This window comes from Rana temporaria, chromosome 1 (assembly GCF_905171775.1).
Source record: "Rana temporaria chromosome 1, aRanTem1.1, whole genome shotgun sequence".
Taxonomy (NCBI): domain Eukaryota; kingdom Metazoa; phylum Chordata; class Amphibia; order Anura; family Ranidae; genus Rana; species Rana temporaria.
The window spans coordinates 346,188,842-346,329,898 of record NC_053489.1 but is presented as its reverse complement, the minus strand read 5'-3'; the positions used below and the strand labels follow the sequence as shown (position 1 = coordinate 346,329,898).

The window sequence follows — 141,057 nt, the reverse complement described above, 5'->3', positions numbered from 1 at the left end:
GGCCTAAACTGAGGAAAAAAAATGTTTTTTTATATATTTTTGGGGGATATTTATTACAGCAAAAAGTAAAAAATATTCATTTTTTTTCAAAATTGTCGTTCTATTTTTGTTTATAGCGCAAAAAATAAAAAGGTGATCAAATACCACCAAAAGAAAGCTCTATTTGTGGGAAAAAAAGGACGCCAATTTTGTTTGGGAGCCACGTCGCACGACCGCGCAATTGTCTGTTAAAGCGACGCAGTCCCGAATCGCAAAAAGTACTCTGGTCTTTGGGCAGCAATATGGTCCGGGGGGTAAGTGGTTAATGCAGAAATCTGTCTAAACAACGGGCCAGTTCATTGTCCTTTAGCCAGGCCAGACTGTGGCCAATGGGAGTAGGGAGTGCCCCATTGTTGAATATGTGGCCAACGGGAGTAGGGAGTGCCTCAGCATTGTGCCCCATTGTTGAATATGTGGCCAACAGGAGTAGGGAGTGCCCCAGCATTGTGCCCCATTATTGAATATGTGGCCAACGGGAGTGCCCCATTGTTGAATATGTGGTCAGTGGGTTGAACAGTGCACCATCATTGGTGTCAGTAGGAGAAAGAGTGCCCCATAATTAGGGTCAGTGTGAGGAATAGTGCTTTGTTTCAGTGAGAAAAACAGTGCCCCAGGGGCTGGATAAAGGCAAGCAAAGGCTGCAGTTTGGAGATCGCTGCTAAGGCATCATACTTTCTTTGGTGATCAGATAATTCCACTTGCTTTAGTTTTTGATCACTTTCACACTGGCGGACAGCGGATCCGTCTGCTCAGCGGGGGAATCTCTCACCTGAGCAGGCAGATGACAGGTGTGTGTCTGGTCTGCTGATGCATATAGCAAAGGATACATATAGCAAAAAAAAGACAAGCGTGTAACCATTTCCTACTTTGTCCAGACCTAAAAAGTAGCTATTCATACACTGCTTGGGCAGTTTTGGCATTTTCCACATACATGTTAAAAATCAGCATTTTTTTTTCTAGGAAATTACTCAGAACCCCCAAACATTCAGAAAGCATGGGGCTGTGGAGAATAAAATGGTGGTTGTTACAAATTTTTTATGTCACACAATATTTGCGCAGCCATTTATCGAACGCAAATGTTTAGGGGGAAAAAAAATACACTTAAATGAATCTGCAAGTAAATGTTGCTGCAAGTAACCAAAAAAAACATACCAAACATGTCAAGATTTTAAATTACACACGCCTGTGGAATGGCGACAAATTATGTTACCTAATATTATCCATAAAGTATGCTTTAAAATACTTTACAGTCTGAGTGAAACATGAGCTCTGGCACCAGAATTATTGTTCTCACTCTGATGACTGATGATTATGGTAATACCTAACATTTGTGGTAATAACACTGTTTATATATGTGTGCCAGACTTACATGCTATTTTGCATTTCCACATAAACACAGGGAGACAGAGTTTTTTTTTAAATCTTTTTTAGCATTAATTTATGTAACATTTTTTTTATTTAACTTTATTGCTATTCCAAGGGATGAACAACAGCTTTAGCAGTGACAGGTACTCTTTATAGAGAGATCTGAGGTCTATTAGACCCCTGATCCCTTCTCTGCCTTATAAATCTGATCAAACACAGATCAGTTTGATCAGATGCTTCCCAGCACTGAAAACAGAAGTGACAAGATCCTTGTTGCTTTTGGCATCATTTATCACAGAAGAGAGGGAGGAACAGATAGTTCCTCTCTCTCCTCTGTGGGTAGTGGATGGGACCTGACAGCTTGCAGTGGTCCAGAGAATGGGAATCTGAGCCCTCTAAGCGTGATCAGGCGGCTGTGAAGCCGTTCAAATCGCCTTTACCTGAAAGCTAATCGCTAGCTATAAATATTTATACTAGAAAGTATATACGTACGTCGGATGGGAATTGGTTAAAGTGAATGTAAACCCACTCTCATCCTTTCTAAACTACTGCCATAGTGCTGATCTATAAGGATATACATGCCTTCTGCATGTATCCTTACCTGTCAAATGTCTCCCCTCTGTCTGTTATAAGAACTGAAAAACTGAAGAGTCTGTGGGTGGATCTGTTGTCTGGAGCTCTGTGGGTGGAGTCGTGATGTCAGTAGACTCCCCGCCCTCCTCTACACTCCCCTTGTCAACATGCATTTTTTCCTGTGTATTCCTTACACTAAATTCTGCTATGATCACTAACATCCAGTCAAAATCCAGAAAAGTATCCACATGACTTCAGAAAAGGAGTGAGGGTGGGAATTAAAAAAGAATGCCTGTCTCCAGGCTAGTGCATGAGATATGTAAATAACCTGTCACTCACAGCAAGGGGGCTGAACGGACTAAGGTTTTTCTCTAAGTCCGTTTTATTTCACTGAACAATAAAAGAGGATTGCTCAGAGCTGGATTAAAAAAATCGGGTTTACATTCACTTTAAGGGAGAATATTTGGCATAGACAAAATTCAGGGCTCCTAAATAGCATCAAAGACACCAAACAAAATTCCAGCTTCATCTATATAGTACGTCAGCTACTTTATGTGTAATCATTGCCAGAAATTAGCTAGTGACGCAAATAGCTATTCTCATTTAAATGAACTGAGCTCAGAGAGCAGTCTAGTGGCACTGCAAAAGATGAGTCATGGGAAATACGAGGACATCCAAGTGTGTTAGCATCTGTATCAAGAGGTCAGAAGGAATAGGAATGCCAGCAAGATGTACATCTTTTTATATAAATGGCCTCCAATTAATACAAGTAATGTCTCCATTCAAAAGTACTCATCTGCTCCTGAAAGAGGAGCACACAAAACAATAAAACCTTCAAACTAGTCCTAACTTACCATTTTCAATAATCTGTATTAAAGCTGAACTCCAGCTTTTGATACACTTTACAAAGTTTGTTTGGGTCAAGCTGGCCACAACTAACTACAGTATGCCCCCTCATTAACATGTGAGGTCAGCCATAACTTTAAAGGGGTTGTAAAGGTTTGTTTTTTTATTTTCTAAATAGGTTCCTTTAAGCTAGTGCATTGTTGGTTAAAAAAATAAATAAAAATAAGGTTATAACCCTCCCTTGCTTTATCCAAAATGAAAAATGTTTTCCTATAGTTCTACTTAAAGCGGAGTTCCATCCAAAAATGGAACTCCCCTTTTTATGATCCACCCCCCCTCCGGTGTCACATTTGGCACCTTTCAGGGGGGACGAGGGAGCAGATACCTGTGTAACCCAGGTGTTTTCTCCCACTTCCGAACATAGGTCCCCGCGGCGACCTATGCCACCTCCGGTGCCTCCTCCATCCGCCCGCTGTCTTCTGGGACGCACACAGGTCCCAGAAGACAGCAGGGACCAGTGGGATCGTGCAGCGTGACTTGCGCATGCGCAGTAGGGAACCAGGAAGTGAAGCCACAAGGCTTCACTTCCTGATTCCCTTACCGAGAATGGCGCCACCTCCACCAGAGAGCCGAGGGACAGATCGGCTTTGGCTGCTGACATCGCAGGTGCCCAGGACAGGTAAGTGTCCATATATTAAAAGTCAGCAGCTGCAGTATTTGTAGCTGCTGACTTTTAATACATTTTTATTTTTTCGGCGGAACTCTGCTTTAAAGAGAAACTTCCCCCATTATTTTTTTCCCTCTTCTTACCAGAAGCTGGGATGCAGCTTACCAATCCTTAGGCCTCGTACACACGACCGAACATGTCTGCTGAGACTGGTCCGCTGACCAGTTTCAGCAGACATGTTTGGTCGTGTGTACAGCCGACCGGACCGGATTCCCGGCCGAGCGGACTTTTTCCAGCGGACAAATGTTTCTTAGCATGCTAAGAAACATGTCCGCTGGAAGCCTGTCCGTCGGACGTGTTCGGTCGTCTGTACAGACTCACCGGACACGTCCGATCGGCCGCCATCCCTCGCATGCGTCGAAGTGATTCGACGCATGTGTGGAAGCATTGAACTTCCAGGGTCGCGCACGTCGCGGCGATGGCGCGGCCACGTCGCGACACGTCACCGCATTTGTTTTCCGCATGGATTTTGGTCTGATGGTGTGTACAGCCATCAGACCAAAATCCGGCAGCGGACATGTCTGATGAAAATGGTCCGCGGACCATTTTCATCGGACAGATCCGCTGGTGTGTACGGGGCCTGAGATATGGTGGCCGCCATGGTTTTATTTTCTTTTTTAGGCTTTTTTTAGCTGGTGATCTGGAAAGAAACACACTTTCTGTCTTAGGGTGGTGGCTACACTCACTTCTATACTGTATCTGTGGAGGAGCAATGTTTCTTTTATGATAAAGGTTTTACATAAATGATCATTTTAAGCACCCCTGTCAGTGTTAAATTGTTTTGTTTCAACCCTCCAACTGCCATTTTATCTGGACAGTTGCAAAATATTAGATATATTCTCAGAAATGGATCAACAGGTAATAAAACTATGCTGTTAATATTAGTTACACACTGCATCATGTTATTTTTTATTCTGCCAAAAGTTCCACTTCAAAGCAGAATCTCAGCCAAAAACAACAACATGAACCTAATGAATACTCCATTAAGATAAAATAACAAAACCTGATTTTGCTGCAACAATCACTTTTAATCTAGAGATTTCCTCAGCAGTACTTTTATTCTGTCACTAGGTATCCTCAGTCTGATGGCCGACAACATTCAACCCATTTTATCTGCGCTCAAGTCATCCTGGACACACCCCAGACAGTGTTTGGATAGTGAAAGGAGAGGCAGCACAGTGACCATGTCTCTGTCACTCTGTTTTCTCTTCCTATCAGAATGCTTCATGTCAGCACATGAACTGATTAGCTCATTGCACTGTTTCTTCTTGTCACACCCAAGCCCCGTTGTACAGGGACTGTAAGGCCCCTTTCACACTGGGTCATTTTCCAGGCGGTATTGCGCTAAAAATTTCCCCTGGAAACCAACCTGAAACAGCCACTGCTGTGTCGGGGCTTTCACACTGGAGTGGTGCGCTAGCAGGACAATAAAAAAAAGTCCTGCTAGCCGCATCTTTGGAGCGGTGTGTATATCACTCCTCCACCGCTCCTGCCCATTGAAATCAAGAGGCGCTTTGCAGTGGTTTTTAACCCTTTCTCGGCTGCTAGAAAAATAGCAGTGCTGACGCCGCCCCTGCCCCAGTGTGAAAGGGGCCTAATCCTGTGTACACACGGTCGGTTTTCCCGTCGGAAAAACCTTAGATGTTTTTTGCAACGGAATTCCACTCAAGCTTGTCTTGCATACACACGGTCACACCAAATTCCACCCATCAAGAACGCGGAGACGTGAAGTTCAATAGGCCTTCTGGCTCTTCTGCTTGATGGGAAAATAGGCTGGAAATAAATCTCTTAAACTTTAAAATTAGAAAAATTAAGCAGACACTCATTGGATATTAAAGGCCGCGGATGTTTATTATTGTTTTTTTAAATAAATAAATAAATAAATAAATAGATAAATAAATAACTAATGGGTAATAATAATTTAAGATGATAATAAATATATATAAATAAACTTTAGCAAGCCTAGCCACTACGGCTCAGGCTGCAACAAAATACCCATCAATATAAACAAAGCACTGAGCAAGAGTAACACAAGCATAAAATCTCAACCTTTTTCTCTATGTGTCTTTTTTTTTTTTTAAATACAGACTTTATTTAACGACTCGTCCCCCTCTGCAAAAACACAAAGGTGACCCGACCACATAACAACATCCGCGACATAAGCAATACACAAAAAAGGGGGGGTGGGGGAGAACACCACAGTTCTTCTGTCTCTGAGGCGACTGAGCTCCGGGGCGACGGAACCTCCTTTAAATAGCCCTAAAAACAGCTGGTTCAAACTAGATTTGAACACTTTGCGCTGGCTTTTCCCCTGTTGCTAGTCAGATGTCTAGCAAAACTGGATAAAACTTGTCAAACTTCAGGCGGGCTTTACAGGTCACTGAGAGGTCACTCTACCTTGTCCCCTCAGACCTGTAAGCCCGTCAATTAACCCCTTAAGGGAACTAGCCTTCAAGGAAAAAGTATGTCCTATCCTCCTGCCATTTTCCCATGAGGAAAATGGGGCAGAGGCTGCCATATCGCTTTTCCCTTCATTCTGAGCATACGTGTTTTTTTGCGCATAGGAATTCCATACAGACTAACGGTGTTTCCGCTAGGAATTTTTTCCGTTAGGAAAAGAGAACCTGCTTTCAAACTTTTGCTGGCGGACATTCCGACAGAAAAAGTCCGATGGAGCATACACGCGGTCGGAATTCCTGTCCAAAAGCTCACATCTGACTTTTTCCGACAGGAAAACTGATCGTGTGTACGCGGCATAAGAGGTGATATTAGGTCGAATTCAGGTACTTATACTGCCTTGCATTTGCAAATATAATTTGGGTTCCTTTACAAGGCCATTCACTTCAGACCCATCTGTCTGTTTTTTAGGTATATCTAAACATAACTTCCAAATAAGTAAATGACAGGGGTATTGAAATACTACTTTTGGCAACTTTGGGGGCGATTTCAATGGACATCTGAGCAGGAACCCGCACAGTAAGGATGAGCTCTGGCGTGTTCGCACAGAGCCCGCCAGGAAGTGTGCACGGCGCTGTGCTAATCACAGCCAGGGAGACATTGTCCCGATTGCTCGGCTGCGGGGATCGGGAAATGTCTCCCTGGCTGTTATTAGCGCAGCGCCATGCACACTTCCTGGCGGGCTCTGCACGTGTTCTATGCGAACACGCCAGAGCTCATCCTTACCTCACAGATGTCTCTGAAATCACTCCTGAAGTCGGACTGATTTGACATGTCAATTTCAAACCCACATCATTGTGAACCTAGGCTTAATGCTTATAGTGCGTATCAACCTGTCATTTGTTCCACTAACTGCATAGCAGAGCAAGTCATCATCAAGAATTTATTCAGAGAAAATATGCAAACACAGGCATGGAGTTGAATGATTTGCAATGCATAGGTTTAACTGTAGATGTCACTCCCAAGCCTTTCTAATCAGTAGCTGTAGCTTTGCTGTTGGTTCAGTTATACACAAACACAGGTTGCCAACCACTTGTCATTGTTAGAACCTGGGGAGGGGCAAGACTACAATCAGAAGCTGGGACACTTCAATCAACAATTAGTGTAAAGTAACTGGGGCCCTGAAATAACTATTGTGTGGCAGAAACAACATATCAGATTTTTACTTTTTTTTATTTTTGTAAACCCAAAACATGTGAGTTTACTACTGGAAGGTGCAAGGCAAGAGAGGATGAAATCTCAGACTTTTTAAAAAAAAGAAGAAAAACTCGACTTTGAAAGGCCAACTGAATTTCCAAAATGACGGACCTATTGCGTTGCCCGAGTTGCAATATGACTTTCAAATCTTCGCTTTTGCTTGAAAAACACAGAGAGAAATTCTGTATTGGTGCATACACTGGAAAAGTAAGAGAAACGCAGACGCCCCAAGACATGGTAACTACCATTATAACCTTGACGTGATAGCTTGTTTAGTACTACTGTTCTGATTTATTTATGCTGATAACAACTGTGCATTAATTGAAAGATTTGGTCATCTCTTTCCATATCTATCTACAGTATCTATCTATCTATATGGAGATATATGGGCTAGATTCAGATAGGTTAGCGGATCTTTAGATCCGCGTAACCTATCTGATTTACGATCCGCCGCCGCAAGTTTTTGAGGCAAGTGCTTTATTCAGAAAGCACTTGCCTCTAAAGTTGCGGCGGCGTATTGTAAATCCCCCGGCGGAATTCAAATTCCGCGGCTAGGGGGCGTATAAAATTTAAATCAGGCGCGTCCCCGCGCCGATCGAACAGCGCATGCGCTGTCCGCAAATTTTCCCAGCGTGCATTGCTCCAAATGACGTCGCTAGGACGTCATTGGTTTTCGATGTTAACGTAAATTACGGCCAGCCGTATTCGCGAACGACTTACGCAAACAACGTAAAAAATGTAAAACTCCGCGCGGGAACGACGGCCATACTTAACATAGGATACGCCGCACTTACCCCACCTATAGCAGGGGTAACTTTCCGCCAGGAAAAAGCCGAATGCAAACGACGTAAAAAAAAAGCGCCGGGTGGTCGTTCGTTTCTTAATCGGCGTAAATGCTCATTTGCATATTCGACGCGTAAAAGATACAGAAGCGCCACCTCGCGGACGGTATGGAATTGCAGCCTAAGATCCGACGGTGTAAGTCACTTACACCTGTCGGATCTTAGGCATATCTATGCGTAACTGATTCTATGAATCAGGCGCATAGATACGACGTCCGGACTCAGAGATACGACGGCGTATCTTCTTTCTGAATCCGGCCCATATATCTCTATATAGATAGATATAGATATTGATGTTTTATGTAAAGTGTATATCCAGCCAAACATTATTTTTATTTTGTTTTGGATAGAGTGGGGAAAAAAAATAGAACCGCTTTTATGCTTCAGCCCTCGTTCACATTGAGCCTAGGTTCAGACTAGAACTTGCATTGGATTCGCACAGAAAAAGGCGCGGGGACTTGTTTTTCCCCGCACTGAAATCGAATCACATGGGTGTTCTGACCTATGCGATCTTATTCCTGTACAAATCCACAGTTGCACTGCGATCTGTGAACCGTTCTGGGGGTGTCATTAACAATGTATTAACACCCGAGCGGTTTGCAGAATGTAGTGTGACCTGCCTGTGGGAGAGAAGTGATGCGGGAACCGGCGCTGTAATCGCGCTGGTTCCCGTATCACAGTAGTCTGAACCAAGGCTCAAGCAATTTGTCCTGACCAGTCAAATTGCACGACAAGTCGCAGCCTATTGTCAGCAATGACACCGTTCCAATCAGTGTGACTTTGCAGCGCTGCACCAATTTGCAAAAGTAATTCCTGCACTACTTTTGCAGTTTTTAGGTGCGACTTCAATAGAATAGAACTGTGCATTAAGCCGTACAGATGTCTTTCAAGTTGAACCCGAAGTCGCAGGTTAGAAATCATGCGATTTCAGATGAAGTTGCACAATTTCAAAGCTGTGTTCAGTAAATGCGAACACTGAGCTGCGGCCGCATTATCGCTGAAGTGCCGCTCATTTTAGTGGCGCTGTAGCACTGTTCAAGCAACGCTTTTTGGCGGCTAGCAGGGGTGCTTTTACCCCTTCTTTGGGCTTGCAGCGCTTTTAGCCCCTTCTTTCCCAGGTTGGAAGCACTGTATTTATTTCAATGAGTAGGGTGTTTTGGGAGTGCTTTATAGAGCGCTCCTAAACCGCCCCAAAGATGCTGCTTGCAGGGCTTTTGCTAACGTTCTGCAAGCGCACCACCCCAGTGTAACAAGTCACACTGAAATGAATGGGAGGTGGTTTTCAGGCATTATTTAGAGGCGATTTCTAGCACTAAAATGACTAAAAAACGCCTCAGTGTGAAAGGGGCCTTACTGTAATATGGGGCTCTGTTAGGGCCCATTTGCCCAAGTGTTGGCTCTCTAAAGACTGATTGCTTTTCAGAAGTGTTTGATAGGCGATGAGGTGGCAAGATGTTCATTCCTCAATGCCTGTTTTAACCCCTAAAAGCCCACATCATCATGCCGCAACAGTGGCATGACCTTAATCACCTGCATGTGACAGCATGGATCATTTTTGTTGAACCACGATGCAAAGCATCATAGCTGTTAGCATGAGTATAGCCCCATACAGCCACCTGTGCAGCTTAGGGGTAGAGATGGGCTTGGGCGTGTTCAGGATCCCACCTGCCTGATCCTGTCAGGATGCAGACACTGCACACTGCTGATCAACGGTAGTGAGATATTTCCCGATCTGTGCAGCTGCGGGCCACGAAATGTCTCACTGTCTGTGATTAGCGGTGTGTAGTGGCGGGATCGGTCAGGTGGGATCCCGAACACGCCCGAGTCCATTCCTATAAGGGGGAGCGGTTGGGGGGCAGTGAAAACACTGCTCAGTTGCATGTGTAGCGCCTGTGTACTTTCAAGTACCGGTGCTATTCTAAATTTAGGGGGGGATGAGAGAGTTAGTTAGCTCTCATCCAGTTGATTTGTTCAATTTGGGTCTCTGCTTTAGCTGGGCTGTACTGTGGGCTCATTCTGTTGTTGCTGGGGTGTTATACCACCCCGGAGCGACAGGTGGCACCAGTGGAGTTCAGGCTAGGGTGCCTCTTGCCAGCAGCCAATAGGGAGGGAGTTTGCCTTGCAGGGCATACTGGGGGAGGGTACTTCTGGAGCAGACGCCGATAGGCTGGGGTCTTGTTCCTGGTGTGGCACCCACCTTCAGGGCTCCCCGGCGAGATTGCCTACCAGGACGGGGTGCGTGTGCCACGAGGTGTTCTTGGTTCCGGGACCATTTAAAGCTGTGGCGGGGCCCCAGTGTTCGACTGGGTCCCCCCCAATTCTGAGAAGATCCCAAGCAAGATAGCTGTTCGGTTGGGGTGGGGAGTCCGCCTGAGGAGAGCCAAGAGAGGCTGGCGATCCAACAGGGCCTAGACAATCCATCGGGCATCAAGGTAACCGGACACTGAAAGGTTGGATGTCAGCAACCTGTCAGTCGGTAACCTGAGTGAAAATACTACCTGAAGGCGATTCTAACACAAGTTCTACCAAGGAGGATTGTCTCCATGATCTAAGTTCTAGGGAGGGTCTGTGGCAGAGATCTTTTCCCTCATAGTTCCTAGTGATACTCTGGCTGCCAGGTCGTTATGAGAGGCCTGTCCAGGTACACTAAACCCACTCCGGCTGGAGTGGCGATGAAAGTAAAATATCATTGGAAGAAGGACTGTTTCCGTAACCTTAAGCCTGAATCTGCTATTTCTTCTCCTCACCCATCTTTGCCGTCTACCTCAAGTTTTACTGTTTACCGTGTTGGGTAAAATAAAAGCACAAGAAAAGACATCTGCTGTGTGGACATTCCATTTGCTAAGGCTCTCATCATCTACCCTAGACAATCACAGAGGTAACACGCCATCCCAATCTATAACCAGCGGCTCCTACGGGGGTGAGCGCTACACATGTTTTTAGGAGCCTTCCCAACCACAAGTGTACACACTAAGGCCACGTACACACGGTCGGACAAAACCGATGAGAATGGACAGAGGTTCAGTTTCATCGGTCCAAACCGACCGTGTGTATAGCCCATCGGTCTGTTGTCCTTCGGTCCAAAATTTTAAAACATGCTTTAAAATCGAACCGATGGCCCACTGCCCGATTGGTCCAAATCGATGGTTAGTACAGAAAGCATAGGTTCAAAACCCGTGCATGCTCAGAATCAAGTCGACGCATGCTTAGAAGCATTGAACTTTGTTTTATTCAGCACTTCGTGTGTTTGACGTCACCGCGTTCTGACCCGATCGGTTTTTGGAACGATGGTGTGTACGCACATCAGACCATCAGGCCACTTCAGCGGTGAACCGATGGAAATGGCCCATCGGAGCATTCTCATCGGTTTGGAACGACCGTGTGTACGCGGCCTAACAGTTTTTTTTTTGTCAGCTCCGGTTGGAGACATTGTACTAACCATGCAAGGTTAGTCCAGCGAACTCCCCCACTGGGCTGTTGTGTTCTGACAGGGGGATGACCCTCCCACCAGAACACTCCGATCAGCACTCTATGCCACTGGCTGATTTGTGAGTCAGTCAGCTGCTGATTTTCCCAATGGGAAGCTTCTGTCGGACAGACCAACATACACACGGGCAGAATGTCAGCTGTGTTTTTTTTACCTGCAGATGTCTCCTAACATTCTGCCCGTGTGCTTTAGGCCCCATTCACACAGCAGTCTGAACAGGTTTGTCTGTTAGTTTTTCAGGTGGCCCCATACCATTCACCCCTATTAACCACCTACTTCTAGTCTGATCCGGTCCACTAAAATAAAAATAAATCTGTCCTCCTCCATCTAGGCAGACCAGTGGCAGTTGACGTCCATTTACTCCCAGCCACCCATAGAGCACAGAGGGCTCTGTCCATGTTCACTTTGCAGAAAAATGAGTGGACATGAATGTGTTACCCACTTGCTCTGCTCTGATCAGCAGGGGATATGTCCACTGATCCCCTGCTGATCTCAATGGAGTCCACCCCATGTGAAAGGGGCCTAAAGCATCTTTTACACTTGCCTGCTCTTGCTTAAAGCGGAGGTCCCCCAAAAAAAAAATATTAAAAGCCAGCAGCTACAAATACTGCAGCTGCTGACTTTTAATATATGGACACTTACCTGTCCAGGGTACCCGCGATGTAGGCTGCCGAAGCCGATCAGTCTCTCGACTGCCCCCGCCACCATCCTCTGTGAGGGAATCAGGAAGTTAAGCCTTGCGGCTTCACTTTCTGGTTCCCTACTGCGCATGCGCAAGTCGTGCTGCGCATCCTCACTGGTCCCTGCTGTCTTCTGGGACCTGTGTGTTTCCCAGAAGACAGCAGGGGAGGACAGTTTAGGCGCAGGAAATGGCGTAGGTCACTGCGGTGATATATGTCAGGAAGTGGGAGCAAATACCTGTATTACACAGGTATCCTCCCTCCCCCCCCCCCTGTGCCAAATGTAACAACGGAGGAGGAGTATTGCAAAAAGTGGAAGCTCCATTTTTTGGGTGGAACTTCTTAAGCTGCAGTGGCAGTGGTTGGGGTTGTATACATGGCAAAAATTATCCCTGCTGACTTTTTCAGTACTGGCTGTCTAATGTAACCCATTCAATTGAAATGCTCCATACCTGGGTGCAATGGATACAGTTGAGGCATGGTGATGTGAGGTTTTAGGGGTTGCAACAGGCAGTGAGAAGGCAACATAACAGCTCTCCACTGCCTGTTAAGCATCCTCTGCAATATGATCCACTGCAGATTGCTCTTCAGAGGGCAAAGTCAGTGTAAACAAGACCTTATAGAGTTTTCTTTATAGCAGGGATATGCAATTAGCGGACCTCCAGCTGTTGCAAAACTACAAGTCCCATCATGCCTCTGCCTCTGGGTGTCATGCTTGTGGCTTTCAGTCTTGCTATGTCTCATAGGACTTGTAGTTCTGCAGTAGCTGGAGGTCCGCTAATTGCATATCCCTGCTTTATAGCATCCTTTCACATGGGCAGTGCCTACTCCAATCAGCAGGGGGTTAATGAACAGATTGTCTGCTGAATCAGAGCAGAACAGAACAGATGCTTTTTTTGTAGGAAAAAATGGAGCTTGGCTCGCAGCAGGAGTCCTGTTTGTCCCTGTTCACAGATTCAGGTGCGAAACCGGTCAGAATTTTTGCCTGAATTCGCACAGGACCCTTTCCAAAGGCTGCAGACCATGGCCACCCCAGAGCTGTGTGAACCTGCTCCATTGAGAGCTGGTCACACTCTTCCGTCATGCGAATTCGATGCAGTGAAACCCTCATCCAATTCGCATATATGTGAACCCAACCTAAAGCTGGATACACATTATACAATTTTTGTTCAATTTATTTTAGATTTACCTTCGACTATGTAGTGCGAGGGCCTGCCTGATTGCATACAAATTGAAAGTGTTTAGATTCACCAAAACCTAAAGGAGAGTTATACAAGAAAATTGTATAAAAATTGCATAGTGTGTAGCCAGCTTAACAGGCCCATGGGTCTGTCATATTAAGGTCTTAAATATTCAAAATGACACATACAATTTCCTTTTTTATTAGACTTAGAAGGTAATTGAATGTAAACAGATGCACATCAGTTTGCGTCTACATGCCCATAGACTAACATTGAACTCCCGTTCAGATCCCCCTGAAAAACTTAGAGGCTGTGCTGATTGGAACAGCTGTATAAAAAGGGCCCCATTCTTTTGACAATTGTTTCAAAGGCAGGAGGCAAGGGAAAATCTGCAACATGGAGAGGTTTCAGGCTACTTTCTCACTGTATCGCCCAGCCGCTAGCTCTAAAGTGTCGGTGAAAGGTCACGCTGAAATGAATGGGAGGCGATTTTCAGGTGTTATTTAGAGGGTATTTCCGGTGCTAAAATGCCTGAAAACCACCTCAGTGTGAAACTGGCCTTAGTCTTCCACTACTCTACTATAAATAAAAAAAACATGGGATTGTACACTACATTAACCACTTGCCGCCCGCCAATGACATATTGACGTCAGCAAAGTGGTTGTAGAATCCTGACTGGACGTCATATGACGTCCTCAGGATTCTGAGCCGCTGCGCGCCGATCGTTGTTGCAGGGTGTCAGTCTGACACCCCGCAACACCGATCAAGGTAAAGAGTCTCTCACAGAGACTCTTTACCACGTGATCAGCCATGTCCAATCAAGGCTGATCACGATGTAAATAGGAAAAGCCGGTAATCTGCTTTTCCTCACTCGCGTCTCCTGTGACAGGGGTGTTTGTGCTGATCGATTATCAGCACAGCCCCCCCCCCCCGGAGGATGCCCACCGGACCACCAGGGATGACCATATAGACCACCAGGAAAAAAAAAAAAAAGGATGCCACTCTAGACCACCAGGGATGAGGAGGACACAAAAAATGGATGCCAATCAGTGCCGCAATGGATGCCAATCAGTGCCCACAATGGGCATCACTGATTGGCAGGCATTGTTTGGCACTGATTGGCATCCATTAGTACAACACATACAATAGTGCCCATCCGTGCCACCTATCAGTGCCCATCCATGCCGCCTATCAGTGCCCATCCGTGCCGCCTATCAGTGCCCATCCGTGCCGCCTATCTGTGCCCGTCCGTGCCGCCTATCCGCGCCCGTCCGTGCCGCCTATCTGTGCCCATCTGTGCCACCTATCCTTGCCCATCCGTGCCACCTATCCAAGCCCATCCATGCCGCCTATCCGCGCCGCCTATCAGTGCCCATGCGTGCCGCCCATCAGTGCCGCATATTAGTGCCCATCAATGCCACCACATCAGTGCCACCTCATCAGTGCCCATCAGTGCCGCCTTATCAGTGCCTGTCAGTACAGTACCATCAGTGCCCATCAGTGAAGGAGAAAACTTACTTATTTACAGTTTACAGAAACAAAAAAAAATAATTTTTTCTAAATGTTCGGTAATTTTTTTTTTTTTTTTGCAGAAAATAAATATCCCATAGGTGATCAAGTACCACCAAAAGAAAGCTTTATTTGTGGGTACAAAATGATAAAAAATTAGTTTGGGTACAGTGTAGCATAACCGCGCAATTGTCATTCAAAGTGCAACAGCGCTGAAAGCTAAAAATTGTTCTGGGCGGGAAGGTGTATAAGTGCCCTGTATGGAAGTGGTTAACACATGATAATGGTTGGGGGAAAACTTTAGGCGGCAGAGTCTTTGCTGGGTTTAAATAAATGTAAACTTTTACTACCAAACCCAAACAATGTTAACCATTACCAGACCAACATGTGTAAGATGAGCAGTACCTTCACTAGGCCCGCAGGCAGTGACAGGTAGAGAAACATTCCCCTTCTATAAGGGCCCATTCACACCATAGCGCATATAGGTTGACATGGCCTGACGATGTGTTGAAATGTATTTTTGAGGGCACTGTGCTTTTTGCTTTACCTATTCGCCTCAGTGTGTTAAAATGCCACCCGTCTTATTTTTATTGTGAACCGGCATAACAGAAAAAAATACTTTTTGCCTTGTACATGTATCTGCTTTGACCAACGCATGTGAAGTGAGCAAGCCCTCAGCCCAGGTTCACACTGACTGCGGGTTAGAAATCATGCGAGTTCAGCTGAACTTGCTCGATTTCATACCCGCATATCAGTCCGACTTCGGGAGCGATTTCAGAGACATCTGTGCAGGTTCATGCACAGATGTCTATTGAAATCGCCCTCGAAGTCACCAAAAGTAGTACAGAAACAACTTTTGGGAATCGGTGTGGCGCCGCAAAGTCGGTGCTATTGCCAACAATAGCCGCCAATTTGGCATGTGATTTGACATTAAATCGCATGCCAAATCGGCCCAATGTCAACATGTGCTCAATGAGTCTTGCACTTCCAGATTCTGCTGAGATTTCCTTTCCTATAGGTTCTCTTCACAAAGATTTTTTTGTGAAAACAACCACTAGCATCAATATGTGTTCATCACTGCATCCTGCAAAGACCAATTCTCACTAGGACTGCTAAAATTGGCTCATTGCTGGCTTTTATTGGGTGCCTATACATGGCCCGATTTGATGGTCTAATGAAGTGGTCTAAAAACTGCGGCCCTTTGCTTTCTTTTATTCGGCCACTGGGGCACTATTTTAATCAATGATACCAACAATGGGCCCAATGACACCAGTGATGGGGCACAATTCCTCCCAATGACACAAACGATGGGGAACTATTCGTTCCACTGACACTGAAGATGGGGCATTTTTTCCCATTGACATTGGGACCTTTTCTACTCCCAATGGCCACAGCCTGGCCCCCCTAAAGTTGAAGGACAGTAAACTGGCCCTTTGTTTGAAAGTCTGAAGACCCCCAGTCTAATGGAACAGCAGGCTTCTTCGGCTTCTTTGAGCTGCAGCAGGGTAGACAATCAGAAGCCTTCGTCACCATAATGGGGTTGATTTAGTAAAACGGGAAAGCACAAAATCTGGTGCAGCTGTGGTCATGGTAGCCAATCAGCTTCTAACTTCAGTTTGTTCAATTAAGCTTGGAAAAAAAACCTGGAAGCTGATTGGTTTCCATGCTAAGCTGCAACAGATTTTGCAAATATCCAGTTTTAGCAAGTCGACACAACAGTTTCTTTGTTTTTCTCATAGAAAAGGGAAGGCGGACTCTTATGCCGCCTACACATGATCGGTTAAACCGATGAGAATGGTCTGATGGACCGTTTTCATTGGTCCAAACCGATCGTGTGTGGGCCCTATCGGTTATTTAACCATCGGTTAAAAAAAAAGCCAACTTGTTTTAAATTTAACTGATGGATTCCTAACCGATAGAAAAGAAACGATCGTTAGTAGGCACGACCATCGGTTAAAAATCCATGCATGCTCAGAATCAAGTCGACGCATGCTTGGAAGCATTGAAATTCGTTTTTTTTTAAGAACGTCATTGTGTTTTACGTCACCGCGTTCTGACACGATTGTTTTTTTAACCGATGGTGTGTAGGCGCGACAGACCATCAGTCAGCTTCATCGGTTAACCGATGAAAACGGTCCATCGGTCTGTTCTCATCGGATGGACTGATCGTGTGTACGCGGGATTACTGCATATGCATCTTCCCTATGTCTCTGAAATGCATTGTAGAAGGTCTCGGGTGAGCAGGTTCAAGTATCTGTAATGGCTCACGTCTATAAGGCTCCATGCACACTGAGCTTAAAAAAAGTCTGTTCTCTTGGCAGTAAAAAAACACTCATAACGCTCTGGAAAAAAACATGCTCGGTGGAAGGAGGAGTCCGACTCTCCGTGTCATATTGTATTCCGACAACTAGACTTCTCCAATGACAGAATATACAATTTAAAAAAAATATATATATTTTTTAATTTTTGATCTAATAAATACCACCATTTAAAAAAAAAAAAAAAACTTTTTTTCTCCTCAGTTTAGACCTATACGTATTGTTCTGCATATTTTTGGTAAAAAAATCGCAATAAGCGTATATTGATTGCTTTGCGCAAAAGTTATATCGTCTACAAAATAGGGGATAGATTTCTGGCATTTTTATTTATTTTTATTTTTTTTACTAGTAATGGCAGCACATCGGACACTATTGACACCTTTTTGGGACCATTCACATTTATACAGCGATTAGTGCTATAAAACTGCACTGATTACTGTGTAAATGTGACTGGCAGCGAAGGGGTTAATATGTTCCCTAAAGTGTGTTCTAACTGTAGGGGGGAAGGGACTCACAAGGGGAGGAGACCGGTGTGTGTTCCTCTGTACTGGGAACAGAGCATCGGTCTCCTCACCTCCGTCAGGGAGGTGGATCTGTGTATTTACACACACAGATCCACACTCCTGCCGTGATCACCGGCAATCACGGGTTCCCACCGGGCACGCGCGTGCCCTAGATTGCCGGGAAGAAAGTATGTCATATGACGTCCAGCCGGATCGAGGGAGAGTTCCTGCCGGCATCATTTTATAATGGCCCGGTAAGGAAGAGGTTAAAAATGATTAGACCATGAATGGGTACTCTAGGAGGCCCCCATTCTCTTTCAGATTACTCAACAGTTGAACAATAAAGAACATTCCTTCGTTATGCTCTTTTCTCTTTGTAACTATTACATTGAAATGTATATAAATTCTTGGTTTAAAATTGCATAAAAAAAAACAGAGAAAATTGTAAATAAATGTGCTACAATGAAAAAGTGCCAGAAAAATATACTGCATGAGTGGAACAAATCTCTTCTTTTGCACACAGAGATCTTTCAGCTTGTTGGAAAATCTGCTGGAAATGTTTAGCTTTAGTTTTCACCTTTTACATGGAGGAAGAGAAACAGTTTTCTACTAGAAAGATTATCAGCACATCTTGTGGAAAATCGCAGTGTAAAACCTAAAGTAGAATTCCAGGCTAGCTCTAATTAAGCTTAAAGGGGTTTTAAAGGTACAATTGTTTTCCCCTAAATAGCTTCCTTTACCTTAGTGCAATCCTCCTTCACTTACCTCATCCTTCCATTTTGTTTTTCTATGTCCTTATTTCTTCTGAGAAATCCTCACTTCCTGTTCTTCTGTCTGTAACTACACACAGTAATGCAAGGCTTTCTCCCTGGTGTGGAGTGTCATGCTCCCCCCTCCCTTGGACTACAGGAGAGTCAGGGCGCTCTCTACGTTGCAGATAGAGAAAGGAGCTGTGTGTTAGTGGGTGTCCTGACTCTCCTGTAGTCCAAGGGAGGGGGCGAGCACCACACTCCACACCAGGGAGAAAGCCTTGCATTAATGTGTGGAGTTACAGACAGAAGAATAGGAAGTGGTGGTTATCAAGGACACAGCGGCACTGAATAGAAGGTGAGTATAGTTCTGCTTTAAGCCAAGGTCCTACTCACTGTCATCCACTTAGCTTCCATGTGACACTCTTCAAAGGTCCTTCTTCAGCCCAGCTTCCACACGGTCTGCTCCCAGCAAATATCTTTCAAGCCTTTAGCCAAGCCCATGCTGAGGCCTAACAACAGCTCTACAGTACACTGGCTGCCTCCCTAGAAGAATAACACTCTCTGAACAATCTAAACATTTATCTTCTCACCAGTCACCTTCTGGGTGCCCCCTCCCAGGGATTGGCTGAGGTTAGAAAAATATTCATAACTCAGTGGCTCACCCTCCTACTCGATTTCTGGATACTTCTTCCAGAGGACAGACATCAACCACCAAGCCTAGGGAAGCTTAGCCAGATGTAGAAAATAAATTTCTGCTCCACGGAGTACAGCAAAGCCAAAAGCTTAAAGCGGAAGTAAACCCATCCATACACAGTTACATTTCCAGCAAACATTCCGGAAATGTAACACTCCCATTGGTTGTGCTCTCAACCAAACTGTCAAACCATCCAATGGCTGGTATCTTAACTGATCACATGTGCTGCATCATGGCAGTTGTAGATTAAACAAAGGACAAGATGGCAGCTTCCTTGGCTGAAAACGATAGGTGGGTTTACTTCCACTTTAATTTAGCCAGACTAGAACAAGGAGTTACACAAACCATGTCCAGTGACTTTTTTTTTCTGTACAGGATTATCACAGGTCACTGCAAGGGCACATACTAAACCATAGTATCCTATGTGCCTTGGTCACACCACAATTTTATGTACATGTGTCGTGCAGTGTGTTGCATTAAAATGCGTGTTGCATTGAATTGTTCAATGCAACACGCATGTAAAAGCAGCACAAACTGAAATGAGGGAAAAACATTTTTTAATCTCTCCTCTCACAACCTACAACAGGAACAGAAATGCAACAGGAAAAGGGACTGCAAAATGCTTTTCAACAATGGAACATTAAAATGCATGACAATGCATATAAATGTAACGCTACTTAAAGCGGTTCTCCACCCTAAAGTGAAGTCCCGCTGATCGGAACCCTCCCCCCCTCCGGTGTCACATTTGACACCTTTCAGGGGGGAGGGGGGTGCAGATACCTGTCTAAAGACAGGTATTTGCACCCACTTCCGGCCCGGCATTCACGGGCAAAAGACGGGCATTGTGTCACATCCCGTTGCCCCCCCGTTGTGTGCTGGGAACACTCGGCTCCCAGCACACAGCGGGATTCAATCGGCGGGCGCGGCGAGACTCGCGAATGCGCGTTAGGGAACCGGGTAGTGAAGCCGCAGCGCTTCACTTCCTGGTTCCCTCAGAGTGGATGGCGGGGGGAGCAGCAGAGAGACGAGCGATCGCTCGTCATCTGCTGCGGACGGCGCTGGACTCCAGGACAGGTAAGTGTCCTAATATTAAAAGTCAGCAGCTGCAGTATTTGTAGCTGCTGGCTTTTAATATTTTTTTTTGGCGGAACATCCGCTTTAAGATGTATTTTCAGTGTGTTGCAATGCGTTTTTATGAGCAGTATGGTCAGAACATCAAAAAGTGTTAGGCAGGCCATAGATTATGCGATTTTCTTTCCTGCAACCATGGGAACACAGTGATTATTGCAATCCGCTATAGTCACTGGCATTAATCGCATGCTAGAAATCCAACATGCTGGTTGTACCCAAGTCAATCGATACGTCAACTTAAGTACAATCAGCCTGCCCATAGATGATTAAACCTCACCCAGTCCCTGCTGAACCGCCTGAGATTTAAACCATCTATGGTCAGCTTAAATTGGGCTGAAACAGTAGCTTCAAAAATGTATCTTGTGTCTGAATTTCCTGAAAAATAACAGTGCCCTTCCTGATATGGCAGCACACTCATGTACTTGTATTTGCTTCTGACTGCAGATTTCAGGAAATTTGTATTGAGATTTGGCATAGCTCCCAACTGTCCCTGCTTTGGAGAACTTTCCCTATATTGGAACCAAATCCCTCTGTCCATTGTTTCTCCTTAAATGGCCCCCTCCTTGGTCTGAGATCTAGACTTCTACAAATAAATATACACTATGGATTGTATTTCAAAAAAACATTTTCATCCTGCGAAACTGTATGTACATTCATTGTGTGCAAATGGGGGACAAAATTGAATGAATGAATGACTTGTATAGCGCTACACATGCGAACTGAATCGCCTCTAGGCGCTTTTTCCAGCCAGTGTCTGCTTGGCTGGTGTGGTCATTTTACCCCGTAGGATCTCGACACGCTTGGGACACACAGTCATAAACAAAGATATACATATATATAAGATTGAATGTTACTAAACTTTTTTGTCTCCAGGTCAAATGTTATTTGTTCACAAAGAGTAGATTAAATCAAGAAAATATACGATCATAGTAAACAAGTACCGTATTTATCGGCGTATAACACGCACCCTAACTTTAAGAGGGAAGTTTCTAGAAAAAAACTTTCCACGGCCCCTTTCCACGCAGGCACAGTTTACCCTCTATTTTCAGGGTAAAAAAGTGAGTGTTATACGCCAATGAATACAGTATTTTTTTGCTAAGATTGTTATCTAGTGGTAAATCATAGTGTGATATTTCCATGATTCACTGTACTGTGAATGAATAATACTTGACCTGGAGAGAATGGTAAAATAACATTTGATTTTGGCCTCATTCGCACAGAACACATGTACAATCAGTTTTGCAAGGCAATCTACATAAAAATTCTCAAATGTAACTATCAAAAGTGTTAAACTATCCTAAACCTCTTATAAGACCCCTAAATGAATGGATATTGGTAATTATATGTGGGTATCTGCAACACAAAATCACACCGCTCTGTACAGAAAAGCCGAATGATGAGATGGACGGTGGCACACCTATTCCAGGTGCTCTGGTTCAGGATGTCCCTCCCACATCCGGAAACCGAACCACAAATGTACATAGAAGAGCCGGCACCACTGGAAATTCAGTCTTTAACCACTTCCATACCGGGCCTATTTTGGCACTCCTCTCCTACATGCATAAATCCAAATTTTTTTGTTAGAAAATTACTCAGAACCCCCAAACACTATATATGTTTTTTTAGCAGACACCCTAGGGAATAAAATTACGGCCATTGCAACTTTTTATCTCGCACAGTATTTGCGCAAACATTTTTCAAACACCTTTTTTGGGGAAAAAAACGGTTTTGTGAATAAAAAAATAACAAAACAGTAAAGTTAGCCCAATTTTTTTGTATAATGTGAAAGATGAAATTACGCGAGTAAATAGATACCTAACATGTCACGCTTTAAAATTGCGCACACTCATGGAATGGCGCCAAACGTCAGTACTTAAAAATCTCCATAGGCGTCGCTTATTTTTTTTTTACAAGTTACAAATTTAAAGTTACAGAGTAGGTCTAGTGCTAGAATTGTTGCTGGCGCTCTAACGCACGCAGGGATACCTCACGTGTGGTTTGAACGGCGTTTACATATGTGGGCGGGACTTACGTGTGTGTTCGCTTCTAAACGCGAGCTACCGGGGATAGGGGTGTTATAAAATAAAATAATATTTTTTTTTTTTAAATTATACTCAATTTCTTTTATTTTTACACTTTTTTTGTCATTTTTTTTTATCACTTTTATTCCTATTACAAGGAATGTAAACATCCCTTGTAATAGGAATCACTGTGACAGGTACTCTTTATGGAGAGAGGCGGGGTCAATAAGACCCCACATCTCTCCTCCAGGCTGGAAAGCATTAGATCGTGAAAAAAAAATCACCGATCTCATGATTTCAGCCGCGATTGCGGCTGTGTTTACATTCCAGGACCCGGGCGTGACGTCATAACATCGCGCCCGGGCCTCCGACTATCATATAGATGACTGGTGACCATCTGGTCACCAGTCTACTCTATGGTTTCCATCGGATGCCGGCGGATCGTTTCTCCGGGTCTCCAATGGCAAAGGAGAGCCCGGAGAAGCACCGGATGGCGGCGGGCAGTGGCGTCTCCAGCTTTCATATTTAGGGGGGGCACATGGGGGGACAGGGACAAAAGTAGGGGGTCCAACTATAAAATGCAATTATATATATATATATATATATCCTGGGGCCCTTTACTACGATCCCACTATGGGCCCTTTCACATGTTCTGCAGTGAGCTCCCTTCCTACTATACTGGGGGCCCAGGGTGGCAGAAAACAAGAGATATATGTCACCAGCACACCAAGAAAATATAAGGGTCCAAAGCAGTGGGAGAACTATCAGGGTTGCAAAGGATGTCTTGCCAGGGAGTCTACTGGTGTTCTGCCACAGTGGGGATCCCCAGCTGTCCTGTCCCTGCTATTTACAGCGCTGGTCTGGCGTCTGTCTCCTTGGCAGCGGCGGCAGTCTATTAGGACCTAGTGCTGGTGACATTATGGGTGCATGCAGGGGAAGGCTGGCACTATTGGTTATAGAGAGCCGAGCCCCCAGCTGGTCACCTAGCAGCAGTAATGCTGTATAACCTTCTCTGTTGACATGCTGATCGGGATGTGATCCAGTCAGATCTTATAAACACAGTATTTATTAGCATCAAGAGTACAACCACATAAATATAATCAACCGTATGATCAGCAGCCATGTGGGCTCTATGCCTGTAAAGTGTGGGCTTTGATCAATAAAATCACTAGGGCTGTGCAAATTAACTTTTAATTAATCGATTAATCTTGAATTTTTTTGATTGATCAAAATCTTTTTGATCGATTTAAAATTCTTTTGATTGGTACTCCCCTCTCCGCCGGCTTCTGGGCCTTCAGGGAGTTCCGTTGGAGATCCAGTAACGTCACGGACACCGGCGGGGCTTGCCGTGTCCATCTGAAGGGCTCCTTTGCTGTGCCTTCATATCTGCATGCCGGCGGGACCTTACTATCTGCCACATGCAAGGGCTGTTACACTTTCCTCTATCAACCTGGGATTCTACAGCCATCCACTGGGAGTTGTGATAGTTCCCTTCATGGGACATCTAAATGCCGACGGACTGATGTTAACCTCTCCTCATCTGGATTCAGCAGTGGTATCGTTGTACACATTTTTATACCAGTATCATACTTAGCTACATGTTTTTATGACTGCTTTTGGTACAGTTTGGTATTACTCTCACCGTTTTTACAGTTTATGTAGCTACATCGATTTTATCTCCAGTGCAATATTTATTTGGTTACCTACTTGATGACTGTAAAAGTTTTAATGCTATTCCCATCGAGCGCTGCCTTTGTGTGTTTTTTGTATCCTGCTATCCATTTTTCCAGTGGTTGGTAGCTGCACTGGGAATCAGCCTTTAAGGAGATCAGCTAAAAGTAGTTGGATCTGTATGTGCGCTATTAATCGAAATTAGTCGATTAATCGATAAAAAAAAAAACGATTAATCGAACAGAAACATTTTGATCAGTAACAGCCCTAAAAATCACTGATATTTATGACTAGGATTTGACTGCGAGCATCACCTGGATTGCATCCCCATCAGCATGTCAGAGAAGGGTCCACTGCTGCTAAGCAACCTGCAGGGAGCTCAACTGTCTACAACCAATAGAGATGGGCTCGGGTGTGTTTGAAATCCCACATGCCCGATCACGCCAGGAAGCCGACACTCCACAGTGCTAATCAATGTATGGGCTGCCTAAGAGCTAAGACCAGCCATAGACAGTTTAAATCTCAGCTGGTTCAGCAGAAACTGGCTGAGATTTGAACCATTAATGAGCAGATTCTCTTATAATTATCACTAGTGGTTGCTGTATAGTCACTAGTGATAATCACTGTTTGTCGGGAGAATATAATTGCTGGGCAGGAGGGATATTACCCTGTCACCACTGTCTGTTGATGGGGGAATCATGCAAGTTTCTTTCCTGCAATCTGTGGATGCAGGAAAGAAATTTGCACCGTATATTATCTGCCTGACTGAAAGTGAAAGTAAATTGTGAATGTTTTGAAAGAACAGGAACAGGAGAGGGGGAGGGAGACAGATGGGGGGGAGAGAAGGGATGAAGATAATGTAGTTCAGTGATTACAGTGTACTGCAGTCTGCAGTGCACACACGGCCCAGGCTTGAATATCTGGTTGTGTGAGCGCTCGCATTATGCAGTGTCGGCGAGCACAGGGAGGGGGAGGAATCCCCCACAGAGCTGACTGAGGACGCTCTCCCTCTCGGGGAGCAAAATACAAAAATTGCACAAAAAAAAAAATATATATTTTTTTTGGGGGGGGCACATGGTGGGGCACAGCATGATGTTGGGGGGGGTCAGGGCCCCCTCTGGCCCCCCCCCTAGGGACGTCTCTGGCGGCGGAAGGGGGGGCGTCCCCTCCCGCCGCCTATAAGAATGATCAAGCGGCGGAACGATCATTCTTATGGTGCAGGGATTCGTCGGCTGAAGAGATGGATATCTGAATGATGCCTGTAGCTGCAGGCATCATTCAGATATCCCCACTGAAAGTCCAGGACGTCATATGACGTCCTTGGGCGGGAAGTGGTTAATTTTATTGTTGTCTTATGACCATGATAAAAAGAACACGCGTTTCGGCAATCTTTTTTGTGAAGCAATTCTTCCTGCTCCATGTCTCTGGGGGCATAGCAGGGGGTGTGTCCCTTGCCTATATACTTTGTGATAAAGGTTGCTCTGTGCCTTCTCAGAAAGTTGGGAAGTATGGATTGGGTTATATCACTATTGCGTCGCTCACTATTGCACTGCTATACTGAAAACATGGCTACATATTTTATTGAATACTGCTATATAAACAATTTTCCATTCATTGTGTTTCTTCTCTTGAAAGTGAGGGTTTAAACAGTTAGCTTAAAGTGGACCTTCAGTAATTTTTTTCAGCTTTCCATCTATTAAATCTTCTGCCCTTGTTGTTTTAACTTTGAATAGAAAACTTTTTTTTCTGCCAGTAAATATCTTATACAGCCCACTTCCTGTCTCTTGTCTAGTAAAAAGCCTAGGCTTATGACATCATGCACAGCACTCTCTCACTCTCGTGAGAGTTTGCTAGGATGGGAGGGGGTGAGTCATAAGAGGACCAATGAGAGCCACAGAGCTGGAAGTGTGTCTCTATGTGTCTGTGTAAATCCAGGAAGTGGACAGGCAGCAGCTTCAGTTGCCCACAGTTAAAATAAATGCAGCCAAACTCAGTGAAGGGAGATTTCTGCAGCATATTTGGCAAGTACAGAATCACAGTATATATAAAATAATATGCAAAGTGGTCGGAGGGAAGCTTCAGAATGGCAAAAATGTTTTTATTACACATTATGTGAACAGACTGCAGTTCCTCTTTAATGTGCATCTTAAAATGTTTATTTGCAAATTAAAGGGTCACTAAAGGAATTTTTTTTTTTTGCTAAATAGCTTCCTTTACCTTACTGCAGTACTGGTTTCATGTCCTCATTGTTCGTTTTTGCTTTGATGTTGCTGTAATTCCTCTCTGTTCTGGACACTTCCTGGTTGTCGGTTTCCTGATCACCACAGTACTGGGAGATTTCTCACTGTGGTGACTAATCAAGGAGGTGTGATTACTGTGTGTCTAAAACCCCTCAGCACCAATCCAGTTTCGTTTTACAAACCATCACTGCCCTCTATTGGCTCTCTGGCTCTGTACATCAGAGAACCAGGAAACAACAGCAAAAACAAAACTAAACTGCAGGCACATTATATGATCGGTTTTTATCTATTTTTAATAATTTATAAAAGGAATCAGTTAACTATTATGTCTCTATACCCTGTAAACAGTCATTTCAGCTAAAAAAAAAAAATCCTTTAAAGAGGAACAAAATGTTTTCCAGCTGTATTTAACTGATTGACAGCTGCAAATATAACTGACTATGTTGCTAAATCACATGGAATCAAAACAGCACTTGGTAGGAATCAACATGGTGCTGTTCAGTCTACAAATGGAGATTAATTACCAAGGAGAGTACACACTACAAAACAGCCATGTTGTTTGCTCACTGGTCAAATAAGTTGCTGGTCTGCATCATACTGCTCATCGGGCTACACAGATTAAAGGGGTTGTAAAAGTTTGTTTTTGATTTTCTAAATAGGTTCCTTTAAGCTAGCGCATTGTTGGTTCACTTACCTTTTCCTTCCATTTCCCTTCTAAATGTATTTTTTCTTTGTTTTCTTTGTCTGAATTTCTCACTTCCTGATCCCCCTCAGTAAGGATGATGAGGGCAAGCTTACTGAGGAGAAACAGGAAGTGAGAAATTCAGACAAAGAAAATAAACATTTAGAAGGGAAATGGAAGGAAAAGGTAAGTGAACCAACAATGCACTAGCTTAAAGGAACCTAATTCGAAAATAAATAACCTTTACAGCCCCTTTAAGCTTCTTTTCACATCCTTGAAGCCAAATACACAACATAAGGCTGTTGCATAGAACATTTCTGGTTCAATCATTCATCAATCTCTGCTTGTATAGACCACGAGTAAACATTGGAGAATGGTTTTAGGACTATAAGATGGTTGGAATTTTTTGTTCTATTTTTCCATTTATCACTTCTTTTAAACCAGAAATTGTTGAAGATACAGTGCTGCCTGAGACACTGTATCATAGGAAAGATCATTGCATCATCGAGGTATACATTGGATAAGGAGAGTTTAATGCTTGGTTCCAACTGTACAGATAATTCCAAATAGGGTATATGCTTTTGCCTCTGTCCTGAATATGATTACTATTAGCTAGATTCACATAGTTAGGTCGGCGTATCAGTAGATGCGCCGACCTAACTCGGAATCTGCGCCGACCTAAGTTTAAGGGCCCTTTCACACAGGCGGACAAACGGTCTGTTTTTTACAAGTCCGTTTACTTCCCTATGGGATTGCAGACGTTAGCGGATTGAGCATCCGCTAACGTCCGCAAACATCCGCCTCCGCAAAGATCCGCTATTTCAGATGGAAGAAAACCCTATTTTTTCTTCCGTCTGGCGGAACGGATCGGATGAATACGGACACACGGTCCGTATTCATCCGATTCCCCATAGGGGAGAGCGGAGGAAAGACAGGGCGGTCTCTGCACAGTGTGCGGGGACCGCCCTGTCCGCCGACAGCTCAGCGGGGATTTACGGATGATCCCCGCTGAGCAGACGGACACACACGGGGCGGATCAATACGGATCCGCTCCGTGTGAAAGAGCCCTAAGTGTATTCTCAAACAGAGATACACTTAAACCTATTTAAGATACGACAGCTTGCGCCGTCCTATATCAGGGTGCAATATTTAGGCTGGCCGCTAGGTGGCGCTTCCATTACGGTCGATGTAGAATATGTAAATCACTAGATACGCCTATTCACGAACGTACGCCCGGCCGACGCAGTATAGATACGCCGTTTACGTAAGAGATAGGCCGCCTAAGGTTAAAGATGCCCCCTAGGTGGCGTAGCCAATGTTAAAGTATGGCCACCGTTCCTGCTTCGAAATTCGAAAATTTTACATCGTTTGCGTAAGTCGTCCGTGAATAGGGATTTACGTCATTTACGTCCACGTCAAAATCAATAGGCCCGTGCGGCGTATGTTGCCGAAATGCACACTGGGAAATGTAGGCGGACGGCGCATGCGCCGTTCCAAAAAAAACTCAATAACGTAAGGTCAACACAAATTAACATAGAACACGCCCCCTCAGCCTATTTTGAATTAGGCGCCCTTACGCCCGCCCGCTTTAGACTACGCCGCCGTAACTTAGCAGGCAAGTACTATGTGAATCATGTACTTGCCTCGCTAACTTACGGCGGCGTAGTCTAAACACGCTAAGCTATGCCACCGCAAAGTTAGGACACCCTACGTGAACCTAGCTATTTATATGGAACAAAACGTGGCCTACAGAGAACATAGAATGGTCAATGATGACATAACATCAGTTTCTGAAAGTTCCCTAGCACAGTTACCCTTATTGGATCTTTTTATAGCTGGTAAAAGTTCAGCTTTAAGATAAAACCTACTGGCTGCCTAACCCCTTCCTTAGATCATGTCTACTTTTCAAGAAGTTTTTTTTTACTATTCTAGTATTATTATTTTATATGTTTTATAACAGAATGTAGGTGTATATTGCCTTTTCCTTAATACAGTAAAGGACATGGAGTCTTTACTCTTAACCATGGCTTATATGCAACAACTTCAAGTGATTGGACACTGGCAAAAAAAGCTGCAGGGACATCCTCTGTATAACCCTTCCCACTTTCAGCAGTCTCAATTTTTTGCCTTAGGTCAGGAGTGTCAAACTCAATTTCATCTTGGGCCGCATCAGCATGATGATTCCCCTTAAAAGGGCTAGTTGTACCTGTAAGATTAGATGTCCAGCGCGTCCCCTCCCCTTTACATTAGATGTCAAGAGCCACCCCACCATCAGAAGGTGCAGGAGAGCTCCGGCCCTTCTCTGGTCCTCCTCCAGACCCTTACTTTCTGCTTTCAAGCAATGCTTTCAGCTTCTTCCCAGCAGCAGCATAAGGAAAGGGGGGTGCTGCTGGGAAGAAGCTGAAAGAATTGCTTGAAAGCAGAAAGTAAGGGTCTGGAGGAGGACCCGAGAAGGGCTGGAGCTCTCCTGCACCTGTAGGAGAGGTGCGAGGGCCACATGCAATGGACTGGAGGGCTGTATTTGGCCCGCGGGCCTTGTGTTTGACACCTGTGCCTTATGTGATGGACATATTCTCTCTCCTGAGAGAAGCGTACCTCTTTTGAATTCTGTTTTTTTTTTTTTCTCACCACTCTATTATCAAGATTTTAGCTACTTCAAAGTCACTGTAGCTTCCTCTCTGCAGCTTTGATCTTTTGGCTGATTCTTGGGGGACCATACCCTGCTTGAAAGAAGATGCAAGGCCGGCCTGTAATAGTTCAGACACTGGATACATGCAGTGCATCATGCTTAGTTACTCAAAGGATGCTATACAAATCCAAGACTAGGGATGAGCTTCGAGTTCGAGTCGAACTCATGTTCGACTCGAACATTGCCTGTTCGCCTATTCGGCGAACAACGAACAATTAGGGGTGTTCACGGCAAATTCGAAAAGCCGCGGAACACCCTGTTAAAGTCTATGGGAGAAATCTAAAGTGTTAATTTTGAAGGCTAATATGCAATTTATTGTCCTAAAAAGTGTTTGGGGACCTGGGTCCTGTCCCAGGAAACATGTATCAATGCAAAAAAAAGTTTTAAAAACGGCCGTTTTTTCAGGAGCAGTGATTTTAATAATGCTAAAAGTGAAACAATAAAAGTGTAATATTACTTTAAATTTCCTACCCGGGGGGGGTGTAATGTCAGCATGTGAAAAAGCGCATGTTTCCCGTACATAGAACTGTCCCTGCACAAAGTGTCATTTCTGAAAGAAAAAAGACATTTAAAACCGGCTTTGCGGCTCTAATGAATTGTCGGCTCTTTCAATTACAGAGATGATTCATTCATAAAGGGAAAAAAAATGTGTGGGGGTCCCCCAAATTAAATTACCAGGCCCTTCAGGTCTGGAATGGATATTAAGGGGAACCCCCGCCGTATAAAAAAAAAAAATACGTAGGGTTCCCCGCAAATATCCATACCAGGCCCTTCAGGTCTGGTGTGGATTTTAAGGAGAACTCCACCCCAAATTTAAAAAAAAATGGCGTGGAGTTCCCCTAAAAATCCACACCAGACCCTTATCCGAGCACGTTAACCTGGCCGTCCGCAGAAAAGAGGGGGGGACAGAGTGCGCCCCCCCCCTCTCCTGAACCGCACCAGGCCACATGCCCTCAACATGGGGAGGATGTCCCCATGTTGATGGGGACAAGGGCCTCATCCCCACAACACAAACACACAGACACCGTAGAAAAAAATCCTTTATTAATAAAAAATAAATAAAAATCCAGCGATGTGAATCTACTGTCTCCTATCCAGCGATGGATGATCTCTCCAGCGACGGGGGGGTTAAAGGGGTCTTCCAGATTCTGATAAGCCCCCCGCCCGCAGACCCCCACAACCACCGGGCAAGGGTTGTGGGGATGAGGCCCTTGAACCCATCAACATGGGGACATCCTCCCCATGTTGAGGGCATGTGGCCTGGTGCGGTTCAGGAGAGGGGGGGCCGCACTCTGTCCCCCCCTCTTTTCTGCGGCCGGCCAGGTTAATGTGCTCGGATAAGGGTCTGGTTTTTACGGCGGGGTTCCCCTTAATATCCATTTCAGACCTGAAGGGCCTGGTAATTTAATTTGGGGGACCCCCACACATTCATTAGAGCCGCAAAGCCGGTTTTAAATGGCTTTTTTTCTTTCAGAAATGACACTTTGTGCAGGGACAGTTCTATGTACGGGAAACATGCGCTTTTTCACGTGCTGACTTTACACCCCCCCTAGGTACGAAATTTAAAGTAATATTACACTTTTATTGTTTCACTTTTAGCATTATTAAATTCACTGCTCCTGAAAAAAAGGTCGTTTTAAAAAAAAAAAATTGCATTGATACATGTTTCCTGGGGCAGGACCCAGGTCCCCAAACACTTTTTAGGACAATAAATTGCATATTAGCCTTTAAAATTAACACTTTCGATTTCAAATGTTCGAGTCCCATAGACTTTAACGGGGTTCTAAAGTTCACACGAACATTTGGTGTGTTCGCAAGTTCTGATGCGAACCGAACAGGGGGGTGTTCGGCTCATCCTTATCCAAGACCATGGTCCAACAGCAGTAAATCCCTTACTCATGAAGGGTAAAGCAAGGACAGGGCTTGTCCCTAACATCCTGCTCTGGTTGATGAAGGCATCTGTCATGGTAGGTTTTGGGCTTAGTGTCTTTCCTGGTCCCTAGGGTGCTGGCCCTCTGATCCCATGGTGTCTTATAAATGAAGTGTCATTAGGTGGAAGTGCCCTAGCTCTAAATTAGTCCCAAGTCAGCATCCTTCTGTTGCATGGGCCCACCATTGCACCTGCACAGCCTCATTCTCCTTACTGGGTATGTGGGTGCCATCTCAATACAGAGGGACTGGTTGTCAGAGGAATCTCAACTCCTCAATAATATCCAGTAATTCAGAGCAAATTCTATCCTAGATATTACTCTTTGGGATGCATCCTGTCCTTTCTCCAGTCTGAAATAACATATGAAATTAAGTAGCATTACATTTGGGCCCTGGCCAATCTCTTTCAGATGTTGTTAGCTTCGTATTCCCTAGTTAAGGGTTTTGTGTAGGGTGCCACACACAATGGGCTTCCCCTTTTGTACTACTATGGGATCTTAACCTGGTTATTTTGCCCCCTTTAGAAAAGGCCTTTCTTTTTAACTTATTTAGGATATTCTCTTGCCTGATCTCCACTCACAAGTTGTTTCTCTCTGAGTTGAAGCCTTTCCTAATGTTTTACAAGGATAACATTGTTCTAAGGTCTAAGGCCTCATTTATCACTTGGGGGTTTTACTCCTACCACCTAAATCAGGATTTTTTTTCTTCCCTTTTTATGCCCTGTCCTAAAACATTCCAAGGAAATATTCCTCTGCTGTGCCTATGCTACAGCCTCTTTTTAGCAATTGGGTTTAGAATTTTTTTTTTTTTTACTTACCTGTAAAATACTTTTCTTTGAGTACAGTTCCCTCCACTCTATCCTGTATGATCTCCCTATTGCTTGCTACAAAACTGAAACTTGTTGGGAGTGGGATGGGTTACATAGAAAATGTCCCGGCAGCTGCAATTAACCAATGGTTTAAACAAGTGGTCTCCAAACCATGGCCCAGGGGCCCAAATACAGCCCTTTCCTTGCTTTTATCCAGCCCCCTGGGTAATATTCCCCCCACCATCAGCAACAGTCAGACATAGTTTCTGACACTGACAATGTGGCACTATTCCTCCCACTGACAACAATGTTGGGGCACTAGTCCTTCCACTAATACTAATGATGGGACACTATTCCTCCCACTAATACCAATGATGGAGCACTATTTCTCCCACTAATACTGATGATGGGACAATGTTCCTCCCAGTGCCACCAACAATGGGGCACTATTCCTTCCACTGACACCGATGATGGGACACTATTCTTTCCATTTGATACCAACGTTGGGGCACTATTACTCCCCCCAATACCAATGATGGGGCATTGTTCACTCACACTGACATCAGGACATTTTCTTTTCCCACTGGCCACAGTCCGGCCCCCCTAAAGTTTGTAGGACAGTAAGCTGGTCCTTTGTTTATAAAGTTTGGAGACCCCTGGTTAAGACTAAAGATCATGGGTCCTGTACTGTATTCCAAGAAAAGGATTTTACAGGTAAGCCTAAAGACCCTATTTTTTCAAAACGTTTGTCTTTTTTACTTATTGTAAAGAATAAAAAAAAAACATTGTAATGTCAGCCAAACTATCACAGCAATGGAAAATTAAAAATGGCTTGAGAGCATAGGGGTATATACAAACTAGTAAGAAAATGCATTGCTTGGTATGCTTGGAACTAAATTTAAAGACTGTGGGGCAGATTCAGATAGAGATACAACGGCGTATCTCCTGATACGCCGTCGTATCTCTGAGTTCCGACGGTCGGATCTATGCGAATGATTCATAGAATCAGGTTCCGCATAGATCTCCCTAAGATCCGACAGGTGTAAGTGACTTACACCGTCGGATCTTAGGCTGCAATCTCCCGCTGGCCGCTAGGTGGCGCTTCCATTTGTATACGCGACGAATATGCAAACGAGGAGTTCCGCCGATTCAGAAATGAACGCCCGCCCGTCATTTGCGTTCGGTTTTTTCCGGCGGATAGTTACCCCTGCTATATGCGGCGTATCCTATGTTAAGTATGGCCGTCGTTCCCGCGCCGAGTTTTGAATTTTCACGTTGTTTGCGAATACGGATGGACGTAATTTACGTACACGTCGAAACCAATGACGTCCTATCGACGTCATTTGGAGCAATGCACGCTGGGAAATTTAGCCGGCGGCGCATGCGCAGTACGATCGGCGCGGGGACGTGCCTGATTTTAATAGTAAACTCCCCCTAGCCGCATAATTTGAATTCCGCCGGGGAATTTAAGATCCGCCGGCGCAACTTTAGAGGCAAGTGCTTTCTGAATACAGCACTTGCCTCAAAAACTTGCGCTGGTGGATCGTAAATAAGATAGATTACACGGATCTAAAGATCCGCTGATCTATCTGAATCTACCCCTGTAAGTTTGAGTTGTATTGGTTCTTGTGAGAATAAACATGTACCTGCTAAATGTTAAAAAATACATATTTTTATGTAAGAAATATTTACACAAGATACCATATAATAGCACCACATACTAGACAAACCACAAGTTAGAAAACCAATTAAATATCCTCTTTGGCTATATACAAAGGGGAAAAAACGTGCTTATGCGGTGCAGAAACTAGTAGACAAAGTACATGTAAATAGAGCACCTGGACTGCTGGCTTATATTGGTTTAAAATGGCTTAGTGCCATAAGTGCTTACAGCATAGTATATCCTAGCAATTGTTTCTAATTTTACAGACTTTTTGAAGTTGAATTCCAGTTAACCTTAGTACACAGCTACACAAATATATGTAGTTGTTGTAGTTGTCAAAGGATTTCAGATTCTTATTTCTTTCCAACCAGACCTGAGACTTGCAATGCCCTGCCAGACAGCACAACCAGGTTGTTAAAAAGTCTTTTAGAAAATGCTGTTCAGTAACACATTTAGGCCACCTTTGTTCCTGTGACTGGACTGCACTCCACTGGAGTGGAGCTACAAAGACATCTTGGCACTAATGAATTGACACAAACCAAGTGTGGTACATACATTTTAAAATTGATTAACATCTTTGCCAGTATCTACAGACCTGTCAATTTTACGTTAAAGATATTTAAGGAATGTTTAGTGAAGCAAATTCATGAGTATTTGCAAGCATCTAATATAATAATTATATTATACTGTATACTTTATTTACAATAATATAATAACCTGTAGCCAGATGTTATTCTATTTATAAGGAGGTAAGTGTGGTTGCTGTGATTTTTCTAAACCTATATATTGACCTTTCGAGCCGAGCCGGTTCACACTGGGGTGACCTGGGATCCGACTTGAAGTTGCCCCAAGTCGTCCCAAGTCGTGTGGTTGAGAAAATCAATGGAAGTGAATGGAGCTGTCTTAATACACGCTACTGAAGTCGCTCCGACTTCAGAAAAGGTTTTCATTTCAATGGAAGGCGCCTCAGAAGTCGGATCACTGTCTTAACTGAAGCAACAATACAGGAAGATAACATACATACACCCCTCCCCCCTACAGAGCTGATTGTTGTTTGATTGGCCACTGGAAAGCCTCCTGTCCTGGAGGCGACTTGAAGTTGCCTTGTACTGTCCTGGAGGCGACTTGAAGTTGCCTTGTACTGTCCTGGAGGCGACTTGAAGTTGCCTTGTACTGTCCTGGAGGCGACTTGAAGTTGCCTTGTAAGTTGCCTGATGACTCATACTCAAGTCGTGTCCAAGTTGCCTCCCAAAGTCGCGCTAGAATTCGTATTGCCCCTGTGTGAACCGGCTCTTATGACTATGACTAAGCATCTATCCATGATGTGAAACATGTTAGCTTTTTTGTCCCCTATGTCCACTTTCTACCATTGATTGCAATGTTGCATGAATTTTTGGATGTTATACAGCTTTGGATTTTATCCTTTGTTCATTTTGTTTCAATAAATCGCCTATCAGAGTGCGGCAGTCCAGGAACATTTCTTTTTTCCATGAACCGGCTCTTACTTACAAATTATCAATCTATGAGGGTTCTTCAAAAAGTTTCCACACTTTTTTTTTAACTCTTTTTATTAAGAATTTCAAAAACAAATGACTCTTACTAAACTGCAAGGTCAGCTGGCTTGACACGATCCTTTACTACTCCTCCCACCCTAACCGTTTCCAAAGAAAATATCATAGTGCAGACATTTTTTGAAGACCCCTCATATGGGGGACCATGTTAATCTATGAATGGATAGAAAACTGTTTTTCAAACTTAGTTTGGAATGTATGGGGGTTTTGGAATATATAGCGGTTTTGTGTTTGTTTATTATGATCGCAACATAACAAAATGTGATAAAAAATGTAATAATTCATTAATAAAGATATCATGTAAACTTAAATCCAGTTAGCAGGTGGAGATTTAGGCTCCTTCTTTAGATGCTTCCCTATGTATTCTGTGCTTTTTTGTTGTAAAACGTTTTTTTTTACAGAGCTCAATAGCTCAAGTTGATGTTTACATGCACAAGTTAATGAGGGGACATTTTCTGGTGTTCTTTCTCTTACTAGCTACAGTAAAGTGCTCTGAGAATCCATTGTTATGCATTACATGTTTACTTGATTCTGGATCATAGGCGTGCGCACAGGGTGTGCCAGGTGTGCCTGGGCACACACTAATCACCCCATGTGCCACAAATTCCCCCTATTTTCAAAAATTATAAAAAGTGAAAATCTACTTTAACCGCTTGCCGACCGTAAAATTTTCCAGCTGCACCAGATGACGTACCTAGTACATAATCTGACACATCATTGTTGGGGGCATGATTAAAAAAAAGCAGATATCGATCACTGGGTTCCGGCCAATGGATTACCGCTGGTACTGAGTGATTTGTTGCGAATTTACACAGGACAGAGCCCTGCCAATGTAAAAATGGCAGTGCTTGTCAGTGGGGAAGTAATAGATTTTCTTTCCTTGCAGAGCAGGGAATAAAATCCATTACTTCCCCTAGTAAAAGCTCCTAACACAGTACACCAAGACACTGGCTAGGCACACATTTAACCTTTTTATTGCCCTATGTGTTTAACCCTTCCCCAGCCAGTGTCATTAGTACAGTGACAGTGCATATTTTTAGCACTGATCACTGTAAGTGTGAAAAGTGTCAGTTAGTGTTCGAATGACCACCGCAATATCGCAGTCCCACTATAAGTTGCTGGTCGCCACTATTACTAGTAAAAGATTTTATAGAAATTCCAGTATATATCCCATAGATTGTTGACACAGTAACTTTTGCGCAAACCAATCAATATACACTTAATGGGATTTTTTTTTACCAAAAACATGTTTTATAGCAGAAAGTTAAAAATATATATATATTTTTTTCAAAATTGTTGGTCTATTTTTGTTAATACCGCACAAAAATTTAAATGCAGGTGTGATCAAAAACCACCATAGGAAAGCTCTATTTGTGGGTAAAAAGTTGTTTGGGTACAGTGTCGCATGACTACGCAGTTGTCAGTTAAAGTAATGCAGTGCGGTATCGCAAAAAATGGCCTTGTTATGTGGGGAGGGTGTAAAACTTCTGGAGGTTAAGTGGTTAAAGACTGCAAGCAGGCAGCCTCTTTATCGCAATAGAGACATGCAATAAAGGGAACATGCACAAGAGTGACTACATCCCATGCTGGCTAATGAAGACAGCCACAGCTTGGAATCCAAAAGAAGCCAGGTAGAAGATGCTTGTGAGAAATGTTGGACCATTAAGGCTGCATTCACACCTGAGCATTTTGTAGCCTGAAGCTAAACACTAGAGGGGAAAAAATACATTGGCCCGGATTCACAAAGGAGTTACGACGGCGTATCTCCAGATACGCCGTCGTAACTCTGAGGCCCCATACACACCATAGAATCTATCCGCAGATAAATCCGTGCAAACGGGTTTCAGCGGATAGATTCTATGGTGTGTACACTCCGTGGGATATTTATCCGCAGATAAATCTCCCCTGGGATGGATTTCCAGCAGATGGATATTTGCTGACATGCTCAACAAATCCATCTGCTGGAATCCATTCCAACGGATGGATCCGCTCGTCTGTACAGACTTACCGGATCCATCCGTCCAAAGGGATTCCCCGCACGCGTCGTAATGATTTGACGCATGCGTGGAATTCCTTATATGACAGCGTCGCGCCCGTCGCCGCGTCATAATAGCGGCGACGGCGCGACACGTCATCGGCAGAGGATTTCAGCGCGGATTTCAATGCGATGGTGTGTACACGCCATCGCATAGAAATCCTCTGAAATCTTTGAGAGGATTTATCCGCGGATACGGTCCGCTGGACCGTATCTGCGGATAAATCCTCTCGTGTGTATGGGGCCTGAGTGTGAGGCGTTGCATCTCCGCGCCTGATTCATAGAATCAGATACGCCTCACAGTTGCCTAGATACGAGCGGCGTAAGTCTCTTACTCTGTCGTATCTTATGGTGCATATTTACGCTAGCTGCTAGGGGCGCTTCTGTATATTTCCGCATAGAATATGCAAATTAGCTAGATATGCTGATTCACGAACGGACGTGCGCCCGGCGTATCAAGATACGTTGTTTACGTAACGTGTCGGACCGGCGTAAAGTTACCCCTCATAAAGATGGGCGCTTCTTTGAGAATCTGGGCCATTATTCTCAATGGAGATGGTTCACATCTCCACTCCAAAACGCCTGAAGCCGAACAAGTTCTGGACCCTTTTTTGTTGCGCGAATCGGGCAGATTTGGGCGTTTTTGAACGTTTGTATTCCCATAGAAACTAATGGAAATGCTTGATTCAAGCGTCTAGCGTGACAACGAGCGTTTCTACGGGCGTTTTGTCGCTTTAATCTGTTCTGTGAAATAGAATATTCACCCAGTAAGAAGATAAAAAAAATATACAAACATAGCAACAAGTGATGAAAGAGATGATCATTTTTCCTATTGGCAAAAATAAAGAACTACGAAGTTCAAAAACGTAGGCAAACGCGCGAATATGTGTGAATACGCGCGACAAAACGTGCGACAAAACGCTGGAAAAAATGACCGAAAACGCTATTCTCAGGTGTGAATGCGTCCTAAAGGAAAAGTGAAGAGGTTGTGACCCTAAGAATTTTTTTTTCTGTTCCTTTAAAGCATGATAAATAGCACAGTGCTTTTGCGGTGTCATTTGTCCCCAAAACATGTTTTAAAATACCTGGTTGATCCTACCTGTTCCTGCGTTCCCCTATGTGTACTGACCACTCTAGTCATGGCTGCTGATCCATGATAGCGTAGTCAGTTTATGTCCCTCCGTCATTCTGCTGTGTGTTCAGAGTCTCTACATCTCCCTCCCTGCCTGTCATTTCCATAGTAGTCAGTGAGCCAATCTCGTCCTTGCCTCTCCCCTCCTCTCCTGTCTCTATTCCACTGTGGTTGTAAAGTATAATATATAAATTAATTGTATCCCCTCTGTTTTAGGAGGATATCAAGTACAATGTGTCAATTTTTTTTATAATGCTAAATACCTTCTAGCACAGCGCCACTGTGTGATCACGTGTTCTCCCTCTGTTATATTGCATGCCCTCCCACTGTACTGCCATTGAATAGGGAAGGAGAGTGGAGGGAGGACACGTGACAGCACAGTAGCAGTTCAATAAGGTATTTAGAATTATATATATTTTTTTAAACTGACACACTGTAGTTTATATCTTTCTAAAACAGAGGGGATACAAGTAAATTATGACTTTATAACCACTTAATGTGATTGTAAAGGCTGAAGGTTTTCTTTACCATCATGCATTGTATGCATCGTGGTTCCTTAGTCTTATGTTCGCAGAGAGCAGGCTCAGGAGCGAGCACGCACAAGTGACCCCACAGGCAGTGGCATGCTATGGGGGCACTTGGTAAGGGGGAGGGGCCCAGAGCGCCGGCAGGGATCGAGGCTGCTCTGTGCAAAAACACTGTACAGAGCAGATAGGTATAACATGTCTATTATTTTTTTAATAATAATTGGCCCTTTACAATCACTTTAACCACTTGCCGACCTGTCGGCGTCATTATACTGCGGCAGATCAGCAAGATCCCACGAACCGCCGTAGCTGTATGTCGTCCCGGAGGCACGCCCGCTGCACTGCGGGGGTGCCGATGCGCATGGCCGGCGGTCATGATGACCGCCGGCCACGCACGATCGCGGGCATGAGAGGCAGCACAGGGACGTCCTTGTTTTGTGAGGAGGGGAAAGGCAGAACGTGAGTTCTTACAAACTAGGAACCACAATCTGTCAATTCCTCCAGTCACTTCCATCCCCCAAACAGTTAGAACACACACTAGGGAACACCGTTTAAAGGCCCCTAGTGTTAACCCCTTCCCTGCCAGTGACATTTACACAGTAATCAGTGCATTTTTATAGCCCTGATCGCTGTATAGATGCCAATGGTCCCAAAATGGTGTCAAAAGTGTCCGATATGTCTGTTATAATGTCACAGTCCTGATAAAAAACGCCACCATTACTAGTAATAAAAATAATAATAATAAAAATGTCATAAATCTTTCCCCCAATTTGTAGATGCTATAACTTTTGCGCAAACCAATCAATATACGCTTATTGTGATTTTTATTACCAAAAATATGTATAAGAATACACTTCGGCCAAAACTGAGGAAAAAATGTGCGTTTTTAAAAAAAATTGGGGATATTTATTATAGCAAAGAGTACAAAATATTGTGTTTTTTTCAAAATAGTCGCTCTTTTTTTTTGTTTATAGCACAAAAAATAAAAAACGCAGAGATGAGAAAATACCGCCAACCGAAAGCTCTATTTGTGGGGAAAAAAAGCATGTAAATTTTGTTTGGGTACAACGTCGCATGACCGCGCAATTGTCAGTTAAAGTGACGCAGTGCCGCCGTATATCGCAAAAAATGGCGCGGTCATTGAGCAGCCAAATCTTCCGGGGCTGAAGTGGTTAAGTATCGCAGTCTTTAGTTGCACTTTAACTAAACAGGCTAGGTAAATTCTCCTCACTGTATCTAGGAAAAGTATACAATAAATTAACAGTGTTACAAATTAGCATTCAAATTGAGAATATTGGATGGCATAATATATGGCTTTTTCAAAAACAAATTAATCATAATTAATGATGTATATATCTATCTCAGCTTAACAGAATCAAAAAGTCAAGACGAAGCAAGGATGAACATATTAAGGAGACAAATCATTTTAAAAGGCCTCTGGTAGAGCACAGATTTTTGGATTCAAGTGAGATAACGGATTTTGAAAAAGTAAGTTCAGTTGGTATAATATTTCGGGATAACGACATAGGCTTGTGCTGTGTTTGAGCTTTACAACGTGTCTTTTCTGTTAAAAACCTTTTCTTCAGGTAAATGGAAATGCCAGACTAGAACCTGCACCTGATAATGAAAGCCATCTACGTTATCTTGCTGATGCTCACAGCAAGCAAATCAATGATATTTTATCACAAAATAAACTTTTGGAGAAACAAAGAGATGGTATGTTTTGGTATTTTTATCTCTTTTTTTTTATGTTTTCACTTTGTTAGTATTATATAAACAGTATGTACTGGTATGTATGAAGAAGTCTACAAATTGGTTATTAACACATACAGTATTCATATTTTTATTCTTATGTTATTTGTGCCGCCCAATCGGCGTATAGATTTGTTATATATAATACTGTTTCTCTTAACCATTTTCTATGGATGTTATGTTTGTTTACATGCTGCCATCTAGTGACCTTTTGTGATAATGCACAGTTTCTGTATTTTCTTTGTCTGATCTATTACACACTTCCTTTCTGTGTAATGCTCCACCCCTTCTTCCTGACTGACTTCTTCCTGTCTGTGGAGACTGCTTACAGGCCACATGTAACAAGGGCACATGTATTCTGCATAGTAAGCTACAGACAGTATCATCTTTTGACCGCACAATACTACATCGTGTTCATCTGCTGTAACCTGTCATCTGTTGTATTCTGATGTTCGGATTAAAGCAACTTTTAACTGTGAATAGAATCGGTAATGGTGAGTTCAAGCTATCTGATAAGGATTGTCCTCAGTGATTAGATCTGCTTAAACAGGCCAGGCATAGAGGTCTCACAAGGGATAAATCGCTTCACAACAATCAGAGTCAGAATATGAGCATTAATTAGCATAATTAACATGATATTAGTCATTGGCTAATTGCACTGCTAGATAGACTGGCCATAGACAGTCAAATGTACAGTTAGGGCCCTTTCACACGGGTGGACCGTTTAGGTCCACCTGCCAGTTTTTTAGGCGGACCTGAACAGGCGCTCCCTGCTCCTCCTATGGAGCCACGGATGTCAGCGGTGACATGCCCGCTGACATCCGACCCACTCTGATCCGCCAAAGTGTGACCGAGGAAAACCCTACTTTTTCTTCCGTCTGGCAGATTGGATCGGGTGACAAAGGAATCTATAGTCTGTCGTCATCCGACCCCCCATAGGGGAGAGTGGCGCTCTGACAGGTCGGTTTAGCGGGGATCGTCAGAGCGATCCCCGCTGAGCAAAGCGAAGCCAGCACAGGGATCTGCCCCGTGTGAAAAGGCCCTAATAGTTCAACTATGATATAATCTTTTATTATTATTTTTTAAAGATTGTTGTCTGAATAGCTTTGAGTGCACATGTTGATGCATGGAAATAACACCCTCATTGTTGGCCTTATCTTGGGGGAACAGCAGTGTGGGCAATTCTGTTATACTGGTGGAAACACCCAGAATGTCTGCATTAAAGTGGTTGAAAACCTCAGACATGAAATATGAACATTGAATATCCCTCTATAGTGTGTACTTGTCTCAATTAAGAGCTGTAAGTGCCATTTCTGTCTGCTGCTTTCTTCTTCTGCTATCAGCATGAATCACTTCTGACAAGTTTTCTTGACACCAAGAGAAAAAAGGTGACAGAGGGATCTCTAGCTGATTGACAGTCTCAGCTCTGTTTCTGTGGGGTGTGTGAAGGGGGATGTGTCCCTCAGCTCATAGAGCAATCCTCGCTGAGCTCTGCAGTATGTAATTTCAGCTATCTGCCACCTTTTTCTGACAGCTCAAACAGCTTTATTAAATCTGGATTTTGAATGGCTGTAGAGAAGAGGAGCCCGCAGATAAACAGGTTCAACTTATGTAGGAGGAATTGTTTCATCTCTCTTTATCAAGCCAGTTCACTGACTATATGTAAGGGGTTAAAAATACTTTAGTTTTAACATAATACCCATTAATTCTTCATGAATTCCAAGACATCATAGTGACTTTTTTTTCCAAAGAAAACCATATTTGTTGCTTTGATATGGCACTCAATGCCTAGGCCTAGGGCAGCACTTTGCAGGGGGGCAGCACGGAAAGAGTTCCCGCCGGCTTGAGCTACACTGTAAATGTAGCGCCAGTCTTATGGGGTAGACTGGGCTGAGAGACAAATTAGACTAGCGCCCCCATAATGCGAATAAAAGGAAAAAATTGCACATTCCTTGCAAAGAAAAAACGAAAATAGAGCAGCAACTAAAAATGTTATACAATCGCGCTGTGTGAATGAATAATGTGTCTAGTCACAAAACATATGCGTAAATAATGGAAATAAGCAAGTGCAAATGACCAAAAAATATGCGTCTGCACTGCTTCCGGTATGCGGGTGGCTAGCAACTGTGGAGGGGGGGCGGTGCTTCTAATTTTGACTGTCCTATCATTCTGGACCACAAACCTTCCTCACTGTGCTATATGTTTTCTGCTTAGCCATTGGCATGGTTATATCTTCTTAGTCCTCTCCATAAAATTATCAGAAATGTGTGCTTAACCCCTTAACGCCTGCCGCACGACTATTTACGTCCGCAAAATGGCACGGACAGGCAGAAGGGCGTATATATACGTCCTTGCCTTCTAGCGGGTGGGGGGTCCGATCGGGACCCCCCCTGCTGCGTGCGGCGAGCGGATTCCCGCGGGGAGCGATCCGGGACGACGGCACGGCTATTCGTTTATAGCAGCTCCGTCGCGATCTCTCCCCGGAGCTGAAGAACGGGGAGAGCCGTGTGTAAACACGGCTTCCCCGTGCTTCACTGTGGCGGCGTATCGATCGAGTGATCCTTTTTATAGGGAGACTCGATCGATGACATCAGTCCTACAGCCACACCCCCCTACAGTTGTAAACACACACTAGGTGTACCCCAACTCCTACAGCGCCCCCTGTGGTTAACTCCCAAACCGCAACTGTCATTTTCACAATAAACAATGCAATTTAAATGCATTTTTTGCTGTGAAAATGACAATGGTCCCAAAAATGTATCAAAATTGTCCGAAGTGTCCGCCATAATGTCGACGCCAATAGTAGTAAAAAAAAAATAATTATTAAAAATGCAAAAAAACTATCCCCTATTTTGTAAACGCTATAAATTTTGCGCAAACCAATCGATAAACACTTATTGCGATTTTTTTTACCAAAAATAGGTAGAAGAATACGTATCGGCCTAAACTGAGGAAAAAATGTTTTTTTATATATGTTTTTGGGGGATATTTATTATAACAAAAAGTAAAAAATATTGCATTTTTTTCAAAATTGTCGCTCTATTTTTGTTTATAGCGCAAAAAATAAAAACCGCAGAGGTGATCAAATACCACCAAAAGAAAGCTCTATTTGTGGGGAAAAAAGGACGCCAATTTTGTTTAGGAGCCACGTCGCACGACCGCGCAATTGTCTGTTAAAGCGACGCAGTGCCGAATTGTAAAAACGCCTTTGGGCATTTAGCAGCATATTGGTCCGGGGCTTAAGTGGTTAAAGTAGAACTATAGGCAACACTTTTTTTTTCCATTTTGGATAGAGTAAGGGAGTGTTATAGCCCCTGTCAGTTTATTTTTTACCAGCCCTGTGCATTGCAGAGATTTCCCTTCACTTCCTGCCCCATTGCCAAACAGGAAGTGAGAGGAAATCTATGCAAATTAAGGGAATCCATTGACCGCCCGCCCCCCCCCGCCCTCAGAACTAGTGTCCCCACTCAAAAATTTAAGGGTGGGTCTTAAACAGAAAGGGGTGTGGTCTTGACAGGAAGGGGTGGGTCATATTTAAATTAAGGGGTGCACGAGTTTAGTCAAGCCTAGGGCAGCACAAAACCTAAATACACTACTGATGGCACAAATGCTTATTTTTTCTAATCAGAAGAAACAGGTAAAGCAGTGAGTTCAGATACCACCCCTACACTTTTCCTTAACTCTGCTTACCTGCAGGATAAAAAAAGGAACTATGACTTTGAGTTCCCAATTAGGCAATGACTCTATCTTCATCCTCATAGTGCATGTGCCTGCTAACTGGTTAATCAGACACCTAGCATAGCATTGTGGGAGAAAGGAGAATCACATGCTTCCCATACCCTGAAGTACTGGATATTTCTTTTCACTCCTAGTGGTTGAACCATGTGAAAGGGGAGCAAAAGCAAGATATGTTTATTCAACACTGGGGGGAATGTTGCCTCAGCAGTTAGGAGAACCTGTTGCTTGGCTTTGTATGAGAAAGCACAGGTTCCTTTTAAGCTGAAGCTATTGTTCCCCTACTATTATTGTCCTCAATTAGTCCTAGTTTTACTAGAATAATCAGTATATTTTGGTATATTTGAATATGCAGATTAGCACTTACTATTGGTTTACCAAACCTCTGCATTGTTTCTCGATATTAATAGCCCTTGAGTAGACAAGAGTTACCATGGTATTAATCTGTGTTGTGGGTGCTTTCATGCAAGCAACTCATGATATCATTATGTATCATAGATTCTAGTCAGTAACTGAATGGTAAGAAAAACATTATTAATAATATTTCAAGAATATTAACAAGCATCTAAACTACATCTTGTTTAGCAGTTAATCTAATGTACAGTACTGTACAAAAGCTTTAGGCATGGGAGAAGAAATGCTGTAAAGTAAGAATTCTGGGCCAGATTCACGTAGGTGAGCGGCAGCAGAACGTATCTTAGATACGTTACACCGCCGCAAGTTTTCATCGCAAGTGCCTGATTCACAAAGCACTTGCGATGAAAACTACGCTGGCAGCCTCCGGCGCAAGGCGGGCCAATTCAAATGGGCGTGTGCCATTTAAATTAGGCGCACTCCCGCGCCGGACCTACTGCGCATGCTCAGTTTCGCAATTCCCGTCGTGCTTTGCGCGCCGTGGCGTAATTTTTTCGAACGGCGACGCGCGTAGCGTACTTTCGTATTCCCAGACGTGTTACGCAAAAGACGTTAAATTTTAATCTCTTTGGTGAATCTGGCCCATATATTTTAACTCTTTATTTTCTATCACTTTACAAAATGAGCAAACAAAAATCTAAATCAAATCAGTTTTTGGTTTGACTACACTTGCACAAAGTCAGGGATTTTGGAGGATTAAGACTAGTACATACTACTAGTTTTTTTTCCGTTCAACCCAGCAGGCTGAACGAAAAAAACAAACTGACAGCTCAGGTCTGATCCGCTACACTAACTATGCAATGTTAGTACATCGATCTCCCCCACTGTCCTTTTGTGTTCTGACAGGGGGAGGGCCCCCCCACCAGAACACTCCGATCAATGCTGTCAGCCAGTGGATGAGAACGGTGAAAGCAAGTCAGTCGGCAGACCTATTTCCATCATGCCCCTTCGACAGATTCTGTTGGACCGATGCCACCATACATTCGGCTTGTGTGTACTAAGCTTTAGAGTCAGGTGTATGATGAACCAATTCTACCAAACAGTTGCTAATGATCATCAATTTCATATGTAGGTTGAAACACATTCCTTATCTGAAACAGAAACGGCTGTGTAGGAGTCTTAAAACTTGGTAGGAACAGCCAAACTCTGTTACTATGGTGAGATTGTGGAAGACAGTTTCATGTCACAGGTCAAACTTTATTGCAAGACTGAGCACAGAAACAAGACACAGGGTAGTTATACTGCATGAGCAATGTCTCCCAGGCAAAGATTTCAAAGCAGACTGGGGTTTCAAGGTTTGCTGTTCAAGCTCTTTTGTGGTGGATGTTTCTAGCAAGTTTGGGGCTGCATTTCTGCAAATGTAGTTGGAGACTTGGTCAGGATTAATGGTGTCCTCAATGCTGAGAAATACAGGCAGATACTTATCCATCATTCCATACCATCAGGAAGGCATGTGATTGGCCCCAAATGTATTCTGTAGGAAGAAAATGATCCAGACATACAGCTAATGTCATTAAGAACTATCTTCAGCATAAGGAATAAGGCGTCCTGGAAGTGATGGTTTGGCCCCCACAGAACCCTGATCTCAACATCATCAAGTCTGTCTGGGATTACATGAAAAGACAGAAGTTTCTGAGGTAGACAATTTCCACAGAACATCTGGGGTTGGTTCTCCAAGATGTTTGCAACAACCTCCCTGCCGAGTTCCTTTATAACCTTTGTGCAAGTGTACCTAGAAGAATTAATGCTGTTTTGAAAGCAAAGGTTGATCACAAATATTGATTTGATTTGGATTTCTCTTCTGTTCATTTACTTTACATTTTGTTAATTGATTAAAGAAAACTTTTAACACTTCTGTTTCTGAAAACATTGTTAATTTACAGCATTTTTTCACACCTGCCTAAAACGTCATTCAAAGTAGTGTAGATCTCAGTAGTGGTATGCTCTGTATTCGATTGCACAGCCGGTAGGCTTCAAGCTGTAAAATGTCACTTTCATAGAATTGCAATTGGAATAGTATGCATAGAGGTGATGACAACAATACTGTAGTTTGATTTAATGTTAGATTGCATGACTAATCACATGGTTTAGGTTTGTGAATATAAATGTTTTGGAAGGTGATGGTCAGCACGTATTCACGTATTCAGAACAAGTAGTAAAATGAAATTTAAAACAAGCCTTCTGCATATGTAAGTATTGTGGAAAATGTAATTTTCACAGCAGGTTCTTCTGCTCTGCCTTCTCTGGCCATTGCAAGGTGTCAAGGCTAGCTGTCACTCCTAGTCCTCACTGCTTTCCAATTTTGTCCATTTCATTTCACCCTTCACTTCAAAATTATAAACATTGGGCCAGATTCACGTAGAGCGGCGCATATATAGACCGGCGTAGCGCATCTCATTTACGTTACGCCGACTCAATTTAAAGACGCAAGTACCGTATCCACAGAGTATTTGCGCCCAAATTTGCGCCAGCGTAACGTAAATTCCGTAAGGCGGGGTAATTGAAAGTGGGAAGGAAGTGGGCTTGCTCCATTGAAATGAGCCGTGACCCCATGCAAATGAAGGGCCGGCCGGACTGCGCATGCGCGCATGATCCTGCACCTCACTGCGCATGCTCAGAACTCGGCCCGGCGCAATCAGTGAGATAGGAACTAGGCCCGGCGTACTTAGTGTGCGGGAGAAGGAGAAGGAAATTCTGTCCAGGGCCATCACCCTATATGGCCATGAGAGCCGGGACACCACCCCGCGCAGGAAGAAGCAGATCCTACAGGACATTGTAGATGATATTAATGTGTTGGGGGGGGAGACGAGGACCGTCAGTGGGATCACCAAAAAGATCAACGATCTGAGGCGCGTGGTCCGTGGGAAGCTGGCCAAGCTAACAGCACATGGGCAATGGAGGGGGACCACCTTGCACCATAAGGCTGACTGCTGAGGAGCGTGCGGTGGCCCAGTGCTTCCACAGCCAGCAAGTGGTGGGCCTGCCTGGCTTTGACTTTTTCTTTTTCTATCTGGTGTGTAGCATGTGTGGGGGGGGGAGGGAATATGTGACAAGTGTGTGGATCCTCCAACCTGTGTATGTTTTGTGTCATGCACAGATGGCCAGGAGGGTGCGGGGCCATCTGGCCAGTCTGCACCATCCCCCGGACATCAGGCTGCTGAAGACCCCCAGGAAAGCCAGGAGTCCTCAGGGGAGGGGAGTGGCCACAGCTCACCTCATGAGGAGGATGAGGAGGAGGAGGTTGAGGGGGGGAGGGGGAGGTCACCAGTGCCAATGAGGTACTTGGAGGATGGACGTTCCCCCTGTGTCTGGCAACAGTCAGGCCTCCATCAGGGGTAGCCCCTCCCACTCCTCCCCCAACAGGCCCCCCCCCCAAGGGGCTCCCCTTCTCCCAGGCCACAAGCCTCATCTGGAGGCAGGAAGGCCACCTGGAAGACCAGGGGGGTGTCAGACTTTCTGCCTGCTAATCTTAGGAGGGACCAGGCCCTTCAGACCCGCCATCTGGGTCAGGTCACCCAGACTTTGGCCCAGATGGAGGAGAGCCTGGCCTCCATAAAGGACTCAGTGAATGACGTGAGCTGTAACTCCCTGGCATTCATAAACTGTTTTAATAAAATGCAGACCACCACAGCAGGCGTGGGTCAGGAGGTGCATGCCCTGACCCAGGCAGTCCAGGCCAATACGGCAGCCCTGAATGTTGGCCTCACCAGGATAGCCGTGGCCTTGGAGGGCAGGCCGGCAGGTGGGCAGAGACCAGGGGAGGCTCCTCCTTCCCCTGATTCCCTCCCCATGAGTCTCCCCTGAGGGGCCGGGGCCGTGGCCGGCCCAGGCGTGGGTCACGCCAACGACGTTGATTTGTGGTGTACTTTTGTTTTCAGTGTTTTATTAATTTTTGTTTTGTTTTTACTGTGATTCTGATTTGTTTTATGTTTGTGAATGATGTATGAATGTGGGGGTGACATTCCTGCCGGAAAAGGGGTGTCACTCTCATTTGTGGTGGAGAAGGGTTCCCCAGGACCAGGGAGAAGTGATCCCAGGTCCGTGTGAATGGTGTATGAATGTACAGTGACATAATTGTAGCCTTGGCGTGGCGTTGCTGCTCCCTAGTACCGTGCAGTGTACTTTGGTCTAATCCAATTTGATGAGGATGTGGGGTGTGTGTGCTAGGGACCACAGTGGTGTGCATGCATGCATTCTACTTGTGCCATGATTAATGTGTGGGTTTAACATGCAAAGATGCCTTCTGCAAGGCGTCTCCTGACTGTTGCTCCCTCAGAAGACGGGGTACCCTCGGACATGGGGGGATTGTCTGGTTCGGGGGTCAGGTCATCACGTAGCTCAATCTCCAGGCCCCTTCTCACGACGAAGTTGTGCAGCATGCAATATGCCTCGATGATCTGGCACACAAAGTTTGGGGAATACAACAGGGTACACCCAGACTTATCCAGGCATCGGAAACGGGACTTCAGGAGGCCAAAGCTACGTTCCACCACTCCACGGGTACGTGCGTGTGCTTCATTGTATCTTTCCTCTCCTGGGGTTTCAGGATTCCGAAATGGAGTCATGAGATGGGGTCCAAGTGCATATGCAGAGTCACCTGGAAGGGAAAAGACAGGAGGATGTTAGTCGTGCATGTGCCCCTCGTGATGTCTGCATCATGGGGGGGGGACAGTCATGCCTGACACCCATGTCACTTTCCAACCAGCCAGCTGTCCCCATACACGTTCTGTTCAAATTCTGTTGGGATGTGGCTCTGACGGTATATGTAGCTGTCATGGCTGGATCCTGGGTGTTTGGCACGGACGTGCCATATGAGGTATTGGGCATCGGCTATCACCTGTACGTTGATGGAATGCCAATGCTTCCGATTGCGGTATATGTGCTCTGTCTCACGGGGGGGGGCTGTAGTGCCACATGTGTGCAATCAATGGCCCCCACGGTGCGTGGGAATTGTGCAATTCTGTAGAAATCACGCATTGTCTTCAGCCGCAGGTCCTCCTGGGTGGGTTTGATGATTTGGTTGGCCATGCGTCTGAGGATTGCGGGCACAACCTGGTGCACACATCTGCTAATAGAGTATTGGGACATCCCAGCCACAGCTCCACGTGTGCGCTGAAAAGAGCCACTGGCAAGGAAATGCAGTGTTGCCAGTACCTTGACCAGTGGCTCCACTGCATGTGAGCGTTTTGTTGGGCTGGTGATGTCATCTTTCAGGGTTGTGGTTAATTCCACGATGGCTTCAGGGCTGAATCTGAAGATGCAAAACACCTCAGAAGCAGCCATGCCAAAGACGTTTATGCGCGGTCGGTATATCCTCTCCTGTGCCCTCCTTCTCCTCCTCCATTCCCTCCTCCTTCTGCGCGCCTCTAAAGCCACTAGTATAGCTATGACCATGGATGCCCCTGGCATGTTGGCATACAGATTGTTGTCCTGCAAGTGTGTGTGCTCAGATCGTCCCTAACGGTGTTGCTTTAGCTGACTTGCACACGTCTGGTGCAAAGTTAAGCCTGCTTTTATAAGGGGTAACTTTAGACCGGACATACAGCTGATGCGCACAGCGCGTAGCCTGCGCCGCACAAACATACTTTTGTGGATCGCCGTATCTCCCTCATTTGCATATTTGGCTAGCAAAACAATGGTGCGTCTAGCGTATTTTTGCGCCCCAAGATGCGCTGGTGTAATCTTTTTACGTTGGTCGGAAATAGCTAGTTTTCGGGCGTATCTCGTTTTGGGGATACGGCACATAGATACGCACGGCGCATATTTACACTTACGCCGCGCATCTCGAGATACGCCGGCGTAAGTGCTTTGTGAATCTGGCCCATTGTTTCTACCTTTTTTCGAAAATTGTGGATATAAAACACCTTATTCACATGGGTAATATACCCAGCCTTGCGCTGGAATGAACGCATTTTTATGCACAAACACCAAGCATGGACCATCCACTACAATTCTAACATATATTATTCACAGACAAATTTTGTCTCAGTGACTCTACTTAAAATAAAACAACCTGATAAATACACACATGCATATACCGTATACTGGTGCTGAATAATGAATGTAACCTGACTAATTTCAGATATAGTGCAGAGGTTGAATGAAATATCTGCTCAGAGCCGGAATACAGGTTATCTTGAAAAAATGATAAGACATTTGAATGCTCAAGAACAAAAGAATGAACAACTCCTAAGTACCATGAAACAACAAATAGACCTCCTGCAAGTTGAATCAATGTAAGGATATTACGTTTTTTATTTCAAACTAGCTAATAGCATTTTGTTACATGATCATGATCTACCTTTCTAGACATACAGTACCAACATAAGTATAAAATAAAATAAAATAAAATTGTACAAATATATTTCACATGGGACTAAACATTAGTGCGGTATGGCTGCCTTTGTTATGATACCTAAAACCTCGTACACACACACACGTTTTTTTCGGGCAGAAACAGCGAGAAAACTGCTGGCAGAGCTTTCTTGCCGAGTAAACCGTGCGTGTGTACGAGGCTTTGAGGTTTCTCGTCAAGGAAACTGCTCAGAATCTAGACGAGAAAAATAGAGAACCTGCTCTCTATTTTCTTGTTGTGATTCTTGGCAGTGTTTTCCTGCTGGGAAAACCGAGCGTCTGTATACTTACCTGTCGTCATGGAAACCGGTGCATGCTCGAAGGCATAAGTAGGGTGTAGCAAGATGGCGGCGACGGCATTGAATGTGCATGCTCGTCGTAGTCGATGACATCACCACGTTCGTGCCATTCAAAAGAACGGCAGTTCAAAGGACGCCAATTTTGTTTGAGAGCCACGTCGCATGACCACGCAATTGTCAGTTAAAGCGACGCAGTGCCGAATCGCAAAAAGGGGCAAGGTTCTTAACCTGCATAATGGTCCGGGTCTTAAGTGGTTAAAGCACATCTGGCCAGTACTAAAACTGTAAAGGGGGGGGGGGGGGGGACATTGTTTTAATGCAGGTCTGTGGATAAAATATTGGATGTGCACTAATTGACTTTTTTTGGATGCACTTTGCTTATTTATTTATTATTTGTACTGTGCTGGCTTCTGTCACACAACACTCACAGCACCCTGCCTCTAAATAATGGTACTTTTGTTCATGGTAGGTTGCAGCAGTATCCACAAAGAAATCCACTTTGCAAAAAAACTTACATATAGAACTGCTACATTAGCCATGTCGAAATTTAATGTTACTACAAATTATTTTTCAATTTCAGTCTGCAGCAAGCTCCAATTTTCTTCAGGAACGAAGAAATGCAATTGTTACTTTCTAGCAGCTATAGCATCTGCGAGTGTCCTGTACTCTTTTATTGTATACTGTCAAAAAGGGTACCATTTTATGGGAGCAGGGTGCTATGAGGTGTTGTGTCACAGAAGCCTGTCCAGTGCCTTTCCCAAAATGATACAAAAACAAGGAAGGGTTTGTCTCCGACTTATAATAGAACATTTTTGTGTGTACTTATGAGCTACCATCACATGCCCCAGACAACATTTGGTTTTGCTAATTACAGGAAAAGAGGAATTATAAGCAGACACAGTCAATCCCCAGGCTCTCGAAAAGCAGAAAAAGGCCCACCCTCCTTTCAGCAGCATTTTGTTCCATTTTATGGACGAGGAAATTTATCTTCTGAAATTAAGTAAGTAAAAAAAAAAACTTGATTTATGTTTCCCTTTCTTTTTTAATAATATACAATACTGCCACATTACACTAGTGAATATTGTACACAAATTAATACATGTTTAAAGTAAAAAAATGTAGGAAAACCACAGTTTTTCTAGCTTTTCTAAAAATGTAAGCAGTTCCAGTTCATTGGTTCATCTGACGTGGCATAAAGGTGCGGTAATCTTCCAAGAAAGGTTGCAAAATATGAAAAAATTTATAGATTTCAGAATTATAAAATAACGCAGGAACAAAATATTGGGTTAATAAATTACAGATTGTCTGTAGCAGTGGATACAAGTAAATTAAAAGTTGATGCAAACAAGCATCCCAACCTTTTTGATGACTTGCAAACCCTGTCTGTATAAAAGCAGTGTTGGAACAAGCTGCAGTACTACAACCTCCAAAGCATTTTTTGGACAGTATTGTAACACAGGAAGTATATTATTGCTCTCATTATGGTGAGAAACTGGCAAATTAAAAATAGAATTTAACAAAGAAAGCCAAAGTGTCAATGTTTGTAGCTTCCTATATCAAAGCGCACTGGAACGGAAACTAGAGGAAATTCAACAACTTGGCTGACAGACCCAAAGCCACAACAGATTCAGAAGACTGGTTTCTACGAGTCAACAGCTTACATGATAGGACAGAGGACAGTAGCTTCAAGAACAGCTTAAAGTGGCACTAAACAAAATCGTTATTCTCCAAATATATTCTATACAAATCCACTATTTAATGGCCCTGTAATCCATTTTTCGTACTGTGTTTTTTTTTGCCTTTTTGTAACATATGCAGTAAGCACCCAAACCTTTTTTTTTTACACCTTTGGAACGAACCTGTTGGCTATGTTCCTACATACAGTGGGGTCATGGAGAATGAATACAGCCACCCTCTAACAGGATAGAAAGCCGGATCACAGCAGTAAAAGAAAGGAGTTTGGAGAAGACTGGGAGCAATAGAAGGTATTTTTTTTAAATGTAAATAAATTTACTTAACGTGTAAGGTTACCTTTACAGAAAATCTGTAAGGTGAACTTACACTGGACACTTTTCCCATCAAACCTGGTCCCGCTAACCTGGAGTCTGTCAATCGTCTGTTCTGACACATCACATAACTGCTTTACCAGTCAGGGGATTTGAAATCCCTGCAACTTCCTCTCCTATTCGCCTGCGGTGACGGGCTACGTGGGTTCTCATTGGTTGGCGCCTCCCATATGATGGTTCAGACCAATTAGAATGCTCCTAAAGGTACCTCCTGATGAGGTACATTTAGGAGATTAAGTCAAGGAGATTTCTAAGCTCAGAACTGGTGAGGCGGCTTTACGATATCTCCTAGTGGGAGATCGTAGGGCTCCAGGTCAGCGTCAGTGAGTGCGACAAACTACAGTAACGTGATCGACCAAGTGTAACCTCTATAGTACCAGTCAGTAAAGTTGTGTCTCTATCCAGAAATCAAAGGAAAAATCTTCTGAGGTAGTTTGTCACGAGCAAAACCTTACAATTATCTTTAAAACGAGGATAAAGGCCAATTGTTGGGCCAACAATACACCAGAAGAGTAAAAAATAAAAAATTTAAGATATAAAGAGAGAGAAACGAGGAAGGAGAATAAGAAACAGGGAAAGAAGAAAAACAAGGCAAGAGAAAAAAAGAATGATAGCCCGTCCGTCCAGAATCCCATCCAGCCATCGAACCGGTATCAGCCTCGGTTGTACAAGCAGGGCCGCTGATAGGCCAGTACAACTGGCCCTGTTGTACTGGGCCCGGCTACAGGGGGGCCCGGCAAACCTCCACAGAGAACTAATTAATGTAGGGGGAAAAAAACAAACCTCCACAGCCCTGATCGAACATCGTTATCCAGGAGGACCCCATCCACCACCCTCCCCCTCATTGCTTTTTACGTTTTTATTTTTTATTTAAATAGTATACTACCTTCCGTGTTCCGTTCGTGTAGGTTGCAGCTGGAAGGGACTATTTTCTATATGGGTGCGGAAGAATGTCTCTTCTCCATTCTGCGCCCGCTCCCAATGCTGGCTCAAGTCCCGGCCAGCATGTTCTTCCCTGGCGCCGCCCACGCAACCCTCCCAGACCTCTGCACTGTAACTATGATGCTTGTAGGTGGTGACAGGGGGAGGTACTGTTTCTTCTATTTCGGGCGCAGAAGAATGTCTCTTCTGTGCCCGCTCCTCATGCTGGCTCAAGCCCCAGCCAGCAAGTACTCTACTATGCTTTCTCTTTCGCCGCGGATTGATTTCTCTCCCTCCGCGTGGGAGAAGGAGTGAGGCGAGAAGAAGAAGCAGCTTACATCTGTCAGGAATAGTTTGTGGACAGTCCAGGCAGGGAGGAAGTGACTCCCGGCTAACACAGGTGTGTGTGCTTGCTTGCTTGGGGGAGTGTGAAACAGAAATCAAGATCTACTACTACTGCAGCAACCAGCATCTATACATTATGGCATTGGTGGCATGAGTGGCACTGTCTGCAGGTAGCACATGCATTACTGCCCATAACGCATGTGCTCCCTGCACAATATGGCATTGGCAGCATGGCATGGTGGCACTGTCTACAGCACAATATTGTATTGGAGGCACGGGTGGCACTGTCTGCAGGTAGCACATGCGTTACTGCCCATAACACATGTGCTGCCTGCAGCAACAGTGCCACTCATGCCGCCAATGCCATAATGTGCTGCAGACAGTGCCACCCATGCCACCAATGCCATATTGTGCTGCAGACAGTGCCACCCATGCCGCCAATGCCATATTGTGCTGCAGAGACAGTGCCACCCATGCTGCCAGTGCCGTAATGTGCTGCAGAGACAGTGCCACCCATGCCACCAATGCCATATTGTGCTGCAGACAGTGCCACCCATGCCACCAATGCCATATTGTGCTGCAGACAGTGCAACCCATGCCGTCAATGGCATTATGCCATTGGCAGCCTAGGTGGCACTGTCTCTGCAGGCAACACAGGCGTTTTGGCATTAGTGTCATGGCTGGCACTGTCTGCAGCACATTATGGCATTGGAGGCATGGATGAGAAAAATAATCATCACTTGTAGACAAACCTGCACGTTGTTTCAAGACGGGGTCTGGGGAGGGGTCAGGGGTGGGGCCGCATGATTTCTATCAGCGGCCCTGTGTCCAAGACCTGAAGATAAGAAAGCCAAAGGTCCATATCCTTTCAAATAGGGTTTGTTTGTCCTGCAGGAAACTGGCTAGTTTTTCACGTAACATGATCCAGGTAAGCTTTCGCCTCATGAGGGCTAAATCAATCACCAGGCTTTTCCAAGAGGTTTCCATGGCAATCTTTTCTGACAAGAACATGTCGTACAGGGGTGCCAACCTTTTAAAGAGCAAGGGCCACTTAAGCGACTTGGTAACCGGTCGCAGGCCACAATGAGCGGTTGGATGGCATGTCCGTGTCTGCTCTGCATATGCACAGCCCACGATACTTTTTAGTCGGTTTATTAAAAATTATAAAAATGTTTTTCTTAGTTGCAAAATTTACTGACAGAAACTAAGTAATTTTTCTCCTTCACTGATGGGCACTGATAGGCTGCACTGATGGGCACTGATGAGGTGGCACTTATGGACACTGATGAGGCGGCACTTATGGGCACTGATTAGGTGGCACTGATGAGGAGGCACGAATATGCTGCACTTATGGGCCCTAAAAGGTGGCACTGATATGTTGCACTGATGAGCACTGATAGGCGGCACTAATGGGTGGCACTGGTGGGCACTGGGCACAGGTAGGCGGCACTGGTGGGCACAGATTGGCAGCACTGGTGGGCATTGATGGGTGGCATTGATGGGCAGCAGTGATGAGCATTGATGCGCAGCAGTGATGGGCATTGATGGGCATCGCTAATAGCCAGCACTGACTGGCATCACTTGTGGGCACTGGTTACTGGCACTTTTGGGCACAGATTGATGGCAATTGTGGGCACTGGATGGCACTTATTGCTGGCAGTGGTGGGCAATCATTGCTGTCAGTGTGAGGAGAGAAAAGCCGATTACCGGCATCTCTGTGTTTACATGTGACCGGCTGTGATTGGTCACAGCCGATCACATGGTTAAAGAGCCGCGGTCGCGGCTCTTTACACAGATTGGGGTCGCGCCATGACTGTCGGAGGCCCGGGTGCGTAAGCATGAGAGCAGTGAAATGTTTTTCACGGTCTCATGCTTTCCAGCCTGGAGGACAGATATGTAAAAAATAAATAAATAAGTAACAAAAAATAATAATAAAAAAAATTGAAAATGCCCCTGTCCCCGATAGCTCGTGCTCAGAAGCGAACGCACACGTAAGTCCGCCCACGTATGTAAACGCTGTTCAAACCACATATGTGAGGTATCACCACGTGCGTTAGAGCGTGTGCAACAATTCTAGCACTAGACCTTCTCTGTCACTCTTAACTGGTAACCTGTAAACATTTTCAAAGCGTCGCCTATGGAGATTTTTAAGTAACAAAGTTTGGCGCCATTCCATAAGTGTGTGCAATTTTTAAGCGTGACATGTTAGGTATCTATTTACTCGGCGTAACATCATCTTTCATATTTTACAAAAAATTGGGCTAACTTTACTGTTTTGTTATTTTTTAATTTATGAAACCATTTTTTTTTCCAAAAAAATGGCATTTGAAAAATTATTTCGCAAATACCGTACAAGATAACAAGTAGCAATGACCGCCATATTTTTCCCTAGGGTGTCTGCTAAAAAACATATATAATGTTTGGGGGTTCTGAGTAATTTTCTAGCAAAAGAATGATGATTTGTACATGTAGGAGAGAAGTGCCAGAATAGGCCGGTATGGAGGTGGGTATAAAAGCCCTGTATTGAAGGGGTTAATGTTCAACTGCCCTGATGCTGCACATGTGATCAGTTATGACACCAACCATTGGATGGTTTGAAAGTTTGGTTAAGAGCACAACCAATGTGACAGAATGTAACTGTTTTTTGGAACTGTTAAATCGATGGGTTTACTTAAGCTTTAAACCTTATTCCCCTATCCAAAATGTAAAAAAAGCTTTATTTTGTTTTGTTTTTTTATAGCTTTTTTTCATCCCCAAAAGTTTTTGCATACTGAATCCTGTGTAGGCACTTTCCAGACTTTGGCTTGTAATGATTAAAATATTTAAATATTTTGTTTTTTATTTGCCTTAACCCTTATGTCATGATCACTTATTCCCACAAACAGTGCATTGCGCTTGACTTATCTTCAAAATGGAGGAAATGATCAGATGATCTTGGCGCATTTGCAAGACCTTTTGACTGAAGCACAGCTCATAGAACAAAAAGAAAAACATGCCCAATCAATGCGGAAGAAAAATAAAAGTAGGTTACATTCCTTTTCTATTACAAAAAGTAAAAACAAAAAGTACATAGTAAAACATTTTACATTATCTTTGGCACAATGCATTTTATATGGATATAAGAATTACACAATGGATTAACAATAATTTGACAGTTATTTATTCATGGAATAATGAATCAGATCATCACAGAGTGGGACTGTGGATATGAGAAAAAAGTGTAATACAATGCCACGTCCCGATAACTAGAATTGAAAAAGGATATACACACACATATATATATATATATATATATATATATATATATATATATAGATACATATATGTATAGAGCAGATAATGGACTTTGAAGGCGTAATGAGTTTAAAAATTTGATATTTATTTAGAAAATACAAAAATTAATTGAGAAACATAAATTACATAAATAAGGCCATTAGTAGGGCTGCGCATCGTATGACATTTCACCTTCTGAGAACTTCAAGTTTTTTTTTCAACTATATATGAAAAGTGGTTGCTAGTCTCCCACCCCTGTTGATCCCTTGTATTGTACCCATATGTAGTAGGTGGTCTGTCATGCCAATGTTTTAGTTATTTATGCATGCCTTTAGTTAGACTCTACAAGCTAAGCAGCTTTTGTTAAGGATTCCTATCACTTGTTCTGTCTCAATCTAAGAATGATAAGAAATAATATGCTAACTGAACAGTAGGCATATGAAAGGTGTTAATCATCATCCAGACATTTCTGTACTGCAACAGTTTATTCCATGCCCTTTTTTTGATAATTTGGTAACTTCTGAACACACCTGCTGACGAAGCTGTAATAGAAAATACAGGCTTTGGACTTCCTCTCATTTAGGGCTCAAATAGAATAGTTTTTTTTCCTGTTGGTTATTTTAATAAAGTAAGAATATTATTTTACATTGCAGTATGTGGAATTTCTTTTGCTCATCTTAAAAAATGTTGTTGTCCTTTACCTACATGTCCACAAACCATGACAATGGGTGCAACATAACCTCATAACCACTGACAGTCTGACGGTTGTAAATTGTAGTTGAACAATTTCCATATACATCAAATAACATAGCTGTGCCCCAGTAACACAATATCCTAAATAAAATGGATCTGACAATGAAATCTAATGAGGAAGCTCTGGCAAAACGCTTAAGAGCCCCTAACACATGACTCTTGTACCCACTCTTGGGACCTTTGCATGAGCCATGCTCTTTGACACCACCAGTGGGGTGGTTGAAAATTCCATGAACTGGGTGAGATTTTATTATTTTATTCTAGCATTTACACATCTCAGGTGTTGCTAGATGGACTCACAAGGGGAGATTTACTAAAACTGATGCACACAGAATCTGGTGTAGCTGTGTATAGTAAACAATCCGCTTCTTACTTCAGGTTGTTCAGTTATGCTTTGCCAATAAAACCTAGAAGCTGATTGGTTTTAGTAAATCTCCTCCAAAGTGTACATACACCATTATACACCTTATGAGGCACAGCCACTGCCAGTGTGTTTTCATTTGCTTGATGGCCTTTAAACTTTTGATGACTACTACGTGAGCTGGAGGCAACTTCCTGTGACACTATGCTACTACGCAGGAGTCCAAAAGTATTTGGATTGTTTGGATTCATCCATTTATTGTGACCCACATGGTTCCACATTTTGTTTTCTATACCAGTTCCAATTAATGGCTGATTTTTCTATTTAGCTTTGGTAATAAATGAGTTGGTTTGACTATCGTACAAAATTAAGGAGGAAGTAAACCCTGATGGGTGTTACTTCCTCTTTGTTTTCCTGCAAAGGTAAAGCATAATGGGCTACAATGCATCGCGCTCACGTTATGACCCGAGTTAGAAAGGGCACAAACTGATCGTGTGTGGGCCCTATCGGTCTTTTTTCCATTGGTGAAAGAAAATAGAACATATTTAAAAATTTTGGAACTCCATCGGAGAAAAATCCACGCATGCTCAGAATCAAGTCGACGCATGCTCAAAAGCATTGAACCTAATTTTTCCGGCTCGTCGTAGTGTTATACGTGACCGCATCCTGTGAATATTCTTATCTTAGCGTAATAACTCACGTTCAATGTTTTATTCACACGTATTGGCATACCATGTGTTGAATTCATTTAACTAATCATACACTTGATTGTTTAGTGTTGCGTGTTAGTTTCTAAGATTTGCTACTGTGCCAACCTGCATAATACAATATATTTATTGATGTTAATAGAATATATTTATTCATTCATCATTTGTAGATGGACAACTATGAACTCCGGTATTTTGTGGAATAGGACTGAGAATGCATTACAATGAATTATTAGGTATCATTATATCCAAGATATATCCAGGATATTGGGTTACTGGACCACAGCTGTGTTATTTGATGTCTATGACAGTTGTTCATTTGCTTAGATGTGTTTACAAAAGAATGTGGGGGCCCCATCTGTTTTATAGTGCATGTTTTTTTATTCAATAAATGTGTATATAATATACAGCTGATTCTCTTTTTTGTGAAACCTCTTTTGTATTAGTCATTTGCGGTATATTGAAGACATATAGTTTGATACTCAACCTCTCAATGGTATGAGAACAATATTTGCCGTGCAGAATTCATTTGACAGTCATCATTGCTGTCATTATAGAAATATTAAAATCTACACATTAATTGCCAATTTCAGTTTGCTTCTTGATTTGAATTTTGGTCCAATCACATAGATTTCTTTACCGTGTTCATTTACTAAAATTTTTCATGTTTTTAGAGGGACATGGTACTATGAAATGGCATTTGAATGAAAAATTAATTACACTTGAAATTGAAAATCAGCAATTAGAAGATGAACTCTTCAAACTTCAACTTCAAAGACAGAAGAATAACAGGATTCCCAAGACAACAAATGGAGGTACATTTATATTTTGGAAATACAATACAAAAAAAGACTCCTGGGCACACCCTAAAATCCCTAACTCTGATAAACAGTCTGTGCACATCCAATGAACTTTTTCAGTTCATAAACATATACTTTGATTAATCATGTGCAGTAACTAGACTCCAAATTTCAAACTGCCATGTAATTGTGTGACACATTCAAGTTAACCCTCACAGGTGTCCCAGTCTCAAGAGGAAACTCACCTCTTAAAATTAGACCCCAGTACTTAAAGCGGAGGTCCCACTTAAAAAAAGTGCCCGCGATGAGGCCAGCCGAAGCTGAGTAATCGCTCGGCTCTCGGCTGCCCCCGCCGCCATCCTCGGTGAGGGAATCAGAAAATGAAGCGTTGCGGCTTCACTTCCCGAATCCCTACTGCGCATGTGTGAGTCATGCTGCGCTTCTTCACTGGTCCCTGCTGTGTTCTGGGTTAGGCACCAGAAGTGGCGTAGTTCGCGAGGTGATCTATGCCAGGAAGTGGGAGCAAATACCTGTATTAGACAGGTATCTGCTCCCCCCTCCCCCCTAAAGGTGCCAAATGTGACCCCAGAGAAGGGGAGGGTTCCAAAAAGTTTTAATTTTTCTTTAACTGTTTGATTCACATCAGAATGCACCAAAACCTCAGTTAAAATCATAAACACATACAGACACAATTATTAAGACTTTTTAGATGCAGAACACTATACATCGCTGGTGGCCAACATGTGGCTCATTGGCTTTTTTGTGTGAAATTACAGTGTTTTCGGTCACATTGCAGAGTGACAGTGGGGTACTGGGTGCTCTGCATTTTGGCACCCAGTACTGAGATTAGTAGAAGTATAGTCCTGGTCTGATGCCATCACAAGCTTATCTACAGTGGCCATTATTAAAGTAGGACTAAATAAAAACTTTAAAAAAAAATGTTGGCTAAAAAATGAACTTTTAATCTGTCCCCCTGGTGGGTGGGGTTTACCTCATGGCCATCCAGCCAATCACAATCCTCCTGGCTGGTTGATAAGGGGGTCCTTCCCATTGACTGCATTGGTAGCCAATCACAGCTTAGTCCAGCCTCTTCCACCCTACTATTTAAGCAGAGAGAAGAGAAAAAAATTATTTGTGGGTTTTTATTTTACAAATTAGATTTAAATAGCCGCGTACTATAAAAGTTTCTAAAAATGCTCTGTTATACTGTTACAAGAACACTGTACCTCTCCTTCAGTTGGTTACTGATCTCTGTAATCTCTTTCAAAAAGCTCTTCCTCCACACTTTGCAGACACTACAAAACTTCAGATTTTCTGAGAGTTCCCTTACCAACCTTAGCAAAGTTAGTGGAAGAGCATATCAATAATATTAAGAAAAACAAGACATAATAATATTAAGAAAAACAATCAGTGTCCCTGATCATTTAAAGAAACAGCATTAATGTGACCCTAGTAAAATACAGTTGTCCATCCAAACAATAGAGGGGAAATGGAGAGGTGAAGATCCCCTTAAAAGAAGGTGAGTGTATTCACATGTTGGGAACACTGTATCAGAAGGGTCTGAACATTGGTTTTAATGTTAATAGTTTCTTAATGGGGCAATTATATGCTGCTGTCCTATTGTTCCCAGTTATAGATTTGGGGAAGCAAGTCAAAAGATATTACACCAGTTTTGTGTTTTTTATTAATGTTATGTTTCATTTTATGAGATATATATATATATATATATATATATATTTTAGTCTAATTCAATATTGCTGTGAGATGATTTCTATGTAGTTTATTCGTAGGGAATGAGTTTTGGGTGGGGGTCAAAGTTCTTCATAGTTCAGGAAAATGGCAATTTAAATGAAGCGATCTGTCACCATAGCAACCAATTTTTTATAATGTACTTCCTAGCCTCTGAACGGTGGTCAGAGGGCTTAAATTGGGTCTTTCTTATGTTCCAGCCCCTTTCCTATGAAAGTAAGAGAACCATATGCCTTTTTTCAGTGTGCACTGGAGGCTTGGAGTTGAGAGAGAGCTCACAGAGGGTTTGCAGCAAGAGATAGTTGTTGCTATACTATACAGTGCTACTGAACAATGTTTTATACAATCATATATACAGTCAGTGTGTGTTGGAAATTTGTAGTTAATAGGAAGAGTGTTACAGGAAGAGATATTTGCTGCTGTACTACACAGTGCAGAACAGCGATATACACAATGCAATATTACAGTTAATTGCAGTGTGTTGGGCTACAAAGTGTATACCCCCTCCCTGTGTTCACTGTGCTGTAGTTAGCTACGATACTGTGAGTTTCAGTTTGCTGTTCTACATATTATTGCGTACTGTGTTGACATTGCATAGACCCAATGTGTTATCAACATTTGTAGGCGCTGTTTTGCTGTTGACCTCACCCCATTGCAGTTTTTTTTTTATCATTAGTTAGGTTAGGTTAAAAAAAAACAAAAAAACAAAGGGTTGGAGTTTAGTTTTTTGGTGCTAAGGTTTGAAGTTTACTATTTTAGGGCTGGGGTGCGTTGTTTTTGGATAGAATTTTTTTAGGGAGGTCAGCAGCATTTAATGTTTCTAAAACAAGCAAGCCTGCCCTTTTTTGTAGAACATCACCCCACATTTGTGCAGTACAGTTTAGTGTACCAAATAATCACATTAATTGCACCAAAGCAGCACACTGTCAATCACCCTATTATGATAGTTGCTAATAATTTTAGGAAATCCCCTGTATTCATACAGTCAGACAGGCCTAAAAGAAGAGGCAGAGGTTCAGCAGGTGCAGGTATTAGTGGGGGGCGAACAGGTTCTGCATCTGAAAATGAAAAAATGCACTATTTAGAAGTGGTGCTGCAGAAGGTCCACTGATCACATTTCCAGATAGTGACTGGTCCCCGTCTCATGCCCAACATGCCACTGATCCTCAAATTTCTGAAAAAAGGAACAGAGGTAAAGGATGATTTCAAGTTGTTTTTCCAAACATAATCGACAAGCCCGGATACAAGCAGCAGTCACAGGTAGCACCTAAACCCTATGAATGCAGACTACTTGGGGTCCAGTAATACACTGGAGTAAATTTCATAAAACTGGAGAGTGCAAAATCTGGTGTAGCTGTGCATGGTAGCCAATCAGCTTCTAACTTCAGCTTGTTCAATTAAGCTTTGACATAAAAAAAAAGACTGGAAGTTGATTGGCTTCTATGCAGAGATTTTGCAGATTTTGCACTCTCCAACTGCATTTTAATTTTATGACAAAATCTGCCTGGTCTTGTTGTCTCCTGAATTGTGGCCTAGTAAAAGTGCTTACATTGCGTTTGTACAATATTTCTTGCTGTTGTGTCTGAGAAAAAAAAAACATTTTATTTTACAATAAAACCTGCCTGGTATTTCCTTTTGAAATTGTAATACAGTAAAACTGAATGCCTTCTGTGCCTTAAGCCCACCTTATTTATTTTATTTTTCTAAAATAATACAATCTGATTATGATTTCATAATGACCTTTTTGGTCTTACTCACTGAATCTGTAAGCTACTAAAGCAGTTTTTCATAGAGCACATCAAGTCTGTACTATATTTCTGTGATATTTCTGTAAAATAATACATTCTATTTTTTTTTTTTATCAAAATCTGCATGGTCTCTTTCTCTGAAACTTCAGATACTAAAACCGCATAGTGTGCATAGAGTGAAATAATACACTGTCATTTGGATTTCCTGATAAAAACATGCCTGGTTTCTCTCTCTGAAACAGTGGTCTAATATAGGGGTTTGTTTGTAAAATATTTATTGGTTGAATGTCACAAGCATTCATACAGGTTACACAAATTACCCCCCTTATTTTCAGTAAGAGATTAAATCCAAAATTAACCGGCCAAAATTATGTATATTTTCCCACTGAGGTATCTCAGAAAACGATACTACGTTAGAGCTGACAAGATGGAACTTAAAAGCATGGGTAAAAAATTTTATTCCAGAAAATACAGGTAAGATGTGTGCAATCTTCACAAATGTTTGTGACATTCACCCAACAAATGTTTTATAAATAGACCCCATAGTGTGCATTAAGCCTGTACAATCTTTATGACTTTTTTTTTTACTGTACAGTAATAAACTATCATTTTGATTTCTTAATTAAAACCTGCCTGATCTCTCCCTCTTAAATATTGGCCTACAGTAGCTGCTTGTTTAGTGTGCTTTAACTGTACATATTTTGTGCCTTTTTTCTTTGTGAATAAATGCACTCTAACTTTGATTTCTTAATTAAATCCTGCCTGGTCTCTCCCTATTAATCCTTATACTGCCAGGCCCAACACTCCACTTCTGACCTCAGGTGGCCAGACCATTTTTTTAAAATGGATTTTTATTGAATTTTAATAAAGCATACAAAACAAATTGGCACAGTGAGGCAATTACATAATCTAGCCATCATCCTAAATACAACAGCAAAATACTTGCATGAAATGCATATAAAATGGTGGGCAAACAATACGGGTATTCAATAACAAGAGGAACCTTATGGTGCCAAACTGTGTTCTTGAGAATTACACAAAAAGTTCAACATACAAATGAGAAAAAAAGGAACAAAGAACATCATAAGAAGTAAATAGTGTACGTTCCAATGATTCAAAGGGCAAAGAGAGAATCAGAAATGATATCTACCCCTCAAAAGGGTAATCTGAAGCTGATAGAGATGATAACTATATAAGTATAGATGGGCCTAATCAGGGATGGATGGATGACCAGATTGATGTAATGGTGAGCCTACACTGTTGCCAAGGTTCCTATCTACTGTGAAATTTATCAGAAGTGACATTCTTTATAAGCCATCAGTTGTTCATACCCAAAGATTATATTCATGTGCTGTGTAATCGTGGACACATTGGGGAAAAATTTGTATTTACATTTCTTAAGGATCATAGTGTGTGCTACAAAAAGGATATATAAATCAATCTGGGTCTCATCAAAGATGGGTATCTTTTCATGTGTGCGCTTAATAGTGCTTGTTCTACATTTGCTTTGATAAGTACACCTGTCACTCTTGATATCATTTTGAAAATGGCATTTCAATAGTTTCTAATATTCAAACAAGACCAAAGCATATGTTCGAGTGCCCCTACCTACCCACAGCCCCTCCAGCACAAGTGATTGTCTGTTTTAGAAAATGTAGCAATTGAGTACAGAGTCAGGTACCAGATGGATTTTTTGAGCTTTCTCTCAGTGGTTTATACGTTTTGAGAAAGAAAGGTTTAATGCAATGGCTTTCGGTCATTGTTCATCTAAAGAGAAATATTTAGATCCTTTTCCCACTTAAACATAGGAGAGGTTTATGGTTTTTCTGTTAAAAAAAACAAACATAGGAGAGGTTTTGGTAAATGTTGATTTTGATTTTAAAAGGTTATAAAATGGGAAAATTCCATTGATACTGGCTGAATGGCATTCCAGAAGGACCAGGCTAAGTCTGGGAGGTCAGAAATTGAATATTTGTTAGGGCATGCAGCCACTCTAGCAACAAGTAAGAAATAATTCTGTGAAATAGAGAATCTCAAAATGAGATAATTGAATGTAGCCAGCTTACCACCCTGCGTAAGGTCAGATATCGTTTAATCCCCTTAGCTTCACAATGCCTAAAGGAGGCCTCATTGGAGGAGAAAATGGAGGGCTTTCAATGGGATAGGTATGGTAGTAGATTTTGAATTGGTATGGATCATTTTGAAGGCAGTTCTCCCATGCTCTAAGCGCCGCTGCAGTAAGGGGATGTGTGCCAAGGTAATACAGCAGAACTGGATAAAGAACAATAGTGAATGCAAAGTTCCCAAGGGGACAGGAACCTGTTTCAGCTGACTCAACAGCTGACTCAACAGACCAGAATTAGTGGGGAGTATCCAAGATTTCAGTTGGTCTAGGATAGTGGCCGTATGAAGAAAAATAACATGCCTCCCACCTTTCTGTGCTTCGCTAAAATGCAAAGGGGACATCTAGCTCTCTTATTTTGCCAAATTTATTTCAAAATCTTTGTCTGCAGGGACTGGTAGAAAATATTGGGAATGCAAATGGGTAGGGTCCTAAAATAACATATCATAGTTGGAAGAACCAACATCCGCCCTTTCAGACCACAATAGATATTGCTTTTTTAATCGCTCTAGATCTTGACTAAGCAGATCAGCAAGGGGAGTGAAGTTAGCTTTATACAAAGAGGGGAGAGGGGAAGTAATCTATTATTGTATTGCAGTGACTCCTGCGTCCATGGGAAGGGGAACCTGGATTGTAAAAAAGATTTATATTCCATGTTTACATTAATTCCTAAAAGGCTCGACTTTCAATAATTTTGTAATATGAAACTTTATTAAATAACTGAAGAATGTCATATGCTTTTGACAGGGAAAGAGCTGGATTCGTCAATGTCAGAATAATATTATCGGCAAACAATGTGATAGTATTGAGGCTATGGCGTACCTTAATGCCAGTTATTTGCGGGTGTGTATGGAGCTTTTCAGCAAGCAGTTCCATAAGTAATGCGAAGATTAGAGGGGGGAGTGGGTACCCCTGTCTTGTATCATTCGTAAAAGAAAGCTTTAAGAAAATAGACCCTCTGAAAAAACAAATGCTGAAAGCTCAGTATACAGGGCAAAAATAGCTGCTTGTATATCTCCAGAGAGGCCAAACGTATGCAATACTTGCGACAAGTAGCCCAAGTGAATCTTGTCAATGGCTTCTCTGCATCCAGGAGTAAGGAGCAGAGAAGGCTCACCTGTTGTTTCAGTATAATGAATGAGATTTAAAATGCGCCTTGTAGCGTCAAGAGCTTGCCGCCCTGTGACGAAACCCATTCAGTCCTCTTTAATTAAGAAGTGTAAAATATGTGCTACACTATTGGCAATCAGTTTTGCGTAAACACAACAAGTCTATCGCTGGTTCGCTGCATCATTGCTGGTGTGTCCCAACTTCAGGAGATTGTGGCCTGTGATCTGGATTTTCATCCATGCCTTTATGACTAACCACCGCTGGCGTGTGTGTCCACATCTCATGATAGGAGTACCTAACCCCTCCCTGGGTGATGAAAACACGGTCCTGGGTGTTTGAACATTTGAACAATGGAACATTACCATTTATGTTCACAAGATCCACTTACTGTTTATACTCATGAAGGGCTCTTCCAGAGGATACACCATGACATTTATTACTGATGGACTATACATTGTGTCATTATCTATTTAAGTTCATGCACTTGGTATACTGTTATATGTGCATACTGTTTTTTATTTTGATACTATGGTGTCACTTGACCCGTGTCATCATTGTTTTCAGTTCATTCATTGTTGAGTACACATTCATTCATTTTTTGATTTATATATATATGTACTATCATTATTCGATTCACACACTTTGTCTATTCTAGCACAGATCCAGGTGTGTACATTTATTTTTTATCTAGGTTTACACCTGGGATACACATATATTTTTAGCGCTGCTCATCTTATTGTGGTGCTGCCAGCTTACCCCTATGCCGCGTACAGACGGTCGTTTTATGCGATGTAAAAAAACGAAGTTTTTAAAAACGTCAATTTCATTGACCGTGTGTGGGGGAAAACGTCGCTTTATGTCTTGTAAGAAACGGAAAAAAAAAATTGAAGCATGCTTCAATTTTATGTGTTGTTTTTCAAAATGTCGTTTTTTGTGTCACAGAAATTGACCGTGTGTAGCAAAAAACGACGTTTAAAACAACGTTTTTGAACCCGCGCATGCCCAGAAGCTAGTTATGAAGCGAGCTTCAATGGAAAAAACGTGGTGAACATAACCTCGCTTTGCTAGAGCATTGTGAAAAAACGATGGTGTGTAGGCAACGTCGTTTTTGAAAATTGAAGTTTCAAAAATGTCGTTTTTTACTTCACAGAAAACGTTGTTTTATTACATCGCATAAAACGACCGTCTGTACGCGGCATTAGCCGTAGTGCAATCATTTTTTCACTTAATTATTGCTAGCAGCTGTTATAGCCGCTAATAATATTCACTGTGTTCTCCTGGCAGGGAGGGTATCCTCCCTCCCTGCTGGGAGAACACAATGGCTCAGTGGGAGGGATTCCCCCATCAACACAGTTGCTCTGTCTATGGCCAGCCTTACTATACATTCCCTTTTTAAATGAAACAGTCACTTTACAATATCCCTATGATAGAAGTCAGCATTTGCTGACACTCTACTGCAAACTAGTATCACATAATATATTCACACCGATATGAAGCCCAGCTGGTGAAGAATGATAACGTACATAGGTGTTTTACTTAGTAACAGATCCTCTTTAGATGCCTTGAGGTTTCCCTTGGAGCACTCTGTTGGCTGTTGACCAGCATATATTTGCAATAGCTTGATAAAGAAACTATCAAAAGGTTGAATTGTTTATTTATGCTTACTGACTACTGCAGATTAATACATGGTATTGTTAATGTTTAAAAAAAAAAGAGTAATACTTGGTATAGTGTATACAAACATAGGTGAGGCATTCCCGTAGTTACAACTGATAATGAGAAGTATAAGGAAGACAATGCTTAAATGCACCTTGCGAAATTTGCATACATTTAAAGTAGAACTAAAGGGCAACATTTTTTTTCTTTAATTTTAGATGGAGAAAGGGAATATTATAACCCCTCAGTTTTTTTTTCTATCTATATCCTAGTGGGGAGATTTCTCTTGTCCCATAGCAAAAGAGGAAGTGAGCGGAAATCCCTCCATAGTAAGGGAATCATTCGTTGTCAACAGGTTTACCACATCTAATGTCTCCATTGAAAGATTTTCTCTCTATTATTGTTCCGGGGACAACTCAAAGTTTGGGATATTTTTGGTAATAAAGGTAAACATGACAAATAGATAAATGGCTGGGGGCACAGGTAGCAGTAAGAGCTTGGAAGGGGTTCTAATCCCTCTCCACTCTATAAAAACTAGAAAAAAAAGTTTGGCCTTTAGTAATACTTAAGTGAAACACACCACAATCTTTATCTAATCATACCATGCAACTACACAAATATGGCTACTCCAGAATACATTACCATACAGAAAAGTGAAAGATATACAGTAGCTGAACCAGAGAGTTGTACTAGTATCTCTTGTATGTTATTATAAAAAGTTGCATTGTGATTTTATTTACAGATTTATTTTTGTTAATACAATTATCCCCACCAAACATAAAATTTCCATCATTGTTTTAAACGTTTAATTGATAATTTGGGTCCAACCACACCTTTTCTCCTGGAGATAAATATCTATTTCGGTTTTGTTATTCTTGTATACTCAGTGACACCTAAATGCTCTTAATATGCCACTATTACATAAGATCATTTTTTTTTTTTTTTTTTTTTTTTTTACCACCTCAGCTTTTTACCAAATTCAGGAGACCAGCTCATGATTTGATGCTTCTTACGTCTCAGGTTGTGGATTGCATCATATGTGGTATTTATTCTGCTTTTTTTTTTTTTATAACTTGATCATAAGCATTACAGTTTCTGTATCGGCCAACCGCTGGGGCAACAGGGCCTTGACCCCACTGCAAAACCTTCAACGCCCCTTCAGTGCTGGTCAGAAACAGATACCATTTGACAGAGAGAAAAACATTTTAAGGTTTATTTCCTCCCCCCCCCCCCGCCCCTCATGGCTCCCAGGGATCTCGTGCTTTTCCCCTAGTAAATATTTCCTCAGAAGTTCAGCGATAGGAAAATATGTATTTATGTCGCTCTAGCAAAAGGCCGTGAAAGAAGTGCATGTAGTTTAGGATCGACTTACACGTTTCTTATTCCTAGCGAAACCTGACTCTCTCAGCATAGCTCCATGTTTTTTTATATTCCTTCCATTTAACCCATTTCTCCCTATATTTACTATTCGTCTCCAGATGGCTATCCTTTAGTTCTTCTAACCTGTGCGTTTCCTCTACTTCGTCTATCCAGTTCCAGACGTGTGGGCTTTCCTTCTCCTGCCACTTTTTGGGTATTAGTCTCTTGGCTGCGTTTAAGAGGTGGGGGAGTAAGGACTGCTTGTATTTTTTTTCCCCCACCTGGCTACCGTGAAAGAGCACTACCCAGGGGTCTTTCTTTATCTCCTCACCCGTTATGACCTTAATTTGGCTCAATATTGTGTCCCAATAGAGTTGAATTTTTGGGCATAGCCACCATAAATGGGCCATCGTGCCCTTTTCTGAGCAGCCCCGCCAACACTCTGCGGACTGGTTCGCTTTAAATTTATTAGCTTTATCCGGAGTGATATACCACCCTGAGATGCACTTATAGTTTGCTTCGGCTGTACGTACGTCTATTGCAGATGAGTGAGTTAATTGAATAATCCTCTGAAAAGTGTTTGTCCCTCTCGTGATACCTAGCTCTCTTTCCCATTTATCTATAAAGGGTGCTTCACCCCGAGAACCTATCTTGACCAATATCCCGTAAAGTTTAGTGATAGTGCCCTTTGAATTCTTAGATTTGCAAATCTTCTCAAGTGGGGTCAGCTCCTCCTCCGTCCGTAATGGGCGGGGGAGGTGCCGCACAAAGTGATGCAGCTGGGAATAATGCCACCCATCGAGATTCCAATAGTCCGTTTTGGATTTCAAATCTCCGTAGGTCATTATCTCTCCATCTTTAATAATATCTCCTAAGTGCACAGTGTCTTCCCTAATCCAGTTCCCTCCGATTTTATTTTCCCCAGGTGCAAAATAAGGGTTTTCTTTTAGATTCATTAATGGGGAATTGAATTTCCCTTCTAATAGTGCCTGAGTTCTGTCCCACATTTTTAAAGTGTCTCGTGTTATATCGTGTATTTTGTGATCTAGTGCTCTGTGTTGTGCAGGGATCCATATGATATTATTCAGATATTTGCTAGTTAGCTCTTTCTCAATTTGCACCCATCTTTTATCTGACCTATCCCGGGCCCATTCTACCGCCCGCGATAGTACTGCCGCTTTGTAGTAACTTTTGATATCCGGTACAGCCAGCCCGCCGAGTAGCTTCCCCTGTTTTAGTGTGGAAAGGGATATTCTATGCTTCTTGTTTTTCCATACGTAGTTTAGTAACAAGGTGTTAAGAATTCTCAGAAATTGCTGTGGGAGGGCGATTGGAACCAATAGGAATTTATAAAGAATTTTTGGAACTACAACCATCTTCAGCATATTTATGCGTCCGATCCAAGATATGGGTTTGTTTACCGTGCTTTTCAGTTCGTTCTTGATCTCATTTAGTAAAGGAACATAATTTATTTTATACATCTTCTGTACTGTGTTGGCAAGTTTAATACCTAGGTACTTTAGTTCTTTAGTCCAGGGAAAAGCGCAGACTTCCTTCACTAAACCTATCTCTCTTTTATTTAAGTTAATGTTCAAGATTTCTGATTTGGTTACATTAATTTTAAAGTTAGAGATGGAACCGTATTGTTTCAATACTTTGGAAAGCTTTGGGATGGATTTGACCGGGTTGGTTAAATAAAATAAAATATCATCGGCAAAAGCCGATAGTTTATGTTCCTCCCCGTCTACTCTTACTCCATTGATGTCGGGGTCATTTCGGATAGTAGCCAACAATGGCTCTAGTGATAAGATAAAGAGGAGGGGAGACAAGGGGCACCCCTGCCTTGTCCCATTTTCCATCTCGAAGGGTTCCGATAACGTACCGTTTACTTTAATTTTTGCGGTAGGATGGAGGTAAAGTGTTTTGATCCAACGGGACAACCTGGATCCTATTCCCATGGCAGTGAGGGTCTCCATCATGAGCCCCCAGTCTACTCTGTCAAACGCTTTTTCAGCATCAACTGACAAGAGCAGACCGGGGGACTCATTCTGCCTTATAGTCTGAAGCAGGAGAATTGCCTTTAGACTATTGTCTTTGCCCTCTCTGTTGGGTACGAACCCTACTTGATCGGGGTGCACCAAAGAGTGCATAACCCCTTTCAGGCGCCCCGCAAGAATTTTGGCAAAAAGCTTAATGTCTGTGTTTAACAGAGAAATAGGTCTGTATCCCGAACAGAGAGAGCTATCTTTCCCTTCTTTCAAAATTATGGCAACCACGGCCGCTATAGCTTCACTACTGGTTTCGAATTCGGAGCCTAGCCCATTAAAGTATTTGCACAACCTTGGGATCAATATATTGCTAAATCTCTTATAGTACAGGGTGGAAAACCCATCCGGACCCGGGCTCTTTCCGCCAGTGGTGGTATTTAGAGCTATTTTTATTTCTGCCTCAGTTATAGGGCGGTCCAAGTTCAAGATCTCCGTCTCCTCCAGTCTAGAAAGTCCTGCCTTTCCGAGAAAATCTCTGGTCTCTTTCTCCCTTTCCCCTTCCTGCCAACCTGGGTGTTTTATTGTGTATAATTCCTCATAATATTTTTTAAATGTATCCGCAATTTCGCTAGTTGCATAAACCAAATTCCCATTTTTCCTTTTAATTTTTTCAATGTAGTTCCTAGTTTTCTTTTTTTGAGCCATTTTAGCTAAGAGCTTACTTGGTTTATTACCCCATAAGTACCTCTCCTTGGAAATACAGTTTAGTTTATACCTTGCTTCCTGTTCCATAATTTCCTTGAGTGCGTCTCTTTTCTGGGTTAAATTATGGTAGGTCTCTTTTAGTCTTTGCGCTTTATGTTTGCGTTCTAGGGTCTCTATCTCTTTCATAAGAGAGTTAGCTTTACTTTTCCTCTCTTTTTTTTTTTGGCGCCCTCAGCAATTAGAATTCCTCTAATATAAGCCTTGTGCGTTTCCCACAAGGTTGCACTGGAAATCCCTGCGGTATCGTTGATGAGAAAAAATTGTTTTAGTTCGGCCTCCACCCTACTTAACCCTCCTTCATCTCGAATCAGGCTATCATCTAGGCACCACATCGGCCGCTGTCTCTTTTGTGTGGATAATATCATTTTCATTGATATTGGAGCATGGTCTGACACCGTCTGTGATAGAGTCGAGCAGCCCATGGTCCGCCAGGATGTAGTCTATTCTGGAGTACGTTCCGTGGGGGGGGGAGAAAAAAGTATAGTCATGTTCTTTTGGGTGAAAAATCCGCCAGACATCCACTAGTTGGCGTTCGTGGAGCTTATGTTTGATTCTCTGTAGCTGCGCATTTTTTGTCTCCCTCCCACGGGACGTGCTATCTTCTGTTGGATTGAAGACGAAGTTTAAATCCCCCATCAGGATTATATGTCCCTCAGAAAAGTTATTCAATTTTCCCAGAATTTTGCCTAAATATTGGGTTGGATGTACATTTGGGGCGTAGATATTTGCTAGAGTGTAGGTAATATTGTCAATCTTTATTTTGAGAAATAGAAATCTCCCTTCGGGATCCGTCAGCCTCGCCTCAAGAGTAAACCCAAAGCCTCTTGTAAACCCAATAGCCACGCCCCTTGCGCGTTTTGAAATGGAGTCACCATAAAACCAGATAGGGTACGCCGGGGAGTATAGCTTTATATTTGCGTCTATGGTCAAGTGAGATTCTTGGATAAATACCACATCCGCTCTAAGTTGTTCAATCTCGGCCAGGACCTTTAGTCTTTTGACAGCTGAATTTAAGCCCTTTACATTGTAGGATAAAAATTTTACTTCTGTCATTTCCTAAAACTATATTGTTTCCTTAGACGTGCTGAACTTTCTAATAGATCCCCTGGGAGCCATGTTCCCTATTCCCTCCCTATTCTGAAGAGGGAGAGTTCCCTCTCCCCTTCCAAACCCTCCCGTCCACCTCCCCCCTCCCCCCCCTTGCCTAGGCCAGAACATCGCCTCTGAACCGTGGGGAACCTCGGTACCCCCTACCCGTCGGTTCTTATGGATGAGGTGAAACCACCCAACGCCTCTCCCACACATTATCCACCGGGATTTTCCGTGGAATCGATCTTATATGTGTGGGATTACGGATCCGCCCTCCTTGTTCCCCTCTCCAGTCGCCCCCCCCCCCCCCCCCCCCCCCCCCCCCCCCACACTGATCTCTCCAGGCCGCCACAAGGGACATCTCTTTTTTCTTTTTTTTCTAATCGCTATTCGACCCATCCGGGTAATTCAATAACCGGGATATCCAGTTTACGACAAAACCCTGCCAAGTCCTCGGGGAATGTTAATTTTGCTGACACTCCCTCTTTATAACCTATCAGGCAGGCCGGGAACCCCAATTGGTAATTTATGTTAGACCTCCTCATCTGTTCCAATAAGGGTTTTAAGTGCCTTCTTCTGGACAGAGTTTCCCAGGCCAAATCAGTGTAGATCTGGATCTCTGTCCCGTCATAGGATAGGGGGGGCTTTCTTCTCAGTTTTTGCCAGATCTCCTCTTTGTCTTCGAAGTGTCTGAACCTAACAATTATGTCCCTGTGCCAGTTTCCTCCTCCCTCCCTAGTCTTTCCCACTCGATGTACCCTTTCTATTTTGAGGGGACCTTCCGAACCATTGTTTAGGAGGGGAAGGAGCAAATCGTTGAGAATTTTCCTCAGGTCTTCGCCCCTCTCCTCCTTAACCGATCGTATCCTAAGGTTTTGCCTTCTATTACGGTTCTCGTGGTCTTCTAGACGGTATTGCAGCAACCTCTGGTTTTGTTTCATATTCAGATGTTGAATTTTTAATTCTTTTAATTCAAGATCCTGCTTTTCTATTTTTTTCTCAGCTTCCTCTACCCGTTCTAGCGTATGAAATAAGTCCGTTCTTAGGGTGCTGATTTCCTCTCTTATTACATTCTCCAACCTCCTTAACATAGCATCCATTTCCCCCTTTGTGGGAATATGAGAATCCAAACTAGTGTCTTCCATTTGGCTGACTGCATGTTCAAGTTCTGTTGAGGTATCCGCACTTGGGGTTTCCACCCCCCCTATTCCCTTTTTGTTTGTCCCAGTTTTTTCTGCTTTTTTTGTCAGTCCTGGGCTCTTAGAACTTCCTTCCGGCGTCATATAGTGTCTAATCGTACTGGTAGTGGAGATATCTTTAGGGATTTTCAGGGCCGCCCCCCTAGTTGATCTGTTCATGTTATATTTCTTTATCGCTCTGATGCGTTTCCCCAGTTTGATCAGAGGATGGGGAGCTTCTCCCCCTCCCCCTTTTTTTTATTTTTTATGAGAGTTTTTATAGCTCCCTAGGGGGCAATTTTGCACAATTTTGGGGGTGTTAATTAATTCTTGGTGGGTATTTGACACCGGGTATTTCCATAGATTAAAAGAAAAAATGGACCGAGGATTCACCCGTTTGCGCTAAGGCGGGTTTTTGAATAGAAGGATTGCACGTCCTTGGTTATAAGGGCTGTGCACTCCCTGTTTGGATTTAAGGCTTTCTTAGGATTTTTCCACTGCGGGAGGCCTTGCGGTTTTTACGCAGCAACAATCCTATGATGTGGACTGTATTTGCACCCCCCTTCTTTTTTTTCTTTTCTTTTTTTTCTTTTTTTTCTTTATAGTTTAGTCAGCGCCTAAAGTGTAGTGGGGCATGCCATGCGATGGCCGCCAATAACTTCCTCCCAGCCCCCCCGTGCTTAGCAGATGTTTTTATGAATACAAGATCTAGGGTCTCTCAGACATCAAGCACCATTCGCCCTGGTCCACAGTATATGCAGCCTGAGAGCTTGTGGACCTGATTCGGTTGGGCACCTTGGACAAGGGAGTCAAACACCATCCAGCCCTGGGTTCGCAGCCAGCCTAACCCAACGATATAGGGAATATTACATGCCAACCCCTGAAATTTCAAACAATGCTTCGGGACATACCCCTTCCAGAATTTAAATTTGTTTTGTGGGGGCAGGTGCAATGTCTATGAGATGGCTGATGCTTTTCTACTTATCCGCCAGAGTGAATGTCTGCAGTCTATAAGGCTATCAACCCATAGAGGCATGGATTCCTGTATAGGTACGTATGAGGAGAGACATATAGAGCTTGTGTAAGCAACATTCACAACAGGTACCCCTCTGATGTTTAACAATTTTGCCAGGTACCACAGGTCTCCTCTTAGTGAGTTCCCTCTTCGCTCTTACTGAAACAGCTATGGGGTGTCTGTGAATAAATTGCTACATTGCCTTTCTATAGCAGAGAAGAGAGGAAAAAAACGGATAAATAAAAATAGGTTATAATTTCACTTGGCAGGTTTTCGTCTCAATGCAGGAGTATTTATAGGATTATTACAATACCAGGCTAATCCGGATGACTTTCACACTTGAGAGGAGAGGAGAAAAAAAAAAAACCAATGGCAAGCGCTGACAAAGTAAAGTTCTTACCATTACCTGGATTTTCAGATTGTCCACCTGGATTGATTTTCCTGTAAATGTGCTTCCATAGGACAGAAAGAGAACATTGGCATAAATATTACCTAAGTGCTTTTCTGGGCTCCATAAGGACCTGATGAGGAGCCGTGATCCACGAGGGGCCGAGAGCCAAAAGCACCCACCAAGCGACGCTACAAAAAACGGCACCTGTTCCTTCCTGTCTGTGCCGCTCGGTACGTCACCTCCTTTAGAGAGCGGAGGGGAGAGGGAGGAAGAGAGGGGGGGTCCCGACTAAAACGGCGGGGGAGAGCGGCCTCACGGAGGGAACGATCGGCGGTCTAGCAGCTCTGCAGTCTCCCACTCTGCGCCGTTCCCGCTGCCGCCAATGCACCCTCAGAACCTCCGGCTTCCTCCATCCCCCGTCGCAAGGTCCGGTCCGTGGCGCGGGCTGCTCCTCCCTCGGCGTGCGTGCCTCACGTGCACCACGTCATCATCTCGCTGCGAATGACACATAAGATCATTTAATTAAAGGATCACTAAAATGTATTCACTTAATATTCATTATCTGTTTTTTGTAAAGAAAATATGTTTTAAAAAACATGGATAAATATAGAACATATATGTTTTAAGCCCGAAAGCTGAAGTTAGAAATGAAATCCGCTTATATTTTGCCATCCCTGATTTCTCCCTTCCTCCAACCCCATACTAAATATATGTTTAAACAAAACTATTCTGTTTTCATTACATAACTTATATTAGACCCACTGACATAATCAGTAGGTCTCCATTTTTTACAGGCAGATCATGGCTGATGGGAAGGATAGACAGGGTTCTGTATATAACTTTCTGAAAACATCAAAGCACCCTACCTTACCCTTGATTCACGCTTGTGAGGGTTGGGAATGCTCACAATACACACTGCTCTTTAGCAGACATTTGGGGGTTCCGTTAATTCTTAATGCCACCGCCACGGATGGCAAAACATGAATTACTATGTACCATTCAGTTTCTCACAATTAGGCTATTATATATGAATACATATTGAAATGTAAAGTGCTATACAGTAGTATGTGCAATATTTAAAATACCATTCATTTTTCATTATTTGGATATTATGAAAAAAGTGTAAAATGCTAATATCTTTGTATAATTCAATCTTCATAATTATATTGGATGATTCAGTGCCCTCTTTTTATTTTAGTTTTGTATGGTATGGAAAAGGTAAACCCCTGTCAGTGTTTTCTCACTGTCTGTGTCCCTGCTAGAGAGATTTCAAGTGGTTCTAAAAGCAGATTTTTTTTACCCTATTGTATTCTATGCATTAACCACTTCAGCCCCAGAAGATTTTACCCCCTTCCTGACCAGCACTTTTTACAATTTGGCATCGCTTTAACTGACAATTGCGCGGTTGTGCAATGCTGTGCCCAAACCAAATTTGCGTCCTTTTTCCCCACAAATAGAGCTTTCTTTTGGTGGTATTTGATCACCTCTGCGGTTTAAATTTTTTGTGCTATAACCTAAAAAATAGCGACAGTTTAAAAAAAAAACAAAAAAACTATATTTTTTACTTTTTTTGCTATAATAAATATCCCAATTTAAAAAAAATATTCTTCTACATATTTTTGGTAAAAAAATTACAGTACATGTATATTGATTGGTTTGCACCAAAGTTATAGCATCTACAAACTATGGGAAAGATTTATGATTTTTGTACTAGTAATGGTTGTGATTTGTGATTTTTTTTTGCGGTACTGCGACATTTCGACAGACAGATCGGACATTTTTGACACTTTTTTGGGACCATTGACACTGATTACTGATGTAAATGCACTGATTACTGTGTAAATGTCACTTGCAGGGAAGGGGTTAACACTAGGGGGCGATCAAGGGGTTAACTGTGTGTTCTAACTGTGTGGGGATTGGAGTGACTAGGAGACATCGTTTTTCCTACTTAATAGGAACAAACTATATGTTTCCTCTTCCCTGACATCACAGGGATTTGTGTGTTTACACACACAAATCCCGGTGCTGGCACTCGTGCGTGGCCAGCGGCGATCGTGCCCGCCTGCCACGTGCATCAGGTTCCCTGCCGTACAGCGTCCGTGCGCCTTTTGGTGACCGAAATATAGAATGATGTACCCGTACAGGATTTCACCTGGGGGAGCCATTCTGCCGCAGTGTATCTGCGTTAGTCGGTCGGTAACTGGTTAAGGTAAAACTTCTGGGTGATCCTGCGATGTGCATGAGAGCAGTGGCTCACCCAAGTCTTTCTCTCCTTATTGGCTGTCACAGCAGTGGGAGCCATTGGTTTCTGCTGCTGTCAATAACAATTTTTTTTTATTTCTAACTTTCAGAGTCACTTTAACCACTGTCACTTAGAAAATTCCATCTTTTACAATTGTCTCCACTACAGAAATAGATTAGATCTTTTCCAATGATAGCACCTGGCCAAGTAAAAGTAAACACATTTGGCTTTAGATATACTTTTATACATACATTTCCTTAATTATTGCCTACAAACATTGCATTGTATATAATTATTTGAAATATATCAGTTTATTTTTGTTTATTTACATTAGATTTTGCATCCAATTTTGAGAAGGGTCTGAAGTTCCCCAGATTTGTGAAAGAGCCTACTACCCAAAACATAAAGACCTTAAATGCAGAACTGGAAGTCTTGAAGCAGGAACTGGAAATTCAGAAAATAAAACGTCGTCTGAAAACCGCTGCTCATAGAGCCAAACCTCAGATGAATACCCGCATTCCACTGGTAACAAATTGATCATTTTTGTGACAATAGTTGTGTAAACATACTGTATACAAAAAAACAACATAACCGAATAATGTTGCAGGAATTGAACAAACCCTACTCCCCCGATCTTGCTAAACAGTATTTCAACTTCAGTCATGGCCTGGAGCCAGCACCATATGACCCAATGTAAGTACCATATTTTCATGTTTGCCGGAATCACATCTTGTTTTTATGTAACAAAAAATGGCTATGGATGATTTATATCACAAAACTGTAACCCTACTGAGTATCCTTCAATACTATGGGGGTTATTTAGTAGAAACCAACTTGCAATTTTTAGACCCCTTTCTACACTGGGGTGCTTTTCAGGCATTTTAGCGTTAAAAATAGCCTGTAAAGCGCCTGAAAAGCATCTCTCATGCCTCCCCAGTGTGAAAGCCTGAGTGCTTTCACGCTGGGGCGGTGCGCTTGCAGCATGGGAAAAAATGTCCTGCACGCAGCATCTTTGGGGCGGTGCGGGAGTGGTGTATACACGGCTCCCAAAACGCCCTGCCCATTGAAATAATTGGGCTGCGCTGCCAAAGCGCCTGCAAAGCGATTCGGCAGCGCCACAACACAACACTTTTAACCCTTTCTTTGGCTGCTAGCGGGGGTTAAAAGCGCTGCTATAACAGCGGATAAGTGCCTTTAAAACTAGCGGTGCTTTAACACTAATGCTGGCACCGCCCCAGTGTGAAAGTACACTTATTGTCAAAGCTTAATTGAACAACCTGAAGTTAGAAGCTAATTGGTTACCATGCATCAGATTCTGAGTGCACCAAATTTAGATAAATCTCCCCCTATGCGAGTATAACACTGACCCAGTACTAAACTATAATGCCGCGTACACACGATCAGTCCATCTGATGAGAACGGACTGATTAATCGATGAAGCTGACTGATGGTCCGCCGCGCCTACACACCATCGGTTAAAAAAACTATCGTGTCAGCACGCGGTGACGTAAAACACAACGACGTGCTGAAAAAAACGAAGTTCAATGCTTCCAAGCATGCTTGATTCTGAGCATGCATGGATTTTTAACCGATGGTTGTGCCTACTAACGATCGGTTTTGTTCTATCGGTTAGGAATCCATTGGTTAAATTTAAAACAGGTTAGTGTCCTTATATTAAACATTGGTAGTTACAGTATTTGTAGCTGCTGCCTTTTAATTTGTTTTGTACAGGCTGGAACTCTGCTTAAACATTGCATTAGTCTGCAGATTGGCAGACCTACATTATGGTTAAAAGTCCAGTTAATTTTTTTATTATGAATTTAAGAATGGTAGTCAATGCAATTCAGGAGCAAGGGATTGTAAATGTTAGTTTTTTTATTTTCTAAATAGGTTCCTTTAAACTAGTGCATTGGTCGTTCACTTACCTTTTCCTTTGATTTCCCTTCTAAATGTTTTTTTTCTTTGTTTGAATTTCTCACTTCCTGTTTCTTGTCAGTAAGCTTTCCACCATCATCCGAGCGGTGGTTAGTCATTTAGAACAGCTTACTGAACATCTTACTGAGGAGGAACAGGAAGTGAGAAATTCAGACAAAGAAAACAAAGAAACAAAACATTTAGAAGGGAAATTGAAGGAAAAGGTAGGTGAACCAACAATGCACTAGCTTAAAGGAACCTATTTAGAAAATTAAAAATTAACCTTTACAACCCCTTTAACTGATCCCTCTTCATCAGGGCCAAAAATATTATATAAAACATTCATAAGAATTGTGAATTAGTCAGTATATAGTATACTTGTGGTACATATAAAAAGTAATATGATAAAGTCTTAAACATTATGCTTATATAAATACTAATTTAAATACTGTTAACTGACTAAAAAGAATGATTCAGAAAGCATATGAGATACAATAAAGATTAAAGTAAACTACAATAGAGTAAAGCTAAAAAAGCAACGTATTAAAATACTGTACGTATATAGGAAATTTCTATAGATAGTTACAAAAAAAGTGTAAACATCTTCCAGTGCGCAGTGCTTGTATTATCAAGGTTAAAAACTCTTAAAAGTAAAATGTGGAAGTTCAGCAAGGATAACAAATACAACCAAGCATAAAGAATAAGTGTGGAGAACATAAAACAGCATGGAGAACATATTGCGTCAGTTTTATGTATTCCTCTTGTTACAGCGCTGGCTTTGTGGTATTTTACGACTATCTCCTTGGCCTTGATCCATCTTATCGAGTATGCAGAGTGGTAGTGAGTCTCTGCAGTGGAGGGCAGGAGATGGGAAATCCTTCAGCCCTCCCTCCCGTTTATTGTGAGGCTGCTTTATCCAAGTTCCATGACAACAAGAGGCAGAATATCGCTATTTTGGCTACGAAGCAGGCTGTTCCCAGGTACCTTTTCAAATGTAAATTATGTTACTTCAGATGACTTTGAAGACTTTGTATTTCCATGCCTGATTTTTTTTTTTTTTTAAAGCTTCATTGTACGCTCAAAAATATTTTTGCAGTCCTAATTTGTTAACCTATCATAGGGTCTGTTTATCAATGTTTCCCCCCAAGATTTGTCTTTTTTTCTAATATAATCTTATGAGAAAATTAGTAAAAGTTGTGTGATAACATAATTTTTACATATAGTTCAGCTACTGAAAGAAATTAGATTATAGAAATCTTTGAGCTGCTGATAATAATCAGTTGCACTTTCTATTATAATCAGTGGTGGCTGGTGCTCCAATTTTTTTTTTGGGGGGGTAAACAAACAAAAAGAACGTCAATTGCAGCCACTGTGCCCATCAAACGCCCATTAATTGCTGCCACTGTGCCCTTAAACGCAGCCACTGTGCCCATCAAACGCAGCCACTGTGCCCATCAAACGCCACCACTGTTCTATCAAACGCAGCCACTGTGCCATTAAACGCAGCCACTGTGCCATCAAAGACAGCCACTGTGCCCATCAAACACAGCCACTGTACCCATAAATTGCCTCCACTGTGCCATCAAAGGCAGCTACTGTACTTAATTGCTGCCAGTGTGCCCATCAATTACCACTACTGTGCTCATCAATTGCTGCCAGTCCGCCCATCAATTGCTGCCACTGTGCCCATCAATTGTTGCCAGTGTGCTCATCAATTGCCTCTACTGTGCTCATCAATTGCCACCACTGTGCCCATCAAATGCTGCCAGTGTGCATCCCCCGCCTGCCCGACGCTTACCTTGTCTCGGTGGGGTAGCAGGTCGCGGTAGTGTCCTTCACGCTCCTCGATGTTTTCTCCCATCTTCTCTTCCCAGCCCCTGCTATGATTGGATGCCTTATAGGCATCTGTAACGGTCACCACCGTTTACGATATTCCCATTCCATCAACCACAACAGCTCATCTGACACTCCACAATCTAGCAGACACGATCCATTTCATTTTCCAGAATAACGAGACAAGCTCCGTTCTCTGAGTCAAAAGTATGAATGCCTTTAATGGTAACTTAGCTTTCTTATATACAGTTTTAGAAACCAAGTGAACAATGAATCAACTCTCCACCCACACATCACACACTGGGGGGGCTTCAATACACCTTCAGATGGGCTAATTACTAAACATTCCAGACAGCCTGTCTCTGCATTAGAGGAGGTAATTACTACAGCTTGACAAGTCACATTCCACACACAAAACAGTATTATTAGCATACATAATGAAAGGTCTTTAGGAGCCTCAATTAACATCTCAAAAGCATGTGTCCTCACATTGAAGGAGACACTCTTATTGACCGGGTGTGGGTCAGCATGAACCAAACTGTAATATTCCTGCAATAAGAATTATCAGTTATCAGTCACATCTCATGTAATTTATAATTAATATTTCTCAGTCACCCTATGCCCAAAAGGGGCACAGGATGACCCTAGACCCAAGAGTTATTAGTGATGCTGGCACAGGAGTACCCCTCATTCTTCAAAAGTCTTTGGGTGTCCCGGGACATTCTGTTACAGCATCCAATCACTGCGCCTGTCATTTCAGCCAATCAGGTGACAGGTAACAGACCCGAACACCTGATTGACGGAGAGGCGGTTCAGTGTTAGGAAAGCAAATATTTGTTCGCCTTCCTAACACAAAGCTGTATGAACTGCGAGCGCCCAGCATTTGGACGGCTATAGCTCTAAACGGGTGCTTCCAAAAAATATGTTGCCGCTTTAATTCAGGCTCCCGACACTTGAAAAAGAGCCAGGCACCTGAATAGGGGGTGGCAGCGGTGACCATAGATAGATTCATGCAATGCATGAATCTATCTATGGTGATAGAGGGGTGGCAGGAGAGAGGGGGCAGCGCCCATGTGCCCCTCATGGGCGCACCGCCACTGATTATAATACTTAGATAACACACTTTATCAGTGATTTACACATTTTCAATAGTCAAGGAAACCTAGGCTTGCCTTAGGACGCTTTCACGCCTGATAGGTCCTTTACTGTGTATTACAGAACATAAGTTAAATGTGGTATATTATGCGTTAGGATTTATTGCATTAGGGTGGCCCATTCATTTAGAATTGGCTTCTTAAACATGGCAATGAACCAAAAACCTGCACCCTTTTTCTTAAATGCAGAGGGACACATTGGGTAGCATATGTTTTAGGTGCATTGCAGCAAAGATCTGTTGGCACATACTGTACTTGTGCATGGGAGTGCCATAGTAAATGAATGGCATTGCATTGAGTATATGTGTTATTGTAGTTTGCAGTAACATGTTGTAAAATGTGCGTTTTGATTCACATCACCGCAACGTGTAGATGTAAAGCCTTATATACCTTATACAGTTGCCACAAAAAGTATGTGAACCCTTTTGGAATGATATGGATTTCTGCACAAATTGGTCATAAAATGTGATCTGATCTTCATCTAAGTCACAACAATAGACAATAACAGTCTGCTTAAACTAATAACACACAAAGAATTAAACATTACCATGTTTTTATTGAACACACTGTGTAAACATTCGCAGTGCAGGTGGAAAAGGTATGTGAACCCCTGCACAAGAGCACCTGGATGTTCCACAGCAGTACTGGCAAAATATTCTGTGGACAGATGAAACCAAAGTTGAGTTGTTTGGAAGAAACACACAACACTTTGGGGCTGATTTACCAAGCCTTTACTCCATGACTCATGGAGTAAAAGCAGGAGTAGCAGCCGTTTGGTGATTTACTAAAGAAATACGCTGCTAGTGCAGTGTATTTCCCTAGTTACTAATGTGCTCCGTGCGCCCAGGAGAGGGTGCATTGTGCACCAGTACAGACCTGGCGCACGGCACATTAAACTGTAAATTGCGGGGGTTTGGGCGGGAGTTTATTAGGGGGGGAGGTGGGGGGATGCAGGGGAAGTGAAGTGACATGTGTTTTGAAGTGTTTGGCGGGCCGAATTGAAAGGGAAAGTGTTTTTTGAAAACAGATCCCCGTACGCTTGCACAGTGCGCCTGAACCTCGGGAGGTTCATTTGCATACTGGGCATGCGCAGAGAGAAAAGTCAGGGATTCCCGTGCGCCTTGTCAGTACGCCGTGAAAATCTTGGTAAATACCAAGCGGCGTACCCGTGATTGCGCTGCGTGACGCGGCGCACGGGAATCTCCGAGCTGTTTTCAGCCCTGAAGGGGAACTCCGCGCCAAATTTCAAACTTGAAATCGGCGCGGGTCCCCCTCCAGGGCTACATTAGGCTCTTAGGCTTGGTCCGGAACGTGAGGGGTTAAACCCGCGCCGATTCGGCGCGGGGGTCCCCCCCCCAGATCCAAACCAAGCCCTCATCCCAAGCATGCAGTCTGGCCCGGACAGGAATGGGGGCGGGGACGAGCGAGCGCCCCCCCCCTCCTGAGCCGTACCAGACCGCATGCCCTCAACATGGGGGAGTGTGTGCTGTGGGGGAGGGGGGCACTGCCCCCCCCACCCCACAGCACTCTTGCCCCCATGTCGATAGGGACAAGAGCCTCTTCCCGACAACCCTTGCCATTGGTTGTCGGGGTATGCGGGCGGGGCTAATCGGAATCTGCGAGCTCCCTTTAATAAGGGGGCCCCCAGATGCCGGCCCCCCACCCTATGTGAATGAGTATGGGGTACATCGTACCTCTACCCATTCACATGGGGGAAATGTAAAGTAAAATAAAACACCACACAGAATAAAATATTTTATTAATCTGCTCCGGAGCCCCCCCTTTCTTCTTTAGCTCTCTTAGAAGGGGGGGTTTCTTCTCTCCCGATCTTCTGCCGGGACCCTGGGCTTCGGTGATTTCTGCCGGGGGAGGGCGCCATCCCTCGGTCCTCTCCGGAGCCTTCCGCCGGATGCCCCCACCCCATTTAAGCTCTTTTTCATTAGGGAGGGGCATCCGGACTTCGGGGTCTTCTGCCGGGGGATGGCGCCTATCCCCCGGTCTTTCCGGTGCCTTCCGCCAGGGTTCCGGTCTTCCTGGTCTTCTGCCGGGGGTGCGCCAACTCCCCGGTCTTTTCTCTGCTCCCTCTTCTGCCTGGCTCCCCCGCGGAGCCAGGGCTTTCTTCCGTCTTCTTTCTTCTCTCTTCCTTCTTCTGCCTGTCTCCTCCGGGAGCACAGGGCTTGCCTCCGCTGTCTTCTTGCTTCTCTTCCATTGGATGTTGACACGACGAGGTTCCGCGCTGACATGCCGTGTCAGCGGCGGGCATGGACTTATATAGGGTAATGCCACCATGTGACCTCAACCCATGTGACATCACATTCCCTGGGCATGATGGGAATGTGATGTCACATGGGTTGAGGTCACATGGTGGCATTGCCCTATATAAGTCCATGCCCACTGCTCAGACGGCATTCCAGCGCCGGACCTCGTCGTGTCAACATCGAATGGAAGAGAAGGGAGAAGACAGCGGAGACAAGCCCTGTGCTCCGCGGAGGAGACAGGCAGAAGCGGAAGGCATCGCAGAAGCCCGGAGAGTGGCGCCCTCCGGTGGAAGACACCGTACAAGCCCGGGACCCTCCCCCAAAGGCAGGAGCCTCCCTGGTGAAGGGGGTCCCGGTGAATTACGTCGCTGAAGACGGGGGTGGGGTGCCAGTGCACCCCCCCGCAGAAACCGTCGTGGAAGCCCGGGACCCTCCCCCAAAGGCAGGAGCCTCCCTGGTGAAGGGGGTCCCGGTGAATTACGTCGCTGAAGACGGGGGTGGGGTGCCAGTGCACCCCCCCCCCGCAGAAACCGTCGTGGAAGCCCGGGACCCTCCCCCAAAGGCAGGAGCCTCCCTGGTGAAGGGGGTCCCGGTGAATTACGTCGCTGAAGACGGGGGTGGGGTGCCAGTGCACCCCCCCCGCAGAAACCGTCGTAGTAGCCCGGGACCCTCCCCCAAAGGCAGGAGCCTCACTGGTGAAGGGGGTTCCGGCAGAAGATGGCGAAGCCCGGGGCCTAATGGGGTGGTGGTGGGGGGCCCCGGCAGAAGACCCCCGGCTGACTAATAAATTAATTTATTCATGTGTGGTGTATTATTTTATTCCATTTTTTTCCCCAGGTGAATGGGTAGGGGTACAATGTACCCCATACTCATTCACATAGGGTGGGGGGCCGGAATCTGGGGACCCCTTTATTAAAGGGGCCTCTCAGATTCTGATAAGCCCTCCGCCCGCATACCCCGACAACCAACGGCCAGGGTTGTCGGGAAGAGGCTCTTGTCCCTATCGACATGGGGACAAGAGTGCTTTGGGGTGGGGGGGCAGTGCCCCCCTCCCCCACAGCACACACTCCCCCATGTTGAGGGCATGTGGTCTGGTATGGCTCAGGAGGGAGGGGGGCGCTCGCTCGTCCCCACCCCCATTCCTGTCTGACCAGACTGCGTGCCTGGGATAAGGGCTTGGTTTGGATCTTGGGGGGGACCCCACGCTATTTTTTTTTGCGCGGGTTTAACCCCTTATGTTCCAGACCAAGCCTAAGAGCCTGGTATGCACCTGGAGGGAACCCACCTTATTTTTTTTTGGGGGGGGGTCTGGAGTTCCCCTTCATGAACAGCGATCTGTCATTTACACATGTCAGTCCCCCCCCCCTACAGTTAGAACACACCCAGGGAACATATTTAACCCCTCCCTCGCACCTAGTGTTAACCCCTTCCCTGCCAGTGGCATTTTTACAGTAAGCAATGCATTTTTACAGCACTGATCGATAGAAAAATGCCAATGGTTCCAAAAAAGTGTTCGATGTGTCCGCCATAATGTCGCAGTACTGATAAAAATCGCTGATCGCCCCAATAACTAGTTAAAACAAACAAAAAAATATTTTGTAGACGCTATAACTTTTGCCAAAACCAAACACTAAACGCTATTTGCGATTTTTTGGAACCAAAAAGATGTAGAATACGTATCGGCCTAAACTGAGGGTTTTTTTATTTTTTACAATATATATTTTTGGGGATATTTATTATAGCAAAAAGTAAAAATAATTTTTACATATGTGGGCGGGACTTACGCAAGTCCCGCCCACATATATAAACATCGTTCAAACCACACATGTGAGGTATTGACGCGTGCGTTAGAGCGAGAGCAATACTTTTACCACTAGACCTTCTTTGTAACTATAAACTGGTAACCTGGAAAAAAAAATAAAAGGTCGCCTATGGGGATATTCACGGAATTCATTTTGGCCCCATTGCAGGAGTGTTTCCAATAGTAAAGCGTGACATGTAAGGTATCTATTTACTCAGTGTAACATCATCTTTCACATTATCCCCAAAAATTGGGCTCACTTTTGTGTTTTGTTAATTTTTAACCACTTGAGCCCGGACCATATTTCTGGTCAATGACCGGGCAAGTTTTTGTGATTCGGCACGGCGTCGCTTTAACTGACAATTGCGCAGTCGTGCGACGTGGCTCCCAAACAAAATTGGCAACCTTTTTTTTCCCACAAATAGATTATTAAATGTGCGTGTTTACTTCTGTCTTTAACACCTCCCCTTCAGGCTGGAAAGCATCAGATCAGGGGAAACCAAAAAAAAAAAAGCTCTCATTCCATTGCAGCTTGGTTCCTACATGTGTGATGAACTGAGCATGCTCAAACACTTAGAAAAAAAATATCCTTTCTTTTTAAAAGGTGAAAAACACTCCTTGGATGCTCATAGAGCGTGGTTTGGGTTAATTGCAGGTGTGCCCAATTACAAGCTCACCCAAACTAGAGACTGCAATTTGTTCATGTGATTTCAATTGCTTCATTACTAGCACTGTTATAAAAAGCTTGGATCGATCAGTCCTCAGCTGCCCTCAGAAGGGGCAGGCTGGCAGAAATGCTGTTGCTAAACACAAATGTGGTTTGTTGCATGGGTTTTGTTTTATTTTGCCAATGGTTTTGGTTTATTTTTAAATGATGTTCACTTTGATGTATTTGTCTATGTGGCCTTATTTTATGAAAAATGTGTGAAGCTATGGTTATTTAGAATTTTGAAATGTCTTTTTGTTTGTGTTTGTTTGTTTGTCTTTTTTCGCTTTCCTTGTTTTGTTGACCAATAAAAATTACTTTAAAATTGTTAAGTTTGTCTTTTGTTACTTTTTCATGCTACATATGTTGACAGCTGCAGCTGAAATCGGTTTGGGCCTAACAAATTATGTGTGTCTAAGCTTCTTTCCTGGTGTGTAATCATGAAATGTTTGCCATGTTTATTCCCCATGACTTTAAAGACAAAAACTGGTAAGTATTTTATTTTTTCTGCAGTGGTCCTCAGCCCTCAAGTACCCCCGACAGGACATGTTTTGTGGATTTCTCTTATCAAGAATTGCTGTCCAGACTGTATTTTAAAGCACATGTGCAAGATGAAGGAAAACCTGCAAACATGGCCTGTGGGGGGGGTTTGCTATTGGTGGACAGGCTTGACGTGCTGATTTACAGCACTGTGCTTAAATCTAGCGCAAGGCAATCCTATTCAAATTGTGGGTGTTTGAGGGAAGCCAAGTGAGTGTTAGAACCCCTGCTTTGTGTTTTTTTATTTTTGTGTTGAGCTTTGTGTCCCTTTTCTTAAAATTGGCTTCACTTCCTGTCACACAGCTGAACAGGAAGTGAGGTTAAAACCCTACCAGTGTCATTTCTTGGGGACACAGGTCAATCTAACTAGTGTCCCCATTAAGCAAATTGCACTCCAGCACTGCTGTGTACACCCCAAATCATGGGTCTTCAAACTACGGCCCTCCAGTTGTTCAGGAACTACAATTCCCATCATGCCTAGTCATGTCTGTGAATGTCAGTGCATTACAAGGCCTCATGGGATGTGTTGTTCTAAAACAGCTGGAGGGCCGTAGTTTGAGGATCCCTGCCCCAAATGATTATTTAGTTTGGGGTTTAGTAAAGGCAAAGCCACTCTGCAGTACAAGCATAGTTGCTGAAAATCAGAGAGGAAGCACTGATGGTTTTAACATCCAATCCTGTAGAAGCAAAGTTGTTTTGTTTTCTTTCTTCCTTGCTTTGCACTTGTAGTGCAAAGTGGATTTGCCTTTAGTAAATGAACCCCAAAGTCCACGATCCCTAATAATTTGGGGTGTACACAGCAAAATGCTAGAGTGCAATTTACATAATGGGAAACTATTTAGATTGATCTCTGTGTCCCCAAGAAAAGATATTAGTAAGGTTTTACCCTCACTTCCTGTTTGGCTATGTGACAGGAAGTGAATGAATTAGAAAGGGTGAAGACACCTCACAAATGTTGTCACTATCAGGGGTGCAGACATCCCCAAAAAAATGAGCAGATAATACTTATTTGCAAATTAATAATTTTTTAGTTAACATTGGGTGGGGTGCTCTAACACACACATTCCTACATATTAGCAACGCTCTATCCTGGCCTATTGGCATGGTTATATTTTCTTAGGGCTCTCAATAAAACTCTATGAAATTTGTGCTTAAACTAGAACCAGGGGCGGACTGACAACTCATGGGGCCCCTGGGCAATAGAAGATTATGGGGCCCCTCTGGCTTACAGATGACCACCACGCCAGGAGGTAGTGCAGAGGCGGGCAGCTAAAATCTTGGGATATTCACATTAAAAGCATGTCATTTTCGGACATATCAGGGACAGATCTAAAAAAAACACAGATTTTTACATACTGTCCCTGGTTTTACTGAGCCTGGCAACCCGGATGGGGCCCCCTAGTGGCATGGGGCCCTCGGGCAGTGCCCGAGTGACTCAATGGTCAGTCCGCCCCTGACAAGAACTATAATCAACAAGTTTTATTTTCTTTAATTTTGGATAGAGTGAGGGAGGGTTATAGGCCCTGTCAGTTTATTTTGTATTATCTGTGTCCAATTGGGGAGATTTGCCTTCACTTCCTGCCCCATAGCCAAACAGGAAGTGAGAGAAAAACTATGCAAATTAACCACTTCCCGCCCAGCCTATGGCCGATTTACGTCCGGGAAGTGGTTACACAATCCTGACAGGACGTCCTGCAGGATTTCATGCCGCACGCGCCTGTGGGGGCACGCAGTGCGGCGATCGGTGATGCGGGGTGTCAGTCTGACACCCTGCATCTCCGATCTCGGTAAAGAGTCTCTCACGGAGACGGAGACTCTTTACCACGTGATCAGCCGTGTCCAATCACGGCTGATCACGATGTAAACAGGAAGAGCCATCGATGGCTCTTCCTCACTCGCGTCTGACAGACGCGAGTATAGGAGAGCCGATCGGCGGCTCTCCTGACAGGGGGCGTTCGCGCTGATTGTTTATCAGCGCAGCCCCCCCTCGGATCACCACACTGGACCACCAGGGATGCCCACCCTGGACCACCTGGGTGTGCAAAAACAAAAAAAATATAGAACAAAAAAACAAAAAGCATTAAAAAATAAGAAAAAAGATGCCAATCAGTGCCCACAAATGGGCACTGACTGGGAAAATCAGTGCCACCCCACAGTGTCCATCAGTGCCACCCCACAGTGCCCATCCATGCACAGTGCCCACCTATCAGTGCCCACCTGTGCCACCCATAAGTATCCATCAGTGCCACCCATAAGTGCCGCCCATCTGTGCCGCCCATGAGTGCCCATCAGTGCCGCCTATGAGTGCCCATCAGTGCCGCATAGCAGCGCCGCCAATCAATGCCACCTCATCTGTGCCCGTCAGTACTACCTCATCGATGTCCATCAGTGCCATCTCATCGGTGCCCATCAGTGCCGCCATATCAGTGCCCGTAATTGAAAGAGAAAAACTTATTTACAAAAAAATTAACCTAAAAAAATAAAAACGTTTTTTTGTTTCAAAATTTGCAGTCTTTTTTTAGTTGTTGCGCAAAAAAAAAAAACGCAGAGGTGATCAAATAACAACAAAAGAAAGCTCTATTTGTGGGGAAAAAAGGACGCCAATTTTGTTTGGGTACAGTGTTGTATGACCGCGCAATTGCCATTCAAAGTGCGACAGTGTTGAAAGCTGAAAATTGGCTTGGGCGGGAAGGTGCGTAAGTGCCTGGTATGGAAGTGGTTAAGGGAATCCAGTGCCCCCCCAGAACTAGTGTGTGGGTCCCCTGAAAATTACTGGGCGGGGTTATACAAAAACAGGGTGTGACCTTGACAGGAAGGGGTGGGTCATTTTTCTATTAGGAGGTGCAGATATGTAGTCAGGCCTAGGGCAGAACCAAACCTAAATATACTACTGCATATTAGGGCTTATTTAGACCGGAACCGATTTACAGCGTGTTTTTATATTGTGGGAGGAAACCCACGCAGGCACAGGGAGAACATGCAAACTCCATGCAGATGCTGTCACGGGCGGGATTCGAACTAACGACTCTTTTGCTGCTAGGTCAAAGTGCTATACACTACACCACTGTGGTGAATGAACATGATTGCAGCTGAAAGCATGAGATCTTTTATTTTTTTTTTCAATACCATGCTTTCCAGCCTTATTGACCCCGCCTCTCTCCATAAAGAGGACCTGTCACACACTAGTCCTATTACAAGGGATGTTTACATTCCTTGTAATAGGAAGAAAACTGATCATTTTTTTTTTTTTATTTCAGTGTAAAAAATTATAAAACGAAATAAAAATAAATAAGAAAACCCCCAAAAAAATGTTTTAAAGCGCCCCGTCCCGACGAGCTCGCGCACAGAAGCAAACGCATACGCGAGTAGCGCCCGCATATGAAAACGGTATTCAAACCACACAAGTGAGGTATCGCCGCGATCGTTAGAGTGAGAGCAATAATTCTAGCCCTAGACCTACTCTGCAACTCAAAAAATGCAACCTGTAGAATTTTTTAAACGTCGCCTATCGAGATTTTTAAAGGGTAAAAGTTTGACGCCATGCCACGAGCGGGCGCAATTTTTAAGCGTGACATGTTGGGTATCATTTTACTCGGCGTAACATTATCTTTCACAATATATAAAAAAATTGGGCAAAATGTATTGTTGTCTTATTTTTTAATTCAAAAAAGTGATTTTTATCCAAAAAAAGTGCGCTTGTAAGACCGCTGCGCAAATACGGTGTGACAAAAAGTATTGCAATGACTGCCATTTTATTCCCTAGGATGTCTGCTAAAAAAAAATATATAATGTTTGGGGGTTCTGATTAATTTTCTAGCCAAAAAATTGTGATTTTCACATGAAGGAGAGAAGTGCCAGAATTAACCCGGTGGGCAAGTGGTTAAAGTACTCATGGCTATAAAGAATAGAGTCATTGCTCATTAAAAAAAAAAAAAAAAAAAAAAAAAAGGGGGTCACAGAGCGTCACACAGCGGGGGAATTCAATTTCAATCGCGCCGCCCGGAGAAGAAGTTCCCGCCGTGTCACACTCATGTGACCCCGCCCCCCTCTGACGCACATGACCTTCTAAGGAGTTTACTTGTGGCGTCAGAGGGGGGCGGGTCCCAGGAGCGGGAACACGGCGGCCCAATTCAAATTCAAACGCTGGGTCCGGGGACGAGAAGGCTGGCGGACCGAGAAGAAGACCGGAGAAGACACAAGATGCGAGGAGGCTGGCGGAAGGACGGAGAAGAAGACAGGACAAGACAACGGGCAAGATGCGTGACCAGAAGGCTGAAGGACGGACGGAGAAGATAGAAGAAGACGTCGGGCAAGATGTGGACGAGAAGACCCGAGAAAGAAGCAGCGGAAGAAACCCGAAGGAAAGAAGAAAAGAAGATTTTATTAAAAGATTTGTCAAAAACCGGCTACTGTCATTTTTAACACTTTGACATTTTTTTGGGGGTGAAATGGTAGAGGTACAATGTACCCCATTACCATTTCACATAGGGGGGGGGCCAGGATCTGGGGGTCCCCTTTGTTAAAGGGGTCTTCCAGATTCTGATAAGCCTCCCGCCCGCATACCCCCACAACCACCGGGCAAGGGTTGTGGGGATGAGACCCTTGTCCCCATCAACATGGGGACATCCTCCCCATGTTGAGGGCATGTGGCCTGGTGCGGTTCAGGAGAGGGGGGGGGCCGCACTCTGTCCCCCCCTCTTTTCTGCGCTCGGCCAGGTCAACGTGCTCGGATAAGTGTCTGGTGTGGATTTTTAGGGGGACTCCACGCCATTTTTTTTTTCAATTTGGGGTGGAGTTCCCCTTAAAATCCACACCAGACCTGAAGGGCCTGAAATGGATATTTGCCGGGAACCGCACGTCTTTTTTTTTTTTGGTTTTTACGGCGGGGTTCCCCTTAATATCCATTCCAGACCTGAAGGGCCTGGTAATTTAATTTGGGGGAACCCCTACACATTTTTTTGTTTGTTTTATGAATGAATCCCTTTAGAATTGTCAGAGCCGACAATTCATTATAGCCGCGTGTGAATTTTTAAATGACTTTTTTCCTTCTGAATGTCACTTTGTGCAGGGGGAGTTCTAAGTGCGGGAAAAATGCGCTATTTCACATGCTGACATTACACCCCCCCTAGGTACGAAATTTAAAGGAATATTTCACTTTTATTGTTTCACTTTAAGAATTATTAATTTCACTGCTCCCGAAAAAACGGCCGTTTTAAAAAATAAAAAAAGCATTGATACATGTTCCCTGGGACAGGACTGAGGTCCCCAAACACTTTTTAGGACAAAACTTGCAGATTAGCCTTTAAAATGAACACTTTTGATTTCTCCCATAGACTTCTATAGGGAGTTCGGCGCGGCTTTACATATTAGTTTCAATGCGCCGGCTGCTACGCTGGTTCATGCGCCCAATTAAGCCTCCACCCGGAGTACTAATTAACGCATGAACCAGCGCAGCGCACATAGCATAGTAAATCAGGCCCTATGTGTGATGAAAAAGAGGCACAGCACACGAACATCAAAACCTTGTCCCAACTGTGAAGTATGGTGGTGGGGGCATCATGGTTTGGGGCTGCTTTGCTGTGTCAGGGCCCGGACGAATTGCTATAATCGAAGGAAAAATTAATTCCCAGGTTTATCAAGACATTTTGCAGGAGAACTTAAGGTCATCTGTCCACCAGCTGAAGCTCAACAGAAGATGGGTGTTGCAACAGGACAACGACCCAAAGCATAGAAGTAAATCAACAACAGAATGGCTTAAACAGAAGAAAATACGCCTTCTGTCAGAGTCCTGACCTCAACCCGATTGAGATGCTGTGGCATGACTTTAAGAAAGCGATTCACACCAGACATCCCAAGAATATTGCTGAACTGAAACAGTTCTGTAAAGGGGAATGGTCAAGAATTACTCCTGACCGTTGTGCACGTCTGATCTGCAACTACAGGAATCATTTGGTTGAAGTTATTGCTGCCAAAGGAGGTTTAACCAGTTATTAAATCCAAGGGTTCACATACTTTTTCCACTTGCACTGTGAATGTTTACACGGTGTGTTCAATAAAAACATGGTAACATTTAATTATTTGTGTTTTTTCTAGTTTAAGCAGACTGTGATTTTTCTATTGTGACTTAGATGAAGATCAGATCACATTTTATGACCAATTTGTGCAGAAATATCATGTCATGGCATATCATTCCAAAAGGGTTCACATACTTTTTGTGGCAACTGTATAAGAAGGCTGTATGTGTAAAATTCAAATTCCTACTGTTATTGAGAACAAAAAGTGATTTTCATATATTTTCTTTAGGTGTTATTAAAAAAAAATTCTAGGGTTGCACCGATACCGATACTAGAATCGGTATCGGTGCTGATATCGAACATTTGGAAGAGTACGTGTACTCCTGCAAATGCTCCCAATGCCTAGTCCGATACCTGGACACCCAGGGATAATCGGTGCAGTGGCAGAGAAAGTTATAATCACTGACCTCCCTGTGTGGCTTTAAATAAAGCAGCTGACAGACGATTCTCCTCCTCTCTCCTCCGCAGTTTTCAGCTGCTTTTTTAAAACCAACACAGGGAGATCAGTGATTATAACTGCCCCCGCTGGGAACCAATCGCTCCTGATTGTCCCCTGTATCCTCCTCTGGCTCCCCTCTGTGTCCTCCCCTGTGCTTCTCCACGGGCTCCTCCGGTCCCCTCTGTGTGCTCCTCAGGTGTCCCCCCATCCTCCTCCAGGCCCCCTCGGTGTGCTCCTTCGGTCCCCCCCATCCTCCTCCCCCATCCCAGATCTTTCAGGATGGAGAGCGGAGGAAGAAGCCGGTAAATTTGTCATTTACTGGCTCCTTCCTTCTCTGAATTCACTGACTCTGTCCATTCATAACTGAGCATTGTAAACTGTATTTAGGATGCTTCAGTTTATGAATGGAGAGGAGTCGCTGTCTCTCCTGTCCATTCATATTCCGTGCAGCTGAGGCTGCTGAGAAAGTGACTGGGGTATCTCTATCCTCAGTCCCTTTCCATGTCTCAAAGGGGAGATTTAAGGGGTCTGTTTAGACCCCTGACATCTCACCAAAGCCCCCCTACCCCCAACAGGGTTTAATAAAAATAAAAAATAAAGAAAAGAAACATTGTAATAAATATTTTTTAAAGTAAAATTATAAACATAATAAAAAATGTAATAAAAAACACTGACTCTGACTGTCCACCCCAAAAAAATAAAGCATTGTAAATATAGATAGATAGATAGATAGATAGATAGATAGATAGATAGATAGATAGATAGATAGATAAAGATAGATATATATGTATATATAGAGAGAGATCTATCTATCTATCTATATATATATATATATATATATATATATATATATATATATATATATTAAAGAATAATAAATAAAATTGTAAAAAATAAAATACTGACACAGTCCACGCCTCATCAGCGCCACCTATCAGTGCCCATCAGTGCTGCATATAAGTGCTACTGTCACATGACATTTAAAAAAAGTATCGGTAATCAGTATCGGCAAGTACTTGAAAAAAAGTATTGGTACTTGTACTCTGTCGTAAAAAAGGGGTATCGGGACAACCCTAAAATTTTCCTTATACTATTTAGTCTGCTAAATATGAATTAATGTGTATACTTTTTAATATTTTTCTTTTTCCGCTAGTGGGTGGCATGTACATGACTGGTATTTTAGGAATAACTCAGAGGTTTGCTCTCCCCTTCTGTTTTGGCCCCATGCCTCGGTGCATGAGGCTCTGGCATTTAGATTGGAGTGGAAGGTACAAGCAGTACTTACATTTAATGCAGTATGCACCCAGGAACAAATGCCGAAACGCAGTCTGCACTAAATGTAAGTATTAATCTCCAGGCTGACAGTCTACCCGCAGCAGGGATGGACGGTGTGCCTGTACCTTCCACGTGCACACTGGAATATCATGCATTGGGGCTAAATGTCCAGTGTGCATAGGGCCTTAAGGATAGATGGTTCCCTCTAGATTCTCAGTCTGCAGGTGCAGTTAACGAGTACGGAGATGGTCCAGGGCTATCTTTTTATTAGATGGTCCAAAATGCCTTGCACATACTAAAGCATGAAAAAATATGTAAAATATGAGCAGTGAATGGAATATCAATATTTATGCATTTCAACTTGTTTCCTTTTCCATTAGGGTACGTCCTTCTCCGAATATTTCTCTAATAATTGAACTACAGGCATCAGGTGGTTATGACCCTTATGGGCAAGAAGTCAGTCGTCTAATACCTCGGGGGTGGGTAAAGGTAGACATTTTTGATTATCAGAACAGAGTTATCAGTGGGCAATGGAAAGTTCCAATCCGTACACTTCCTGTGAAACCATCACTCACTTCCGGAGCTTTGAATGGAGTACCTCAGGTAACGCATTTAATCCTTTGTTCAAATAAGCCAACTGAATAATTTTTTTTATGCTGACATAGAAGAGATACACTAACTGCAACTTACTGTATTTTTGCACTTTGTTACAATATATTATAGCAAATATATATCTCCTTTTTTTAGCTGGAAAATGCAGAGTTGTATTTTCGCCTTGTTAATGCAAAGGATGCAGACATACAGAGCACTTACCCCATTGACATCAACAACTCAGTATTCTATAAGTACCCTCCAATGGTAAGTCCCACAAACCATCATATCAAATGTGCAGTAAATGTGAAATATATATTTGACTAAATAATTTAGATAATTTACTATTATCCAAATTATGTGAAATAAAAATGCCACTCATGTGCGGAGCACCTACAAGAGCTTTTTTATTCAGCACTACGGCTTTGAGGCTACATACCAGCAATGCCAAGGTGTTCAACTAACAACAGAAAGGCACTTAAGCCCTAAAGTATCCTGGCCCTTGATTTGCTAGAGAAGATCTTGCCTAATAATATGGCTTCTTTATGTAAAAAATTATTATCTAGTAGTGCCTTGATGTCAGTGGTATGAAGTTTGTTGCCATGATGGTATTTGTTCAGTGGAAGCCAATATCAGTTGTAAAAGTACTGTTCACCACAATCCATGTGCTGCACAATGCTTTTTCATTAAAGGACAAGTCAAATTCATGAATTGAGAAAATCTCCTCAGAACCCCTTTCTATCCCCCTCAACCCTAACCGATGACAAGCCTTCCCCCCTCTCCTTAACTGCAGGTCTTTACTCCAACAGCTTCATTCTCCCATTCTGTCAAATAATTTAGTGCTAGGCTGCCAGGACTTGTGTGCTATTGTCCATAGACCTGAACAGGACATGCCCATACTGTTAGAGCTATCTTATATTTAAACCTATAGGATATTAGTGCACAGGCACAAGCAGACTGGCCTTAGATTTTTGCTGTCTGTGCTGTAGACAGCATGGGAGGTTGCAGCCACGAAAGGAACTAAAATATGACCTAGAAGGGGGAAGGCTACACAGGTTAGTGTATTGAGTAGGCTAAGAACAAGGGCTGGGGTATTTTTTCTAATTTATAAGCTTGAATAATAATAAATATAAAAACGCCATTGTTGCTGGTGTGCAGGCTCTGCTGCTTGCACATGTTTTGAGATGAATTACGCTGACAGGAGGAGGGTGCAGGCCAGTGGGGTTTGGCAAACAAACCCACCCCCCTCACTCGCACAAATGCCACCTCCCCACTCGGGAGATGGGCGGGAAGGCAGAAATTGGGCAGGAAAGTGGCGATCAGTCCGGCCTTACTATTGGAGCAGGGGCGGACTGACCATTGAGTCACTCGGGCACTGCCCGAGGGCCCCATGCCACTAGGGGGCCCCATCCGGGTTGCCAGGCTCAGTAAAACCAGGGACAGTATGTAAAAATCTGTGTTTTTTTTAGATCTGTCCCTGATATGTCCGAAAATGACATGCTTTTAATGTGAATATCCCAAGATTTTAGCTGCCCGCCTCTGCACTACCTCCTGGCGTGGTGGCCATCTGTAAGCCAGAGGGGTCCCATAATCTTCTATTGCCCGGGGGCCCCATGAGTTGTCAGTCCGCCCCTGTATTGGAGGCTGTTCTTGCTCCAGGCTCCCAGCCGAACAGGCATTGCTTCTCCTCCCATCCGAACAGGTAGTGGGTCCTGAGACCCGATTGGCCGGGAGTCTTAAGACTTCTGGCCAATCGGGTCTCAGGGCCTGCTAACTGATTGACGGGGAGGAGAAGCAGGAAGACATTAGCGAATATTAATTTGCTAAAATCACACAAGTGGGTGGGCTCGGGGCACAGAGCACCCTTTTTTTAAGCCAATTAGAGCTTCAGGCTCTAATCACGTGCTTCTTAAAAAAATGTAAATCCATGAGTCTGACGCCCTGCATGTAAAATAGGGACTGGGCGCATGGATTAGGGAGGTGGTGCCCCTAATGGAGCGGCCGCCATTGGTGCAGGCTCAGCCCAGCTCATGACTTATCAGTATACTGCTGCTTCTTCATTGCCCTACCATCAGTCTGAGGGCTAAAATGTGACAATACTGTATGTAGCGCCCCACAGTAGGCAACTAGTGTTAGGTGCACTTTGTTTTTGACCTTTCCAGTAATAATTTGTTAGTCTGTATCTAGGTTCTTGGTGCAGGCTCATCTACTTTCCCCTGCATCTCACTGAACTCTGGGATATAGTTGGCAGAGAGTTTGACCCTGGCCTGCATATTCATTCCTCTTTAGCCAATCCCTGGTCAGGAGATTGAGTTACCAGCAGGGGGCTGAGGAATTACTGGGAGAATACCTGCAACACTAAAGAAATCTTTTCATGGTCCCAGCTCCTGCTAGGGCTCTGGGACCTCAGGTCTAGCATCCTGAAAGCATACATAAATATCTATTGAGGATCCAGGTCACAGGCAACAAGTACAGAAGCTGAATGGTACTGCAGGTGGCATTACAGTACACAGGGCACAGTGAGTACCAGCCATGTGAATTATAGAGACTTGTCTGTGCACAATTTGGGAGAGCTTACTACAGTACATCCAGGATTATACTCCTGTTGAGAAATTCCAGTTTGAAATGGAATTACCCTTCACATTCAAGAGGGCGGTTCTTACCCTGAAGGAGCAGATAAAAGTTAGAGTCCTCCATTACAGTATTTGTTAGAGGTTCTTTGGCGTATCCCAAGGTTTGTCCTAATCCTATTCTATTTTTTCCCGCAAATAAACTGCAAAAAGACATCCACGGGCTGATCTTTGACCTGAGTGACTTTGAAAATGCTCTGTGCCTGGAACCTGGGACCAAACAGCCAGCCCGGTCAGGGGTGTGTGCTACATGTATTTTTAAACTGTAACATGGAATAGGTTGTCATCCTTTGCTGTCTGGCAGAAGCGTACAAATAAAAAGTAACTGTACAAAATTCCAATTTTCATAAAACAGTTTATATATGTAATTTCCCACTGTGTATTTAGCTTGTCGCCTGGAATCTAGCTTTAATTGTCAATGGTTCATAACAAAATATTCCAGACAGTGGGTCTTGGCTCTGTACAGCGACAGCAGGATTTTGGCACAGCTAACAAGTAGGTAGATTCAGGTAGAATGGAATAAAGTTACGGCGGCGTAGCTTAGCGTGTTTAGGCTACGCCGCCGTAAGTTAGCTAGGCAAGTAATGATTCTCAATGTACTTGCCTGCTAATATACGGCGGCGTAGCCTAAAGCGGGCGGGCGTAAGGGCGCCGAATTCAAATCTGTGTTAGGGGGGCGTGTTTAATGGTAATAAGGCTTGACCTTACATTTTTGTTACTGCGCATGCGCCGGGCACCTACATTTCCCAGTGTGCATTGCGGCTAAGTACGCCGCACGGGCCTATTGATTTTGATGTGGACGTAAATGACGTAAATCCTGAATTCACGGACGACTTACGCAAACGACGTAAAAAATTTGAATTTCGACGCGGGAACGGCGGCCATACTTGACATTACTATTCCACTAGGGCCTAGTTCTAACTTTACGCGGCCTATCTCTTACGTAAACGGCGTAAAAGTACTGCGTCTGCCGGGCGTACGTTCGTGAATCGGCGTATCTCCTCATTTACATATTCTACGCCGACCGCAATGGAAGCGCCACCTAGCGGCCATCCAAAATATTGCAATCTAAGATAGGACGGCGCAAGCCGTCGTATCTTAGATATGTTTAAGCGTATCTCTGTTTGAGCATACGCTTAAACATAAGTCGGCGTAGATTCTGAGTTAGGTCGACTTATCTACTGATAAGTCGGCCTAACTCTACCTGAATCTACCTAACGCTCTGTCCATTGAGTGGTCTGAGCAGTATTATCAGGTTTGCAGTACTGCATACCAGCAAGAGATCTGAAACTTTACAGCCTTACCCACCCACCCGTCTTTTATAACTCTCTGAAAAACTAATGCCGAAGGTTCTGTTTTCCCATTAGAAAGGAGTTATAGATGCACCCTACAATTGACTTTCAAAAGGAACAGATGGAAAATTCAACAGGCTTTAATTAACTAAAACTGTATAACAAAGTATCTGTTACAGTTGTTAGTAAAGTGGGAAGGGAAACTTGCATCTGGAATCCTGGAGAGATTTAGATGTTAAAACAATAATCAATTTACAATAATGATCTTGACATTGCAACATGAATTTCAATTGATGACCGTATTTTGAAATTTCATGATGCATGTAATACAGTTGAGTTTACCAATTTTTGCTCAGAGTGCAATGCCTTCCAACAAGGCTGCATGCAGTTAAACTATAATACTTATGCTGCGTACACACGATAGGGCTTTTGCCCGGCCAAATCACATCGGAATTCCGACGGAATTCCATTGGAGAAAAAAAGAACATGTTCTATATCTAAACTCTGATGGAATTCCTCGGAATTTACGATGAAAAAACTCAGATGGGGCTACACACGATCGGAATATCCGATGGAAAATGTCTGTCTGACTTCCGATCGTGTGTACAAAGCATTATCCTTTTTCTTACTTATTTTTCACTGCCTTTGTCTGAACTCAAAGTTCAATAACAAAGAAAGAATGTTAGTCATTATAAATCTACTAACACAACTATTTTTTTTACTCTACAGACCGTGTCTTATTTCCACCCAGAGGATGTTGTTCTTCCATCTCCTTACTATGGCTCCCCACAGTTTTTTCCAAACATGCATCCCATCTATGGGGACAATGTGGATTCCCCTCCTTCCAGGGATAGAATAATGACCCACTGAAATGAATGAGATCTGCATTTATGAACATTTAAGCATCTTCTGTTGATAATAATTCCATTTTGTGTTTATAAAAAAATATTTCTGATTGTATTCATATTTTCAGACTGCTGTGTTATTGCAAAATCTAGCACGATGTGTACGCTAAGAATAAAATAGAATGGCAGCAAAAAATAACACGATAAAAATAAATGACCAATTAAAAGATAAAATAAAACCTAGCTTTTGCTCAATATTAACTTCAGTTCATAGATTTCCTTTCACAGTGCTTTGTTTCAGCATCTTTTAAACCACTTCCGTTGAGACTGGTCTCCCTGAATCTGCTCCAGTCTGTGACTGGACAGTGAAAGGAGAAGCAGCACATGTATTGCTTTTCATTATTACAGAGCTGTGCTAATTTTTGTATTTTTATCTGCCTGGAGTTCAGACTTAACATTACCCATAGATTTAATATTATCTTAGTATTTTTTGAATCCTCAGTTGGACATTATTTGACAGTTTTCAATGCTGTACTCTCAAGCCTTATGCACACGACCGGGATTCCCGACGGTAAAAAGTCTGCGGGGAATCCCGGGGGGGAAAACCGAGAACCTGCTCAGTAACTTTCCCCCTATACACACCAGAGGTTTTCCTGTCAGGAAAACTGCGGTGAGAGCTTTGGCCGGGAATCCCAGCCATGTTTATGCTCCACCGCAGTGTTTCCCATAGGGAAACTGCCGTGGAAAAGGCCGCCGGTAATCGTGGCAGGAAAAAAGAGAACATGTCCTTATTTTTCCTGCCAGGATTTCCGGCGGTTTTCCTGTTGGGAAAACTGCCATGGAGCATACACATGGCCAGTTTTCCCGGCCAAAAGCTGTCATGGCAGTTTTCCAGACGGGAAAACTGGTCGTGTGTACGAGGCATTACAGACCATAAACAATGTAATAGAATGTAAGCATACGTCAGTGCACTTTAGCCGATATACAATTCTGTAATAGTGCTCAACAAACTCAAAATGCTGACTACACACACAGCAATTTATAGGCAGTGACAGACACTTTCATTTACTTATGTCACAAAGGGAGGTTGACTTGCCACCAACAGCTTTCTTCGTTTCCATTAGGTTGTTTTTGAAAATAAAATAATGCTATGTGTAGGGACAACTTTATTATTATTATTATTATAATACAGGACTTATATGGCGCCAACAGTTTGCGCAGCACTTTACAATATAAAGGGAGACAATGCAGTACTGTAACAATACAATTCAATTCAAGAGGGTTAGGAATGCACTGCTTCTGTGAGCTTACAATCTAAAATGGAGATGCTGGTAAAACAAAAGTTAGTAGTAACTGAGGTATAAAATGATGAGGGAAGTAGAAGATTTGGTTCTTAGCTGAAGGCAGGATAGGCATCCCTGAATAGATGAGTTTTCAGGTAGGAGATAACTGGACAGATTGGAGTAGTGAGTTCCAGAGAATGGGAGAGGCTCTGGAGAAGTCCTAGAGAAAAGCATGAGAATAGGAGCCAAGGGAGCTAGAGAGCAGGAGGTCTTGGGAGGAATTTGGATGATATTTGGTGGTGTATCTCAAAGCAGAGTTGTAATGGCTTTGTATGTTATTGTTAGTGTTTTGGATTTTACTTTTAAGTAAAAAAACCCTAGTTGAATTACTTTTAATTTGCTAAAGTGCTAAAAAAAACAATATTTTTTTCAAAGTAAAGTCATTTTATCCTTATTTTGGTATCTTATGTTGCATTTCAATGCTACTGATCACACTGTTCACATTGAGGTGATATGATTTCAATTGAGGTGATATGATTTCAATTTACAAATACCAATACCATACTGGTGACCCCACAATAGGGATAAAACGTTTTCATGGAAGGAAGTTTAACAAGGCACGTGACCACTTGAAAAAGAAGTTAAACATTAAACTACGTAGAGGGTTCTTTACTGTAAGAACTGCAAGGATGTGAAATTTCTTTCCACAAGTGGTGGTCTCAGAGGGTGGCACCGATAGTTTAAAAAAACTATTAGATAAGCACCTGAACGACCACAACATACAGGGATATACGTATACTAAATATATACTATGTAATACTAAAATATAATCACACACATAGGTTGGACTTGTGTCTTTTTTCAACCTCACCTACTTTATAACTATGTAACATATATCACTGGTATAAAACATATACAGTATATGTTAATTTTATTTACCGTATTTATCGGCTTATACCGCGCACTTTTTTGCCCTTAAAATCAGGGCAAAATCGTGGGTGCGTGATATACGCCGATACCCACTTCCTGCGCTGTGTTTGAACCACTCCGCCAAAATATACCGAGCGCAGTACACTCTGGTATAGTCGGGCAGGCTCGGCTACGCTCGCAGTCACGTCCTGTGCGTCCTGTACGTCCTTTACGCGAGAGGAGCCGAGCCTGCCTGAGTATACCTGAGTGTAAAGCGCGGGAAGCGGCTGAAAAACACAGCGGGGAGGACACCACGATGGCCGCAGAAGGACGCCGGACCGGACAAGGCCACCAATGGACGCCGGGCAAGACACCGACGAGGGGCATCCAAACCGTATTTCTTTTTTTTCCAGAAATTTTCCTTCTAGGTTGGGGGTGCGCGCTATACGCCGGGGCGCGTTATAGAAAGATAAATACGGTATGTACATATGCTATTCTTGCACTGAATAAGGGGATAGTGCTGTTTTTTATCTGTTCAGGTTAGCTTATCGGTCTGCCATTTCTCCTTTTATGGTCCAATCACAGGCTGGGGGAAGGACAAGACCTGTAAGTGTTATTTAACTATAGCAGAGAAAAATAAGGTCTCCTGCCCTACCAGACAGGGCTGTGCGGTGTGACAGACCTTTGAAAAATCTAAGAACTGGAGGGGACAGAGTATCAAATCCTTTTTCTGGTAAAACCTTAACTTCAGTTGCATGTTTAGCTGTTTGCCCGACGTTCATCTGTAAATCTTAGATGGAAGGCTATACCTTAATTTAGGGGTTATCTTGGGGTTTAGGGCTGAAGTAAGGCAAAATACACTTGAGGGTTTTAAAAGTAGAAGCTACACTCTAATAAACTTCAACAAAGTTGCTAGGATGTACCTCCTACCTTCATCTCCTCTTCCCCTGCTGCCACTTTCCCACCACTATTACAGACAGCTGGGAATTGCTGTGTATTACATAGCAGGAGTGGATGTCAAAACACAGCATTGGTGTGAAAAAGATTGTCTGTACAAAGATAGTCTGCAACTGTCATTGAGTAATACAGTGTAATGATGTATTGTTACATTGTATTTACTATTTTATATAGGTAGATTAAAAGCGTGATCTGAATATAACATCAGTTTAAAAAGACCTTACAAGTAAAAAAAAGTGGGGACCCAAACGATCCTGTGGCAGACATGGGAGCAGTAATGTTAACAAATAGTGGGGTTTATATACTAAAGGCAAATAGACTGTGCACTTTGAAAAGTACAGTTGCTCCAACACTGAGGCCCCGTACACACGACCAAGTTTCTCGGCAGAATTCAGCCAGAAACTCGATCGGAGCCGTATTCTGCCGAGAAACCCGGTCGTGTGTACGCTTTTGGCCGAGGAAACCGACGAGGATCTCGTCGGGCCAAATAGAGAACATGTTCTCTATTTCCTCGTTAGTCAATGAGGAAAGTTGGCTCGCCGAGATCCTCGGCGGCTTCACAAGGAACTCGACGAGCAAAACGATGTGTTTTGCCCGTCGAGTTTCTCGGACGTGTGTACGGGGCCTTAGTAAATGAGGCAAGGCTTCAATTTGCAAAAAATACCCAACCACATGCAAGGAAAAAAAACATTTTTGCTTGCACATGATTGGATGATGGAAGTCAGCAGAGCTCCTGCTTATTTACTAAGTTCTGGAGCAACTGCCCTTGCAAAGTGTACAGTCTTTTTGCCTTTTGTAAACCAACCCAGTGTCTGCATAGCAGTGGCGTCTGGTGGTAATTATTTGGGGTCGGTCCAGTTGGTCGGGTCCAGAGCACTTACCCCATCTATGGCGGGCTTCACGGGCGTAAGGCATCGTGGGTGGCTTCCCCTTCCCCTGCTCTCCTCCGCGGTGACTTACAAACACTGACACTCTCCTGATTGTGGGGCCCTTTTTTCCCTTTTCTCCTCCGCGGGCATCACGGGTGAGTTCCCCTTAGCCTGCTCTCCTCCGCGGGCAACACGGTGGCTCCTTTTGGTCAACCGGTAAACAGGTCTCAGACCTGTTTCCTAAATGGCAGGGATGAGATTCAGTGTTTAAATAGAGAATATTCATTTTCTATTGTCACACAACTAAGTGAGCACATCCTATTTTGAAGCCTATTAGAGCCTCTGGCTCTAATCACATGCTTAGAAAAAACAGCCCTCCATTGGAATTTATGCATCCGGAGTCCTGCATGGGGGCTGGGCACATGGATAGGGGAGCGCAGTACCCATGCACCCTTAATGGACGTGCTGCCCCTGCTGCATAGTAACACAGAAATAGGCCGATTCTAATACTATACCAAAAAGTTTGAGACTCCGTAAGCCATATGTGATTTCAACCCAAAACCATACCTACCAATCAAGCTATATTTAGAACACCTATGGTGGACACGTGGACGAGACTGCAACAGTGTAAAGCGTAATGGGCCATTATCCAGATTACAACATAAAGAAGGAAGCCCAGAGATGGAGTTAAATTCTTTACAGAGGTCCGCATACAATCTTCTGTTTCTTTTCGTTCTATTAGGTATTGCCGGAGGTTGTATGTGGACCTCTACTAGAATTAGAACATTAGAATTGATCTAGTTCTGTGTTACTATGCAGACCCTATTTGTTATCATTCTAGGGCCATTACTGCTCCCATATCAGCCCAAGAGAGGCTTGGGTCCCCTTGGTCTGTGTGCCTGGCTGGTTGGGCTGCCCTCACCCTTGGGTAAGTCTCATGGATCCCAATGTGGGTCCTGGACATTTTTTTGTTCAGTTGCTTTTTTGTAATATAAGTTAGTGTTTTTCTATTTTTTTTGTATTTGTCTGTTGTAGACATTCTTTGCTCCTGTGTCTCCTGAAGAAGCAGCATACAGCACCAAAACAAGCCTGGCTACATGTACAGTATATCCCCCTGCGCTGTGATTGTGAAAGCTGTCTCAAGCATGTAATGCATATACTATGATTGCGCAGCATAGAAAGCATGTTGTGGCTAATCTTGGGAGCATTAATAATGATTTTATGAATTGTTTGATTGTTATTTGTAGGATTTATTTGAATATGTCCTTTTGTAATAAAGATAATGCATTGCTTTTTTAACAAAACTTTTTGTGTAATGTCCTATTGGGCATAGAGAAAGTCCATATTTCCTATACAATCTTTGGTACCCAATCAGCCCCAATTAACTTTATTATTTTTTTTTATTTTTTTTTGCTATTAAAGCAGCATTTAACTCAAAAACAAAAATTCAACACATTGCAGCTTACTAATCCTTAGATGCTGTGGCTACATTTGTTTTCCTTTTTAGCCTTTTTTCCCTGTATTTCACTTGGTGATCCAGCCAGTAACATCTTTTCTGTTTTAGGCCCCTTTCACATTGAGGAGTTTTTCAGGTGGTACAGCGCTAAAAATAGCGCTGCTATCGCGCCTGAAAAACTCCTTCACTGCAGACTCAATGTGAAAGCCCGAGGGCTTTCACACTGAGGCGATGCGCTGGCGGGAGAGAAAAAAATCTCCTGTCAGCAGCATCTTTGGAGCGGTGAGAGGAGCGGCATGTATACCGCTCCTTCACCGCTCCTTCCCATTGAAAACAATGGTAAACCGCGGCAATACCGCCCGCAATGCGCCTCTATAGAGGCGCATTGCGGGCGGTATTAACTCTTTATCGGCCGCTAGTGGGGGTTAATACCGCACCGCTAGCGGCTGATACCCGCGGCAATTCCGGCGGTATAGCGCCGCTATTTTTAGCGGCGTTATACCGCCACCGCAGCTCCCGCCCCAGTCTGAAAGGGGCCTTAGGGTGTATGCATTTTGGATGAAGTAGTAAAGCAGACACCTTTTGGACAGCATTAATGTCAGTCTAAAGGAGAGGGTAGTTTTAGACTAGCAGAATTAGATGGATTCAACTTAACTCTAGCTAACATTTTATAACATTTTATAAGCAGTTACAGCAGTTTTTACCTTTTGAGATAAAGATTTAACATAAATTAATAAAAGCTGACCATTGTAAGCACTATTGTCAGTGGTAAATGGTTTGCCTCAAACCTCCAACTGTTACTTTATCTGCACAGCTTGGTCTGGTAAAGTAGGTTGAAACAGGGGTGTACGTATAGGGGTTGCAGGGTTTGCAATTGCAACCTGGCCCAATGCTCAAGGGGGCTTGTGCAGCCCTTGTACACATGGATAGAAAGGGTGGCATATAGAGGAACCGATCCCCTCCATTTTCCTCTTTCAACGGCTGCAGGAGAAAAATGGAGGGGATTGTTTCCTCTATATGCCACCCCCCTGCCCCGGCGATCCACCTCCTGCTGCCCCGAGCACCTGTGTACTCTCCCCGCCTCCCCATGCCAGAATGGAGAGCTAGGAAATGTGTCATTTACTGGCCCCTTCCCTTGTCTTAATGACAAGGGGGTTAAGGCAGTGCTGGAAAATAATGGTGGGAACAAACCATTGACACCATTTATGCCCAATTTGGACATTTGGACTTTTGGTGCCAGCGGTTTAGACACTACTGGCTGTGTGTTGAGTTATTTTAAGGGGACAGCAAATTTTTTACACTGTTATACAAGCTGTACACTCACTACTTTACATTGTAGCAAAGTTTTATTTCTTCAGTGTTGTCACATGATAAAATAGAATATTTACAAAAATGTGAGGGGTGTACTCACTTTTGTGAGATACTGAAGGTATTTTTGTAGGGGCAGCTGCCCAGAGCCAATGAAGACATGGCTTATTTTTGGCAGTGGGTGGATGTAGTACTGCCCTAGGTAGGTGCTAGAGAGAGAGTATAGTTTTTGTATTTCCCTGACTACCAGGGAGGCTATTAGGTACATTTTGGTGCTCTCTGACTACCAGGGAGCAATGATCCATTAATAGGGTTTGCTCATTGTGACGGACTCCTGAACACCCTGTTGTGCAGGTCGGTCTTACTGAGCGGGCACCCCTGGGCACAGCCCAGGGGCCCCACGTTCACCTGGGGCCCCATCAGAGCTGGACAAGTAGCACTAGCCGGGGCCCCGAGGGAGTGTCAGTTGGTGCGCTCGAGGTGCGCTGAATGAGTAGTCGGCGCTCTATAGTTAGCTGGTATCTTCGGCGGTGTACAGCTCCACATCACCGCAGAATCACTGCAGAAGATTACAGCTAACTAAGGCTCTCCACAGCACCAGAAAGATGAGAAACACCTTCCTCCGCTCGCGGAACATCCGCAGCACACCCGGGAATGGCCAGGAAACCCGTAGCTTCTCCTCTCCTCCCCCTCCTTTCATGGTTGCTGAGCCGCTCCATCCTCACTGCTCAATGTGCAGTGACAAGCGGCTCGGGAGGTGTGGCCGTCCTGGAAGGAATCCCCACACTGCTCCGTACTGTACCCTCCACATCCCTTCTCCCACCCCTCTCTCCCTGCATGTGTGCCGCTACGTCTGTGAAGGGGATGAGGGGGTGGGAAGAATAAAGAGTCAAAGACCACAAGAATGAGAGAAGTCACTGACTGAGAGCCCCCAGGGACCATTCAGGTAAGTGAGCACTGTGACCAGACCCCATTCTCCCCCTCCTTCTCTCCCCTCTTCCTTCTCCCCATCCTTCTTTCCCCCCTTCCCTTCCTTCTCTCCCCTCTTCCTTCCCCCTTCCTTCTCCCCCCTCCCCTTCCTTCTTCCCATCCCCTTCCTTCTCCCCCCTCTTCCTTCTCCCTTGCCCTCCTTCTCTCCCCCTCCCCTTCCTTCTTTCCCCCCTTCTTTCTCTCCCCTCTTCCTTCTCCCTCGCTTTCCTTCTCTCCCCCACCTCCCCCTTCTCCTCCTCTCCCCTTCCTTCTTCCCCCCTCCCCTTCCTTCTCTCCCCCACCTCCCCCCTTTATTCTTCCTCTCCCCTTTCTTCTCACCCTCCCCTTCCTTCTCTCCCCTCTTCCTTCTCCCTCGCCTTCCTTCTCTCCCCCACCTCCCCCCCCCTTCTCTCCCCCACCTCCCCCCCCTTCTCCCCCCCCTTTCTTTCCCCCTCCCCTTCCTTCTCCCCCCATCCTTCTCCCTTGCCTTCCTTCTCTCCCCCATCTCCCCCCTTCCTTCTCTCCCACACCCTCCCTTCCTTCTCCCCCTTCCTTCTCCCCCTGTCTTCCCCCTTCCCCTTCCTTCTCCCCCCCTCTTCCTTCTTCTCCCTCGCCTTCCTTCTCTCCCCCCCTTCTCCCCCATCCCCTTCCTCCCCCCTTCCTTCTCCCTCGCTTTCCTTCTCCCCCCCTTTCTTCCCCCCTCCCCCTCCTTCTCCCCCTTCTTCTCCCCTTCCCCCCCTTCCAGACACGCTAAATCTGGTGGCAAGGGGTGGGTGGCAAGTGACACGATGAATCTGGTGACAGTGGCAAGTTACACACCAAATCTGGTGGCAGGTGATGGTGGCGAGTGACACACTGAATTTGGTGGCAAGTGGCATGCTGAATCTGGTGGCAGGGGATGGGTGGCAATTGACATGCTGAATCTGGTGACGGTGGCGAGTGACACACTGAATTTGGAGGCAAGTGACACGCTGAATCTGGTGACAGGTGGCGGTGACATGCTGAATTTGGTGGCAAGTGACACGCTGAATCTGGTGGCAGGGGATGGGTGGCAATTGACACGCTGAATTTGTTGACAGGTGATGGTGGCATGTGACACACTGAATTTGGTGGCAAGTGACACACTGAATTTGGTGGCAAGTGACACACTGAATCTGGTGACAGGGGACGGTGGCAAGTGACACACTGTAAAGTAGAAATATTGTACTTCCATTCTTGAGAGTAGGTGCGTAAATTGGGGCAAACTTGTAGGGGCCCCATAGCATTACTTTGCCCAGGGGCCCATGATGCTATTAGGAAGGCCCTGCTGTTGGGTATTTCTGCCAAGAAGCTGCTTTCCAAGTCCTGGAACACAAAAGTCCATGACACTCATTGTGCTCAGATGCTGCTCATGGTGTCTGCCTGTTTCACACTGGTCCAATAGGACAAGGCATTTTGGACAGTGGGAGGAAACCTGACAAATGGGAGCATAGGTGTAGTTACAGCCCTAGCCATTGGCAGAAGCAGGTACCTGAAGGCATGCTGAGTGACTGTATATATGCCTGTGGCACATGTGTTCGGGGTCTTCGGCTGGAGAGCTGGGCCCTGAAGGGAGGGAGCTGCTGCCCCTCCCCTGTACTGGCTGCCCTGTGGCCTCAGGTGGCCGTGCTATTAGATATGCGGCGGACTACAACAAAATGGCCGCAAACTCATTTCCGCTTGCAGTATATATAAAGCCAAACGCCACTACCAATCAGGTTCCCCAGATGAAGACACGTGACAGTGTTGTAACGCGTAGGGATTGGCTGTGGGCAGACGTGCACCTGGAGTGACGTAACAAGGCGCAGAGAACGCCGCTGTTCAAGTTTTTACTTTGCACCCTTTTTTTATGTTGATGTAAGAGCATTTACATTCGAATAAACGTCCCCTTGTTTGTGATACTACACCATTGGAGGTCTTTCTCTGTCTTCTCTCACCCCCGGTCCCCTTATTGGAGCCCTTATAGGGACTATTTAAGGAATTGGTTGGAGTAAGCCGCAGCAATATATATTATGGGGTAGATTCACGTACCTCGGCGCATCTAAGATACACTACGCCACCGCAACTTTTTTTTCGAATCCTGAAGGAATTCGCGCCGTAAGTTTCGGCGGCGTAGTGTATCTTTGGCGGCGTAATGGCGCGGAATTCAAATGGATGTAATGGGGGCGTGTTTTATGTTTATACGTCGTAACCCGACGTAAACAACGTCTTGTTTTAACTGCGCATGCGCTGTCCGTGGGGGTATCCCAGTGCGCATGCACGAAATTAAGCCGGACGGTGACGTCATTCTACGCAAATCCCTATTCGCGAATGACTTACGCAAACAACGTAAAAAATTCAAAATTGTACGCGGGAATGCCGGCCATACTTAACATTGAGTACGCCTCATAACAGCAGCTTTAACTATACGTCAGAAAAAGCCGAACGCAAACAACGTAAAAAAATGCGCCGGCCAGACGTACGTTCGTGGAACGCCGTAACTAGCTAATTTACATACTCGACGCGGAATTCAACGGAAACGCCACCTAGCGGCCGCCGAAAAATTGCATCTAAGATCCGACGGCGTACTAAGACGTACGCCTGTCGGATCGATCCCAGATGCCGTCGTATCTTGTTTTGTAGATACAAAACAAAGATACGACGCGGGACATTTAAAATTACGCCAGCGTGTCAATAGATACGCCAGCGTAATTCTTTTGTGGATCTGCCCCGAAGTCTGCAGGAAGTCGGAAAGACACCAGTGGAAGTGTATAAAGTGGGAATATCGTTGGATGTATGGAGGTGAAGCTCTTTATGGATTTCCTTGTTGCTGTATCTGTATATATATGAGGTGAGAGTTCTGAGAGACCACACACGCTGGGGATCAGACCACTTATTCATTGTTTTGGGCTTACAGATCAACGGACGTTTTTTTTTCCATTTACACATATTTTTTATTTTTTTCACCAGATTATCTGCTTTATGTATATGGACTATTTTTTGGTGTTACACACGACTTGATTATTACACATCACTGTTATTGTTTCATTCACTTCAATTCAATAGTATTTATGCGTGTATAGATTATGCGCGAGAACCTTTATTTATTTTATTAGTACAACAACAGTGCATATTTTTAGCTCTGATTACTGTAGTAATGTCACTGGTTCCAAAAAAGGGTAAAAAATGTCTGTTAGGCATTCGATCTGTCTGCCGCAATGCCGTAGTCCTGCTAAAAATCACTGATTGCCACCATTAAAATAAATAAATAATAAAAAAGACCATAAATCTATTCCCTATTTTGTAGACGCTATAACTTTTGCGCAAACCAATCAATATACGCTTATTGGGATTTATTTTACCAAAAATATGTAGCAGAATACAAATTGGCCTAAATTGATGAATAAATTAGTTTTTTTACTTTTTTTGGGGAATAGTTTTATAACAGAAAGTAAAAAAAATATATATATTTTTTAATTGTCCCTCTTTTTTTGTTCATACCGTAACAAATAAAAACCACATAGGTGATCAAATACCACCAAAAGAAAGCTCTATTTGTGGGGGAAAAGGACATCAATTTTGTTTGAATACAGCGTCGCAAGACCAAGCAATTGTCAGTTTAAACAACGCAGTGCCATATCGCAAAAAATGGCCTGGTCATTAACCACTTCCCGACCTCCTCATGTACATTTACTTCGGCAAAATGGCACGGACAGGCACAATCACGTACCTGTACGTCCTCTGCTAGACGTGGGTGGGGGGTCCGATCGGGACCCCTAACGGTACATGCGGAGGTCGGGTCCGCTCGGGAGCGATCCGGGACGACGGCGCGGCTATTTGTTTATAGCCGCTCCGTCGCGATCGCTCCCCGGAGCTGAAGAACGGGGAGAGCCGTGTGTAAACACGGCTTCCCCGTGCTTCACTGTGTCGGCGCATCGATCGCGTCATCCCCTTTATAGGGAAGACACGATCGATGATGTCATTCCTACAGCCACACTCCCCTACACTAGTAAACACACACAAAGTAAACCCTAACTCCTACAGCGCCCCCTGTGGTTAACTCCCAAACTGCAACTGTAATTTTCACAATAAACAATGCAATTTAAATGCATTTTTTGCTGTGAAAATGACAATTGTCCCAAAAATGTGTAAAAATTGTCCAAAGTGTCCGCCATAATGTCGCAGTCACGAAAATAATTGCTGATCGCCGCCATTAGTAGTAAAAAAAAAAAATGCAAAAAAACTATCCCCTATTTTGTAAACGCTATAAATTTTGTGCAAACCAACCGATAAACGATTATTGCGATTTTTTTTACCAAAAATAGGTAGAAGAATACGTATCGGCCTAAACTGAGGGAAAAAAAAATGTTATATATGTTTTTGGGGGATATTTATTACAGCAAAAAGTAAAAAATATTGATTTTTTTTCAAAATTGTCGTTCTATTTTTGTTTATAGCGCAAAAAATAAAAAACGCAGAGGTGATCAAATACCACCAAAAGAAAGCTCTATTTGTGGGGGAAAAAGGACGCCAATTTTGTTTGGGAGCCACGTCGCACGACCGCGCAATTGTCTGTTAAAGCGACGCAGTCCCGAACTGTAAAAACCCCTTGGGTCTTTAGGCAGCAATATGGTCCGGGGGTTAAGTGGTTAAGAGGGTAAATCCTTCCCGGGCTGAAGTGGTTAACTAAGGCCAAATACTGAAAAATAAGGAAGCACTGCACTCAAAAACTATACAAAAAGACTACATAATGTTAATTTTTTTAATGAATTCCCACAACACTTATTAACCCTCAACCATTAAAAAATCTATAATTTAAAGCCACCCATGGGGTACCCTACATTCATTCTGCAACCATATGCTACTAAGCTGTCATAATATTGTATAATATTACAACCCACAATTAGCCATAAGGTACTTGTATCTTCCAAAACACTGTTTCCTCCCATTTTCCTTTATTTTTACCCACATTGTCCTCAGATATAGAGCCACCATTAATCTTCGTGTATAGTTCTGAAATAAGGTCTTTAGATATTCCTGACTTAATTAGCTGTTGAAGGTGGGGGATTTTTTGCCATCTCACTGGGTGTGTTTTGAATTGGGCTTGGAGGGCATGCCTAATCTGCAGATACATGTAGAACAGGAAAATTGGAATGGCATACTCTCTGCTTAGTTCTAAAAAAGATTTCAGTGTTGTTGGAGAAGCAAACATGACTTAGGTCTGGACTTTACAGTAAAGAGCTTTGTAGCATATCAGAATTTGCATAACAAAAGGTCTAGGACTAGGCCATCTAGTGTGGCTATAAGCTTCAAAGAGCGGAGAAGAGATGACTTGGCGTTATCTGATTGGACAGGCAAGTGTGGGTGGTCTTGGTGAGGGGGAATGATTGTTAAAAGCACACACCAAAGAGTAAGCTCTGCCTATTTTCTCTACCTTTTGGTTCCTGACACATGCTCATCATGGGAGCTCTCGGCTCCTTGCTGAACCAGCTGATTTTACAGATGTGAAAAGTATCTTTGAATTTCTCTTGTATATATATATATATTGTGATGTTTAATGTATGAAGTTGGAATATTCCTATTTCCTTGGGAATAAACGAAAGATGTTAATTTTACCAGCAGTAGTGCGTGTGTGTGTGTCTTAATAGGCGTAGACCAATGAATCCATTTATGCAATAGATAGGAAGGAATCCGTAAATATCTTTCGGGATAATAATTTAGTTTATATTTATTAGCCTTGTATATTGTAGCAGTTACTTCAAGTGTGTTGCCTTCGTATAATTGCGCCAGTCTAGTTATGCCCCGCTTTTCCCATTCCTTTAACTTTCCCATAGCTTGGATTTCTCATGGTGTTTATTCTCCCAGAGGGGAGAGTATTCCATTATCCCCTTATACACCAAGGCTAGCTTTCCTGCCCGCCATATTCTTGTAACCATCTTCAGTGTTGGATTTTTAACAGGGAAGGAATCGGCCCCCAGGTTTTCTATTATGGTGTTGTGTGGGGCCCCCATTAACATAATTTCTCCGTGGCATTTCCTCCTCGCTCTGTAATACACCCCCCAGGTGTTGTAGCTGTGGCGCTAAAAAATAGCTGCTGGGGTGTGGGACGGCCAACCATCCCTTATCTGTTGGCAGTTGTAATTTTTTCAGATTGATCCTCGCCTTACCTTTCTTCCAAATGAATTCCCTGAAAAGGTTCTCTATTTTTTTAAACCATCCTTTCCCTATCCATACTGGAGAGTTGTGGACTGGAGCACGTAAAGTAGTTGTGGCATCCAGATCATCTTAATAAGATTACTTTGTCCGGCCACCGATAGGGGAGTCGTCCCCAAATATCGACTTTTTGCTTAAACTTAACTAAGAGTGGCCTTAGATTGTTGCTAATGTATTGTTCTGGGTCTCGTGTTACCACTATCCTCAGGTAGTCCATTTACTCCAATATTTTTAATTGGGGATTCCTACACAAACGGTATTGCCTACTGGGTCCACCGGCAAAAGTGCAGACTTCTCCCAGTTTATTACTAGGCCCAAAAATCGCCCAAATGCCTCCACTGTCTGCACTGCCGTTTTTAGTGATGTTGTGGTATCCCCCAGGAAGAGCCTCGTGCATTTTTCCTCCCCTGCTTTCCTCTGGAATCCTTGTATCCCCTGTGTAGTTCTGATCGCAATTTGTAATAGCTCTATTGCCAAAGCAAAGAGAAGTGGAGACAGGGGACATCCCTGCCTTGTCCCCCTCTCTAGCCTGAACATCTTTGAGTATTCATTGTTAATTTTTATTTTTGCGCTTGGGGAGTTATAAAGTGTTTTTACCCATTTAATGAAGATGGGGCCAAACCCAAATTTCTCTAACACGTGCCAGAGGTAGTCCCACTCTAGGCTATCCAAAGTCTTAGTGGCATCCAGGGATAGAATGGCTCTACCACCTCTATTCTCAGTTGGCGTCTGTAAATTCAGATACAACCTTCTGATATTGGTGCTAGTGGATCTTTTGGGGATGAATGCGGATTGATCCGGATGTATGAGTTCCTGAATATATTTATTTATCCTAGCCGCCAGCACCCTAGCCAATATTTTAACGTCTGAGCACAACAATAATATCGGTCTATAGGATGATGTGTCTAATTGATATTTTCCCTCTTTCTGGAGCACTATAATGGTGGCCTCTGACTTCGAAGCAGGCAGCCTCCCCCCTTTCTACCGCCCAGTTCAGTACCTTCAAAAGTTCCGGGAGCAGCATCTCACCATGCTGTTTGTAAACCATCTGGTTTGGGGGACTTCTGATTGGACATCCCCACCACTGCCTGTTGCAGTTACTCCAAATTTATTGAGTCTTCTATACCTCTTCTGTTAAGTGTTTTTAATCCCCCCAGAAATCCATCCATCTGTGGCATCTCATCTTCCCTCTTTGACTTGTATAGGTCCTGATAGTATGCCACAAATGTATTTCGGATGTCTGAGAGGATATCCCACCCCTTAACGTCCTAACTGCAGGGATATTAGAGGGAGCCGAGTTGGTTTTGGCCAAAAGAGCCAGTGTATGACCTACACTCTTTGAAAGAGGCACTTGTTCTCCCCTTACCTTATAACCACCATTTTATACTCCTGCTGTTTCTCGAGCAATCTCGTTTGTTTCGTCAGGGTTGGATCCTTCACATATCATTTTTCTGCCTCCAACACCTCTTTCCTAATCTTCTCTTCAACACTGTTTCCATGTATCCATTTGTTATACTTGTATTTTTTTCATCGCACAAACTTATATGTATGGATACAATGTCCATATCTTCTCCTTTATTACTGTTATAGGATTTCATGAATATATTAAGCTCTTCTTACATCAAAGAAGATTTACTTTTTTCCATCATCCATTTACCACAATACTCTATCTGTTAATGCTTTGAACATTAGTCCATTAGGATCATCAGTTATCATTATTATCCATCCGCATGCTCACATTCATATAGGATTTAGGTACACATTGCATATTATCTCTTATTAATATTGTGCAATATCTTATTACAGGATGGCTTATATGGAATAGATTTATGATCTATAAAGCCTCTTTGTGCCTATAGCTAACTTATTTCCTATGCATCATTTTCAGCACACCGGGTGTAAATGGGCCAGTGGAGGCCCATCCATTAGGGGTGCCTGGGCGCCGCCCCCTCTATCCATGGCCGCCACATCCCAATTAATGCTCTATGATCCACTTCCGCTACCCCCTATTCATGCGTATGGCCCCTTTTAGTTTGCCCCCCCAAAAAAATACCGCCGACCGCCACTGAAATGGGCAATCCAATGTCCATGCAAATTATACACAGGCTCTAAATTCTATGCACAGCTATGACTAAGCACCAGTGAGGGTTTAAAACGCGTTAGCTACAGCTGTTCCTGCACTTCTTGTACTGTATGGACTGTCTTTTATACCAATAAAGGTGATTGCATTGTAGTGCGGCTACCTGGATTTTTTCCACTCTTAAAGATTGGTCTGCAACAAGCTGCGGTCTTCCAGCTGAGATTGTATCTATGTGCTTATGCTCCCTTATGCGAGACCTATGGGTCTGGTAATGGGCCATTCTTCTCTTTAAAATTGTACTATTATACTAATGTCTAAATATGTTTATTTTATAAACAAGAGAACTAATGTAGCTATCACATCTAAGAATTGGTAAACTGAAATATAATAAATGTTTGCTTTTTAGTTTAATACTGTTTTAAGCACTTGTTACAAATTTGAAAACAATCAATTCTTTATTTAAATGCTTGGTGATGGAATTATGATTTCAAATGTATGATAAGTGTTATCAAAAGCAATTCATTGATGTAACAGTAAATCATTTCTGGAAGGCTTTATACAGAACACTGAGTATTTTTTGACAAAACCATTTCGGAAACTTTAAAAGAGAGATGTCCACTGAAATCTCTGCTCTCGTAGCTTTCCTAGGGCATTCACGCTGCTCCTTCCCCATGTGCTTCCGATAACAAACATTTGTCCTGTTGTAACAAAAAAATAATAATATATAAAGTATATTAAATCTAGCCGACTTATATATGTGTGTGATACAATATATTATACAGTTACAATGCAGGGAACAGTTTTAGGGTAAGGCACTTCAAGCCAAGAGCTAAATCAGCACAGTTACAGTATATTGAGAAAGTTGGATTCTGTGTCATCTTAGAAAAAAAATCAACTACAATTGCATGTATAATAGCATTTATCCCAATAACTCTACCTATCTTTGCAACCACAAAGCCTTGAAATTTTAAAAAAAGTTGGCATTATAGCAACCTAAAAGAAGCACAGCTGAAATCTGCCCTTTTCCTGTACAGATGACGAGCAATACTGTACTACATAGCTTAAAGTGGTTGTAAACCCTTACATATACCCAGTGAAGTGAACCACCTCAGGTAATACACAGAGATAAAACAAATCTCCCTTAGTAGGTTTTACTTGTTTATCTGCAGTCTTCTCTTCCATTCTTCAGAATAGACAAACTGTCTGATGGGTCCCCCCTCCCTCCCTACACAAATGTATCTCATGTTTCGGGAATACTTGTCAGAAGTGAGTCATGCTGATAACAGATGAATGAAGCACCAGAGAGAATCTGCACGTAGAGCTTTGAAGAGAGATAAGTAAACACTACAGATATATGTGCTTTGCTCAGATTCCATGACTGAGGTTTACAACCACTTTAAAAAAAGAAAATTCATAGGATAGTAAAGAGGAGCTCTAGTCTGTGCAAAATAAAATTAAAAGCTGCTGACTTTAAATATATGGACACTTATGCGTCCAGGGTGCCAGAGTTGGCACCCCAAGCCAATTCCTCAATCGACTTTAGGTGCTGGCACCAGCATCATCACTAAGGGAAACTGGTAGTTTAGCCTTCAGGCTTTACAGCCAAAAATTACACACAAGAAAAAACTAGCAGGTGAGTTTAATATAGCCCTCCAGATGGCTATTGGTGGTAATTAGACAAGTCATAGGGCGCTGTTGCTCTCTATGGATCCTCTGGGTGGCAGGAGCACATCTAGACAAAAACACAAAAGAAGAGCGCATAAAGCCGCCCTAGTGTAACTCAGCTTTAATATGGTAAAGTTAAATACACTACAATGGTCAAAGCGACATTGTGTGAAGATAGATACAGCATGAGGATTCCACTGTGGCTTGACCTGAGGAAGGAGGCCATGCCTCCGACATGCATTGTCATGGCAACTGTGCAACGTCCACACTGTCTCCCCCCCGTATCCTGCTCATGTGGGTTTGTGTGTCCTCAGAGAGCAGCGTTGGCTGGATCGGGCACTTTCACATTAGCATCTGCATGTCAAGTGTGGTGGTGGATAGCCTCAGATGTGCTGTCAGGATCCAGGCAGCTAGGTTGAACGTCCCCCCACCACTGTCGGAAACTTGAGACGGTTATAGGAGTGCAGTCGCAGTGGAATCCTTATGCTGTATCTATCTTCACACAATGTGAGTTTGACCATTGTAGTGTTTTTAACTTTACAGTATATTAAAGCCGAGTCACACTAGGGTGGCTTTGCACTCTCTTGTGTTTTTTAGGCTTCACAGCCAGTTTCCTACTGCACATGTGCGAGTTGTGCTGTGCTTTCTAAATTGTCCCGCCGTCTTCTGGGACCTGTGTGCGTTCTAGAAGGCAGTGGTGGGAAGGAGGAGGGGCAGGAAATACTCAGATCACTGTGGCGATCTTACCCAGAAGTCGGAGTGGGTACCTATGAAAACCAGGTACCCACTCCACCCTTCCCCCCCAAAAGTGCCAAATGTGGCCGTGGAGGGGGGGGGGTTGGGATTCGAACAAGTGAAGCTTTCCCTTTTGGGTGGAGATACTCTTTAATTGAGGTATCTAAATGTATCCTCAAACTTTCCTCTTCACCTCTAAAACATGTCTCAGGATAGTTTTCTTTCTTTTATCTTGTTTTTTTTTCCTAGTGAGAATAGGCATCTATTACTTCCCTTGTCACTAGGTTTGTAAACTTTTTGCAGTGAAAGTGACTGGGAGCTTAACTCATATTGATGTAGGCATACCCCCAGAACATATCTCCCGTTCTCTACAAACAGTATGTGTGGGCTAACTGTTTGGAGTCAGCATTGTCTTACTAGAATGGAAATCACTGCATGAATGTGCAAAGGAACAGAGCAGAGAGAACGGAGAAGATTCTGTAGTCCAGAAAACAGGGCTGACAACGCTGCTTAGGATTTCAGAGCAAAAAAAATACATTTGTTGTCAGCCCAGGCAGAAAGTTGGGAGCACACTGGATTTCTGGCACATCAACAGGTATATTTCTGTACCTGCGACCAGTGGCGGCTGGTGAAGTTTTAGGATGGGGGGGGTGCCAGACTCCGCCCTCCTTGTTGACCACTCGCACTTCTCTTAAGCCACACCCCTTATATAATCCACCCACTCCGCCCCTGTATTCCACTAGTGTCAGGAGTATTTAGCAAGAAAAAAAATCAATGCAATTAAAAATTAAGAAATTTCTGCATTGCTTTAAACAGCTTTACAATACCATGACCTAACAGCATATGTGACAGAATCAAAGACTGCAAATATTGCAGAGTGTATGGTGGTGGGTGGTATGTGTAGGAGATGGGTGTGGAGTGTATGGCGGTACATGTAGGAGAGGGGTGCAGAGTGTATGGTACGTGTAGGAGAGGGGTAAAGAGTGTATGGCGGTGGGTGGTTCATGTAGGAGAGGGGTGCAGAGTGTATGGCGGTACATGTTACATGTAGGAGAGGGGTGCAGAGTGTATGGTGGTCGGTGGTACGTGTAGGAGAGGGGTGCAGAATGTATGGCGGTACATGTAGGAGAGGGGTGCAGAGTGTATGGCGGTACATGTAGGAGAGGGGTGCAGAGTGTATGGCGATACATGTAGGAGAGGGGTGCAGAGTGTATGGTGGTGGGTGGTACGTGTAGGAGAGAGGTGCAGAATGTATGGCGGTACATGTAGGAGAGGGGTGCAGAGTGTATGGCGGTACATGTAGGAGAGGGGTGCAGAGTGTATGGCGATACATGTAGGAGAGGGGTGCAGAGTGTATGGTGGTGGGTGGTACGTGTAGGAGAGGGGTGCAGAATGTATGGCGGTACATGTAGGAGAGGGGTGCAGAGTGTATGGCGGTACATGTAGGAGAGGGGTGCGGAGTGTATGGCGGTACATGTAGGAGAGGGGTGCGGAGTGTATGGCAGTGGTGGGAAGGAGGAGGGGCAGGAAATACTCAGATCACTGTGGCGATCTTACCCAGAAGTCAGAGTGGGTACCTATGAAAACCAGGTACCCACTCCACCCTCCCCCCCCCCAAAAGTGCCAAATGCGGCAGTGGAGGGGGGGGTGGTATTCGAACAAGTGAAGCTTTCTCTTTTGGGTGGAGATACTCTTTAATTGAGGTATCTAAATGTAGTTCTCAAAGTTCACCTTTTTAATACCTGCATTCACTTAGTAAATTAAACATTCACTTTGCTTAGTGAACAGCCTCAGCTCCTTTAGTAAATCAGCACCAACGCTCTAAACTCAATATTTGTATACCATCAAAGCATGTTTTTTTTTTGCGCTGGCTTTGAATGTGGACTAATATATCCAAACTAAATCAGCAGAAATTGACAGTGGCCGGAAGAGAAAAAGTAAATAGGAAGACGATATACTCTTTATCACTTCTGATCTATCAGAAGAACAGATAGGCAAGAATAAGGGATTTAGAAGGAAAGTTGGATGCATCTTAGATTGGCAGAACTTTGTGAATTACCTGCAATCATTTTTTTTTTAAGTAAGTCCTCATCCTCTATGTTTTAGAATTCTCTGTTAGGTTACTTTTGTGTAAAATCCAGTCTATATATCTATGCCTACCTAGGTCTTTGGTGCACATTATGCTTTCCCTTATCTATTTCAGTTTAAATTTAATTTCAAAACCAATTGAATTCACTCTCTATAAAACAGGAATACAGTTTTGTGAAAAAGTGAGAATCAAAGATAGATATATATATGAATACAATACCAGGAGTATATCCAGAGTAGTTGGGAAGAAGACCACTATTAGTTCTGTAAATAATTTTTCCTTGTTTTCTTTGAAGAAGCTCATTTTTCATGGGTATGGTTGAAGAGCGCTCTTTTCCTATAAAATCAGGTTGGTGGGTCTTGCTTTTTTCATTTCTGTTTGTAGGGGTACTTGAAGACTCTGCTATCTGTACAGGGCAGAATTAAATGCATTATGCGGGTGTTAGTCTGTTTGCTAACAAGTAACTGTACAACCTTTGAAGACATTTTACACTTTTAGATGTTTTTGTTGTTTTAACTAGGTGTAGCTACTGTATATTCCCTGTGTTCTTCTTTTATTGCCTTACCTTGTAATGTTGGGATCACAAGTTGTGGCTGCAATTTGTAGTGTCATGGCCATGTATTCATTCACCTCGATTGTCCATATTCGCTAAAGCAGCAAGCAACTTCTTGTTTCTGGGTCAAGCAGTGATCAATCCATGCCATGCTATCTTCTCTGTGTTGAATCACAAATGTGGGAGTGCTAATGTGATGAAAACACATTTCTTCCAACACTGTGATCTCTCTGTGAATGCTCTGCCTGTTTGTGGCTGTGTCAGATCTAATTACTGCACCAGTGCTAGACTGAGAGATCCAAGGATTATGGGATATGTAGAGTGTCAGTTCTCACACCACAGGCAATGGTCATTAGGGATGAGCTCCAGCGGGTTTGCATCATAAACGTGCAGAGCCCGCCAGGAAGTCCGCACAGCGCTGCGCTAATCACAGCCAGGGAGGCATTTCCCGATCTCTGCAGCCGAGGGTCAGGTGCATTTGTATGGCTATCCTGTATATGTGTTGGGTCCTATGTTAATGTGCCCATTACAAAGTAATGGGCACAAACTCTATAGAGCAAGTGCCGTCAATGCTCATCAAAACATGCATGATTGCTCAATAAAAAGCATATGGTACACTTTGACAAGGTTCTTAAAGTTTTTAAGGGGCGTAGAGCCATGCAAAGCAAACAACGAAAAAATAATATAGTGTATACAATTGTAACATAAGTCATATTGTGATTCAATGTTATTAAAAAGAACCTTTCCTTTTCAATCTGCAGCTCTGTAATTTTCTTAAAATGCAATGCAATATGGCTACCTGGAGGTGTTCTGTAAACAGAATGGCCCAGATTCTCGTAGACCGGCGTATCTCCTGCGGCGGCGTAACGTATCCGATATACGTTACGCCGCCGCAACTTACACGGGCAAGTTCTGTATTCTCAAAGCACTTGCTCCGTAAGTTGCGGCGGCGTAGCCTAAATCACCCCGCAAACGACATAACTTTTAAAAATGTAAACGCGGGAATGACGGCCATACTTAACATTGGCTGCGCCTCATATAGCAGGGACAACTATACGCCGGGAAAAGCCTAACGTAAACGTCGTAACTTTACTGCGTCGGCCGCGCGTACGTTCGAGAATGCGTGTATCTAGCTAATTTGCATACTCGGCGCGGAAATCGACGGAAGCGCCACCTAGCGGGCAACAAAAAAAATTGCAATTAAGATCCGACGGCGTAAGAGACTTACGCCTGTCGGATCTAATGGATATCTATGCGTAACTGATTCTGAGAATCAGTCGCATAGATACGACGGGCCAGATTAGGACTTACGACGGCGTACATGGCGCTGCGCTGTCATAAGTCCTTTGAGAATCTGGGCCAATGTGAACGGAATGCTCCCTAGAAACATAATTTCCTGCTTGTGTGATTGGCTCATTAATTTTCCCAGAAGTTTATACTAAGATACGAGTCAGATTTCTGGCATCCCCTGGAACAAAATTTTTATTTTTGAATGTTTTTTTCTCAACAAAAGTGCAGTTACATTTTAAAGAGGAGTTCCACCCAAAAATGGAACTTCCTCTTAACCCACTCCTCTCCCCCTTACATGCCACATTTGGCATGTATTTTTTTGGGGGGGGGAGTGGGGGCTTCAGGAGAAGGGGACTTCCTGTCCCACTTCCTCCTTCCGCCGAGGGGCTGAAATGGCGATTAAGCTTAATCACCTTTTGGCAGCCCCTCCCTGTAGGCGATCGCCTAGGACACGTCAGGTCCTAGGCGATCGCCTGTCCAATCAAACAGCGCAGCGCCGAGCCGAGCTGCTCGTGCATGCACAGTGGGTACCCGGCCGTGAAGCCAAAAGCTGTCACGGCCGGGTGCCCACAGTTGAAATAAAGACGCCGGCCGGGGAGGGGGGGAGAGGAGCGAAGCCCCAGCCGGCGCGTCGCTGGAACGTGGAGAAGGTAAGTGTCAGTTTATTAAAAGCCAGCAGCTACACTTTTTGTAGCTGCTGACTTTTAATAAACTTAAAAAATGGGTGGAAAACCCATTTAAGTATGATTGTTTTCCTTTAACTTGTTATACTTTGACCATTTTATAGCAAGACACATTGGTACTTAGGACTTACAATGTACAGCGCTAACACCTGTCTTTCACTGGTAGGAAAGACTTTTTTGTAGCCATACCATAAAATTTGCATTATTAGTAACAACAAATAACATAATAGATCACAAACCTGGCTAGCTCTTTTGATACATCTTGCTGCCTGTTTTGGCGTTTCCAAACTGTTTTGTAATGAGACACATCTTCTTGTTTCCAAAGGCATCGATTTAGCTGGATTGGTCAGTTCATATTTTATTTCCTCAATTGCATTTATGGCTGATGATGTTTTAGGGTCACCATCAAGAGTATGGTTCCTTCGGATAATATGATACTTTCCACTAGCTGGGTGGAAATATCCTAGATTGGAGATCAAGAAATCATGCAACGTATGAGTTTAAGTTGTACAGTGTTACTACTTATAATGGGCAAATTAGCCTGTGATCCTGTGTACAGGCTATGCACACCAACTATTTAATTATACTGTACAAACAGTGAAAAACACTTTAAAACAGGGGTACCCAATTGGTGGCCACATGTGTCACGCAGAGCCCTCTGATGTGGCCCGTGACCTCCTTCTCTGGAATGGCGGGTCGGCAATACCAGATCGCGGGTTGCCGACTGGCCATCCCAGAGCATTAGTGTCGTGAATGGAGCCGGCATGTAGAGGAAGAAAGCGGCTGCAGAGCAATGCCGCATAAGCTGATGCTTCCTGTATAGCGCCGCCTCCTGTCTCAGGCGGAGTGTTACCAAATGCACTCTGCCTTGGACAGCAACAACCTACGATACCTGAATGGAATGTTATTAAAGGTAAGTTTATTACTAAAATGACAGTGTAAATATGGGCATATATGTTCTGCAGTGGTTACTTGGCTGCACCTGCAGGTTACCTGCATTGAGCCATAGACTTCTGTTATTACCTACAAGTTTGGTGCCCTTTCTGAATGCAGGAGTTTTGCTGCACTTTCAGAAAGTGCACCACACCTGCAGGATATAATAGAGGTATGGCAAAGTGTAGCTAGCCTGCAGGAAAGCCACAGGTGCACTGCGCTGCACCCACGGTGCAGGTAAACCGCAGCAAAGTGGCGGCCCGTCCATTAGGGGCGCCCAGGCTCTACCCCCTCTCTCCACGCCACCCCCCTATATGCAATAGATAGATTCATGCATATCCTATCCATGTATCTGGCCCCTTTCAGGACACCAGGCGTGACTGAACATTCACTGTTGAAACACTAATCCTCAATCCGGCCAAGCAGAAGCAGGTGTGAGAGCCTTTTTTAAGACTCCCGATTGGCCACTGAGGAGGAGGAGGGAGGAAAGCTGTGGCCGCCGTCGCTTTTTTTTATACTTGTTAAGAATGCTGAAGGAGTTTAATGCTCATTACTGAATTACCAAATTTTTTACAAATTAACTTTCCTTTACTTTTTTCAGGGCTAGACTACATGAAAACTGCAGAATGTACTACAGCATGCAGGGTCATATAGTAATACAAGCACTCATGACTTCAGACACATTTACCGTATTTATCGCGGTATAACGCGCTCCCGCGTATACCGCGCACCCCCAAAGTGACCCCCAAACCTGTGGAAAAAAAGTTATTTTTGTACTTACAGTTTTGGTGTCTTGCACGGCGTCCATCGGCGGCCTCGTCGGGTCCGGCGTCCTTCTGCGGCTTCGGGTGTCCTCTTCGGCGGGTCCGGCGTCCTTCTGCGTCGTCGGGTGTCCTTCTGTGGCGGGTCCGGTGTCCTCTTCGGCGGGTCCGGTGTCCTCGCGGCGTCCTCGCTCGTTTCCCGCGCCGAGTTTTGAATACTGCGCCAGCATATGCCGAGCACAGTACACTCGGGCAGGCTCGGGCAGGCTCGGGAACCGTCGCGCTCACGTCCTGTACGTCCAGGACGTGACCGCGGAAGAAGCCGAGACTGGCCGAGCCTGCCCGAGTGTACTGCGCTCGGTATATGCGAGCGCAGTATTCAAAACTCGGCGCGGGAAGCGGCTATCGGCGTATATCGCGCACCCACGATTTTGCCCTGATTTTCAGGGCAAAAAAGTGCGCGATATACGCCGATAAATACGGTATGTGGATCCCAGATATAACAGCATAACTGTGCTATTGGGTAGATTACCATGAAACTCAACAAATAAACAAATGTTCCTGTTTTGTAAGTTCATAGACTAAAAGGGACAGTTTACATTTACATTTATCTGTAGACCTACTGGAAAAGAAAATAAGATACATTTTTTAAGAAATGTTATATTTAAGTTTAAATACAGCTGTACCATTTTTATTATTCCAGTTTTCAGCATTTTCTCTTGGTATGTTAGTAATTACTCCCCCGAGGTGTAAATCAGAGGATGATCTGTAGTTTTCTCTCCATGCAGACACGGGAAGCTCTGAAGATCTTCGGAGGCCTGGTTCATAGTCACTAGACTGCAGAGTTGCATTGCCATATATGTTACCCCTATCGCTTCGCAGTTTTGAAGTATAACCTATGTAACTAAAAAAAATTACGTTGATAAAATCTGTTTTTGCTTGGTATGTTATTTATAAAGTTCTATACAAGGTCTAAGTATGCCTTAGTCAAAAACATTTGCTGCAACCGAACCCTCCCCGCCCCAGCACTGCCTGCTTCCCTTCTTGTCACTCAGTTTGGAAAGTGGGGGATGGGGGCTGGTAAATAAAATTCCTTTTCTCAATAAACTTGAACACTACAGATTCAAGTCAATGGGGAAGTGACGCGTTTCGCTCTATGAATAAGCACTGAAGCACAGTGCGAAACGCGTCAGTTTTTGTTCTAATTTTTGCTGTGGCATGTAATTTTTGTCACCAGTTTTATTAAAAGGAACGTTTTTGGAGTGCGGCTGTCTCAGCTTTTTTTTCTCTTCAACTTTGAATATCATTGCATTGCCGGTACCCATGGTTTGGATCCAGTGAGACAAGTTCTCTGGTTCATCTGAGCGGTTATCTTTCTTTTCATCTCACAATGGGCAAGTGCAGCAAATGCTCCACAACTGGCAGACCTACTACTTACCTATGGGAAACACTGCGAGGCAGTGCCGATGGAGCATACACACGGCCAGGATTCCCGGCCAAAGCTCCATGGCAGTTTTCCTGCCGGGTTCTTGGCTTTCCCCTCGGTTTTCTCGGTGGACTTTTTACCGCCGAGAAAACCGAGCGTGTGTACAGGGCTTCAATGCCTAAGCACAATTTTGTAACTTTGACATGTGTTAGTAAAACTGTACAAAACTACTTTGTGCATCCAGGTGGATTATAGCTTGTTTTATTTTTTTTGACAAATTGGGCTTTCATTTGGTTGTAAATGGTAATAGATATCTCAAAAAAAAACAAAAAAAATTATCTAAGAGAAACTGGACTAAAATAGTAAAAAAAAAAAACATTTTATTTCTTTCATAACCTACCACCAAAGAACAACCCAAAATAAATTCTCCTGCTCCTGATGATTGCAGTGATACCACATATGTGTATTTTAGTATATTTAGTTTGTTCCCGTAGTACAGCCCAGAAACAATAAAATGTTGATTTGTCTGCCGCACGGTTGTAGTCTAGCTAAAAATCGCAGATCGCTGCCATTACCAGTAAAAACAATAAAAATAAAATAAAAGTCCCTAAATCTATCCCCTATTTTTTAGGCGTTATAACTTTTGTGCAAACGAATCAATATACACTTATTGAGATTTTCTTTTTTACCAAAAATATGTAGAAGAATACATATACTAAACTGATGAATAGTTAATTAAAAAAAAATTGGGGGGATGTGTATTATAGTAGAAAGTAAAACAGTTATGTTTATTTTTTTCAAAACTGACACTTTTTAAAATAAAAAATAAAAACCGCAGAGTTGATCAAACACCACCAAAATAAAGCTCTATTTGTGGGGAAAAAGGGACATCAATTTTTTTTCGGTACAAGGTCGCACGACCACGCAATTGTAAGTTAAAGCAACATAGTGCCATATCGTTAAGCGGGTAAAACCTTTTGGGAATGAAGTGGTTAAAAGAAAAAAAATCCTGTCCAAAAAATACTGACCCTGATCATTGACCCTGACCCCAGTTCAAACACTAAGGCCCCTTTCACACCGGGGCAGTGGAGGTGTCATCGGTAAAGCACCGATATTTTTAGCAGCACTTTACTGTCATTTTAGCGGCGCTATTCGGCCGCTAGTGGGGCGCTTTTAACACCCGTTGGTTGTCGAAAAAGGGTTAAACCCACCCGCAAAGCGCTGCTGCAGCGGTGCTTTGCCAATGGTTCAGCGGCGCTGCCCATTGATTTTAATGGGCAGGGGCGCTTTAGGAGTGGTGTATTCACCGCTCCTACAGCGCCTCAAAGATGCTGCTAGCAGGACTTTTTTTACTGTCCTATTAGCGCACTGCTCCAGTGTAAAAGCCCTCGGGCTTTCACACAGGAGTGAAAGTAGCCGCGTTTTCAGGGCGCTTTGCAGGTGCTATTTTTAGTGCTATAGTGCCTGCAAAGCGCCTCAGTTTGAAAGGGGTCTAACCTTGGCGCTGACCTAGATCACACCTTGATCTAGGTTGTTTTTTTTTTATTATTATTTTTGTTTTGTTTTTTCTACACAAACTTTTTTTTCTATCTTTTTTTCTATCTCTATCAGAGAAAGATACAATGGGCGAGATTCACAAAGAGATACGACGGTGTATCTACAGATACACCATCGTATCTCTGACGTAAACTGGTCCTATCTATGCGCCTGATTCATAGAATCAGATACGCATAGATAGGGCTAGATCCGACAGTGTTACACTGTGTTACACTGTCGGATCTTTTTTTAAATTTAAAAATGGCGCCGGGGGCGTTCCCGCTGATTTACGATAAATAATATGTAAATCAGCGAGATACGCAAATTCACTAACGTACGCGGACCCGTCGCATTGTTTTTACGTCGTTTCCGTAGCGGTTTTCCGTCGTATACTTACCCTTTCTTTTATCAGGCGCAGCCAATGTTAAGTATAGCCGGCGTTCCCGCGTCGAATTTGAATTTTCCTACGTCGTTTGCGTACGCCGATTCACGAACACGCGCGTCGCAAGTCCCGCTCACGTCGCAACCACTGACGTCCTAGTGACGTCAGTGGGAGCAATGCACGCCGGGAAATTCCCCGGACGACGCATGCGCATTTAAATCGGTGCGGGAACGCGCCTGATTTAAATATGACACTCCCCTAGCCGCGGAATTTGAATTCCGCTGGGGGATTTAGTATCCGCCGTCGCAAGTTTGGAAGTAAGTGGTTTGTGAATTAGCCACTTGCCTCCTAAACTTGCGGGAGCGGATCTTAATTCACGTAGATCGAGCGGATCTATAGATTCGCTGAGCTACGTGAATCTGGCCCATAGTATCTGTCTCATCCATTCACAGATACAGGGGCGGGCTTTACAGTGACTGATCACTGTGATAGCCAATCAGAGGCTATCACAGCGATCAGATGACCCTGAATCTGACGTTCCGGGTCTGAAACGTTAGACCGGGGCCCAGGGGTCTCGGTGAGAGAAAAAAGCCCAGTCAAGTTGGGCCACATATTTGCGTACAGTCAGCGTGAAGGGGTTAAAACAGGAGGTGAAAAGGTGTCAGTAGCTTTTGGAGCATGATCCAAATGCGGACTTCAGAGGCAAGGGAGATTTAGACACATGTCTAAATCTGCTCTTAAGTAGAATAAAAAAAAAAAATGAAGGGGTCATTCACACGGGTTCTATGACCCACACAATGTGAATGAGCGGTGTGTTTGTCCGGTTGAGGTGGTCTATTACTCTATGAGGATGCAGCGGCTGTATTAGTATAGCCTTAGGTCCTGATTTGACAGATGTAAGTGATTGGCCCTGAATGCACACTGTCTGTGTTTAGGCCGTACACATGCATCCACACACCTGTCAAATTAGGACCTGCGGCTGTGTATATACAGCTGCTACGTCCCCATAGCATAACATAGGCTGCCTGCACACAGATCCAGCCAGATAAAAATCAAAACAAAAAACACTGATTTACATTGTACGGGCCACATGGCCAACGTGAATGAGTCCCAAGACGTCATTCACACACAGAGCTTTATTTATTTCCTTTTTATCGTTTAGATTTATCAGGGATTTTGTCATTCATCGTCATTTTGATATTTCGGGGGGAGTTGCCCTGTCAGCAGGGGCGGACTGACAACTCATGGGGCACCCGGGCAATAGAAGACTATGGGGCCCCTGGGCTTACAGATGGCCACCACGCCAGGAGGCAGTGCAGAGGCGGGGCAGCTAAAATCTCGGGATTTTCACATCAGAAGCATGTTGGTTTCAGACATATCAGGGATAGATGTAAACAAAACATAGATTTTTACATACTGTCCCTGGTTTTACTGAGCCTGGCAACCCTGATGGGGCCCCCTACCTCGGGCAGTGCCCGAGTGACTCAATGGTCAGTCCGCCCCTGTCTGTGAGGTAGGCTGTATGGGACCCCATTATTTTTAACAGCAAACCTGTCTGGCTGCTCAATCTACGGAGTCCCAGCTACTATTCTCTTGCTGCTTGGTAAGGTCAGATGATAGAAGAGCTCTGATGGAGAATGTGGGAGGCTGTGATGAGGGGACACTTGTGACGACACTCTAATGAGGGGGACATTGATGAGTGGGAAGCAATGAGGGGGACACTGGTGATGGGGCTCTGATGAAGGGGAACATTGATGAGGAGGACTTTGATGAGGGGACTCTAATGGGGGGAGAACTCTGATGGGGAGGCTTGGATAGGGTGATCTGATGAGAGGGCTCTGATGGGGTGGACTCTCATGGGGTGGACTCTCATGGGGGTGATGGTAAGACTTTGGAGACTTTATAACACTGTAAGGCCCCTTTCACATTGAGGAGTTTTTCAGGCGGTAAAGCGCTAAAAATAGCGCTGCTATCCCGCCTGAAAAACTCCTTCACTGCAGACTCAATGTGAAAGCCCGAGGGCTTTCACACTGAGGTGATGCGCTGGCGGGAGACAAAAAAATCTCCTGTTAGCAGCATCTTTGGAGCGGTGAGAGGAGCGGCATGTATACCGCTCCTTCCCATTGAAAACAATGGGAAACCGCGGCAATACTGCCCGCAATGCGCCTCAATAGAGTCGCATTGCGGGCGGTATTAACCCTTTATCGGCCACTAGCAGGGGTTAATACCGCACCGCTAGCGGCCGATTCCCGCGGCAATCTCGGCGGTATAGCGCCGCTATTTTTAGCGGCGATATACCGCCACCGTGGCTACAGGTCCAATGTGAAAGGGGCCTAAGTGTATTCAGAGAAGCCTCCACCTAAAAACTGTTCACCGACCACCTGCATCAGCTCACCCCCCACAGCTATTACTTTTTGCATAACTCCCAACTTTTTGAGATGGGAATGAGGGACACCTATCAGCAAAAGTATGCAGGCATAGGATACACCCCTTGCCACGCCCCTTAAAGGAGAATTGTACAAAAAAACAAGATTGGTTAAACCCACATTCGCTTTTTTTTACCACTATTATTCTTTTACAATTTAGAAATCAAATGAAAGGTTTAGCACTGGGAAACACATTTTGATAGATAAAAAGTACATTTTATATACAACTATATAGCTCAGAACAAAATGAGGGACAAATGAGGAGGAAAGAGGGACTTTGCTCCAAATCAGGGACAGTCCCTCCAAATCCGGGACAGTTGGGAGCCATGCTTTTTGTACCATCTCCCCCTTCCTTTTTGATTGTAATCTCCATGAGCAGGTCATGCCTAATGCCTCTGTATTGTACTGTATTATAACTGTACTGTCTCTCTTCATATTGTACAAACTGTTGGCTCTATATAAATCCTGAATAATAATAATAATAATAATAATAATAATAACAATAAATGAATAGTAGTTCCAAATTGCCCCCTTTAAATATCAATATATAAGAGAGAGGAAATAAAAATGCTGTATGCATGTAGAGAGGCACTTACCCTGGTATATATCTGGGGTCATAACTATAAAACATTGACGCAGGTAGCTGTGGTAAAATTACAGGCATTTTCCCAGTCAGTGCTGACACAGACACAGCTTGCTATGCACCGTGGATGGATTCTGCCTGGTAACAGTAACCGCAGACACAAAGCTATTTGTTATCACAACCAGATACTCTAATAACCCGTTTCTTTACAGCATTTGAAATTGTGCTTTTGAGTACCAAATAATTCATAACATTCAATTAGCAGCTATAATTAATTTAAAATGTTTCAGATTTAATTGTATAATATTCAATTACTCGTTTCTTCTTACAACAAAATAGCCTGAAATAAACATGAAAGTACTGCCAATTATAGCTGCAGCAACATGATAGTATTTTTATACACTGCTATAATTTGTGTCTGAACAAGATTTAGACGTTCCTCTGTTTATTCTATGTGTTTGGAGTTGCCATAGATACTGGATTTTACAGGCAAATATGCATAATCACTGCCCCCTAGTGGCATAGGACTGTATATACATTTATATTTTGCTGTCTTTTTACTCTTCTGATATAGGGCTCTTTACAGGCTGGGGTGGTAAAAACCAGGGCTGTGGAGTCGGTAGATAAATGTTCCGACTCCGACTCCGACTCCTCAGTTTTATGTACTTCCGACTCCGACTCCGACTCCTCTGTATTAATATGCGAATGTATTTTACACATTCCTTGAGGGAAAGAAACGCAACCTACCACAGGACTACTGGCTGGGAAGCCAACAGTCTACTGTATTGCACAGTTTAAAGGGGAGTTCCACCCACAATTTCACTTTTTAAATATAAATACCCCTGTAATACACAAGCTTAATGTATTCTAGTAAAGTTAGTCTGTAAACTAAGGTCCATTTTGTTAGGTTGTTACAGCATTTAGATAGTTTATAATCTAGAAATAGACCGTGGCCATCTTAAGTGTGGACATCATGAAGCCAGACTGTATGACTTCCTGGATTTCAGCTTTGCATATCTCGCACATGCTCAGTGCACAAGCAATGTAATAGGTTTCAGTCAGGTTTGCAAGGACTACTGGGAAACATGATGCCTATCCCAGAAACCCTTGCAAATAGCCTAGGCAAATAAGGAGGAGGAAGTAATGAAGGACTACAAAATAAAGGTATTTACAAGCAACAAAATAAATAAAAATAGTCCATTCTGAACACTATGAGATTAGAGCATGCAGCACAGACAAACATAAAAAAATGGGTGGAACTCCACTTTAAGCAAAAGACAAACACAATGAAAACAAATCTGCTGCTGAAGATAGGGCAGTGGGAGGATCCAGGAAGGGGCATTTATTCTAAAACATGATTTTCCTATAAGAATCCCATAGTCATGTTTAAAGTTTAAGCTAAAAATCGGAGTTTACAAGTTTTTATAGCCTTAGCTAAATGACAGCAGTTTTTCCAATGGTTTACAGCTTCAGTCTTGAACTATTGGCCCTCCATTCCCTTCACTTATACAAGTGTCTCACTCTCTAGTCCTGCAAAAAACATATTTATTTAATCCCTTATCAGTGAGAGGCTAGGTTACCCATGGGCGCTGCGTTCCCTGTAACAGCAGAACACAACACTATGGAAAGTATAAGTATTGCCGCTCCTAATTGTGCGGTGCGTGCCATATAGTAAAGCACATGAAAAGCATGCTTCTTCACGGTCACTTAACGTGTTCGTTTTGCGGTTACGTGAGGCACTGCATGCATTGGTCTTTATTCTTACAGTAGAGAAGTCATTAATTATAACTTTTTGTGAATTGGGACATTTAAACTTGCTTTTTTTTTTTTTTATTCCAATCTAAATTTAGTCGGAGTCGGAGTCGGTGCATTGTTTGCCGACTCCGACTCCGACTCCAGGTACCCAAAATTTCCCCGACTCCGACTCCTCGACTCCGACTCCGACTCCACAGCCCTGGTAAAAACAATCAGTTGAGCCACTGTTTTACTGCTCCCTGGCCACCCACCTAAGCATAGAAATGCAGTTACTCAGGGATGTACCCATGCTCTGGTAAAAAATAATCAGCTTATTCTTCCCTCCCTGTTTTGATTGTTTTTTTAGTCTCTTGTTTTTTTTTTGTTTTTTTTTTTTAATACATTTGTTCTTCTACCAGTCATATAGTTGCTACATGTATCATCAACGTCTTTAGAGGGGGCTCATGCTTTGTAGATACACTCTAACTAGATGTGTTTCATAGTGGAACTCATTAGCTCTTAACCACTTGAGACCCACACTATAGACAAAAGACGTCAACAGCGCGGCTCTCAAGTGCCAAGTGGACGTCTTTGGACGTCATTTAAAGTGCATTACCCGCACGCGCCTCTGGGGGGCACACAGCAGGTAAACACTGTCCCGGCGCATCGCTGAAGAGCCGATGTGTGTACCTGGCGGCCGCGATGTCCGCCGGGTACACGTGATCGTCGGTAACACAGCCGGTAACAGCAGGGACGTGGAGCTCTGTGTGTAAACACAGAGCTCCACATGCTGTCAGAGGAGAGGAGACCGATCTGTGTCCCTTGTACATAGGGACACAGCATCGGTCACCTCCCCCAGTCACTCCCCTCCCCCCACACAGTTAGAACACACCCAGGATACACATTTAACCCCTTCCTCACCCCCTAGTGTTAACCCCTTCCCTGCCAGTCACATTTATACAGTAATTAGTGCCTTTTTATAGCACTGATCGCTGGATAAATGTGAATGGTCCCAAATTTGTGTCAAAAGTGTCCGATATGTCCGCCACAATATCGCATTCCCAATAAAAATCGCTGATTGCCGCCATTACTAGTAAAAAAAATAATAATAAAAAAAAATCATAATTCTGTTCCCCATTTTGTAGATGCTATAACTTTTGCGCAAACCAGTCGCTTATTGCGATTTTTTTTTTTTTTTACAAAAATACGTCGAAAAATACGTATCGGCCTTAACTGAGAAAAAAAAATTGGGATATTTATTATAGCAACAACTAAAAAATATATATATTCTTTTAAAATTGTCGCCCTTTTTTTGTTTATAGTGCAAAAAATAAAAACCGCAGAGGTGATCAAATACCACCAAAAGAAAGCTCTATTTGTGGGGAAAAAAGGACGTCAATTTTGTTTGGGAGCCACGTCGCACGACCGCGCAAATGTCAGTTAAATCGACGCAGTGCCGGAAGCTGAAATTTCGCCTGGGCACGAAGGGGGTTTATGTGCCCAGTAAGCAAGTGGTTAAAGTGGTTGTAAACTCTGTTGCACCATCTTTACCTACAGGTAAGCCTATAATAAGTCTTACCTGTAGGTACTGTAAATATCTCCTAAACCTGTGCGGTTTAAGAGATATTTACCATATACGCTTGCGCCGATGTCATCAGTGCATGCACACTGAAGAAATGACTCGCTCGTGCCTTTGCTTCAGCAACATGCCGTGACTGGCGTTATCCCGGCTCTGGCCAGTCATGGCACAAACCCAGAAATAACTCTGGGAAGCATTTTACCGGTCACGGTGGTGTGCGGGGACCGCTGCAACAACATCGATTTAAGGTAAGTATTTAAGGTAAGTATTTCATGATGAGCTAGTATGCAATGCTTTTTTGGGGGTTTACAACCACTTTAATACATTTGGATAGCATGTATTGGGTATATCTTATTCTGATTGATGTGATGTCATTGCATTGGGCTTTATCTTTTTGTCTGTCAATGATGTTCTGTCAAACAAATACAGGAGATTTCCAAGCTCAAACTTACCAACTAGCCTGCAAATCCATTCAAAGCGTGTGTTGGGTTAGCATTTTTAAGTTTAAAGCAAATGGTGAGAAATGATTATTGTTAGGCGAACAGTTCAAGCAGAGCAGAGCATTGCCTGGTCGCCTATTCAGCGAACACCCAAATTTGCAGGGTGTTGAGCAGTATGTTTACCTGTCGGGCACCCCACAATGCACTGTACTTTGCACAGTGCATCTAGGGCCCATTTAGTGCTGTATACCCCCCTTTTCTTTTTTTTTGGTTGCTGAGTTTTATTTTTTAGGGGGGGGGGGTTCCCATGCTTGCCCCCTCTTTATAAATTGTCGGCTGCAGATTTTCTGACTACAAAGCTGTTGTTCCTCCTTTTTTTTATAGTTTTCTCATTTCTGTCAGCGACAGTCCTCAATTTATTGCGCAGCAAACACCAATTTTCATTGAATAAAATGTATCCAATCACACATTTTTAATTATCTATTACATTTGGGTAATAAGCCCCCCCCACAATCATGTCTGGAAGGCCAACAAGGAAAGGCAGACGTTTCCATGTCACTATGAGGGGCCAGCAGCGTTTATGTCCACAGGCAAGGTGATGTGGTTCCTCCTCAGACAGGGCACGTTTAGTGATGTTGCCCATGCAGAGCCACAGCATGCAGAGGAGGTGGTGGATTGGCTTACTAAACCATCCTCATCCTTCTCATCCTCTATCACCCAAGCTGAGACTAGTGCGCAGTCCATCGCAGCTGCCAGAGCGGCTTATTCTTCCTCCTTGTCCACAGCTACTCCTGCCATAGCCCCAGCATCATGCTCTGCAGGGGCAGGCCCAGAGATGGTTCACTCCACAGAAGCTTGAGCCAGGAATGGTGGTGTGCGATGATAGCACTAACCTTCTGTCTGCCCTTTGACAGGGAAAGTTGTACCATGCCTGAAACATGTTCTCAATTTGGTGGTGTAGCACTTCCTAAACAAACACCCAGGTTTGCAAGATCTTCTAAGGGCTCTTTCACACGGGCGGACCGTATGTCCGCTTTTTCATCCATCCGTGCATGGATGAAAAAGGGACATACATTGGTCCCTATGAGATTGCGGGTGTCAGCGGATGAACATCCGCTGACACCCTATCTCGCACGGTTCCGCAATTCTCCGAAACCCTTTTTTTCCATCCGTCTGCGGATCGGATGAACACGATCAGACGATCTGTGTAATCCGATCCCCCCATAGGGGAGAGCGGAGATCTGACAGGGCGGTCCCTGCACAGTGTGACATACATCAAACCTAAAGAGATGATTTTCAGTCCCCAGAAACCTTGAGAGTAGTACATGGCTGGGAGGAGGCAGTTCCAGATAGTGTAATCCTCAGTGACCCCAAGGACTCTGCTTCTCATGCCTCTGTGAAATAATAATAATAATTCTTGGCATCAGGGAGAAGGATCATTATTGGTTGGAAACCCTCCTTGACCACCGTTACAAGGGGGAAAGTCTCGGAACTCATCCAGCCCTCGCAGAGGGAGCACAGGATGAAATATCTTGAGGAAACCTTAAAGAGAGTTTATGTAACACCTTTCCAGAGTCTGGAAGGTTACAGTCTAATGGAAAAGATATCTTTGCGACTTCTGTTGGTCAAATCAGGAGTGGTGGAGAAGGGGAAACCATCAAGCCGTTTTTCAGAGATCAGGTCAGGTTTTGAAACATAGCCAGGAGCAGAGGATAACATTATTAATAACACGCAATTGTTTCCTAGTGTCGGGTAGACACTTAAGAAATGTGAGTGTATTTTTAACAGTTTTTAATAAATGTTACAAGTTTTAAAACAAAATTACACTATGGAAGCTTGCCTTTCTTCTTCCCCTTAGGCCTCATGTACACTGCTGCTGCTAAACGAACGTTTAGGAGCAGTTGGGCATTTTTTTCAACTGCTCCTGAACTCTCCTCTATGTTATCTTATCAGTACATGTACACAGGGTCGTTTACAGTCGTTTCTAGGCATTTGAGTTTAGAGGCTTGTTTCGTAACGCAAAAAATGGGTTCAGAAGCTGAATTTAGAGTCATTTCAAGCGCCAAACGCTTCTTTATACAGTAACTCACTTTTAGTCGTGTTTCGTTTACAGGTGCTTTTCATTTTTGGCTATTTAAAAAAAACACTTCTAAATGCAAATACGTGGGTTACTATCTGTCAAGTTAAATTGTTCAGGAGAGGTTGTAAAAATGTCCTGTGTACATGAAGCCTTAATTGTCGGTAGTTCATTGTGGGAGAAATACTGACAGGGGAAGAGACTGAAATTTGGATTCGGATTTGGAACTGGTATTTGGATTTCAGGAATTTTTTGGACTTTTTTGCATGGATGCACTTTGGGGGATATTAAGAAAATATTTGTTTTAAGAAAATATTTCAATTAATTAATTAACCATATATATGTAGCGCCTGTGTACTTTCAGGCCAGGTGCTATTCTAAATTTAGAGGGGGATGAGAGAGTTAGTTCTCATCCAAGTGATTTATGCAAATTGGGCCTCTGTTCTAGCTGGGCTGTACTGTCGGTTCATTCTGTGTTCCTGAGGTGCCTTTCCACCCCGGGGCGGCAGTGGAGTTCAGACTGGAGTGCCTCTTGCCAGCAGCCAATCAGGAGGGTTTTTCCCTCGCAGGGAATGCTGGGGGAGGGTACGTCTTGAGCAGACGCCATTAGGCGGGGTTCTTGTTTTCCGGGTGTGGCGCCCACCTTCAGGGTGACCACACATCACGGGCCCCGGCAATGTGGCCTACCAGGCCAGGGCGCACGTGCTATGCAGAGTTCTTGGTTCCGGGACCATGTCAGCCCGGGAAAACTGGGGCTATGACGGGGCCCCAGTGGTCTACTGGGTCCCCAAGTTCTGGGGAGAGATCCCAGGCGAGATAGCTGTTCGGTGAGGAGTCAGTCTGAGGAGAGCCAAGAGAGGCAGGCGATCCAACAGGGCCTCAACAATTCATCAGGGATCGGGGTGACCGGACACTGAGCGGTTGAATTCCCGCAACCTGTCAGTCGGTGACCCAAAACAAGGAAAACTACCTGAGGGAGATTTAGGCACCTATATCACTAAGTAAGAACTACCTCATTATCTACCTTCTAGAGAAAGGGCCTATGGCAGAGGTTCCACTCTAATGCTCATTCCTACCAAGTCTGTGGCAGAGACTTGTCTTTTCTCTGGGATCCGAGTGATGCCCTGGATGCCGGGTCGGTGTGAGAGGCCTGTCCGGGTACACTATGCCAGTGTTTCTCAACTCCAGTCCTCGGGGCGCACCAACAGGTCTTGTTTTCAGGCTTTCCATTATTGTGCACAGGTGATTTTATCAGTTTCACTGCCTTAGTAATTACCACAGCAGTTTGATCTGAGGGAAATCCTGAAAACA

General features: G+C 43.6%; 2 protein-coding genes across 3 annotated transcripts; one reads left to right on the top strand and one right to left on the bottom strand.

Annotated features, from left to right (window-relative positions):
• Positions 1-40,622: 40,622 nt before the first annotated feature.
• LOC120927026 (coiled-coil domain-containing protein 17-like) lies at positions 40,623-103,052 on the top strand (the record flags this gene model as incomplete). The annotated part of the gene is made up of 12 exons (XM_040337441.1): positions 40,623-40,757; positions 40,856-40,985; positions 51,253-51,406; positions 52,698-52,823; positions 58,041-58,177; positions 60,924-61,064; positions 79,796-79,986; positions 80,069-80,154; positions 82,146-82,355; positions 97,836-98,058; positions 98,203-98,313; positions 102,698-103,052. Coding segments are annotated over 12 exons (1,785 nt in total), but the record flags the coding sequence as incomplete, so codon positions are not given.
• A 16,234-nt stretch (positions 103,053-119,286) lies between these two features.
• LOC120947028 lies at positions 119,287-134,056 on the bottom strand. Of its 2 annotated transcripts, XM_040361962.1 has the most exons (5): positions 133,930-134,056; positions 128,250-128,467; positions 126,109-126,332; positions 123,563-123,749; positions 119,287-119,552 (listed from the first exon to the last, which is right to left on the bottom strand). In XM_040361962.1, exons 1-5 carry the CDS (start codon positions 133,995-133,997, stop codon positions 119,455-119,457), a joined length of 795 nt encoding a protein of 264 aa, XP_040217896.1. In that variant the 5' UTR covers positions 133,998-134,056; the 3' UTR covers positions 119,287-119,454. The 2 variants fall into 2 exon arrangements, with proteins under 2 accessions (XP_040217896.1, XP_040217903.1); XM_040361969.1 differs by lacking the exon at positions 128,250-128,467.
• Positions 134,057-141,057: the final 7,001 nt, after the last annotated feature.

What these genes read in the sequence shown, in the direction of transcription:
- LOC120947028 (XM_040361962.1), bottom strand. Translation starts at nt 133,997, where the DNA reads ATGCCTGTAATTTTACCACAGCTACCTGCGTCAATGTTTTATAGTTAT. An exon ending in AAACTGGAATAATAAAAATG is followed by an intron (nt 126,333 to 128,249) that starts GTACAGCTGTAT and finishes TCTCCAATCTAG; the next exon opens with GATATTTCCACCCAGCTAGT. An exon ending in GTATCAAAAGAGCTAGCCAG is followed by an intron (nt 123,750 to 126,108) that starts GTTTGTGATCTA and finishes TGCCCTGTACAG; the next exon opens with ATAGCAGAGTCTTCAAGTAC.